The sequence below is a fragment of the Ursus americanus genome, chromosome 25 (genome assembly GCF_024610735.1).
Source record: "Ursus americanus isolate L20-20 chromosome 25, mUrsAme1.1.p, whole genome shotgun sequence".
Lineage (NCBI taxonomy): Eukaryota > Metazoa > Chordata > Mammalia > Carnivora > Ursidae > Ursus > Ursus americanus.
Window position 1 is genome coordinate 38,997,975 of NC_142151.1, and position 144,179 is coordinate 39,142,153.

Genomic DNA, 144,179 nt, shown 5'->3' on the forward strand with positions numbered 1-144,179 from the left:
AAACCAAGGAGACCAGCAGGCATCCCAGGAGCACCTCCCTGTGCTCGTGCCATCTCAGAGGTCCATAAACTTCTCTGGCTTGATTGCTACAAGTGCTAGGGCTCTTTGCAGCAGTCTCCAGGTCTGATTCAGTCTAGAGGGCAGAAGTCCTATGCCGGCTGCCAGATTTCTCCATCCGACCCAGCTCAGACCAAGGTCATGCTCCCATCCTCCAGGCTCAGCTTGCCTGCCAAAGGAGACACTCACCTCCAGAGGGAAGCAGTTGGATTGGTGTGGTGGGGGAGGGACAAGGGACATCAACTTCCAACTAGTCAAATGTTTAGGAGGAGACAAACTGGAGCTGGAGGAGTCAGAAGGATCCTCTAGAAGATGAACATAATCAGCCTTGAAGAATGTGCAACCTGAGGCCAGGAGGAGGGAAGGGGATTCCAGGCCAGTAGGTATCTCCTACTTTAAGACATAAAATCAGGAAGGCCATATGGTAGTTAGCTTGGATGGAGTTTGAGGCTAATATAAAACTGGTTCGTTAAAATTGGATCCTGATCAAGGAAATCTATGAAGGCTGGACTGAGTGTGATCCTGGAGGTGGTAGACAGCAAGATGACCTAGTGAAACAGGGGGAACTTTGTGGTCAGGAAGACCCAGGTATAAATCTCGGTCCTTCATTTGCTGGCTTTGTGAACTTGGGAAAATTGCTTAAATTCTCTGACCCTCATGGAGATAACGACACCTTCTTCCAGAGCTCTTGCTGAGAGATCATGTCTGTAAAAGATGAGAACTGGCATATCATAAAAGCTCTTTCCTCTTCTAGTGATATTGTGGAAGGAAGACACGGTCTCCTGAGACCCCAGAGGAAACAGAAATGTTGCTGGGGGGAAGGAGGTCGAGGAGGTGGCGAGAGGAAATTGGTTTGAAACAGACAAGGCTGGGAAGGTACCAAACTGTACTTGTGTGTTTGTTGGGGCTGTGTTTTGGGACATGAGTTGTTGAAAGAGCTGGTGGGGAAGACAGGTGGATAGAAGAGAAAGAGGAACTAAGAAAGTGAAGTAAGAGGACTTTAAGATTTCCTTTTCATGTGTGACTCCCGGTCAGCCACATAGAAGACAGAGCAAATGACACAGATCAATACATCAAGTATTAAATTGGATGATTTAAATTATGGCAAATCGTAGAAGAAAGCAACTAGCCATCAGAAGAGTTGTAAATAGAGTTTCCCCAAAGCTAATATCTAACTTACAGTTCCCTTTGGGAAGTTCGGAATTATATATTATTTTTTTAGCTTTGTACACAAACACATACATTTTTCTTCCCCTTGAACATGGGGTGGAGAGAGTGATTTAAAATGGTATTTGAGCCATCCTGCCAAAGAAGATTCACGATCACTAATTTTAGGATGCATGTCATGAATCTCTGAGATACTAGAATAAAAACATAATGCCCAAATAAGAGACACTATTTTTTATCAGTTGTTTAAATATTATTCATTTAAAAGGAAGGATTTCAGATCTTAGAAAAATGATCATAAGAACCTCACAAATACTTCTCAGGTTTTTCATGTTTTGAAACACTGAGGAAACCCGTCTGCGGGAAATGTGGCAGATGCATTAAAGAGTATCCTTGTTGAAACAAATTAAAATAAATATATGTGCAAAAGTGTCTAGCACGATGTCCAGCAAACAAGACAAACTCAATTAATGTTAGGGGAATCCAATTAAGTCCTTTAATCCAAACTGAATCCAAAATACTATCAGACAGCCCTTTGCTTTAGAACAAATTTGGGTCCAAAAATGTGGCTGGTTTAAGCCTCGAGGATAACCGTTGCTAATTCAAAGCTCCCAGAGACAGGCTGAGGATTATTTGAAATTCACTCCATTTTTCAATCTTTAATTTAGTGGGTTACAAGGAGAATATTTCTGTTGCACCTTTAAAAAGTCCGTGATTACCTAAAGGCACGGTTGATGGGAAGACTGTGGGGATTAAGACGGTGTTTCTGGTCATAGAAGAGTGCAGCCATCCACAAAAGCGGGGGTTCTACACACTCCTCTCTGAAGTCTTGGCTGGCTAGGAGATGTATTCCCTAGAGATCATTTTGTGTGTGTGTGGACACACTCCCATTACTGAGTTCTCCGTTTTATCCCACGTACTTGCAGACATTTTCTCATTTGATCTTCATAACAACCCCATGAGATAGGGTATTATTATCATCTTCATTTTGTATGTGGGAGAACACAGTCCAGGGGTAAAACCAGTGCTGTGTGGGCAGATCAGAGGAATTTGAAATTAGAGTGACCTCAATTTAAATCTTGGCCCATGACTTTGGCATTTCCTACCCATAATGGGCCTCCATTTGCGAATTCTAGCTTTGGTAGAATAATTCTTAGAAGACTAGAATTAGAAGTTGAGGTTATAATTACCTAGCGAATATTTTTTAATAACTGCTAACAACAAGTTGTGGCTATCAAATGCCCGACATGCAATGTTTGGGAATAACTGGCTGAAATTGTTTTATCCGTCAGGTTGTTTAGCGTTGTGAAGACCCAGTTTGAATTCACTCTGCACCATGGCATCAAGCCAGAACTAAAATTTCAGGTCAATCACCTAATTGATTTGGTGACTTTCTTTGTTTCTTAACGAATCCCCTCCTACCGCCATCCCCCTCCATAATGTAGGTGTTCTGTATTCCACCTGCCTCCACGTGAAGAGATATGAAGGGAAAACTGAATAAACACATACAGTTATATTGTATTTACTGTTTCCAATGCACTGGTTTCCTTCCTGAAGATCCAAGTTCCCATCTGGTAGCATTTCTTAATGCAGGTCTCCTGGCAATGAATTCCCTTAATTTCCATTTATCTGAAAATGTTTTTGTTTCACCTTCATTTTTTAAGTGCTTTGATGGAGAAACAGTTTACCTTCGGTTAAAGGCACACATTTCAATGTTCAGCTTGATAAGTTTTTACGTAGGTGTATACTCATGTGACTACCATTCCAATGAAGATATAAACATTTCTGCCACCCCAAAACTCCCCCCACGCCTCCTTGTCATCAGGTCCCTTCCCGTATCCCCCAGGCTTGGTAATCACTGATCTGTTGTCAGTCCCTAGACTCATATAATATGTACCCTTTGGAGTCTGGCTTTTTTCCCTTGGCACAATGCATTCGAGACTCATCCAAGTCATGGCCTGTATCTGTAGTTCATTTCTTTTCATTGCTGAGTAGTATTCCATTGTATGGATGGACCACAGATTGTTTACGCATTCACCCCTAAGGATACCTGGGTTGTTTTCAGTTTCTGGCGATTTTGGATAGAGCTGCTGTACCACTAGGAAACACGTTTTTGTGCGAATATGATTTTCAATGATCCGAGTTAAATGGAGAGAGGAATGCTGAGTCAGAACGTAAGTGTATGTTTACTCTTAAAAGAAACTGCCGAGCTGTTTTTCAAAGTACAGTACCATTTCATATTTCTACCCAAAGCGTAGGAGTTCTGGTTTCTTTGTGCGTCGTATTACCAGTTTCATTATGTTTTAGCCATTCTCGTTATGGTTTTAATTTGCATTTCCTTCATCACTAACCATACTGAGCATCTCTTCGTGTGATCATTTACGATCCATATATCAAAATCGGTGAAGGGTCTTCAAATCTTTTTTCCATTTTTTTCCTGGGTTGTTTGTTTCCTTATTGCTGAGCTTCCAAAGCTTTTTATGTACTCTAGCTACCAGTCTTTGATTAAATATGTGTTCTGCAAACACTTTCTCTCGGTCTGCAGTTAGTCTATATTTTCTTAGCGATGTCTTTCAAAGAGAAGCTTTCAGTTGTGACAAAGTCTAATTTATCATTGTCTGTTTTATGGTTTATGCTTTTGTGCCATAACTAAGAAATCTCTGACGAACCCAAAGTCACAACGAATTTTTCCTGTTTTATTCTAGAACTTTTACAGTTTTACATTATACATTGAGGTCTATGAGACATTTTGAGTTCCTTTTTTTTTTTTAAAGACTTTATTTATTTATTCGACAGAGATAGAGACAGCCAGCGAGAGAGGGAACACAAGCAGGGGGAGTGGGAGAGGAAGAAGCAGGCTCATAGCGGAGGAGCCCGATGTGGGGCTCGATCCCATAACGCCGGGATCACGCCCTGAGCCAAAGGCAGACGCTTAACTGCTGCCACCCAGGCGCCCCTGAGTTCCTTTTTATATACAGTTCAAGGTACCATCGATGTTCTCTCTCTTTTCCTTTTTTGCACATGAATGTCCAACTGTTCCAACACCATTTTTTCACTTCCTGAGTCCATTGGCTCCATGGATTCTCTGTTCATAGTTTATTTCATCTGAATTATGTCTTTCAAGAGTCTTATTTCCTACTCACTTTGGCTAAGAACTGAGTTTTGAGCTTTAGTAATAAAACATTTGAAGGATTTAGGAAGCAAGAATGAGAGGGAGGGAAGGAAATAAAGAGCAAACCAGACTGTCCATTGAAAATCTTCGGGCTGCCAGCCGCGGCGTGTTTCACTGCGAGAGCACAAACCTTGCGCACGACACAGGCTCAAGGAGAGGTCTGAGCCTGGGGTCCTGCCTGGAGAAGGCGTAATGAGGTGCCTCAAGACCAGGGCCAGTGGACAACGCCCACTGCATAAGGCTCTCCTAGGACAAAGGGTGTCAAGAGAGAAGAGAAGGCTCTGAATGGGGGCTAGAGGCTATGAACGGATCTTTTCAGTTCTACCCAGGTTTGAATCATTGCTTGCAGCGTCAAATACCAAAACCCCCCACACCTGAGTAGGTAATCTCTTGTTCTTGCTAAAACTCAGATTAGTAAATGTGAACCAGGCACACGGATGTCAGTCTGGCAGCCTAGTAAAAACCGTGGGCAGGAAGGTTTCCTCCTCCTCCTGTCCCTCGTCCTCCCTCTAGGAGGAAGGCAACAGAAAGGAACAATTAGTCAACCACAGTAATTATTTGAGCTTCAGCTACCGAAAATCGTGTCATCGGATATGGTGGCTGGCTACAGAAGGCAGAGATGTGGCACATCTGAACTATTATTGAGATTGTCAAGTGATTAGCGGACACCCCGCCATTATTACACTCATCCTTGCAGATGGTGGTCCCTGTCTTCCCTGATGCTTCCTAGTTTTCTTTGCGTTCTAGAAGAGCAGTACATGAGATGACTCTGTCCGGGGCACCGTCTTTCACACTGTTGTTGTCTTAAAGTCACAGAAAGCGCTGGTAGGATGAGATCTTTATACATTTCTAATGCACGGGTCCTGGCCATCAGCATTTTTAATCAGATTGAGTTCACACATGCTGCTGCAATTCGCACATGTGGTACAGCGTCCCCAGCCAATCAGCTGGTCTAGTTGCAAACTTAACTTCAGTTGAACTGATAGCACACCAACCAGTTGAAAATTTAAAAACAGAGAGGTTTAGTGAATATCATGTATATAAGAAACAGAGATGACTGCTAAAGCAATTCAGTAAGTTGCTGAATTTTCTTTTTTTTTTTTTTTTTTTAAGATTTTATTTGTTTGACAGAGAGAGACAGCCAGCGAGAGAGGGAACACAAGCAGGGGGAGTGGGAGAGGAAGAAGCAGGCTCATAGCGGAGGAGCCTGATGTGGGGCTCGATCCCATAACGCCGGGATCACGCCCTGAGCCGAAGGCAGACGCTTAACGGCTGCGCCACCCAGGCGCCCCAAGTTGCTGAATTTTCTATGCTTTCATAAGACTTGACTCCTCTGGTATCCCACTTGGCCATATTCATGCCCACTTCCCCCATGCACCACCAGACCCTTGCAGACTATTTCTAGTTTATCCATAACACATCATGAATACCTCCCAATCATCCTTGCATTTAGAAGAGTGACTGATTCAATATGTGTTCAATAAATATTTGTTGACTTTGGTTAAAAATTGTTTAATTTATTGGGGACATAGAAGGCAGTTTATCTTATCTGCGGGTATCACGGAGCATGAAGCGTTTGGCACTGTTGGTGTCGATGACATAATCAACTGGCTGGAATTCAACCTGATCTCAGCAATGTGGAATGTTAGGCCGCTGAAACCACAAAGAAATCAATAGGAATACAGGCAAACACCCGTGTAAAATGTATTTGTAACTGGGTTTTCATAAGTCTAGGACGGATATCTGGTTAGATAGCTGCTGTTCAAGTGAGAAAGATCTAGCAGTTTGCAATGCCACACACTCCATACAGGTGTGATGTGGCAGTTTGCAATGCCAAGGCAGTTGAAATGACAAGTACCCAAAGCTTGAGGTGAGGTGCAGTTGGGGGAGTAGCAAACTCGTACGCTGCTGGCCAAGCCACAGGCGGGATGACACATGAGTTTCCAGCCCTGCATTCTAAGGGGAGAATTGGCAATTAGAGGCAGGTGGGAAGAGATGAGGGTTAACCCACAGTATACATGGCTGTGAGTCATCTGTGAATCCCTGAGTTCAGGGAGTAAGAGGGGTCCTGCAATTGACAATGTAGCTAGGAAAATGTTTTCTTTCTGGGCTCAGACGGAACTGTCTCTGGGAGCTGATGTTTGCCCTTGGGAGACATGTGGGCATAATCCAGTGGAGCTCTGTTAAGAGCAGGGACTATCGGGGGGTCAAAGAGCAAAGCGCACTGAACATCCTACCTTCTGGTCCATCATCTGCCCGCTGCCTTCTAATTGCAGGCATCAGCCTGGATGTCCTTGTGCGCAGAGGCTGTGGGTCCGCCTGGTGCCTCCGCCTGGGGCCTCAAACTGCCTGTTCCCACCCCAATGCCAGCAGCCTAGACTGGCTCTGCTGGGACTGGCTCCTGACGGCGGGCACCCTGAGAAAACGTGGATGCGGGGACAGGAGCAGCCCTTTCGGGCTTCCTTGGCACACGCTTCTGCTTTGGATCTCCTTGCGTCCTCTCATCTCTTGAGACCCCGCCGTCCCTGGCTCTTGTAGGTGACTCTCCCATAGTAGCGTCCCTCTGCCCTCTTCACCCTCTTGCACTTATTCCTGACTCCCTCTGACTTCTGCTTCCTCTGTGTTCCGGTAGGTTGCTCATCGGCCTCCTGCACCCCCTCGTCAGACCCGCTTGCTCTCAGCTCCTCTTCTTTTCCAGCATTTACTTTTTCAGAGCCTTAACTAATTTGTATGAATGTAACAATTTTATAAGGAGATAGAAGAATAAGTTATAGGGACGCCCATGGGGCTCAGTCAGTTAAGCGTCTGCCTTCAGCTCAGGTCATGATCCCAGGGTCGTGGGATCGAGTCCTGCATCTGGCTCCCTGCTCGGCAGGGAAAATGCTTCTCCCTCTGCCCCTCTCCCCAACTCGTGCTCTCGCTCGCTCTGCATGCTCTCTCTAATAAATAAATAAATCTTAAAAAAAATAATTTATATATACTTTGCACACCTGAGATTAAATCCCCCCCCTTGTAAGTGGCTTCCTGTCCTGCCTGTCTCATAGCATATTGGTTAGGCGCATCGTCTCTGGGGTCAGATGTCTGCAGGTTCAAATCCTGGGCCTGCCACTAACTTGCCATTAACTTGGGCAAGTGACTCGATATTGCTGAGCAGCATTAGTTTCCTCGTCTGTGAAATGGGAATTACAACTCTCTGATGCACGGAGTAAATGAGACACTGTACGTTCCGGCAGCGTATCTGGTACCTAGTAAGCCTAAAAACACGTAGTGTTACTTCTAACCCTTCCAACTATATACATTTTTATACCTTATATATAAAACTAGGTAATTTTATATAACTAGATGCTATAACACTTACAATTATTTAAAAATATCCCTCTAACATCCCTGCTCGAATTTCTCCTATTCTGTATTTTCATGTTTAGTAGAGGATATTGAGTTACAAATTATGGAAAAATTGAATTGCTAGTTGAGTAGAATATTTACAGTTAACGTATGGCACTGGCTTTATCTCAGAAAACTGATCTTAGAGATTTAATTTTCCCTTTTTAAAAAAAATTTTTTTTGACATTACATTATCCTCAAAGCAAAGTGGCCAAGTGGCCATAATAGCTGGGCAACAAAACCAAGTTCAATGTAAAAGTATTTATTCACTCTGGGGCTCTCATATTATTTGAGTTGGTAAATCAATATTAACTTGCACAGTATCCTCATATCCATGAATTAAATTAGTTCGAGACTTTTTTCCAAAGGAGCCAAACCTCATAATTAATTTTATTTGGTCATTGTCCAGAATATTATAATAATTTTTAAATATCAGGTCAGACATTTCTAACGTATAGAAATCCCATTTGGGAATTCGGAAACCTATCTGTTTGCTCCGTTTAATATTGGTGTGTCCAAGCCGATGGTTCTTTAAATAATATTATTGCTCAGTACTTTTTCTTCTTAAAAAGCATCTGGGTTTCAAACTAGCTAAACTCAGGAGACCTTAAGGAACAGAAGTCAAAGCCGTCCGCATTGGGATAGCAAGAAGATACAGTTGATGCTGAGTAGAGAAGAAAATGGAAGAGAGAAGACAAAAAAGAGACCAGCCCTTGGGTGCAGGCTGAGGGGTCCCAGATGGACCATCAGTCATGACCTCAGAGAAACTACCGAGCAGGGGCAAGAGGCTTAGACTGCGTGTTCTTCATGGCTCAGGGGAAGAGGAAAAGGGCTGCTATCAGGTCCAAGACACCCAACAAAACCAAATACTCATCTGGGGGCACGTGAGGAAACTCTGTGTCCCCAAGAAAAATTTCCACAGAAACCCTTTCTATTCAGCAAGTGGATGACTGAGTCCTGGACACTGGTGGTGCCCACCTGAATGAGGCTCTGAAGGAAATTATGTTGTGTGTAGAGCCCAAGGGTGGTAGATTTCGTTCCATCACTGAAGAAACAGGAGGAAAAGATCTCCTTCTCCAGGAGAGCATGTGGCCAACGGACTGCTCATGGGCACACTCGCCCTGTCTCCTCACTGCGTTCCCATCACCCTCACATTGAATTCTACCGAGCACGTGGAACTTCTGCTTGGTGACTGAGTCTGGCTGGAGCCGGGGTGCCAAGGGTAAGGGCACAGATGAGGACTATGGCATCTTTGCCCCAAATGATGCCTTAGCCCAGCCTCGGGGGTGGGGGTGGCAACTGGAAACTTAGGGAATGTTTCCAAAAGAATGTTTGAGACTCTGGCCAAGGTATGAGTGCCAGATCCTGACAGAATTATTTCCATGAGAGAACTGGTAAGATTCTGAGTGAGGGTAAAGGACAGAAGCTGGAGGAATACAAAGGAACCTGTATGTAGTCAGATCTGCTTGAGGACCCACATAAGTCAGTGTAGCAGGCAATTAGAGAAAGGGCCTTTCTCCCCTCCTCTGTGCTAAACCCAACACCACATTCACACCCAGGAATATGGCACCTTTGGCATGAGCACTGACATCCTTCCCTCAGACAGCGGAGGCTGGCAGGGGTAGGTAAGACAAATGGCAGCCAGCAGAAAGACATGGTGGACACCATGTGGTAACTGTCTGACAGACAGGTCTGTAAGCAAATGTGAAGCACCTCTTTGGGGAGGCCCCAGAATAAATAGGAACGAGTGGGTGGGGGAGTGGGGGGAGATACCAAGTTACTATTTGACAAAATGGAGAGGTGCCACAGGAAATCTCATAGGCTGGCGAGGCCAGATAACGCTAGGTTTACAAGTCCGAATATTGGAAAGGCAACAGTCAAATAGCCCACGTAGCTCTTGCCATCACCTCAAAAAATAAAGAGAAGAAAGAAAAATGGAAAAGAGGGAAGGCACCTCAAATCTACCAGGGTCATGAATTTGGTGTAAGATTGAATCTCTTCATGCCGAATGATTTAAAAATGCATTACATTTTTCACAAAATGTTTACAAAAGCATGCAAAGCAATTGCCTATCATTTTTAATTTTGAAAAGTAAAGAAGGATTAATGATACAACTTTGTATCTAGACGACACAAATCACACATGGCAGCACTGCCACAATTTGCTTTACGAAGTGCCCACTTCCTACCGTACAGTCACCACCACAGCTTGGACCCTGACAACTCAGCTCCATCTTCCCCTCTCTGCAGAGGTCTTCTGCACCTTCTGTGCCAATGTTACTTAGTCTCAGTTAAGAGCAAGAAAATTAATATGGAGTGTAAACTGGGTGACCTCTTCTCAAAGATGAAATAAGGGACCGTCAAAGTTCATCAGAACCTCTGGCAATGCTCGCGGAGGGAGAAATTTCCGTAAGGTTTTATTATCAAAGGCAAGGTTTGTACTGATTACAATAATTCATAACCTCAGTGTCAGCACTTTTATTCTTAAACTTAAAGCCTCAGTTAATTGAAATTGGTGGACCATTCTGATGAAAGAATATTTCTGGTTCATCAACTTTTTTTTTTTAAGCCAGTACTTTGTCAGCATCTTTCTAAATACTTTATAAGTCAACTGTTCTGCTTTAAGAAGTCCAGTTCCTTTCCATATAACTGATATTGTGCTGATGATTACAAAGCTTACAATACCTCTGCTCTGTAATTCTGAACTCTCACTTCTCATTTTTCCAGTACCATTCATTCACTCATCAGTCAACTTGACAAATATTTACTGAATGCTTACTATGTGCCAAGTACTCTTCTAGAAGCTAAGAGTATAATGGAGAACGAAACAGACAAAAATCACTTCCATGGAGATTAACTTCTAGTACAATGTTCTATGGATAAGGAATAAGAAGCTGGACTGACATAAGTTATCCTAGGGCATACCCTTGTACTTGATTTCTGATTAATCATGGAAGTCAACTAGCCTGATGTTATATGATGCTTTCTCCTGAAATATAGATTTCTAATCTCTTTAAACATAGTTTCAGGGAGTTGGGTCCTCGCTAGTGAAGGTATTCTCCATTGTATTTCTCTTAATTACGGACAATGAGAGAGGAAAACCTTGTATAGTAGAAAGAACATTGAATCTCTGAATGCTTTTCAATCTAGAACTATTTTTACTCCCTCAGTCTAAGCTATCCCCTCGACCGGAAAAAAAATTTTTTTTTTAAGTAAAACAACTCCATTTTTTTCAGTGCCGAACAGAGGACAGAACATCATTACCAACCATCACAACCCTTCTGCAATCTTAGTCCTGTCAAGGAACATCCTGTAATTTCCCCCCCTTCAAAATCGGAACTGAATCCAAGATCAGTGCAGAACTGGGGGCTAATAATAGTCCACCCCCACTGATAACAGAAAGGCTGAGGTCTTCGCAAACCTTTTCAGAGAACAGTTTGATGTAACTTTAAAGTCACAAATGGTTCTGTGTCTCTAAGCCAACATTTTGCAGAGGGCTGCGCTCAGTTAGAAATCCAAAAACCGAGTAGAGCCAGTGAACCGGAAGCTAGTTGGTAAGAGCAGCTGAAATGGCTGAAAGCTTGGGAGGCGCTGCTGGTGAGGGGACGCTAGAACGGAATATAGTGCTCTGAGTCGGCCAGGTAGCAGAGCGCACCTGGAGGAATTCGAAGGTGCTTGGCAGTGAGGCACTGCAAGCCATAGACCTAAATGCTGAGAGAGCTAAACTTAGAATGGTACTGCGTTGAGTGCTTGACGTGTATTATCTTTTTGAAGCCGTCCAATAACTCAGGAGGCAAGATTATTGCTATTATTCCCATTGCATGCTTGAGGAAAACTGAGCCTTTCCTAACTTGCACAAGGCCACGTGGCTAATAATGGAAGAACTGGGATGTGAACCCAAGCTGTCTCCAGAGCCCCCAGATCTTAATTGCTACATCATACAGCCTTAAGAGCAGAAAGAGTCAGCTGTCCCTAAGATATAAATAAATGAGGACATATAAACAAGAATTCAATACTCATCACCCCAAAGATTGTAAATGGAATAGAATGTCTTATTGAGACGGATGGGGTTCAGGTCTGCCTGAAAGCTAAAAGCTAGATTAAAATGGCTCGGGGTGGGGGGTGGTCTCCTTTTTTCTGATAATGATTGAAAGATGGTTTTTACTCTTATACCATTTGGAAAATACAGGTGACATAAGGAAAATTAACATTTTGATTAAATAATATATCTGATATCCTGGGAATGTTAAATACCCAATTAGAGAGTGAACTTTAGTCAATTAGGGAAAACTGGAGTACCTACAATTTGGGTTCTCTAATATTATAATGTTATAATGTCAGGTAAGTGTTCATGTTTTGGTGATTCTGGCTAAAAAGGTGGGCAGAATGCGTGTAGAAAGTTTCTGAACTACCTCTGCTCTGAGGATGGAATTCCTAAATGTATTTTGCCTTAATGCCTTAGAGAAAAGAACCTCAAAGAAACTGGCATAAATCTTTCAAGAAATCCAAGATGACAATGTTCTTGTGTTTCCTGTGATAAAGTTATATTGTATGTTGGGGACCCACACAATGGAGGCCACTGTAGTGGCCCAGCCCATGTCACAGATCCAAACCTAAGTCAGCCTGCACTTACGGGAAACACCTGTCAAGGGAACTGAACACACACCAATTACAGTCCTCCAATCTAGATCTTGACAGCTTACCTCACCCTAGAAAATAGGACCTGCCAGCTTTCCAGAGAAATCCCCGACCTCCTGGGCACTTGCAAGAGGTAGGTGTGTGCCTGTAAACAACCGAGGGGGAGGGGGTCTGATTTATTATGTGCAGATTCCCGTGACGTAGACACTCCAACCATGTTGGATTGCCAGCTAGCAAGCTGACATCAAGCCACCTCCCAGAAATGTAACCATCTGCTCCCACAAGCCAGGACCAGAGTCTCCAGCACGTCATTGATTCTAGGCCTTCAAGGCAAGTTCAGCCAACGTTCTTCTTGTCATAGACTTTAGGGTTTCACAAGGAAAAATAAAAAATTTTGAAAATTAGAGGAAGAATAACCTAAAATCTCTTCCTCTCCTTCTCCCACTCTCCCTCCTTCCATTCTTTGCCAAGTGCTACAAATAAATGACAATCTGCAATAACCATCATCTCATAAAAGAAAGGACATGACAAAAAGTGAAAGCGGCATAATTTTAGAATAAAGAATAGCCCTTTAAATTTAATGAATCTAGATCTATGAAAATGTTATTACCTTATTTTTCTCATTTTGTTGTTATAAACTAGTGGAATTTTGGTCTATCCATTAGGATGTTTTTGGCTATACATGACAAAACAAACCTGACAGTGGCTCAAATAGCCTGCGTTATTTTCTTACGTATCGAGAGGTCTAATGGTCAGTGGTTGTCAGCAGTGGCTCAGCTGTGGTGTCATGCTCTCAGACACCTCCCCTTACCCCAGCTCTTCTTCCCACCATCTTCTTTTTCTTGTGCTCGTGAACTCGTAGTCATTCGATGGCCTCTGTACTTCCAGGAAGACAAAAGGAAAAGTGCAAAAGCCATGCTGTAGGTTGGATTTTGTCCCTCAGAAAGGGATGATGAAGTCCTAACCCAGGTACCTATAAATGTGACCATATTTGGAAATAGTCTTTGCAAACGTGATTAGCTAAGATGAGGTCAGACTGACTTAGGGTGGGCTCTAATCCAGTAACTGGTATCCTTCTGAGAAGACAAAACAGATACAGAGCATAGATCACCATGAGAAGACACAGAGGAGACACGGAGGGAAGATGGCCACGTGAAGACAGAGGCAGAAATTGGACCGATACAGCTGGCAAGCTGACGAACATCGAGGACTGCTGGCAACCATCAGAGCCAAAGAAGAGGCAAAGGATTCTTCCTTAGAGACTTTGGAGGGAGCAACAGCTTGATGTCAGAGGTATAACCTCCAGAACTGTGAGGGAATAATGCACGCTGTTTTAGGGCCCCCAGTTTGTGATATTTTGTTATGAGAGCCCCAGGAAACTAGCACAGGCCTTTCCATCACAAAGCCTTGTCCTGAGAAGTCTCCAGATTTCCCTTTATAGCCCATTGCTGAGAACTAGGTCAGATACCCAAACTTAGAAGGGTCCATGGCCAAGGGGAGGAGATTTCCATGACCTCTTCTGATTCATCCTTGAGCCTGGTAGGGTCTACTCTCCCTGTGATCAAGGGATCTCTCCCCACCATTGGAACACGTTGGAAGAAGGGGAAATGGCTTTGAGGAGGCAATGGGCAGTGGCTGTCATACATGAAGATGGATTGTTTTGCTTTGTGGGCAACACATTAGAAACGCTGCCCTATCAGACAGTGCTCGAGATTCACCCCAAAACAGATCTTCGTAGTCCCTGAAGCACTCAGAGATTTAGGTGAAGGATCCAGGTAGGTGGTTCCAGTGTAAGAAGATGACGGTATCTGAGAGGTAGCGTTCCCAGGGAGAAACCACGTGATCTCATCTAAAGCCAAGAGAAATTGTGGAAGCAGCCAGTGCCCATTGATAAATGAGTAGATTAAGAAGATGTGGTATGTATGTACAATGGAATATTACTCAGCCATAAAAAGGAATGAAATCTTGTCATTTGCAACAACATGGATGGAGCTAGAGGGTATAATGCTAAGTGAAATAAGTCAGTCAGAGAAAGACAAAAACCACATGATTTCCCTCATATGTGGAATTTAAGAAACAGACGATCATGGCAGCAGGTGGGGGCGGAGGTGGGGAAGAGAGAGATAAACCAAGAAACAGACTCTGAACTATAGACAACAAACTGCTGGTTACCGGTGCGGAGGTGGGTGGGGGGTGGGGGAAATAGGTGATGGGGATTAAGGAGTATACTTGTGATGAGCACTGGGTAATGTATAGAATTGTTGAATCACTATATTGTACACCTGAAACTAATATAACACTGTTAACTCTAATGGAATTAAAATGAAAAACTTAATTTAAAAAAGTTTTACTTAGCTAATAATAGCTAAAGTATCCTTTCAAATTAAGTACCAAGCCTTTGCAAGAATACTTGCTGAAATGGAGGTGGGGGGATATCAAACTATACATTCAGTATGATCCAACATTCCTTAGCTAAAAATACTGGGAAGAAAATAGCAAAACATTAATAATGATTATCCCTAGGTAGTGAGATTTATTTGACCATTATAGTTTTCTCTTTTATTTTTCTGCCTTTTTCAAATTTTCTACAATGAGCATGGACAATAATGACGATATTTAACAGGTATTAGATGAACATGGGCTAAGAACTTTACCTGGATTTTTTTTCATTTAGTTTTCACAGTTCTTTGCAGTAGGCACTATCGTTCTCCCCATTGCACAGATGAGAAGGTTGAGGTATGGAGACATCATCAAAGAAAACAAAAGAGAGTGAGAGAGAAAACCAAGAGAGAGATGGTAATGTAATTTAGAGGAAATGTAGTGTCAGGAAACTGGAAATCACAGGCCAGTGAAATGAGGTGGTGCTGATGAAAACTTCCCACCCTTACTCCAAGGGAATTGTCACCCCAGTTTAACCGTAGGCAGCAACATACAGTAAGACATGCGTTTTTCATCTTCACTCAGTAACAGGCTTAAGCAGTTAAACCCAGCACCAAACAGTAAAGGCATCGCTGTTGTGAAACCTAGTTTTTCCATAGCTAAGACAGAGACTAAACGTGCTCATGAATTTAGCCCCACGGACCAGCGGGGATAGGGGGAGTAGCTGCCCAAGCATCCCATCGGCTAGGCAGCTCCCAGCTCTACGCATTCTGGAATTCCTCTCAAACATTAAATTCGTTGAATGCGTATCTGGGCACTATAGACATTGCCTGGAGGCTGAGCCTTGTAAAGACTGTTAACTTGCACTGGCGTCTTCCTAGGTGCACCAGCCAAGCGCCGATCTGCAGTGTCCTCTACCCGGACCTAGCCTTTATCCCACCTGCTCCAAGTATAGGGTTTTAACTGGCCACGTGATCTGCCTGCCTTTTCCTGTCTACACCAGTTCTTTGACCATGGCTGCCTTATTCCCACGGTGTGCTCTGCCTGGGAGCACCTCTTCCTCCTTGGTGTCCCCTCTGCTTCCCAGACATACATCTGTCCTAGCACCGAGACCTACTGTGACATTTATGACATGTCTGTCTCACCTTACTAAGGACTTTGGAGGCAGGAGCCATGCCTTAGGGATCTTTGTATTCCCAGTATCTAACACAGTTGAGGGGCTATTTTAAATATTGATGAATAAATAATTAAAGGCTAATCCCAAGGGAAGCAGATCTTGTTATACATTCCTCAGCTGGCGCTCACGGGCTTGGCGATGGGCCACACAGAAGCCTGATGGGGACAAGAAAGAATTCAGGAAGGGTGATTGGCCACAGGTCTTCCTGGTCTGTGGAAAAGCGTGAGATACACCGTGAGCCCTAGGGCGAACAACCTTTGAAGTCATCTGATTTATTTCCGCAAAATTCAATGCTTAGGTGTTGTGATCTGTTTCTAATGTGCAAATTCTGCTTTCTTGAGAAATTGAAAGGAACTTGAGCAATTTCTTAGGTAGTTTCCATTCTGGACGACTTCTCAGGGTGAAGGACTTCCTCTTGCCATGTGCACGTGAGCAGGTGGTGGTCAGAACGGAGAGCGGCGGAGCCCTGCGGCTGTGAGCGCTGTGTGGAAAGTCTCATCATCCACGTGGAGACGTGAAACGGGAGCTGGAGCCACGTGGCTCTGTGGCCGTGGCGGGGTGGGCAGGGGACACAAGAGGTCTGGCTGAAAGTGAAGTCCAGAGACTGTTGGAAACATACTCTTTTCACATGTTCTCCCTAAAAACAGACTTGTTGCTGGCAGATGAACTTTTTCCAGCGCGAGTTAGGCAATTGCTGGATTTAGGTGCCAGACTCCTGTTGCTTCTAACTGCGAAATGCCCCCCACATCGCATTTTGCCTTGTTTTCCTTTCTGCCATTTACGAGGTCACTGTGAACTTTCTCTCCGCCTTTCCGCACACCATGAGCATACAGGGGGGTGCCGCCACCTGTCTTGAGACCTCCTGCTGTTCCTCAGGATTCACCTCACTGTGCTTTTTCATTTCTTATGCCTTATATTTCGGTCATGTTTATCTTCTCTGTTTCCTTCCACTTTATTGCTCACATCATTTGTTTCCTATCTGAGTCTGAAAGTGACCTTAAGAAGCCATCCAAGCAGAAGAGAGGCATTGTGTTTTCAGACCTTGAGAGGACCACCACTACTCCATGGGGTGCCTTTTGTGAACTGGAAAAAGGCATTCCTTCTGGGCAGATGCAGCCCCACACCGGGGTACAAGCTTAGCGAACACAGAGCACAGTGATTTCAGGACCAACTCTAGTGTGCACTCTTGTACCATGAACAACCTGCCCAACCGGACCATAGAGTCCTGTTCAGAGAAAAAAAGAGCTCATAAGCTTGCTTAAATAAATAGTTATCGTGACCATTTTTCTCATAATAAAAATATCCTTTTTAAAGTCCATTTATTGGATGAGTGGCCCTGAATGCGTATTTACTTCTTCAATCTTCAATAATTTAAGGACCTCCTTAAATATGAGTCAAGGCTACACAGTGGCTTTCTGCGGCCATAACATCAAATGCAAACTCCAGGGACTTATCTGCTAAGCCGTCTCTTCTCAGTGCTGTAGCGCCATCACATATACTGTCTTCATTTCAGGAACAATTGTTGAGCAGGGATGATGAGCCAGACTTCTAAATCCAACCTTTTGTTTCTCTCCAGCTTGGCATTTTCAGTTCAACTAGCCTTATGACGAAATGGGCATCCTTGAAGTTTCCAAACAGAAAGCTCCTGAGGTGTTTGGCAAGCCCTCAGCCTAACTTTCTGCTGCTCCAGGCCTGGAAGCCACAGAAGAGAGCTCTTGGGTTGGCCCCTCCCCTCCCTCTCCCCCAACCCTCTTCAAGACAATGTGCTCCGAAACCTGCTTGAAATGCACAGACTCGTTCAGTATCATTTGGGGGAATCTCGAGGTATCCACTCCACACAGAAAAAGAACACTAAGACTTTATTCACACAGTATTTTGTTATTTAGAAAATATTTTCCTATGCATTAGTTCATGTAATCTTGAGTTGGAATTATCACCCAAAAAGCAGAAATGCATAAACGCTAGGGAAACGGAATTCTCTTTCATGCTGTCAATCCCCAGCCTGTCCTTTCCTATGGTTCAGGTTGATTAAAAAGGCACAAGTGACAGCCGCACCGCATGTGGCCCCATTTTCTGGGTCTCAGTCTCCAAAATGGGTGCAGATCTCGCCCCAGTTCCATTTGTTCTGACCCACTTCTTCCTGGCCCCAAACTCTGAGCCTGTGGCCTCCACACCTTCACTCTGACTCCCTTTCTTCCTTCCAGCTCCCTGCACGCTAAGGGTGAAATGCTTTCTCTCAACTCCCTGTGTACTAGAAACTTTTAGGTCTATACCAGTTTCCAAGGGAAATGGTCTTGACCTGCAGCCACCTAAATCCTGATTCACACGGAACCTTTATCTTTTTGAAATGACAGTGATATTAACTAATGCTGATTCAACTGTCTGTATGATAGACACGCGCTCTGGGCTTTATGCATTTTCTCCCATTTCACCCTCACAACAGACAGGGAAGGGGGCTACTAAGAGTGTGCCCATTCACAGATGAGGAAGCTGAGGCTGAATTTAAGCCACTTTTATCAAAAGCACCTAGATGGCCTCACAGCCATGTGCTGTTTTCAGACTTGTTTCACCTCTTTATCTTCTGACAGCTTCATGATTTCATATATTCCATTAAATCCATCTTCGGAGACACAATTTTTGCTCAAAATCCCCAGGTTCCTCCCAGATTCCATACCCCAGCATTACCACTCAATAATCTACCAGATCTCAGAGGGTTGCCTGCCCCAGACCCTCAGCTTGAGCTTCCCCCAGACAAACCAGCATTGCTCACAGCCCAAGGCATTCACTTCACTCTCATCCCAGGCAAAGTGGAGGAAGCCACATTTTCATTACAACCCAGAAGAAGAAATACTCACCCCAGGCTGGCAGCTCTCCACACAAGACTTGGAAATATGCATCATCTAGTCTTTGCCCTAAGGCAGAGGTTTTCAGCCCTGGATGCACGTGTTTGAATCACGGGGAGCTCTCATCAAGCTGGACGCCTGGGCTCCCAGCCTCAGGGCAACCGCTGTGGGATTTCTCAGGGTGGGGCCTGGGTGCAGCTGGGTTTCTCCTTTGTTTGTTTTTAGTTCCAGGTGATTCTAATGAGAACCCCTACCTGCCCTTCTCTTTGCCAAGCCATAGTCATTACCATTTTCTACAGCTGACTCAGAACCATCCAGACGCTGCTTAGAGCACCTAGCACTCGCCAAAGAGACGAATGTTCCTTCTCCATACCTCATTAGCTCCTGACCGACAGGGCACCGATTTACTTTGTCTCCTCTGTGTGACCACCTCCAATCTACCCCAGATCACTGCGGAATATCTGTACATTGTTCTAGAACGACTGTTTTCTCATTGCATATGGATTTGCTTTACTTAGACAAACTGGTAGCTGTCTCCAAGATGTAGGCTGTGCTCTCTCATCTTTGCCTGTTTCCATAGTGCTGCAAATAGCTTCTAAACCACCAAGGACAGTAAATGGATGCTGATTATAAGAAAAACTATTCTTGCTTTCATTTCCCTTTGGTATGAAAGGCCATTAAATAGGCTGCAGAGAGCAGGGTGTTTAGAGGCTGAAATAAGAGAAATATGTAGCCTGGAATAAAACCTGAAGATGTCCAGTGAGCAAAAGGCAATCTATAAATACTGCAGATCGATTGCCTATCAAAGTGGGTAATTCTTTTAGCTATGAACTCATTGAAATGTTAAACGTTAACATCAAAACTTCCCTTCGGGACAAGTTGCTGGAGTCCCCACCTTACACCAAAGGCTCCAACACTCTCTTTAGAATCTCCAATAGAAGAATTCGAATTGGAAGAGTCCAGAGCTCTGCGTTCACATTGGAGCATCAAAGTGGCAGCCTGTATCCTAGTCTTGGCTCTGCTACTAACTAGCTGTGACCTTGGTATGACATGGAGGCCATCGGAGCTCACAGACTCCCAGGGTCTCTATAGTCATGTGAATACATTGGTGGAGTATTTGCTGTGTACCACGTCCGGTGCTGAGCATGACTCATGCATTATTTCACTCAGATTGGCACAGGAAGTAAAAAGTGGAGTCAGGTTTTGTATCCAGGCCATAGAATGTCCCTCTTCTGTCCTGGCATCACCATGCACTCAGTTGTCCAAGCCAATCCAGAAAGCCCTGTTAGATCAGCCAAACTAGGAGGCCATTAGATTGAAGTAACTCTCATGCCATGGCAGCCCACGTAAGCAAACCAAAATCTAAGCCCAGATTACAAAAGGCTTAGCCGGATTGGCTAAGGCTAGCCAATCACAAGCGAACGAGGCTTTAAGCTAGAGCCCATCGATGACGTCCTCGCTTTGTGTCCACCTTTTCTCTGTAAGGTCAGTTTCTCTGGGAACTCCTGTTGGTGGGGTTGCCCTAACTGCTTCTGATTTGGCGCGGCCCTCTACAACTGATTTTTGCTCAAATAAATTCTTAAAATTTTGAATACGCCCCAGTTTATCCTTTAACACCAAGGAACCATTCTCTACAATACTTCCCTGGCGGTGATTCTTTTTTTTTTTTCTTTTTCTTTTTCTTTTTTTAAAATATGGAACACTTCACAAATGTGTGTGTCATTCCTATACCCTCCTCCACTCCACGCAACAGCTCGGTTCATCTCTTTGTCCCCACCCCTCGATCTCCTCCATAATTCAGATTACTGCTTTCACGTACCCAAATTCCCATGATAGCTAGAGGAGAAGATCCCGGAACATTGGTCAACCTCCAAAAGGCTAAAATTGTGAATGACTTGTATAAACTACAAGCTTTCTTATCATCCCTTTTAGAGACAAAGACACTTCTGCACACTTAGTCCTGAATCACCTAAATCATGGCTCCCTGGGAAGTTAGCATTGTATTTTGACCCACTGACATTGATTCTGGTCTGAGGACCAACATACTGCTCGAGTCCCATAAATCACATGAGGCAACCAGCTAGTCTCCAAGATTCTAATCTTGTTTGCTGATCGCATTTCACCGGTTTATTTCATTGTCTGCCATTTAGGACCTAATTGTGATAACTGCACTTGTTTTCTTGAGTTGTGGTTGCTTTTAACCCATGTCATTGCTCAGTTTCTCCAGGGCTGGGGCCTTGTGCTGCCCTTGTCCTCACTAACCTGAATTCCCCGTGTCCTGCCTACCTGTCATTGAAGGAATATCAGGTGCTGTGACACTAACGTGCTTCTGCTGTGCTTTGCCACCTGTAGGGGGGACACTTGGTCACGCTGCCTTAAGACCTCCCTGCAGTACTGACTGCTTGCCCTTTGTGGCCAGCATCCTTCATCTGACTTTCTCCTGTGCCCCTGAAACAGACCTGTCTCCGCATTGCCTGCCTCATCTCCGAGGCGGGTCTCCTTATACAAGCATGAGAACAAGTTCAGACCCATAAATGTCCCTTTGATATCGACTTATTGCAAACACAAGAGAAACTTCTTCAGAGCAAAAGGAGTCGGTCATTTTTGGCCGACTGCTCAGACTGTTTCAACAATGAATCTTCTCCGAATATTACGGTCTCCAGCTCTTCTGGGAACCATGGAACAAAGTACTCTAGTTAATATTCTCAGATGACCTGCCAGGAAGGAAGGTCACATTGGTAGGAGTTCCATGTGCTATTTAAAGAACAGACCTTCCTTCAACGGCAGAGCAGCAACGTATGGCCAGCGTTTTAATGAGGCAGGGAAAGGTGCGATGTGGCAGAAGGAGATAGTGAATGAAATTGCTCTCTTCAAAAATAACACGGGCCACTTACTCTGTTTTGTAATTCCATTTAAACTTACTGTTTTCATTTTGAGTACTGTGAATTATTTATTAGCATTGTATATTTAACTTGTTAGATGAAGAAATGTGTTCTTGGATGAGAGAAAAAGAAACCTGCTTGAGTCTTTTGGAATTAGCCTTTAGGAATATTTCTAAAAGTTGGAGCCGTCTCGAGGGAGAAAATGAGGGTCATGAGAAGAGGAAACGATCTCTCTCCATATTCATCATGTTTACATTTCAATTCTGTCTCATAAGTGGTGGCTGTAAGGCTATTCCTTTTCCCTTCACCTGCCCTTCTTCCTCCTCCAATCGTCTGTCTAAATTCATTGAGAGGCAACAAATCCCAAAAAACTACCTGGTGGTAGATCGGGGGGGGGGGGGGCATTATACTCTAGAGGGTGTAGCTCCGGTCAGTCACGTGCTGCAGTGAGGGCAGAAACAAGACTGCTGAGAGCAGCCCGGTGCGGACCAATATCAGACCCGAGGGGAGTCAGCAAGGTCCAAGAAAATCTTACCTGAGTCCATCAGAGTTACCTGTTCCACTTTTTCTACTCTCCACTTCCTCACCTTCCATTTGATTTTTTTGTGTGTAGCTAAATATTTATTTTTCACTTTATTATGCCCATGCAGATAGCATTGATTAGTATTAAATTTTCTTACCATTTGCTTTTTTTCCTGTAGGTTATAATTGCCTTTAAAAAAACTGCTTAATTTCTTTCTCTCCGTAACAATTCTTCCCACATCTTCCAATATTCTATTAGACTATTGGACCAGTTGTCCACAAGTTTCATCAAACTAGGAAATGTGTCAATTCTGATTCCAAATCAATACATTCTTTTAGGGGTACCTGGGTGGCTCAGTCGGTTAATTGTCTAACTCCTGGTTTCAGCTCAGTGTTGTGATCTCAGAGTTGCGAGATCGAGCCTCACAGCAGACTCTGCTTGAGACTCTCTCTCTCTCTCTCTCTCTCTCTGCTCCTCTTGCCACCCCTCCCCCCCCCACCACGGGTACACACTCTCTCTCTCTCAAGTAAATAAATAAATATTTAAAAAATAAAATAAATTCTTTTAAGTTTGTGAGGGCTATGACATATAGTTCTGTTATGAAATTTGAAAATCTTGCCACTTTTGAAATAGAGTATTTATAAGTGTCCTTTTAAAAAAATATGCAAACCATAAAAAATATAGGTAAACCATACCATCTTCAAGTGGGAGCACTTTACTAGGACTCAATAGAGCCCAGGGACTAAGTTTCTGGCATTAGAGTACCTGTCTTCAAATCCTGGCTCTGCCCACCTGAAACAAGATACTCACCTATTGGTGCCTCAGTTTTCTCATCCATAAAATGGAGGTAATAGTACTTACCACAAGGATTGTTTGAAGTTGAACTTAAGTAATACATGTCAATCACTTTATAAAATGCCTGACACATGGTAAATTATCAGCAAATGTGAGGTATTGTTTAGCAGAATGACAAAGGAAGAAATAGTCAAAAAATAAATAAAGACTTTATGTAAAGCTTTGTTTAGCAGAATGACAAAGGAAGAAATAGTCAAAAAATAAATAAAGACTTTATGTAAAGCTTATGTATGAAAAAATACAAACACAAAATTAAACGGAAAATAACAAACTGGGGGGGTGCCTGGGTGGCTCAGTCAGTTGAGCGTCTGCCTTCAGCTCAGGTCATGATCCTAGAGTCCAGGGATCGAGCCCCGTGTCAGGCTCCCTGCTCACCGGGGAGTCTGCTTCTCCCTCTGCCCCTCACCCCGCTCGTGCTCCTCTCTCTCTCTCTCTCTCAAATAAATAAATAAAATCTTAAAAAAAAAAAGAAAATAATAAACTGGGATAAAAACATTTACAGCATGTATGACAGAGCAAAAGGTTAACATTTAATATATCATAAGCCTCAGAAAAAATAGAAAAGTAAGCAAAGTACATGAATTGGTAGTTTACTAAAGGAATAAAACTGGCTATATGGAAACATATCTGCCCTCACTTGTAATAGAAATTACATATTAAAATACAATAATATACCAAAAAATTGAGAGAAGACACAAATTACTAATATCAGAAATGAAGGAAGGGCCATCTCTATGGATCCCATGGATTTTAAAAGAACAATAAAGGAAAATTATGAATATGCCCACGAGTATAATACAATAATTCAGGTGAAATAGACCATTTCTTTGAAAGACACAATCTATGAAAACTCATACTAAGGAGAAATAGACAATCTGAGTAGGCCTGTATCTATTAAAGAAATCAAATCAGTAATTAATTATCTTTCAAAACAGAAAGTACCAGGCCTGGATGGGTTCACTGGTGAATTCTATTGGACATTCAAGGAAGAAATAATATCAGTTCTCTACAACCTCTTGCAGAAATAGAAGCTGAGGAAAAACCTCCTCACTCATTCTTTGAGTTCATCGTTATCCTAATAGCAAAACCAGACAAAAATATTAAAGAAGGGAAAACTACAGACCGATGTCTCTCATAAACATAGATGCAAAATTCCTCAACAGAATATTAGCAAATCAAATTGAACAATATATAAAAAGAATTATACACCATGACAAAATGGGTCTTATTCCAGGTAGGCGAGGCTGGTTCAACGTTTGAAAACCCATTAATGTACTTCATCCCATCAACAGCCAGTAAAAAGAAATCATATAATTATATATTTAATTGTATAAAAACATTTGAAAAAAATCCAACACCAATTCACAATATAAACAAGCAAACAAACAAACAAAAAAACACCTTACCAAAATGAGGAAAAGAGGGAACAGTGAACTTCCTCCACTTGATAAAGTATATATACAGGACATGCAAAAAGCTGCTCGACATCACTCAGCATCAGGGAAACGCAAATCAAAACTACAATGAGACACCACCGCACACTTGTCAGAGTCAAAACGAATCAAAACCACAAGAAACAACAAGTGCTGGCAAGGATGTAGAGAAAAAGGAATCCTCATGCACTGTGGGTGGGAATGCAAACTGGTTCAACCACTCTGGAAAACAGTATGGAGGTTCCTCAAAAAGTTAAAAATAGAATTGTCATATGATCCAGAAATTCCATTACTGGATATTTACCCAAACAATACAAAAGCACTAATTCGGAAAGATACACGCATCCCTCTGTTCATAGCAGCATTACTTACAACAGCCAAATTATGGATGCAGCCCAAGTGTCCATTGATGGATGAATGGGTAAAGAAGATGCGGTAAATTTATATATAACAGAATATTAACCATAAAAAAGAATGAAATCTTGCCATTTCTAACAACATGGATGAATCTAGCAGGTATAACGCTAAGTGAAATAAGTCAGTCAGAGAAAGACAAACACCATGTGATTTCATTTATATGTGGAATTTAAGAAACAAAACAAATGAACAAAGAAAAAAGAGACAAACCAAAAAACAGACTTTTAACTATAAAGGACAAACAGATGGTCACCAGAGGGGAGGTGGGAGGGAGGATGGGGGAAACAGGTGAAAGGGATTAGGAGAACACTGATGGTGATGAGCACTTAGTAATGTATGGAATAGTTGAATCATTATGTTGTACATCTGAAACTGATATAATACTGTATGTTAATTATACTGGAATTAAAGAAAGAAGAAAGAAAGAAAGAAAGAAAGAAAGAAAGAAAGAAAGAAAGAAAGAAAGAAAGAAAGAAAGAAAGAAAGAAAGAAAGAAAGAAAGAAAGAAAGAAAAGACAGAGAAAGGGAGAAAGAAAGAAAGAAAGAAAGAAAGAAAGAAAGAAAGAAAGAAAGAAAGAAGAAAGAAAGAAAGAAAGAAAGAAAGGCCTATCTACAAAATATCTGCACCTAACATCCTACTTAATGGAAACTAGATGCTTTCTCCCTAAGATTAGAAGTAAGGCAAGGATGTCCCCTCTCGCCACTCCTTCTCGATATTGTACTGGAAGTGCTAAGTAACACAGTAAGGTTTTTTATAAAGGAAATAAAAGGTATACAGACTGGGAAGGGAGAAATAAGCTGTCTTGGCTTACAAATAACACGACTCTCTGTGTAGAAAATCCCAAAGAATCAACAACAACAGCAAAAAAATCCTGTGTGATCATAGCAAGCGATGACAGCAAGGTTGCAAGATACAAGTTAATATAATAAAGTAATTGCTTTCCTATATCCAAGCAACGAACAGTTGGAGTTTGAAATTTAAAACACAACACCATTTAGATCAGCACTGAGAAGAAAAGAAAAGTCTAATTATAAATTTAAAAACAGATGTAGAAGACCTATATGATGAAAACTACAAAACTCTGATGAAAGAAATCAAAGACCTAAATAAACAGAGACGTATTCCATGGATAAGAAGACTTAATATTGTCAAGATACCACTTCTTTCCAATTTGATCAGCAGATTCAATTCTACGCTAATAAAAAAAAACAGCAAGTTATTTTTTGACTATAGACAAACTGATTCTAAAGTTTATATGGAGAGGAAAAACACCCAGAATAGCCAACTTAATATTAAAGAAAAGAACAAATTCACAGAACTGACACTATCTGACTTTAAATCTTTCTATAAAGCTGTAGTGATGTGGTATTGGTGAAAAAAAATAGATCGATGGCACAAAATAAAGACCCCAGAAATAGACCCACATAAATATAATCAACTCATCACTGACAGAGGAGCAAAGACAATTCAGCAAAGTAAGGATAGTATATTCAATAAATGTTGCTAGAACAATGGTACATCCACACGCAAAAAAGAAAAAAAGAATTGACACAGAACTCATGCCTTTCACAAAAATTAACTCAAAATGGATCATAGACCTAAATGCAACATACAAAACTATAAAACTCTTAGAAGATAAAATAGGAAAAAATCTAGGCAACCTTGTGTTTGGTAACAAGTTTTTAGATTCAACATCAAAAGCATAATCCATGAAAGAAAAAGTGGTAAGTGGGACTTCATTAAAATTAAAAGCTTCTGCTCTACAGAAGACACTGTTAAGGGAAGGAAAAAACAAGCCACAGACTAGGAGAAAAAATATTTTTTAAAGGTTTGATTGATCGAGTGATTGATTTGAGAAAGCGCGCGCAGGGAGGGGCAGAAGAGGAGGGAGAGGGAGAGGGATAGAGATCTTAAACAGACTTCCTGTTGAGCATGGAGCCCACCCTGGGGCTGGCTCTCATGACCCTAAGATCATGACCTGAGCCTAAACCAATAGTCAGATGCCCCTAGGAGAAAATATTTATAAAACACATAAGTGAGTAAGAACTTATATATGAAATGTACAAAGAACTCTCAAAACTCAATAATAGGAAAACAACCTAATTTTTAAAGTGGAAAAAGATCTGAACCTTACCAAAGAAGATAGAGATGGCAAATCAGCATGGAAAAGATGCTCAACTTCCATGTCATCAGGGAATTGCAAACTAAAACAAAAATGACACATTCACTAGAAGAGCCAAAACCCAACACCATGACGACACTGAGTACTGGTGAGGGTGCGGGGCAACAGGAAGTCTTCAGTGATGGTGGGAATGCAAAACAGTACAGCCCCTTCAGAAGGCAGTTTGGCAGCTAAGATGTCTACCAATCTCTATTCTGTTTTTTTGTTTTTGAACTTTAAATGCATATTGTTAAGTGAAAGAGGGCAGTAAGAAAAGGCTACATACTGCATGATGCCAACTATATGACATTCTGGAAAGGGCAAACTATAGAGACAATAGAAAAATCGGTGGTTGCCAAGGTTTCTGGCGGAGGCAGGACTTGTAGGTGAAGCACGCAGGATTTTTAGGGCAGTAAAACTATTCTGTATGCTACTGTAATGGTGGATATACGATATGCTGATACATGATGATATGTGACACCACGAAACACAGCGGATACAAATACACATTTGTCCAAACCCACAAAATGTGCAACAGAGTGAACCCTAATGTAAACTAAGAACTTTAGTTAAAATGATATATCAGTGTTGGTTCATCAATTTTAACAAACGTACCACACTAATGCAAAATTTAATAGGGGAAACTTTGGGGATCGGAGGGGGGTATGTATGGGAATTTTTATTTTCAACTCAATTTTTCTAAAAACCTAAAACTGCTCTAAAAATAGTCTATTAGTTAATATATATTTTATATATCATTGTATATAATGATATAACATGTTTCACTTATGACAGTTCAAAATTATTTTTATATTTCAATATCCACTATTAGGATGAAATCCACTCTCCACTCAATACATTAAACATTTATACGTATATATTTACATATATAATTTGTGTGTATGTATCTACTTTATTGTTTTAAAGATTTTATTTATTTCGAGAGCGAGAGAGAGAGAGAGAGAGAGAGAGAGCGGGTGTGCGCATGCATGCATGAGTGGGGGGAGGGGCAGAGCGAGAAGGAGAGAGAAACTTAAGCAGACTCTGCACTGAGCATGGAGCCCAACTCCGGGCTTGATAACACCACCCATGAGATCATGACCTGAGACAAAACCAAGAGCAGGATACTTAACCAACTGAGCCACCCAGGCGCTCCTGTGTGTATGTACTTTAAAACCTCTAGTTGCTTCTCAGTGCCCCCTACAAAAACACCCATATTCACTCCTATGCTCTTGGAACCTACTGCAATGCCTAGTCCATAGCAGATACCCAATAAATATTTGCTAACTCAGTGTTCGTTGAATGAGATGTCGAATACTGAATGTAGATGACCAACTATGAATGCACTGAAAGTCATGGTTCTCCATCTTATGTATAAGGTTCTAAGGACAGACATTTCCAAACGCCTTGCTGATATCCGGACACAATGTGCCCATAGCATTCTCCTGCTATGTCAGGCCAATCCCTCTGATCTCAGTTCAGCTTGTTAGAGCAGCTGGGAAAATAATAAGGACAGTTACGCAGATACACAAGATACACAAGATGTGGATTAAAAGCCATAGTTGCTCATTTAAATTCTATTTCCCCAGGTTCTTAAGAACAAAATAGAGAATTGCTGGAAGTTATTTGGAAGGCTTTCTAGAGTTCTCGATAGCATGGTTATGAATGCTGCCCTAACAGTATTATTATTGTTGTGGCTCTTGTTATTCATTAACAAAGAAAACAAGTATTTTTCAGTTTGCCTTTGAGTAAACCTGAGTTTCTATCTGAACACAGGCCAGCGAGCTCCACCCAACTGTGAAGGTATTAAAAGCCATTCGAATCAACTACAGTATCAATATATTGGTGTTACAAATATCCAATTATCTATATTCATCGGAAGCACCACAAGTACAACAAAAACAATACCTAGAAGATGCTTACGAGGGATTCAGGCTTTAAGAACCTGATTTCAGTGAACTGCAAAGACAGATGAGAATTCATGAAAATCTCTGTACTTGACAGAAGGGTTAAAATTTGCCGGCACAGGGACTCCCTGCTCAAGAGCACCATCTCAGCTTCCTTTCTTGGGTTTGTAAGACTCCCAAATTGTGTCCCAATTTGCCTATCAAGAAACGCCTCTCCATGGCAGAAGCACGTGGGTTTCCAGGCTAGGCCAGGCTGGATGTTGCCTAGGAAACCATGACCGGTTTCTGCTACAGCTAAAAGGGAAAATGTCTCTTCCTGAGGCAAGAAAGGCATCAGAAGTCTGTCCCTGGCCCTTCTGTAGTTTCGGCAGTCCTCCCTGCCTCCCTGTTTCTACCCACAGCTCCCATTTGACCCGATTCTGTGTGGTTCCTGATTGCCGGCTGTTCGAGTTGGCCTCCCTCACTCTCTAGACAGAAGTAAAGACCTAATGACTGCACAGTTGTTTGGTCTTACCTACATAGTACTTTTATTTATTTATTTTGACCAATGTTTAAAAATTGGGGTATATCTCATAAAAACCTTTACAGTTTTTCTTTTTGAGAAATTGGAGTATCCGTCAATAACCGAAACCATACTCTCACGGAGCAATCTGCTAGAACAGAATGGCTCATGCCTACTTAAATGAGACGTGTTCTCTAGTTTGCCACAATCCCCACTATTCTCTCTTTTCTCCAACAGTGAGGCTGAGTATTAAAGTTTTCATGTACCACTCTACTTTCACTTTTGTTTTTCTTTACGGTGGCGAGGTCTTTCTCTCTTCCCACGTATTTATAAGAAGTGGCAAAATGAGATATGAGAGGTTTAAGACTTTCTAGAAAAAAATACATTCTTGGAGGAAACAAAGACGATTTCTACAAGTTTAATACGGAAAATGAATGTATATACAAAGAACAGACCTGCCCATTTATTCTCTTCTGTCTCATGTCTAGTAGCTACAGCCATTGGAGTTTGTGACTCCTGCCTAGTTCTCAGACATCTGGGTTTTCTTGGAGTGGGTACTCTGCTCTGGATTTATCCCCAGTCCTAGCTTCCTGCCTCATTTCCTTCCTTCGCCCCTGCCTACAGACCAGGAGAGGGAAATCCTACATCTAATAGCAAAGGTTCTGGCGGCTCTAATTGCTCCTCATTACCTGCAAACAAGCTGATTCCTACTGATGGGCCATAACATTTCCTTCTAATTTAGCAATAAATGCTAGATAGTCTGTGGTTCTTAGTATGGAAGAATCTGGATATCCTAGCTCACTTCGCTCCCTAATCATTTAATTTTCTTTGTAATTGTGGCTGTGTGTAGATTATGCCATAAACATCAACTAACGTAGCCAATAGTTTTTGTTGTTGTTGTTGTTTTGGTTTTGGTTGTTTGCTTATGAAAAAGAAGGAAAGGGAAGGAAGGAGGGAGAAGAAAGGAAAAGAAACACAAACAGCACTCACCAAACTGTAATATCATCGTTAGTTGGCATCGGGCGAGGGGGTAGTTCTCCACTTCCTCTCCCCTTGCTAATTCCTCAGCCTCCTGGAGACGAGGCAGAAGTTCACTTCCGTTTTCTGCACTCTCTCTTTAACCAACTGATCCTTGAAAAAAATCCTAGTTTTTTCAGGACCTCGTATTTTGAAAGGAAAGCGAGGCAAGAGATCTGCATGCAGTCACGTGATGTTCGCAAACAATCAGATAAACCGAAATCTCATTAAGAGAAGGTGTAGACCAAGGTCACCCTGGCCATCTCAGACCACACTGAAAAAGCTTTTCAGGTCCTAGGTGGCCTCCCATGTTCAAAGCATCGAGGGAGTAAAGAAAGGGACCTTAGTCTAAAGGTGATGGACTGAGGGCTAAATGGGTTTAAGTCTTTGTCCCCCAAATGTAAAAGAAATGAATAGGATAGTCCATGTTGGGTTTGAATTAGCATGCTGGATTGCTCGAGATGAGGCAGGAAGCTGGCAGCTGGGCTCCTCTGGTAACACAGAGAAGAGTCAAAACTACATGTAATGAGTCTCTGAGTGCCCTCTAAGAGGAAGCCCCGAGCCACTTCCTAGGGCGGTGTGAGGGCGCCAGGGGACAAGCCCTCCAGCTGGCTGCCGCTGCCACCTCCACCCAGACGCCTGCCAACGGAGTGCTGTTTCTCTCCCCATAGGACAATCATGACCCAGTATGGCAGCAAGTGGCCAGGGGGGTGCTCCCAACTGCCTTTTCCTGCCTAGGTGACAGTGCCGCATGTCCCTGACCTCGCTTCCCTCCTCCTCTGGACCAAGTGATGAAAGGACGGGGCACTAAGGCAGTCACCCTTGCCGAAGCGGTAAGTATGCGTCCCTCATCAGCACGTCCATGATGCAAGGAATTTGCATCAGCCTGGTGAGCCGGGTCCTAGCCCCTGGCCATCAACCTATGTCGCGTATTCTGAAGACATCCACTGAGAACTCACTCAGACAACACATTTTAGCATTTTTTTCCCCTTTGGGACTTTCCCATTTGAAGAAATAATAAGCTCGCTCTCCAGTTTTCTTTAACAAACTAAGCATGTGACAGGCAAGGTCTGATTTTTTCTTTGCCTATTTCCTCTTCTAAAATTTAAGTCTGCGGTTAGGTAAGCTCTGCAAGCCCGTTTCTCCTTCAGACTGCGGGCTAACACCGCTCTCCGAATAATACCCCACGTTTTGTTGTTTTTCCTGAGCCGTATACGCAATCAGAATAAAATTGTACATAAATGAGGTATAAGAAATTGTCCCTGCACCAATGTCAAGGACTTCTGAACGTGCTGTCACCAAACAGACCCCTGACACCAAAGCCGTGACGTGTTAGGTGGTGAACTTGGTGCTGGGCAAAACAGTGCCAGCCTCCGTGCCCCTACAGGTCACCATTAAACAGTCTGCTCACCTTTGCCACAATGTTCTAATTCTCCTGTATGTCACTGTTCCCTGCGTGGCACCCTGTAGTCCTGGAAGCAGCGATGGACCAGGAGGTGTGAAGGGCGGGGGGGGGGGGGGGCAGGGGGGAGTGGGTAGGCTGAGGCAGGCGGGAACTTCTTAGCTAACTAGCCTGGGCCCATACCCTGCAGGGCAGTTTAAAACAACTAACTCTCGGACATGCATGTCTGGAATGTAACGGAGACGCCCAGTAAATGACCGCAGTAATTATTCTTGCTGATTCTGTAAAATGAGTTAATGTAATGACCATTCTGAGCACTCCGCTGATGATGTACTCAGTATGTGTTCCGAATGATAGACTCATTATGTATTTGTGGTTTAGTATCGTGATCTAAAGGAACCCAGATGCCTGTCCATTTGGGATCTTCAGACCTCACTGAGGGAATGCTCAGTGGGTATTTGACTAATACGCCTGATTAAGAAAAGGCAGTAGCCTGAGTGTTTTCAGAAAAATCCTGACATGATTTAGTAGGTTGAATTCCGCCTCTGAAAGGGAAATGAAATGATAAGATACGCATCTTAGAGCACAGACTGCAGGTTAGAGAATGGGGCAGAGGAAGAAAAGAACACACGTGGAAAGATAAATAAGGAGGCCGCAGCAAACTTCAGATTTGAACTACAGGAGCGAAGCGGACTGATCACAGAATGGTCTAGAAAGGAGAATCCACTCTACTCCTGGTGGATGAAGGCAAGGAAGGGAACCCAGATGATCTTACAATTTCTGTCGTGGAGCAATTAGGTAAACACTGACTTCACTTACTGAGAGGAGGAACAAGCTTGGGGAGGAATATAATTAGTTAAGAATTTACTTTAAATTGGATCCTTACATCGTCACAGAGTTTATTCAACCGGGAACAAAGAGACATTTCTTTCTTCTTAGCTATTTTTGTCATGCATTTTAAAACTGCCCCATGATTTAACTAGCATGCATCACCAAGAATAAATGCCTATATGGAAAATAAACAGTCTTTTGTTCTCACAAAAATATATAAGGTGACTGAGTTCACAGTTAAGCAACACCTAGAAATCATGACTAAGAAAATAGAATATTGAGAGGGACTCGAAGATTTATTATAGTCAGGGGTCAGTGAAACTGGTAAACATCAGATTCAGAGAAGTGAGAGTAATTTATAGTTCTCCATATTTTTAAGATTTATTTATTTATTTTAGAGAGAGAGAGAGAGAGAGAGTGCGCGCGCGTGAGTGGTGGGAGGGGAGAGAAGGAGAGGGAGAAGGAAAACCCTTGAGCGGGCTCTGTGCTGAGCTGGAACCTGACATGGGGCTCAATCCCACACCCCTGAGATCATGACCTGAGCCAAAATCAAGAGTTGGATGCTTAACTGACTGAGCCACCCAGGTGCCCCTTTATTCTCCATTTTCATTTGTTTGAATATATTTCAGAGATTCAACAATAAAATATGAAGAAAAAGAATGTCCTAAAGGAGAAAGAGAGGAAGGTTACAAAACATCAGCAGTGGGGCGCCTGGATGGCTCAGTCGTTAAGCGTCTCCCTTCAGCCCAGGACGTGATCCCAGGGTCCTGGGATTGAGCCCCACATCGGGCTCCCTGCTCTGCTGGGAGCCTGCTTCTTCCTCTCCCACTCCCCCTGCTTGTGTTCCCTCTCTCACTGGCTTGTCTCTCTCTGTCAAATAAATAAATGAAATCTTAAAAAAAAAAAAAAGACATCAGCAGTGACATTAGTTTTGTAAATGGTAATTTGAAAAAATATTTAAAAGTCTACTATTTTATTGGTAGACTGGAATAGTGATACACGATTGATAAATAAAACAAATAATGCAATTTGGATCAACCATTGTAATTATAAAGCAAAAACACTCATTTGTAAAGAGTCTGACCACAAGCCACTTTTCCCAGTGCTATTTTCAGTCATTTTCATATTTTTAGTAAAATTTTTATTTTTTAAGAGATTTTATTTATTTACTTGAGAAAGAGAGAGTGAGAGAGAGCGAGTACAGGGAGGGGAGGGAAAAGGAGAAGCAGACTCCCCACTGAACAGGGAACCCAACATGGGGTTCTATCCCAGGACTCTGGGATCGTGACTTGAGCTGAAGGGAGATGCTTAACTGACTGAGCCACCCAGGCACCCCTTTAGTGACATTTTTAAAAACCTTTTCAGTAATAGAAGTGATACCCTCACATAAGGCCATAATTACATTTCCAACAATGAATTATAATCATCAGTTTCTGTGTTTTTTCCTCTCTAAACACAGAGACCATGCCTTGGTCAACCAAGCCCTGTGCCTGGCCCTGGACGCCCTCAGCCAGAGTTAATCCAGTGAAGGAAGAAAGGGAAATTAGCATGCATCAGAAATATTAAGCAGTGTCTACCTTCCTGGGTGAAGAAACCTCATGTTCAGCAATTTAGCAGCTAATATCTCTGAAAATATCGGAACTTTTTCTTTATAAATGCAGTATGACCAAGTTTCAGATAGCTTTGAAAATAAAGAAAATTACTGCATCCACAATTCCACCATGCAAATATAGGAAGGGTTAGTTAGCATTCTGATTCGGGGAAGGATAGTATTAGCACTGTTAGAATTAATTTATAGTGTACTTAAAAGCATGCATTTTTTAAAATACCCCCCCTTTTTTTTTAATTGATGATGTTGTGGATAGCCCCCTCCAATATGACAACTTGAAGGAAAAGGCATTTTAAAGATAACTTTTTAAAATGCAGATCGTGAATGTGAAAGGTGAGGAAAGATTGTTTGCCAGCCTCTCTGACTGGGAGAGAGATGATACTCCCAGCATTTTTCGAGTCTAGGATGGAGTTTCTTTATTTGCATAGTTTATGGTAACATGGATAGAGGAAAGGAAGTGCTGTTGTAACCCATAAATAGCTAAGTCAACTGACCTGTAACATAAAACATCTCAGATAGAGTATTTGAGAGCTTCCGGCCTTGGATTTGACATAGCTATGTTCTTCTATAAATGGTAACGGGGGAACTATAGTGAACTTGGCAATGGAATATTATTCAGCCTTTAAAAAGAAGGCAATCTTGTCACAAACAACTACGTGGACGAACCTCGAGGATATCGTGTTAAGTAAAATTAGCCAGTCACAAAAGACAAATACCGTGTGACCCCACCTGGGTGGGGTGTCGAAAGCAGTCACGGGCATGGGAAGTCCAAGTGGCGGTTGCCAGGGGCTGTAGAGATCAGCAAAGTAGACTCGTGGTTTAATGGACAGAGACTTTCAGGTTTGCAACGTGAAAATGCCCCAGAGATGTGTCGCATAGCGATGTTGTGAATATACTTCACACTACTCAACTGGACACTTACAAATGGTTAAGATGACAATGAAAAAAACAGAGAGAGAAAATTGGAATCAGAAAATCAAGCCAGTGGCTTAGAGTCCTCTAATAAAATTTAGTATTATTTAGAGGTAAGGGACATTGCTAACTCATTCAAGGCCCAATTCTCCTAGGATATTAAATTATTCTTTGTGAAAAAGGTTTATAATCTTTTTTTGCCCTCCACCCCCCTGAAATTTATGAACTGTGGCTCTGGGACTATGAGCCTGAGACTCAGGAGGCCTGGTCCTTTGTCCAAGCTCAGGGCCTAGCCTGGCTGGGATTCGGGCAGTTGCCTGACCTCCCGGAGCCTCAACTTGGCCTAAGGCCCTGTCATCTTCCCCACTTGTGAAGACTGTTCCTACAGGGATAGGGGCACACCAGTCCACAGAGCTGTGCCACCGAATGGGGTACCTGTCAGTGTGCCACATTATATTCAGTGGTAGTCATCGAAAGCCTATTTTTATGATACTGAAGCATGGGTATATGTACACTAATTTCTAGAATAAATTGAGCATTTACTAAGTGCCAACCGCTCTGCTTAGCACTTTGCATATTCAATCTCCCCTGCTGGATTTGGGCCAGAGAAGTTAAGTAACTTTCCCAAAATCACACAGCATGCAGGTTTCAGACTTGAACTCAGCTCTGCTGCCTGCAAAGGCCATGCTCTGAACCTCTAAGTTACAGGGGAGCAGAGCAGAGAACTTGCATAAAACATACAAATTCTAAGAAAGTCTGTAGAAAATTTTAAAAGGTCCTGATAGAATGGGGTCTTCTATAAATTCACCTCTCATTGCATCTCAGTGACACCACCACATGGGCTCTTCTCAACCTTTAACCTCCCAAACTCCAGCCTCGCCCCTCAACAACACAGAGGTGTGCGTGGACTGACTTAGTGCAGAACTTAATTCGGTCACTACATTGAACTCACAACCAGTTTTAATTCAGTCTGAAGATTCTTCGTTTACTATCAGAGAAGACTTAGTGCCTCAAGAGAAACAAATTATTCATACTTGCCTCAAAGTGCTAAATGCAAGTGTTTGAAGAATTATCAAGAATACGCAGACTGTTTCAAGTAACGCAAGTGAAGAAAACACATACTGTTTTATGACTTGCCAAACCTGGTCCTTTTTTAAGGTAGCCACTCATAGAGTTGAACACAGACACACAGCAGTTTGCTGAAATAAGTGTATCCTAAGTACATATTTCGTAGGTTGATTTCTGGCCCGCTTGAAGCACTCAGTTCCAAGAAGATAAGAAAAATAACAGTGTTCCTGGAAATAGAAAATGTGAATTAAGTGATATCAGCTCATATAAAGATCAGCTTAAACTAATCTGTGGCGGAAACTATTAGAAGAGTTGTTAATATTAAAGGAACACCATTTTTATCTCAATACGCATAATATGCTTTAATGTCTAAAATATTTGGCTTTTATGGGTTTGCTTTTAAATAAATCGTAGTTTAAAATACATTATAAATTTGTAATGGCGTATTAACATACATTAATAGACACCAAAAGGCAAAACGTCAATCCTGACTAAATACAATTTTTGCGCACTCTGCTACCTGCATCCCGTGGGGTTAAAACAGACCAGAGAAAACCAAGCATCCTTGCTGAACACTCAGTTCGAACAGGGGCTCCCAGCCTGCAGTGGGCCTCCATGCTGCTCAGTAATTACAGCCCCCTTCATCTCCCAGATGATGATTTCTTCCTTTCTCCTCAATCCTCAAACCTCTATTAGCACCTGCCTCAGGTTCACTCTCAGCTGGTGACCTTGATTTCACTGAGGACACAGCAGTCGAGAACAACTCTGAAAGCTGGTGCCTCCACACCTACCCATATAGCAGCCTCGCGCCCCTGTACCCGGCCTTTTCCCCTGTGTGCTCCTAGCCAAGGCCCAACCCCTCCACTTAGACACTAGATCCCAACGCTTTCACCAGCATTACTCCTGCATCACCTGGTTTTCCCTATTTACTGACTTACTCCTATAAGCATACAAACTTACTATTCTTGTTCCCATTTTAAAAGAAAATAAAATTCTCTTCACCTCTCTTCTCCCTTGTGGAGGAAGAAAATTTTTCCTCCGCCCTTCAAGATTCTTCTAGGTGATGTAAGAATTAAATTAACACGAAACAGATTAACAGGGGGGAAAGAAAATAATTCATATGCACAGAGGTCTCATAGATATGGGACCTAAGAAGTACCGAGGCAGGCAGCTTTTATACTTTCTAGACAAAGGAACGTAGGTTTATGAGGAATTGACAGGACAAAGAAAATGGACATTTGGGACCATCAATTAGCAAGGAATCTAAACAGAATTTGGGCTGAGGTGGTAAATTAGCAAAAGTAACAAGGTTTGTTATTTCAGCCCTGAATTTTCTGTCTCTGATGGTAAGGATGTCTCTCTTCCTCCCAGTGTTGGGAGGGTACCTTTCACATGAGAGATTTATGACCTGCTTTCTAGAGACCTAGGATGGTCAGACTGTTTTTGTTATACTGCCTGTTTCTTAAATAACATTAATTAAAAATAATCATTATGCCATTGTGGCATATTTTGGGGCATCCTGCCCTGGGCTCCCACACTTCCTAGCTGACTTCTCATTCTCTACTTCTCTTTATTTATAGTAAAACTCCTCCAGGGTGGTACTGTCTCTGATTGTCCTCTTAGTCGTTCTTAACCACTCTCAGCAGCCTTTGTCCCTACCACCCAGTCAAGGTCACCAACATCCCGCATAGCCAACCAATGGTCAAATATCTCACTTGACTTATCCACTATCTCTGACACAGACAATGTCTCTTAAGTCCTCCCTCAAAACAGTCTTTCCTCTTGGCTACCAGGATCTCCTACTCTCCCTGTTTTCTTCCTGCCTCAATGACTCTTCCTTCTCAGTCTCCTGTATGAGTTCTTCTCGTAGTATAGGTTTCAATTCTCAAATCTCTTTTCCTCTCTAGCTTCGCCTTCTCCACTGGTGACAGCATCCAAGCCAAACTGATGCCTCCAGGCTGGTCCTCTCCCCCCAACTTCAGCCCCGATATCCAAATCCCCATGCAACATCTCAGTTTAGATGTATACAAGGAATCTCAAATGTAACAAGCCCCAAATCAAACTTTTGACTTCCACCCCTCCCAACTCATTTCTCCTAAATTTTCTCCATCTGAGTAAATAGCAACTTCATCCTTCTTGTTGTTCAGGCCCCAAACCACAGAGCTAAACTTGCCTTCCCTCCTTTTTCTCATACCCCATCTTCTCTCCACAGGCAAAAATAAAATTTTTTTAAAGATTGTATTTATTTTATTTGACAGCCAGCCAGCCAGTGAGAGAGGGAACACAAGCAGGGGGTGGGAGAGGAAGAAGCAGGCTTCCCAGTGGAGCAGGGAGCCCTATGTGGGGCTCAATCCCAGGACTCTGGGATCATGCCCTGAGCCAAAAGCATATGCTTAACGACTGAACCATCCAGGTGCCCCTCGCCACAGGCAAATTTTATCACCTCTACCTTCCAAATGGATCTGGAAGCTGACCACTTCTCATTCCTCAGTGAATGTCACTCTGGTTCAGGCCTCAAACCTTATGTTATTCAATAACCTCTGAAGGAGTCTCCTTACTTCCATCCCTGCTCCACACAGTCTATAGTAACGTCCCGGAACTTTCTGCTCAAACCCCTTGCAATGGCTCCCACAGTAAAAGCCCAACTCCTTTCAAGGGTCCACGACCTACTTCCCTTTCTTCTCTGACTTCATCTCCTGTGTTTGCCTCTCTTGCTCACGCCAAGCTAGTCATACTCACCTCTTGATTGTTCTCTCTGCTTGGAGCTTCCTTCCCCCAGATTTCTATATGGTCTTTCCACCACCTCCCTCTGGGCTTTGCTTAAATGTCATCTTCTCTGGGAGACCTTTTCCAGACCATGATTTGTCCCTTCTACGCTTCTAGGTTCTCAGCTGGGTCTCTGTAACACAAGACAGATTGGCAAGAGAAAAGCATACAAATTAGCCTTCAAGAAGAGGGGCGCTTGCGTGGCTCAGTCAGTTAAGCATCTTGACTCTTGATTTCAGCTTAGGTCATGATCTCAAGGTCATGAGATCAAGCCCCACATCAGTCTCCACACTCCATGGGGAGTTACTTGAGATTCTCTCTCCCTCTCTCCCCTGCACCCCACTTGCTCGCTCTCTTTCTCAAATAAATAAATAAATCTTAAAATGAAAAGAAAAAAATAAATGAAGACACAAAGCAAGGTTAAGCCTGAGTGTTTTTCACTCTGGATTTGATGACGACTGGTCAGAGTGTACCAGCTAAGGGTGATAAAGTGGGGGAGCTTCCCAAAGCCTGTTTGTTTAGATTCCTCTGAGTCCTGGTGTCTTTGGAGATAAGGATGCTACTTTCTTCCAGGTAGGGGGAGGGCACCTCTCACAACAGGGCCTTGTGACCTGCTTCAGGGCAGGCCCCAGAGTCCTTCCAGCACCTGCCGTTTCTCAAGTCCCTTTGGCTTAAAATATTCAGCATGCTGCGGTGCCATATTCTGGGGTAGCGGGTCTCAAACCCTGTCACTACCCCATTTAAAATTCTGATCCACAGCTCCTGCATCCTCCTCACCCAACAATCATGTTCCTCTTCTACCTAACATACTATTCTACTTATTTATGTATGTATTTATTTATTTTTAGTTGTCTGACTCCCTCAACCCCAATGTCAACTCCATGGGGCAAGGCTTTTTTTTTTTTTTTAATGTGTTAATCACCGCTGTATCTCTAGCACCTAGAACGTATCTGCCACAATTATTTATTAAATGAAGGAAAGAACTAGTGGATGGGCCACGGTTAGTGATGTGGACGTATTTTATTATACACTACCATATAACCTGGTGCTCTGGGTCTGTTTTCTCATTTAACCCTTGCATCTACGTAGCGACTGTTATTGTCATTATTTTGCCACAAGGAGTTCAGTGACTACCGACATCATGCAGCCATAAATGACACAATTAGTTACTAAAGCCAAGTCTGTGTGGCCCCAGACCTATTTTATTCACTGCGTCATAGCTCTGGCTTCAATTCACACCATCAATAGACGTACAGTCACCATATCGAGATATGGAGATATATGGATATCAAAGTTTAAGTGGTCCCCAGACAGGGCACAAGGGCCTGAGTCAGTCATAAATGCCACACCATAAGGACTCCTTTTACAGGCTGTCGTGAGTCATGTGTTTTCTGTACCATTTCAAACATCGGAACAGAATATTCGGAACAATCTGAAAGATCCATTTCCCAAAGACCTTCTGCAGGTTAACATCTGATCTAAGTGGCGTTGTATTCTTCTTTCCAGACTTCTGCCTTAAATAAAAAGGGAAGTTGAGTCTTCAAGAAGAAAGGAAGAGAGAACAAAATATTTCAGAGAGATATAGGTTATCTGTATAGAATATTTCTGATAGAATAGACAAGAAGCCCATGACCGCATCACGTCTGGCAGGACAAATGAGGGATTAGGAAACAAGAAAGGGAGAGGGACTTCTCACTCATACCACCTGTACCTTTTGAAGTTCTGTGCCATATGCATTAAGTACCTTCCGCAAATAGGCAAAATAACAACGGCAGTACGCCCTGTCTGGCCTCCCGCCGAGAGGGCAGTGAAGAGGACACATGGCAGTCTTAAGTTTGTCCAGGCCCTGAGCACTCCTTCCAGGTGACAGTCGTTGAAGCTCGCTCCCGGCCTCGGTTCCACCATCTGCAACGGGAAGATCATGATTAGAGCTTGCCTGACTTTGTAAGCAGGGTCTGTTGTGAGACGCTAAGTGTAAAACTTTATACACGCATCAGCGTTCATTATCATTCAGGGCAAGTTTGGTGGATAAGAAAGCAAACCAGCTCACTGAGCTATGGAATAGGTTTCTAGAAATAAGAAAATCGGTAGAAAATCTGCTGTTTGGTCTCAAACAATTTTACTTTAAATTCAAGGAGTATAAGCAAGATGATCACCGGCATCATTCCAGCTCCTCTAGTCTCTGGTCTTGGAATTATGCCAATTTTGGTCATCCTTCCCTAGACCTCACAAGGCCTTTTATCCTCACAATGCACAGACTAGCTGGAACCTGGAGGACTGGAGAGGTTTGAAACTCATTTCTAGAATCAAACAATGGCAATTTTCAGTTCTGTAATACGCTACTCTGAATCTTAAAATGCTAAAGTTATCCACTGGGTTCTGGATGCAGCCTTGCCTTGAAACACGTAACGAGTGAATGAAAAATCATGGGAAAAAATGCCAAATAACTTGATTTATGGCTATCGATAAGAGAATAAAAACAATGTGTCATGGATGGAATTCGTGAGCCACACACTGAGTATTCAGTAAAGTAGCAAAAAATAACATTTCTCAAGAAAAGGCAGCCTGGGTTGCTTCATAGGCCTATGTAACTAAGTAGCACAGTATTAAAAAAACGAACAAAAACTAAGTGCCGAGGGCGTGTATTTCTGGACTGTTCTGGAGCCCATTACTCTTGTTCACGGGTTCTTTTAGACCATTAAATGGGATGGGGAAATGGGAGGTCCTAAAGTGTTTAAAACACCGTAGAGGGTCCACGGTTTGGGGAAGAACTTTCTTAGAGCTTCATTTCCTCCTTTTTCCTTTTTTCTGCTTCTTTTCCTCCTCCTGTTTCATCTTGGTATTTGTAGAGAAGGGGGAAGTCCTGGGGCTGCAAATCATGTCCTTCCAAACCCAAGAAAACAAAGCGCGGTGCTTATCTAACCACCGGAAGGCCCCGCCCCCTGACGCCCCCCAGTTCCCGCGGGGTTCGCGTGGACCAGCAGGGGGGACCAGCAGGTCCTCGTGGGTCTGTGCTCACTGGGGCCTGTAGTCCTCTGCGGCCGTGGACGGGGCTGCTCCTCCACCCGCAGGGCCGTGGGAAGGTCAAGGGAAAGGATCTGAAAGCGCTCGTGTACACTGATGCAGCACAGCATTATTACTGTGAAAAATTAATTAGAAAAGGGAGCAATCTTCTCATCATTTCCTTATTTCTCTTTTCTCACTTCCCCTTTCTCTCCCCTCCCCGCCCGTCTTTCTCTCCTTCCCCACTCTGCTCTCTCGGCGGGGAGCACACACCAGGTAGTAGGAGCCGAGGGTCTGAACTGTTAAAACAGAACGAAGTTTAGGAGCCCCTATAAGCTACACCCAAATTACTGAGAAATGTGAAAAGAAAAGCAGCTCAGCCCCAGATTCCAGGAAAACGCTGCATTTTGGATTTACTTGCCACTTGGTGCTGTCACATGGGTCGAGTCTTCAAGCTTTGGTCATTAAGTCTTCCGCTTCCTAATACAAAGAAGTAAATGCTGACTCGTGTCATTTGCCTCCCGTGCCACCGGAAATGGCATCTTCTCCCCAGCCGCGGGCTCCCGCACCCAGCAGCAGCACCCAGACGTGAACTCATCTGCCCGGCAGCCGGGCCCGGGGCTCGCCAACCCGGCCCTCGGATCGACAGCCGACAAAGGAGTCTGTCGAGGGACGAGACCTAGAGTCACCTGAGAGGTACACTTTTTAATCACCAGTTACCTTAGTGAGTAAGTACTTTCCAGTTTTCCCATTTTATTTTCGGCATTAACTTCACGTTTCTGAGCAGCCGTTCTTAGGATCGTCCTTTCTTGGGCACTTACTGCCCAGCGAGATCACCATCCTAACCCCTTCACCCCACCCCACCCCCCCTTAAGGAACGGGACAACTGTTACTTTGTGATAAGGATTCGTGATTGATAAACTACTCTGTCTGTAAAGACGTACAGCAAAGAGAGACAGACAGTCGTGAACAGGAGAAAGGACGCGAAGCATTTATTGTGTGTGCAATCTTGTATGTTGTGGTTGACCACAGAGGCTTGGCGGCAGTTTTGACTCCCCGCGCTGCTTTTCATAAAATAGATAGATGACCTTGGGCGGATGACTCAGTCTTCCCAACTTAATTTTTCGAATGTGTAAAGTGGAGAAAAAGAGAACACTGATGTCACAGGGCTCTTAAGGGGAACGGATAGGTAGCTAAAACACGTAAGACCCTGGCGAAGTGGCTACTGAATGTTACTGAATAACAGGTGAAATTAGTGTTTCTACGTAATAAATGAAGGCTTTCATTCGACTGGAAAGCTCTCCTGAGGAGTAAAACCCATCCCTCAAACACGCTGAGGTGGTTCTGGTGCAGAATAACAAGAATTAACATTTGGAAAGTTTACAGAGCATGTCATCTGATTTCCACAATTAACCCTAAGGCAGGCAGTGCAGAGCCGTGGACCTGTTTTTGCTGCCGAGGGAGAGGGGAGAAGTGGAGAGCTGCTCTGAACGTTACCAGCAGGAAGAGAAGCTCGTGGGTCCAAACTTCGAGCTGAAGGGAGGAAAACATGACTTGGAAAAACTAGTGTCAGAGAGTTCAGACGTCCCTTTCTCCAGCTCAACTTCTCACCTCTTGGACCTTGCCCCTCTTCCGGTTCCAAGCCGTAGCGTTTGGAACTGGCGAAATCCTCAGTCCTGCTGCCAACACACAGAGCCGTGGGAACACAGGTCTTCCAGATCCTTCTACAACACAATATGGGCAGGGAGAAGGCAGCCAGAGACTAGCTCTTAGAATCCCATCTTTAAATTCAAAACCTTTGTTTCCCATAGAAACGCTATTGCACTCAGCGCTCAGATACTCTGCTGTTAATAATAATAACAGCAATAATAAAAGAACGTCCATTTTAAAAGCTCTTTCGTGCAATCTCCTTGGAGGAGCTTTGGAGGCCATTTGTCCCATTTAAAGGCTGAGGTGAGCATCTCTCACAGAGATGACGTGAGCTCTGGAGGTGGCGAAACCCCAGCCTGCGACTCAGCCTAACGTTCCCATCACCCGTTCAGTTGGCTTTTGTGGCCATTCCTGGAGACAGAATTTTCAGAATCCCACCTGTGCATCAGTCCATCAGTTGAAAGCAACTTAGTCATTATTGGCTCCCCCTCACCCTTCCTTTTCAACCGTGGGAACTTTTTATTCAACGACCACTTAGACTCTGGAGTAGTCAGCCGAAGTCTGAAAAACTCTGAGGCGCACAGAGCGTGAGCGCGGCACTGACTTTTCCACTGACCCATGAGGAGGAATAGTTAACGAGCAGTGATGGAAGCCCAACTAAGTTAACTTCATCCCTGCTCTGTTTCCTCAGGGAAAAAAGCCTTAAACCTGTGTACAAAACATTGCTTTGTTTTTCCACAGAGAATGAAAAGGAAAACGATATGCAAATATTTTTTTCTAGATAAGACTATTTTTTTCCTCTCCATCTCAACTAATATTTATAGCTGGGGTTAAAAGCTCAGGCTCCGGAGCCATATTTCCTCCTAAAGAAACAAAACTATCTTAAGCTGATCTCATCCATCAGAAGATTCATTGGCAATGACAGACCAGTTCTGCCATTTGCTAGCTGGACAGCCTTGGGTGACGTACGTAACCTCTCCAAGCCTCAGTTTCCTCAACCATACAATGGAGAATGTAAGAGTCTCTACCTCAGTAGGCTGTGGGCGGACAGAAGGCCTGGCACATAGTAACTGCTCAGTAAACAGTAACCTTTATGCAGAAGGCACCGGGCTGCGAGGCGTAGAAGGATGGGTGAGACCCACTTCCGCCAGCCAGGACTAGGATAGAAGGGGGTCGAAGGGCACATGTGTGGTTAATCATAGTACAAAATAGAACCAAGTGCTCGATGAGGGCAGCCATCAGAAGCAGCAGACTTCTCTGTCTGGGGAAAAAAGGGGAGACTTTCAGACAGACGTGGTCTGAAACTGGATCTTAAGGCAGAAACAGAATTTCAGGAGAGGAGGGGGTTAGGGAACCCTGATGCTAAGTCCCAGAGCAAACATGAAGAGGGGAGAAAAAGCCCTCTGGGTATCCACGGGCTCCCAAATTCACCCACAGGCCCTGGGGAGCTGCACAGGAGGAAACATCATATCCCAGGTTAAAAACCAAAGTTCCTAAATGCAAAATGCCGGGAGTTATGCTAGCAGATCAAATGAAAGTGAAGACACGAAGGTCAAAACCCCAGATGATCATGTTTTAGGTCAGAAAACACAACATAAAAACCAGACCATTTCAGAAGTCTTTCAGAGTGAAGACGCACTTCCTTAAGAATGAAGAGTAATTTATGGAAAGTAAAAAAGTTCATCATAAAACCTAATAAAACAGAGGTGAAACTGGTCACTGCTCAGCTTCCCAAAATATATTGCAACACCCTCCTCCGCAAAGCATAGCCTCAGGAATTACATCCCATTTTTTAATGCCAAGACACAGCTGAACGGTTCTCCATCCAGGCTAACGCTCAAGGATTTTGAGGTTTTTAGGAATAGTGGAAGCAGCCACAGTCACGAAGCATAAAAATGACTTGATCCAAGCATTTCAGATGCAGAGGTCATTTCCACCTGGTCATCCCCAGCCTGTGTCGCACGCATAAATTATACAGCAGCTCTCAGGGCACGCGCAGCAAGAATGTGCCGCCGTCATTCCCACAGACGCTCCATTCTTACCTTTAGGAAGATTGTCCAAAGGTCACAAGAGAATTATTTTAGGAATTCAGCCACGGTTTGATGGTAGGATAAATGGGCAACTAGAGAATTTGAAAGTGATAAGAGGCCCACACGAACGGTTACTCCTTGCCCCCTCCCCCCTTCCCACCCCCTGGGAACTTTTATTCTACTCACCTGAATACGTCTGGAATTCAGGAGACAAGTTTGGGCTGGCTCCATTTATTGAGCACTTAAAAATGTGGCAGACCTCACGCTAATGCCTTTGTTCAGCTAACCCTCGCTTCTTAAGAAATTCATAGTATTATTCTTGTTTTGTTGATGAGGGTTCTGAAGTGCAAAAATAAAATGTACTTAAACTGCCCCAGGTAGCAAAGGGGCCTCCGCGGTGGAACCGGATATGAACCCAGGGGGCTGCCTCCAGGCCCCCCTCTGAGCCACTGGGCTTGCCACCATTCAGGAGTCATCTGCATACAAATGGTGATTGATAAGGCACCGAATAATTTGTTTCCATCCAAAGTGGGACTTTTTTTGGTGGGGGGAGGGGTGCCCTTACTAATTGCACTGAGAAAACAGGGGGTCAGCCAGAACCCTTTGGGGCAAATTGAGAAGTATGACCACCGTATTGACTGATGCCGTGAGAGTGGATGGGTTTACCCAGGGAAAGAAGGCTGAAGAAAAGAAGAAAGGAGCCGATTAGTGGGTCGTGAGAGAGATCCACAGTTGGGGAATTGCCCGAGAAAGAGAAACTCACAGAGGATCCTGGGGGAGGTGAGCCGGGAGACAAGGGTGTCAGCCTCGGGCAGTTTTCCGAAGGGAGTCACCCGGGGCGCCCCGGCCCTGAGGAGCTGGGAATGCGGCTAGGGTGATAAGGACCACGAGGTGGCCATTGACAGGGGCGGTCGGGAAATCACTGATTTACTGACCACTGTTTCTCCGGTTTGGTGGAGTTGGGAGCCTCATTAAAGTAAAAGGAGGCGTGAGTGGGAGGTGAGGACCCAGCCACAGGCAGTGCAAACAACTCTTTTTGAAAGTGGCCTTGAAGGGGAAGCAAAAGATAGGACTGTCCTGGAGGTGGAGTCAAAGAAGTTTCCTTTCTTTTTTAAAGCAAGAAACTAGAATGTGTTTAGTGCTTAAAGGAAGGAACCAGCCAAAGGAGAGTGAAGAAAAAGTAGAATGAATAATTATCCCCTCTCCAGGGGACATTCTGGAGCCGAGTTCCTGGGGAGGAAGAAGGGCGAACCAGCTGAGCTGAGGAGTCACCTCTACACCTGCGGAGGTACAGCTCTGCCCCTGCGGAGGGAGGAGAAGGGACTGGGCTGGAAGGTTCCATGGAGGGAACGGGAGGGAGGTGCTGTCTGCAGGCTCGGGTTTTCTCTGGAGTCCCCGTGGGGAGGGGTTGCGGAGCCCGAGGTTTGAAGCTGCCTAATGCACGGCAGGCACCGTACTAGGCCCTCGAGAGACACTGACGTGATCTCTTTTCGTCTTCACTGTTGTTCAGTGAGGTAGGTGATCTTACCCCCGTTTGACACCAGAGGAAACTTGGTGGGTCAGCACAGTGAGCAGTCAGCCCAAGAGCACACGGCTGTTTGGGGCCAGAGTCCAGGTCTGACTTCATTGTCTCCCGGAAGGGAAAGCCAGCCCACGGCCTTTCCGTTATCTTGCAGTCTTCGGGGAGTAATAGGTGGGGAGTTAGCGATGTAGTTTTAAATAGTGGTTTGAGACCAGAATGCCGAAGTGAGTCAAAGTCTCTACATGATGGAAATCCTATTTTTGTTCATATGAATTGCTTTGATTTTTTTTTTCTACTTTAGGAGATCCTCTTGTAAAACAAAAGTTGTTGTTGTTGTTGTTTAATGGGTCTGTTTGAATAAAGGCTCCATAGTTTATCTTTAGTTTTTAGAGAATTTACCTGCTATCAGGTATCATGAACCCCCACTTCATTCGTAAAGATGTCACCTGCGTTTCTTTCTAAAGCCCATAGGGACATTTTCTATTAGTCTATTACTATGGGAAAAATATGCTCCTTACGGATTTTTATAAACTTGGTAATTTTCACTCTCCAAGTGTGTGAAATTCTGTGGGTATTTTACTGTGAAAGAATCACAGATTTAAGATGGTGGCCCCGTAGGGAAGGTGATAATACAAATTGATAAGGTCTGCAGGGATTCTGCCTCCACAAGGAAAACTTGTGGTTACGTGGAGCCCACTTTGAAACCCACTAGTTTCAGTTTTCCATTTGTCTCACGTGTGTTTGGGATGTTAGATGTGGGGTGTGAGGACTCGCTGAAGAGCCAAGTTAGAAATATGGCCCATATGGTAGAGTTGGGTGATACAGGGATGGGGTAGAGGAACCCTGACCGTAGTTGGGGACGGGGGGAGGGGTGTGAGTCAGATTTGCAGAGTGACAACTGTCAGAGCCCCAGACACAGGTTTTTTCTAAATTTTTGTTGAATTAATGGCCTGCAGAGCTGAGGCCTCTTTCAGAGGTGAGGTTATTTGGAGTGGGGGGATTAGAATCGGACTTTCTAGTGGTTGATATGTAAGGGGCCGAAAGAGGGTGTCACACCCTACCTTAAAGGACGCGGCGACTCAACCCCAAGAAGTCGAGAGAGACAGCTCTTGATGCAGTCACACGAGGCTTTATTGCGGGACCAGCGCGCTGGGGCTCCTCTCATAACCCACGCAGGGGCAGCGGAGAAGAAGCCCCGAGCTATGAATTGGTTGGGTTTTTATGGGGGTTCGTGGGCGTAACCCTCCGGGGGCAATTTTTCGGGGTGTTTACAGCCTCTGCCCAATTAAGAGTCCGGTTGGCCAGTACAAACTGTCCAATAGGAAATTTAGGTCATGCCACTTGGCGCGAGGAACTATCAGAGAGCTTCAGATGGTACAGGGTGGTGGTCTTTCGGAGGGTCACTCTGGGTGTCATTCCGGGTGGAGGGTAGGATGGCAACATGCTGGGGGGTGATAGCTCTGGGTGGGATACAATTAGGTACCCCTCCACCCAAGGACTCGATTTATCTATTTATCTTTAGCAAGCAGGCGTGCACAGAAGCGAGAAGCTGCGGTTAGCGTTGTTTCCAAGTGGGCCCCTTCCTTAAAGTATTTGGGGCGCCCAAACTTTGCTTAAAGGGGATTTTCAGTTATGTTCCTCTACGTATGTTTTCCAAACTTCAAAATGTCCTTTCAGATAGTTGCAAATAATTTGCATCACTCACCACAGCATCTCACAGTACTTTTACGTGGTTTTTTTTTTTTTTAATTTACTCCACTTTTTAAAATAGTACGCCCGCATTATTTCCCCCTTTTCTGTGTTATATAGAAGATTGTTAACGGACTTGGCCCAGAGCAAAACATGAATCTCTTCAGAATCGGCAAACTTCAGGCCATTCGTTCAGCTTTCCCAAAGAGAAGTTTGCATTGTTTTTCTTCTTTGAAAACTTTATATGACATGCAGTTTAATTTTTGACAAGTTTAAAGCCCCCCTAGAAAACTAAGCAAATGCCAACACATTGAGATGAATTCCTGAAAACTAATTGTATTTGTACCATCTATTCCGTTAAAATGTAAGGGGATCTTGGAAAGTTGAAAACATTGATTTGATTACCAAAAATGCAGTTAGGAGGAAATGAACTATTTATATTCTCAACATAATGTTGCATTAAAATGGTTAGTCTTACGCAAGAAACTATTTTAAACTAGTTACAAGGACTTCCTACAGCTAATCAAAACAACATCCTAATCATTAATGACTACCCCTGATTTAAGACTTCACTGCAGGGTCTCTGGAGCAGCCGACCTATTTCTGTGTCTGTCTTCCTGGAACCGAAGATCAGTAAGAAAAAGAAAAAAAAAATTAACCTAATTTCTACGACACATTGATTAATGAAAAGCAAATGTTACATGTTTGGTTGGTGATAGTTGTACAGCAATAGTCAATGATTTATAAGTCATGGCTTACGAAGCTATTAAAAATTAATTACCCCCAAACGAAGCAATCTAAGCAAAATGCTCGAAAGTCATTTATTCTAGTAGTAGCCATTATTAATGCATATTTCTGTCAGAGCTTTAGTCAAAATCCAAATAGAAAGCATGGAACTAAAAATTATGATTTCAGGAATCATCGTGAAGCTCTTTAAAAAAAAGTGTTAATTTGAGGTTGGAATGACAGATTGCAATTACCACTGGTAAACCTCCTCCCTCCCTCCTGACTCCTCCAGCGGGCTTTGGCGCTTCATTTGCATACATTCTTTGGGGCTGCTGGCACCTTCGTCAGTATTTGCCTCTTGCGTGTCCATTTCCTTGCTGTTGCTCTTGAGAGAAGAGACTGCTTTTAAAATACACATTCCTTCCATCTGGTACCGTATCAGGTTCGCAATGATCTTTACTGAATGAATGAATGAGTCACCCTTATCTATAAAAGAGCTACGAAAACATTTTAATAAGTGAGTAGAGCAAATTTGAAGCCAAGGTGCAAAAGACCAGCAATCTGTTTTCAAATCCCCTTTTTGTTTCTTTCTTTCTTTTTTTTTTTTGGAAATAAAAAGGGCTTTGAAAGTAGAACTTGCCAACCTTTCTTTAGACTTAGCTCTCAATTATTCTTCATTTACCACCACTCCCCCCCAAGAAAGTAACTTTGTTTTTGTTAGGTTTCGTTTTAAGTGCTTGGTATCTTGGTTTAAACGATTTTTTCCCAGGGCGATATAGTCCTGGGGGTGTCTGATTTGTTAATCCTGTCACAGTCCTGGTGCTCTTTATCAAGAATTTCATGAATTTCCTTTCAGTTTAACTTCGAACTGGAGCGTGTTCTTTCCAGTCATTTCCTCCTCCCTTTTCCACAGGCTGATCCGCTGGCCTGTTGCACCGCAGAAGAACAATGAGAAATTCCTAGGGAGACGTTTTTGCCCAGGTTTGACTCTGGAGCAGCACCTGGGTGGGTTGAGTTCACTGGTGGGGATCCAGGGCAGCCAGGACTCCTTAAACAGTGAGAGGCCGCGGAGTCTGCAGAATTATGTGTTGGTTACTCCACAATCCAGGTCGCTTCTTTGTTGCGTGTCTCTAGGTAGAGATCAGGTATGGGATGAAATACGTATACTGTCACTCACAGCACACACACACACACACACCCCGGGTCCCCACCCCCTGAGTACACATAAACCACCTCTCCTGGGGGGGGGGGGGGCAGAGGAAATGGGTGCCTCCCTGCACGTAAAGACACAGCAAAGCTCTCTTCTGTCTTGTCTTCAAGTATCTTCCTGACTGGAGCCGAGCTGTTCGATTCAGACCAGCCTGCAGTAAAGGATGTCTCCCTACACAGACAGACTTTGGCGTCGGTGGTTTTACCTTTTAGTTCCATCACATCAATAGCCCTCCCTATAAAATGGAAATAATAAAGATTATCTGATAAATAGGATTACATCTGTAAAACAGCTGGTGTGCAGTAGCCATTCAACAAACATTAATTTGGCTTTATTCAAAATCTTTCACTTGGATCGTCTCATTCTCCCATCACAGGACCCTGCCAGAAAAAACAGGACAAATACTCTGTAAATCCCCCGCCCCCTTCTACAGATGATTAACCTGGTGTTTTGAAACTTGCTCAGTAATTATAATAACTAAGCTTTATCCATGGTTACTACTTGTCAGGCATTGTTCTAACTGTTTGACATTTAGTCCTCACGTGAAATTGTGAAGTGGGCACTCAAAGTCCCATTTTACAGATGAGGAAAATTAAGGCAGAGAAAGGCTTAAGTAACTGCCTAAGGACAAAGAGCTGGCAAATAGAATAGTTGGGGTTCACACCCCAGTAGTGTTGCTCCGAAGGCAGTGCTTTTGGCCAGTATACCTCAGTGCCTCTGGTTCCCACAGCTTTTGAGTAGTGGATTGGACTCCCACCCGTCAGTCCCAGTATAGAGCACTTCACACCCAGAGGAGGAATGCATTAGGCCCAGGAAACAAAGTACCCTGCTTGGAGAGCCTCGGGGTTAGCAGACCTGCCTGCCCACCCCACGGAGAGAACGCTAATGGAAGGGGATGGTGTTCAGTATCGTAGGGGACGAGGCCCGTGATGGGAGCAGAGTGCTAGCCCAGAGAGAGCATCGGAGCAGCCCCATGAGAACCTGAGAAAGTGTGGGAGGAGGGTTCCCCCTTCACTTTGCACTTTGGAGACTGGGGTCTAGGGCAGGGGAGCACTATCTGTTCACGAAGACCCTGAAAGAATGCAGCACCTGTTTCTGCTCTGTTCGTCGCGCTCTGTGTCATCGTTCCCAGTGACTTTCTGATCTGCTCCTGAAGGGCGTGACCAGGTTTTACTCATTTTTATATCCCCTCTGTGGAGCCCTGAGTAGACACTTAATAAGTTTGAGAAATGATTGCAGACAAAGGAGCATGCCTGAGCCCCAAAGGGATTTGGAGGTTGCCTACGGTTTTATCCTGTTGTACCACAATGAGCTCTATCCTCTTCTTAAGCTTTTTTTCTGATAACAGAAGCGTTTGAATGAAGATTCTTTGGGGGAAAAGAAGCCAATATTTTCAACTGTTCTCTTACGGCAACTCTTACAGACTACCCGTTTTCCTGTTTTTATTTTTGCACTTGTACCCATTTAAAACCACAAATAGTGTAGCTTTTAAAAACTGTAATTTAATAATAGCTCTCCACCCACCCCAAATAAAATGCTTACTGATGCATGGAAGCCTGGGAATATCAAACCACAATGGATTGTATTGGCCTGTGTAAGTGTATGAAGTGGATACCATGTTCCTCCCCGTCTGAGATCTGCTGGTGATACTGAAGTGTGTTTTTACCTTTTATTCATTAATGGATATGGTTGTAAATGTCAGCTTTAAAATAAACTGAAGTTTTGAAGATGAGTTTCACAACTCTTAAGGTTTTATGCAATGCGCTCAGGAGGAAAAACATTTCCTCTACCCTGGTAGGGTCAGTGTCTGGGGCCCTGTGAATGAAAGACAGGTTATAAGGAGAAATAGCACACAATTTTTATTAATATTTATGTACACAGGAGTTCACAGAATAGAAACGCAAAGAAGCAGGTTCAGGGGCTTATATATCATTTTAACAAAGGAAAAAGAGTTGGGTTTCATGGGATGATGAATTGTGGGGAAGACTCGGAAACATATGAGGGAACAAATGGAAAATCGGGGCTATTTTAGTGAAGTCTGCAAACTCATGTTGGTGGCGACAGCTCCCTGTCATCTTCCTTGACTCCTCTCTTCCTGGTGGGGGAAGGAGCACCTGCCTCAAAGGGAAATTTATACACTGCTTTAAGGCAGGTAAGGGAAGTGCCGAGACCTCTTCCTGTGTCTGTCCATTCTTAGTTGCCTTCAGCTCAAAATAATCCTTATGCTAAAATGGCATATTTGGGGATGGCATATTCTGATCTTCTTCCTATGGAAAGCAAAGAATATTACAGCTGTAACGTGTGAATGATTTCCAGTGTTATTGCCCTTTTTTACAAGGCCTGTTGGCAAAAAACAGCTGATTCCTTGTTAAAAGAAATCTGTTTTTATGTTTTCTGACCTGGCACATGTACTTTTCCTCCTTTTTCTTCCTTTTTTTTTGGGGGGGGGGTGGATTTTTTATTTATTTGAAAGAGCACAAGCAGAGGGAGAGGGAGAAGCAGACTCCTCACCAGCAGGGAGCCCAACATGGGGCTTGATCCCAGGACCCCAGGGTCATGACCCAGGTTGAAGGCAGATACTTAATAACCGACTGAGCCACCCAGGCGCCGCATGCTTTTCCTTTCTGTTGTTTATTGCATTTCATTGAATTCCTTTTAAGTTATTAAATGTACAATTATATATAAAGTATATTTACAAAAAAGGAGGTAAGGCAAGTCATCCGTAAACCTGCTTTTCTATTAAAAACTGTTTTTGCGTATTTTCTTTCAGTGTGACCTATTTTCTAAGTTTCAGTGAGTGACACAGGGCACCCATGTGACATGTGACTTTTTCAGCTTACCATATCACAACGTTCTGTGCGTTCTTGCTCGCTCACCATCCTCATTATTAAGCAGCTGCAAAGTTTGCCTCCCCATCCTCCAGTGGTCGGACACTGACTTCCCATCCGCAGTGTCACCTCCAGCCAGGGAAGGAGGGCCTATGGGGTTGGCGGCTTCTGACCTGATGGAACTTGAGCCTCCCAAAAGCCACTGAGCAGGCGTTCACAGGTCAAGGTGAGGCCTGGCCAGGCAGGGCTTACTGCTCGGGCTCCCTTCTTGCTCTCTTCCTGCTCCCAGGCTTAGGGGAGTGGCTTTCCCAGGCCAACCCTCCATGCCCTTGCCCGAGGCTTGCCCACACCGAGGGCCTGCCCGGGGGCATCCCTCCCAGCCACCTCTCCTTCTGTCCTAGCAATCCGAAGACCCGCCGCGTGTAAAGCAACGTCGCGGGCCGCGCCCTGGGCATCATGGTCCACCTGCAGGCCTCGGAAGTGCAGCAACTGCTGCACAACAAGTTCGTGGTCATCCTGGGCGACTCGGTCCAGAGAGCTGTGTACAAGGACCTGGTGCTCCTGCTGCAGAAGGACTGCCTGCTCACCACCAACCAGCTCAAGGCCAAGGGGGAGGAGACCTTCGAGAAGGACGAGCTGGTGGACGGAGGCCAGATGGGCCCCATGCACAACGGCATCCAGTACCGGGAGGTCCGCCAGTTCTGCGACGCCCACCACCTGGTGCGCTTCTACTTCCTCACGCGCGTGTACTCCAGCTACCTGGAGGCCATCCTGCAGGAGCTGCAGTCCGGCGAGCACGGCCTCCCGGACGTGGTCATCATGAACTCCTGCCTCTGGGACCTCTCCAGGTACGGCCCGGACTCCTGGCAGAGCTACCTGAGGAACCTGGGGAGCCTGTTCGGGCGCCTGGGCCAGGTGCTGCCCGAGTCGTGCCTCCTGGTGTGGAACACAGCCATGCCCGTGGGCAAGCGGATCACCGCGGGCTTCCTCCCGCAGGAGCGGCAGCCCGGGGACGACTCCCTGCGGGTCCAGGTCATCGAAGCCAACTTCTACAGCTCCGCCGAGGCCAAGAGACACGGCTTCGACGTGCTGGACTTGCACTTCCACTTCCGCCACGCGGAGCAGCACCTGCAGCGCGACGGCGTGCACTGGAACGAGCGCGCGCACCGCCACCTGTCCCAGCTGCTGCTGGCGCACGTGGCCGACGCCTGGGGCGTGGAGCTGCCGCGGCGCGACCACGTGGGCGCGTGGATCAGGCCCGGCCCAGGACTGGAGAGGTGGCGGCCGGCCGGCAGAGGCCCGCGGGCCTCCCCGCCTCCCCGGTGCAGCCCTCTACTCCCGACTCCCCCGCTGCCCCTGCCGCCACCTCTCCACCTGCCCTTGCCCCCGCATCCTCGTCCCTTTCCTTTTCATCAGGTGATGCCGCGGTGTGTGGTCTGTCCCCAAGATACGTATTATTACTCTGACCAGCCTTTCCAGTCGGATCAATTCTCCAACTATTTCCATTCAGATGTCCCCTCAGCTGCCCAGACGGGATTTGCCTTTGAAGATGACTTTATGAGCGATCCTCAGCCGCCTGTGCCCCCTTTCCCCATACCCTATCTGCAGCGGGCCCCCGTGGTTCACAGGGGTTTCCCCCGGTACGCGCCTCGTGGCCCCTACGGGCCCTGGGGTCGGCGGCCGAGGCCTTCCAGGAGACGGGGCCATTCCCGCCCACAGCCAAGGCCTCAGTAAACCGACGAGGGCCCTTGTCCTCCTCCTATTCATGGGCTGGACAGATCATCTGACTGTCCCGAAACTGACTGACCTTGTTAACTTAAGCCTTTGGTCCGTGCTTGGGCTTCTTTTTGGTCATTGGTGTCACCGATAAGGACAGGGAAGGGCAGGCAGTCTCCTCCATTTTTGTTGGCTGTGGCCTCTTCCTCTATTCTCTGGGGGTGATCAAGCATTATTCCCACCTCCCCACTCCCTCTCCTGTTTGTCTTTTTTTGTAAACAGAAAATAGAAATAAAGAAGTCGTTTCACGATAGTAGTTGTGGGTTTGGGATGTGGCTATATTTAATGGTGCCTCTCCCTTCCATTACGAATTAGCTGCTTAAAAAGCAAGGACGGTGTTTATGGCATCTGTTTTATAAATTACTCAAAATGGAATTTGTCTGAAATCGTTCTGAAAGTCTCCATAAGATGGACCTGATTCCTTACCAATAAACAGAAGAACTTTAACTTTTTGTGATCATATTTTCTAGAGATTCTCAGAGTCATTGAATTTTAAAACTGGGAAAGCTAAATATATAATGTTTCCTAGTTAAGTAAGCCAAGAGAGGTGAGTGACTTGTTATAGGTCACACAAAAATCCCTCTTCCACTAGTCTTTCCTAGTTTATACCGGTTTCTGATTGACATGCATTTTCAAACCATGGAGACTGATACCACAGCAGTGTCACACCAAGAAGGACAGTTTACCAAAACGTGGTCTTTCTATGAAAATGATGGTGAAAACCGCTGTAGCCCCGTAACGCCCAAGGCTCACTGGCTGGATGTGCAATGTGTGTAAAGTAGAGAGGATGGTGTGCTTGTGACTTCGTGATTTCTTTGAATAGTCTTTTGAGTTTGGGACTTGAGAAAATTAGAAAAGAAGAAGTTGCACTCGATCACAATGTCTAACACCATTACAGAATAAAACTACTGGTCGGAAGGAACCACCCAGGGCACAACTCGTGACAGACGGCCATGGCCATCTCTTTGCTGTTTTATGGAAATGTTAACATCCATGGCCATCTCTTTGCTGTTTTATGAAAATGTTAACATCACAAAGACTTAATATGCTACGGCCTTTATCACCCTAGACTCATGAAATGTTAATACTTGTATAAAACAGTCAAAACAGGACATGACTAATATTTTCTGAATGATTGATTATTTCATTGGATTGATTTGACTGGCTCGTAAGTCCTCAATTGGGCCATTCCTGAAGTTGACAGTAAGTGTCAGGAAATGTTAATCTGCAAAAAATGAAATTCATGAAGTCACAAAAAAATTGACAAGATCATCTCTATAGAAGAAATACACAGCAGCTTTTAATCTACTAAAAAACCATAAAATTTGCAAAGAATAAGACCTTCCTCTTACCTCTGTGTCTCAGATCCTAGCACGGTGTATACCACTTAGTACTGAATAAGGTTTCTTGAATGAATCCGTGAGTGAATGACAAGGTGAAGTTCCAGTGTTCCTAAGGACGCTGTGACCCAAGTCTCTGAGCAGTTACTGTACGTGGACGTCGAATCCTTTAGCACATCTGAAGGAACATTGCTGAAACAGCGGATGACAACCATCAAGGACTCAAGAACAGTGGTACCTGCAAGTGAGAATTTGCCAGAATGTCCCAGCAGAGTCAGGAGAGCGAGTACCTGTCCAGCTAATGCCAACGTTCTAATCCCAGGGAGGAGGGGATGCACCAGGCTGTGAGATTCGGTAACATTAGCCCTCGAGATAAACCCGTTGCCTCATTCTGATTTTACATTTCCCAAGCAAGACAATGCAGTGCTTAGGAGTTGATCTGAGTACGTGGACTCTAGTATTTATATTTTCGTGAATAAACCAAGAAATCAGTGGTGTGGTTTGTATCTCTTATGAGTCAGGCTAGTGTTCTGATCACACCAGATGAGGCAAGGAGAGTGAGTTCTTTGAGGTACGGTACCGAGGACCAGATGCTGAATCAAAAAGGAATCTGCTATCTTGTATTATGGATTAAATTGCACCAATTACTTGATGGTCCTGTTTTTCTCAGATGGGGAGCGGTGCAGGTAGACTCAGGGAAAATCTTTTCCTGCCCAGGTGTGTTAATGTCCTAGAGCTGCTGTAATGATTACCACAAACTTGGTGACTTAAAACAACACATATTTTATTCTCTTAGCAGTTCTGGAGCTCAAAAGTCCAAAATCCACTACCCCTGAGCAAAATCTGTACGGGGTCTCTTGCTGTCCTACGTGATCGGGCTTCCGCCTGCCCCCGCAATGTTGTCTTCTGGAACTCTCTTCATTGATCTTCATGCTTTTGGCCACACTGGGCTTCTCTCTGTTCATACACAACCTGCCAAGCTCTTTCATAACTTGGGTCTTTGTGCTTGCTATTCCCTTTGCCTAGAATGTGCCACATCCCCTACGCCCTGTTTCTTGGGCTGTCTAACTCTTCATGCTTCCATCCCCACTTTTCAAGTCCCCTCCTGAAAGGCCTTTGAGGACCATTTCAGCTACAACGACTGTTAGAATCTATCATGGCACTCCTTTCCTCGTATTGCTTACCCCCTCATTCGTGGCTTCAGTAGTTGCTTGCTTCTTAGCCCCTCCCACTTGGAAGTAAGCTCCTAAATCTTATTCACTGTTGAATTCCCGATGTCTCATAGCACAGTGCTTGGCAAGGTAGGTGTCCAAGTATATTTACTTCAGATAAATGTTCAAGAACATAATTCACGTTGTGTACTCACAAAAACATAATTTATATTAAAATTGAGCTGTATTTGATCACTTTGCTTTAGAAAATGTCTCTAGAATTCTCTCAACTTGATCTAAGTCATCCTGGGTGGCTAATATACCCTGAGCCTCTTCACCCCTATGGTATTAGCCTGATAGCACCTTCAGTGCTAATTTCATACATATCCTGGCCTTTATCTTCCAGCCCTGAGCTGCTTTGCCCATTTTTACTCTTGCTACCTTGCTCCTTAAGTCAAGAAACCTAGCAATGCAATCAAGCTCTTGTCTGGTAAAAAGAGCCTAAATTATTCAGCAGTTACAAGAGAAATGATTGCTTTATTGTTAAGACTTAAAATGCAGGGTTCATTTGGCCTCTTCTCCAGCCTCAAAAAATGAGAGCACTCAAAGCTTTTTTCACTTGGCTCTTGTCTTCTGGAAAAAGAAAAGAAAAAAGTAAAATTAATGAATAAATTAACATTATCCAAGCAGCATATGATTCTCACCTTATTCTAGCATAAGGTATACTGTTACGTCGAAGGCCAAAACTTCGAAACTGTGACTATTTTTCCCTCAGCACAAACAAAGCAAGGCCCAGCATTTGAAAATAGATGGAATCTTCTATCCTGCCATAGGATGGGGACCATCCCCCCAACCCACTGGCCAGCTGCAGAGCCCCTATTCTCAGGGCCCCTGCATTGCGTGATGCTTGGACCCAACATTAATGTTATTTCCTCGAGCTGTTCACAGTGGCAGCTCCATCTCTGACGGCTTTCTGTTCATGAATTCTGCACAAGTACTTAGTTTTGAAAACTTGGATCTTTAAGGCTCGGATGGAAAGGATTTGCCATTATTTTAAACAATTGTCTGCTTGTTTTTAAAACTCTAGAAACAATATCTCATTCCTACTACGTCAAAAAAGCCTCTTATCACTGCTTCCTTAATTCATAGTTTTTCACAAGATTTTACCCATTAAACTTTAAAGAAAGATTTCCTAAAACATGTCTCTGAGCCATCATCTGTATATGCGTTCAACAGGCAAGGGTACTTGTAAGGATTTGTTCTGTAATTGCCCCATGTGGAAATTCACAATGACTCTTAATGGATTCGAGGCTCTGAGAAGTTCTGCATGAAATGAACTTGGTTAAACATGTGTAGCCTAGTATTTTCCAGATTTATTGAGCCACAGACCGTTTTCATATGCATTATGTCTTGAAAACATATTTTGGGAAATACCATTCTAGAGAATGCCACATAAAATAGTTGGTGTAAGTGAAAAGAAGGCGTGTTGGTGACATTCTATACATGAAGCTCTTTTTCAGTGGAGGATTATAATCTGTGCCCAAGTATGAACTAATATTCCTTAGGTAAGCCTGTGACAAGTCTGAGATCGGTTAGTTTACCGAAGTAGGATGAAATGGACCAGGCGTGATGGCCCTCTTCTTGCTCTAAGGTGGGAGGCTGGGTGGGGAAAATGGGACTGTGTGGCCAGTCCAGCCTGCAGAGTAAGGTGTGCAGGGGAGGTGACAGTCATTCCACATGGCACCTTCTGTCAGCACCTAACAATGCTCTAAGGAGCAGCCCCCAGATCTCTAAGAAGGGGCCTGTCTTGGAAGAGTGGGAGCACCCACGGAAGCTTCTATGGCAGAGGCAAACAATGGACACCCCCATGAAGAAGAGACACCATCAGGCCTTGTGGTCTGTGACATCGAGTCTGGGCCCCGAGCAAGTGTCCTCCATCATGCTGCAGAGATGCCTCTCAGACCTGGGGGTACCTGGCTTCTTATCTTCACTTCCCACTCCCATGTCTACATCACATGGACTCATTTTTTATACTATATTTCATCTCCGTAATTCCATCACAGTGCCCAATGGATCCTTTTCCTACCAACCACTCCTCCCTAACAGCACCATGCCCTAAGGCAGTGGTTCTCAAACTTTATTTGGAGTCTGTCAGAATATCCTGGAAGGCCTGTGAAAACACTGCGGCTGCCATCTTTCCAACAGAGTTTCTGATTCAGTAGGTCTAGAGTGCGGCCCTGGAATTTGCATTTCTAGTAAGTTCCACACTTGGAAAACCGAAGAAACAAAAATGTAGAAAGAAACATGTAATCCCACTTACGTAGCCATAACCTAAATGTATAACCATTGTCAACATTTTTCCATATATATCCTTGTTCTGAAGTATTTTAAAGGAAGTTGCTTCATAATATTTCATCCCTAAATATTTTGTATGTGGGAAAGAAGGACATATTCCTACATAACCGTAAGTATTACATCTAACAAAACTGACGATAACTTGCTGATATCATGTGATACTGTTTGGACCCCTCCCCCCAAATTCATATGTTAAAACCCCACTGTGATGGTATTAGAGGGTGGGGCATTTGGGAGATAATTAGAATGAGATGAGGTCATGAGGTTGGAGCCCTCACGAATGGGATTAGGGCCCTGAGAAGAGTCACAGAAGAGCTTGCTTCCTCCCTCCTCTCTTGGCCGCGTGAGAATACAATGAAAGGTGGAAAAAGAAGGTTCTCGTCAGAATCCAACTATGCTGGCACCTTGATCTTGAACATCTAGAGAAATTTGTTTCTCAATTTCTAAGTTTCTACCTATAAACTGATAAATTTCCATTGTTCATAAATGTCATTTATTTTATTGTTGTAAGAAATGTCTGTTGTTAATAAGCCACTGGTTTATATACCAAAGTCTATGGTACGTCGTTATACCAGCCCGAACTAAGACAGATACCCATTCCCACAAATGTTTTCTACAGCTGTTCCAATCGGGGTCCACTAAAGAATCACACATTGCAGTGGTTATTACGTCTCTTGAATCTCTTTTAGTCTAGAGGAGAACCCAAACACAGGCTTTTTTTTTTCCATGACATTGACACATTGAAAAGACACGTCCTATAGAATGTTCCACTTTGACTTTGTCTGATTTCTGCACGATGTCATTTAATTTTTACTTTAGCCCCTGTACCTCCTATGAAGTGAATGTTAGCTTCGAAGTTTTGATTAGATGCCATAGTAGAATGAGGGTATATACGTACCTATGTCCGTTGGCAAATGAGAGACTAGTCTTTTATTAGTTGATTGACAAATACATATTTGTTAACTCAAAAAAAAATGTTTATTTTGTATTAGGTAATACATTCAATTTGCATGGTTAGAGACAATATTATTATATAACATTGTTCAAGAAAATTGCTACTTGTGTGGATTAATTTAATGCTTTACTGAGTAATTCCTTAATACCAAATTCTCAAATTTTTCCACTGAAATACCACTAACGATGGAGGAGATTGAACCTTTACTCACAGGAGGTCTGCCTCTGGCAGCTGACCCCCAAATCAAATTTATTTTACACCTCCTATTAAGATATTAACTCAGGGTTGCCTGGGTGGCTCAGTCGGTTAAGCGTCTGACTTCAGCTCAGGTCATGATCTCAGGGTCCTGGGATCGACCCTTGCATCTGGCTCTGCACTTAGGGGAGAGTCTGCTTGTGCCTGTTCCTCTCCCTCTGCTCCTCCCCCTGCTCATATGCGCGCTCTCTCTCTCTCTCAAATAAATAAAATCTTGAAAAAAATATTAACGGAAATTCTGTGCTCAACTCCGTACAGTATCATTATTTGTTTTATGTTTAAAAATAGCAATAATGCCCTTCAAAACATTGAGTAGAATCAGTGCTACAGAAATACAGAAATGGGATTCAGGGTCCTAATCCATAAAACTGGAGGATGAGGACACCTATCTCATAGGATTATTATAGATGTCAACCGAATTAATCTTTATAAAGTCCTTGCGACTGTGATCGGCACATAGATGGCACTATAAAAGTAGTTGTTAAAAAAAATTAAAGCTTTTCCAAGCTCGTCCTATTGTTTTACCTACCACCATACCTCCCAGAGTATTAGTAACCCAGTTTGAGCATGATTTTAATATTTAAGGCCGTAATTATGGTTGGAGCAAACGAAGACGCAGAATGTGATCGTTTAGTTGGGCTACGTTAGAAAAGGAATCAAAGAACGGAGGGAAAAGGACACGAAGCCGCGGCACTGGCAGAGGGTGCTGGTGTCCAGGCAGGTCGGTGGTGTGGTTTTTAGCAAACGTTTCAGAGCAGTGGCCGCAGGCCGTGTGCCAGGTACTGAGGACTATGGGAACAACCAACAGCTGTCAAGATGAAGTGATTGCAGTGTTTCTCGGCCCACTTCCATCAGAATCACCTAAGGTGTTCGTTAAACATAAAGTGTATGTGGCCCCAGCCTGGATATCCACTATCAGAATCCGTGAGCGTACACTCAGGACATCAGGAGTTTTACACAAACACCAATTCCTTATATAACTAGAATGTGTAAGGGATATTGCTCAAGCTTACTGCCCTTTTCTCCTTACAAATATTAGCTTTAAAAAGAATTTTAAAAAGATACTCTGTGCGCTGTATCAGAATAGTCAGAATTGTTGGCTGGAAGAAAATGTAGCAATCATCTAGTCTAGTAATTCCTAACTCGAGTGCCATGTTATAGTGACCTGGGGAGTTAACCAACACAACAATCACCAATAATTACCAGAAATGCTGGGGGCAAGAACCTGGACGTAAGTGTGCTTAAGAGCCCTCTAAATATTTGCAATGTGCAGCCAGGATGAAGAATCAGTAATCTGGTCCAACCTTATCTTGCAGATGTGGACACAGGCCTCCAAAATTAAATGATTTGCCTAATAAGATGGTAGAGCTTTCTTCAAAAGGTGATTGTGTAAGCTAGACTAGGTATGTTCTAGTGCAGTGTCTTTCAAAATAAAGGTAATGACCCATTAGTGAATTGTGAACAGTCTAGTGCATCCTGACCAGAATTTTTAAAAAAATGAAATAGAATAAAAAATATCAGCATACATATCAAGCAACAATGGTATTATTTCATGGCGTGTGTTCAGTGACTAGATGTTACACGTGATTCTCGTTTTGGGTTGTTACCCAAAAAGTTGGAAAGTCCAGTTCCGAGTTTCCTTAAAATTCGAATATCTAAGGACAGAAGTTGACATCTGTGTCCCGGAGGGATACCACCCCGTCCTCTGCCCAGCAAGTAGCCCATGGAGACGGTCTGCATGTCACTGAGGTCAAGAAAACAGGCTTGGGGATGCAAATACCTCCGGGTAAGTTGAGTCTGTGACTCTTATTGGTGATGAAAGCTTGTGCACGAGGTTAAACGTGTCATGGCTCAGCTAGCCAAACTAAAATGGACCCCACCTCGCAGAACTGTTGGCTTTAAACAGCAGTATAAAGCACTGGGCATAGTGTCTGGCATATAGTGAACAGTCAATAAATACAAATAACTAAAAAGGCATCCGTGAGCTCTCATTTCCCGACTCTGAGAAGACATGAACTAAAAATGTACCGTGACGAGGATAGTCTTTGGAAGGAACTGGATTCTTGGGTCTGATGTTTATTTTAAGAAGAACAAAAGTTTAAAAAATAACTAAAGTAGTCACTTCAACAGGCAAAATATTAACAAGAACAATTTTCTGTTTTCACAGAACTGGAAGTTATGGTATCACAAAGATACCTTATCCTAGAGACAAAACTTTCCAGTTCTTTCTTTTAAAGAATGCCTTGTCTTACAGATGTACAAGCCAAGCGTATCATCAGCCCCTTGACGTCATAACTTGTTTAGTTTCATTCTTAGTTTCTTTCTTTCTAAAAAGATACTCTTCAACGTTGGCAGGAAGAAGTGTTTTGAATTCTTTTCTGGTAGCTGGATCCTGCATTAAAGGAAATATCGGGCTCTTGGCCCCAAACCACCCTACAGTTGCTCCTGGAGCTCCCATTCCTCTTTTGCTCAGACCCTTTGCATGCGCACGGACATGTCTCAGGTACAGCTCTCCACGTTTAATATGCATCTCCTCAATCAAGAAATAAACTCCCCTACACTCACCCATGCCTCAACCTCCAATTTGTAAAGAGACAAGAGCTCATCTGGTCCTCAAATATAGACATGCCTGGGCTATTAACATTTGTACGGCGGCTGGTACAAACCCCGAGTGTTCTTTTTCCTCTTCATCCCATGAAGGCATACGAATGTTCTATAATGTCATTTGCATATAAATATATATGTATATATATGCACGTATGTACATTTACACACGTAAAAAGGACTGCAATGATATAAGTTGGTAGGCCATAAATGTAGTGGGCTAGGCGTTGTAGAGGATTTAGAGTTGAGTTAAAACTAGCCCTGTCCTCAAGAAGCTTAAAATCCAGCAGAGAAGACAGGACATGTGCACAAATAACTGGAGTCCGGGGGAAATGCAGTGAGTGCCAGAAGAGACAGCACTGTGGGGGTGCAAGGGAAGAGAAGGGAAGGGAAGAGATCCCATGCGCCCAGCAGGTGGAGGGGCCGATAGCCGAAGAGGCCTCCAGGCAGCATCCTGAAAGAGACAGGAGTCCCCTCTGCCTACGTGAGATGGCTCATGGTCCTAATGAGAGAGACCATAAACAAAAAAGCAGGCAGGAAAGCTTCCCCGCGGAGCCATTGAGGAAGTCACCTTGGTCAGAGCACAGGGCCCGTAAGGGAAATAGAGGTCAAGAGTTTGGGGAAAGAGGTTATGTGGCAGTTTTCTCAGCTGCTGAAACAAATTGCCATGAACTGGTAGGTGAAGATAAGTATATTATCCTACAATTCTGGAGGAAAGAAGTCCAAAATGGGTTGCACTGGGCTCAAATCAAAGTGTCTGCAGGACTGTATTCCTTCCGGAGGCTCTAAAGGACAATCCGGTCTCTTGTCTTTTCCAGTTAAAAGCTGCTCCCATTCCTTGGCTCCTGGCTCCATCCGTCTCCACAGCCAGCGACGGCTGGTTGAGTCTCTCTCCCATCATATCCAATCCCATCACTCTGCCACCGCCTCTCTGCCTCCTGCTTCCACATTTAAGGATCCCATTAAGGCCTACCCGGATAGTCCAGGATTATCTTCCCATCTCAAAATCAGCGATTAGCAACCTTAATTCCCCTTTGCCACGAAACCTAACATATTCCTAGGTTCTGGGAAATAGGACACGGACATCTTCGGGGGGGCCATTATTCTGCCTACCATAAACTGGAACCACAGATTAAAGGGCCCTGAATGTCAGGATTGTCACCCCCATTTCTCATGCTGGGGTAGAAAAAACACAATGTCTGTTTTCAGATGAAAGATGGTTTCTTTAAAGCAAACACTTTCTTGCTTTTAGCTGGAATTACAGCGATTCAGCATAGCAACCCAGGCTGTCTCGGACTGAGTGAATGTTCCAGGTGGCAGTTATAGATGACTTTGATTAATAAAATATGGGGAAGTAAATTAAATATTGATAAATGCAGGTTGATATGTTCAGTTTTTCCTAACACAGGGCCCACAGGGAGAGGAAACCATAAAGGAGGATCTCAGTACTGGAAATATTGGGAACTACTGCCTTAAAAAATACGGCTTCCGATTATTCCAGTTGGCCTACCTGCAGTATGTAACATTCTTTCTCTACTACTGCACATCTCTAGGATTGTAGGATGAGAAGTTTGGAAAAGATTAAAAAAAAAGTAGATTTGGCAAATGCATTTCATCTTCCAACTTGTTTATGGTTTGATCAATAATTCATCCGGTAGCATCTGTCTCTTAAAGACGATCTTGTCTGTTGTCTTTATGGTTGACAAATTAGGATATTAAAAAACAAAATACCTTCTTTTTAAAGCACACAGCACCTCAAATGGAATGCCCCCAATTTATGATGTGTAGATAACAAAAACAAATGATGTAAAGCCATACAACAGGAAGACGGAAGAAATATCTGATAAAGCAGGAAGCCCAAATGAGATAACAGAAAATCCATCTGGGTTTGGACACAGAGCTGTTGAAATGGCCTTTATTTATTTGCTTAGCCAATTTGAAGTTTCTCCCTTTTAATATACCGTTGCAGTTAAAAGGTCCTACTATGAACTACCGGACTGGAAGATTACAGAGCCGGTCACCGCACTGAGCACAGATCCTTTCTATTCCAGCTGTTGGTATAGAATATATTTTTCCTGAATTCCTAGAGCTTGCCTTTTTGATCTGAATAAAGACATGGGGAAAGGCAGCACCAACTAGTTCTGCGGAAAGACGCATCTGGGCGGGGAGAGGGGTGTCAGTTGGGCACACGGACTGTGGCCCGTGGTGCAGTTTTTCAACAAATCACAGTGAACCCTTATCGAGCACTTACTATGTACCGGGCTTGCAGAATTATCGATCCTCATAGCCAGTCTGTGAGCCCTGCACTACTATTCATCTTATTCCTACATTACTAGTAACCTAAAGAAACCAAGGCTTAGAGGTTAATTTGCTTGGCACAGCTAGTGAGTAAGGGGGCAGGGAGTCAATCCCTGGGCTATTTTTTTTTTTAAGCACAAATGTAATCATTTCATTCCCCTGCTTTGTAAACATTATCTCTTTAAAACTCAACAATCCTGTGGTTCTCTACATTGGCTCGGCATTAGAATTCTTTGCAGACCTTTGACAAAATACCATCGCATAGAATCCACTCAGGACCACTTAGAAACAACAGTAACGCGCATGGTGGCAAATATTTATACTGGGCTCACGACGTGCCAAACATTTTCCCGAGGGCTATGAATATTTTCATTTAATCCTCAAAACAACTTCATGATGAAGACATCATTAACTATCCCCAATTTATAAGGGAGGAAGGTGAGGCTCCACAGGATTAACTGCTTAGCTCAAAGTTATGGGACCAAGCTGAGGCTGGGATCCCAGGCAGTCTGGTTTCTGAGTCTGTACTCAGAAAACAAAAATAAAGCAAATTAAGCAACCACAAGGAAAAGCCCTGCTGATAACCTCTGGAGGATGCTAGAGAAACAGCCCACTAGTTGGTTTTGTTTTTTTTTTTAATGGCAAATAAACACATAGAAAAAGGCATTTATTCTCCCTGTATGTGTAGAAACTGTACCTTAGGAAAGCTAGTGACCTCTCTTTTTAGGAGAATTTTGACTAATCAGTGAATAAGTAATAAAATTAGAATATCATCATTTTGCAATCCTCAGCAAAGTAATGAATCTAAGCCATGATCAACTATAATGCCAATTTCTCAAAAAGAGATGGCCAGATTCTTCCGTATGGAAGCACACAGCACCTCTGACGAAGTGTTCTTGCTAGAAAAATCAGGTCTCTCCAAGCTTCTGTAACCAAACGCCATTTTGGAATAAAACAAGAGACCAGAGGAACATGTTACATGGTCTTCTGGGGGCAGGATCAGCAAAATCCAGACCGTGGGGAACTCAACAGACAAAACACTGGATTTTCTTCACACGTAAGTTGGGAGAGAGAAAGAGAAAGAGAGATGGCACCTACGGATTAAAAGAGTCATATAAACTAATTGTAACATACAAATGTATCATGTTTGGGATCCCAGTTTGATCAAATACCTGCAAAAAATAAAATCTGGGGACTTTTGGACATTGACTAGATATTTGATGCTCTTAAAATAATTGTTCATCTCTTTTTAGTGTCAGAATCATATTGTAGTTATGTTTTTAGAAAGGGACCATAGGGGCGCCTGGGTGGCACAGCGGTTAAGCGTCTACCTTCGGCTCAGGGCGTGATCCCGGCGATCTGGGATCGAGCCCCACATCAGGCTCCTCCACTAGGAGCCTGCTTCTTCCTCTCCCACTCCCCCTGCTTGTGTTCCCTCTCTCGCTGGCTGTCTCTATCTCTGTCGAATAAATAAATACAATCTTTAAAAAAAAAAGAAAGGGACCATATATACCATTCATAGACACACGCTGAAATATTTATGGCTATGATGGGAAATATATAGCAATAATTACTATTTAAATAGATATTTAAAGATGTGTATTTAAAACAGAACTGATAGGATGCCTGGCTCTCTCCAGCACTTCTATTAACTTTCTCGATGACTTAATTGAAATCATAATTCTCATCGTCATCATTTTTTAGAATACCCTGTGTGTTTTTTTAAAATTAATGATAGCAACAATAGATTATGTGGGATTAGAGCACAACAGTAAATCCTTCTCTAGAGCCCCCTGACCAAGGGAGTGCTACTCAGAAATAATCGTCAAATTCATACACACTTCTGGAGAGTTGTCCTCACTGCTCAGCCGTTCTTGAATTGACCTTTTATTGGCTTTTCTATTACATTTCCTCAATGGCCATTCTTCTGTCTTCCCTACTTTTTTTTTTTTTTTAAGATTTTATTTATTTATTTGTCAGAGAGAGAGCACAAGCAGGGGGAGTAGCTGGAGACGGAGAAGCAGGCTCTGTGCTGAGCAAGGAGCCCAGTGCGGGACTTGATCCCAGGACCTGGGGATCATGACCCAAGCCAAAGGCAGACACTTAACTGACTGAGGCACGCGGGTGTCCCAGTCTTCCCTACTTTTTACAATCTTTCACATCTCAAGATGCAATTCTTTGCAAAAAGCTCCTTATTTTCTCCTCTGTACCGTTCAGAAATCTCTGTGCTATTTTATGTTTTCACTCCTTTACTCATTCATCCATCATTTAAAAATGTTTAGTGAGCTCTTATTTTGTGTGGAGAATAGGTGTGATGACATAACAGTGGAAAGACAGACAGTCCCTTCCCCGTGGATATGCAGACCATTTGAACATCTCTTGGTACACTTACCATCCTTTCCTCCTCTCTTCCTCTCAAAGACCAATGGCTCCCTCTTCCCCAGGAACTTGGAAAATTTCGTCTAGCCAGGTAGAAAATAAAAACACAAAAACAAAAAACCCCCAGGCTTAAGAGCTGGGCTTAAATCATGATTCTACTACTTCATACTGATACGACTTTGAGCAAAGACCCTCTCTGAGCTTATGTCCTGATCTGAAGAGTAAGAATTAGAACAGCTGAGTCAGAGAGCTGTGGGAAGATGAGGTAAACATGGCGCAAAGCTGAGTAAAACCCATGGCGTGAGGATGAGGTAAATATGGCGGAAAGCTGAGTGAAACCCGTGGCGTGTGGCAGACACTTGCAGACAGCATTGGCGTCATCAACATCACACCATCAATCTTCCCCACCCTTACACAGACCTTGAATTTTCCTTTTTCAGTGACTTTTTCTCCTCTCTCTGCAGAAGGATGTGGCCACACCACACGACGCTCCCCAGATCACGGGGGCCCCAAGGGACATTTCTTTTTTTTTTTTTTTAAGATTTTATTTATTTATTTGACGGAGAGAGAGAGAGACAGCCAGCAAAAGAGGGAGCACAAGCAGGGGGAGTGGGAGAGGATGAAGCAGGCTTCCAGCAGAGGAGCTTGATGTGGGGCTCGATCCCATAACCCCAGGATCACGGCCTGAGCCGAAGGCAGATGCTTAACGACTGAGCCAGGAGCCCCCCCCAAGGGACATTTCTTCCCAGCTCCCAGGTAACCCCCACTTACCTCAGAGAAAAGGCATTGCCTTCCTGAACCATCATCAGAACCACACCTTTTCCCATCTCTGTTTCTCTCATGGATGTGCTTTTCCTCGCCTCTCGTTCAAAGATGAGATACTGACAGCAAGTGTGGACACACAGGACCTCTGGGAAAGAGCCTTTACCTTAGCTGCCCCCAATGTGCTCAGTCGTGCACACGTGACCCTTTTGGCTACAGCGGAAGCAGTGATGAGCACATAAACTATAGGGCCCTTACCTTTCAACTCTTGAGAAAGTTTTTTTTTTTTCAAGATTTATCTATTTGAGAGAGAGAGAGAGAGTGCATGGGTGTGGGGGGAGGGGCAGAGGGAGAGGAAGAGAGAGGATCTCAAGCAGACTCCATGCTGAGCAGGGAGCCCAGCATGGAGTGGGACTCAAGACCCTGAGATCGTGACCTGAGCCGGAATCAAGAGCCCAGCGCTTAACTGACTGAGCCACCCAGGCGCTCCTCAACAAAGTACTTTCAACTGTCCTTTATCTTCCGCTCACACTGCACCAGGAAATTCACAGAACTGCTCTTACTAACCTTACTCAGGGGTGAGAACTTTGAGTCCCCGGTTGGTTAAGCAACTTGCACAACGACAGGCAGGATGGTGGTGGTAGGAAGGGTTGCTCCACTCTTTCTGGAGTCTCCTCCAGAAGACAATTCCCTCTTCTCCAGTCGTATCGCATAACAAGGAGTTTGCTGCCATCGAGAAGAGTCTAAAGGGGAAATGGAGTCAAATAAGAGGACAGAGATTAATGCCGGTGGAAGAAAAATCAGGGTTTGAGAAGCAAAGGGAAAAGGCTAAATCAGCCCTTTTAGCAGCTGCCCCGGGGTTGCCACACCAGGCTGGGCTCTCGTCTCTACCAGAACGTTCTGATTTGTCTGAGATCCTTTAAAGCATCACTCATCAGTTCATCACGGATTGCTCAACTACCGAATGCGCCCTACACTGGCACTGGGCTTCTAGGTACCTAAGGAAGCCAGAGTCCATAGTCCAAACCATTCCCTATTGCTGGAATCTTGTGATGAATGCCAGAAGCTTCCACTAGCCTGCACGGCTCCTGCGTGCAACAGTCACAGATGACCTCAGCCGTCCAGCTGGGGGCCAAGGCCCATACTCCGCGGCGGAGTTCTCACCTGTGTCTCAGTAAAGTTACCTGTCGTCCTGGAATCCTGGCCCCATCGTGGGATTCAAATAAAATTGTGAGGAAATATGCTCTTTTGTAAGGTAATCGTATCTGACCTCACTCCAAGAGCTCAAATGTTCTCCACCACATTCGTGTGAATTGGCCACAGACAATGGAAGGTGGAGACAGCCCAGGCATTCTCTAGAAGGCAGGACTCTTCCACCTTGGGCTCAATTTTTAAAATATACACCGGCACGAGGTCATCGGCTGAGGCTCACATGCTTCTGGAGAAAGTTTAGTACGTAGATGTGGAGCCCTGATTTACATGGGAGCTCAGGAGCCTCCTAAGAAAAAGACTTGAATCATGTATACCCAAGGGGATTAGACACACACACACACACACACACACACACACACACACACACGTGCATGCGTGTGTGTTCAAAGCATGCCAGTGGTTTCAAAGAAGCCAGATTACAAGGAGAATGATGGAGACCACTGAGGAAAAACATTCCATGAGGAAGGACATTCTCTGGCCTTGGGAGCTCAGGGCGCTGGTGATTCTAGGAATCACGGGGAGCCTTATATTTCTTAGAAGTCAGTGTTACTGAAACCCAAGTACAGCAGGACTCTATTTCCAACAGCAAAAACATACGACGGGATTCCAAGCTCAGAGGCAGACATTAATTTGGGTCACATCAACTTGGCATTAGGAACAAGATTCCAGTTCAGTGGCATCACTGTAGCCTATCAGGTGAGAGACGGGGAAATTAGGAAGTCAGCCATAAGCAGGGCTGATGCACGGACACATGTGAGCCCAACTGGAGAGTTCCAGAAACTGCTGAGGAGGGGATACTGCCTAATCAGCTAAACGCAGACGCCCCTGCCTTTGGCCTTTCTCAGCTATTTTAGCAGCCAAAGACAAAACAAAACAAACACACCAAAAAAAACCCATAAATCCAGTTCTCAGAAAAGTTGGTGAATAATATTAAGATTTTGAAGGAGCCTCAATAAATTGCACTCCTCTTCCCTACCTGGGTCTGAACAAGTTGAGGAAATGGGGGTCAACTTTGTTGCTGCTGAAGACCAGTCTGGAAGAGTAGCCTTTAGGTCTGGTGGTCTAGTGGACTGAGATCAGGCAGACTTGCCCACAGGCAGGCATTTGCTGGACCAGGGCAGGCCCGGGCAAGACAGGCAGTACAGAGAGATATTGTACTCTCTTGGAAGGTTCATTCCAAAAAGGAAGAAGCAGAGCTGAACCAAGAGGCCCAGCAATTCTTCCAAAATTATGATCAGATTGCTCATTCCAGTGCCCCAGGGGTGGAAGCAGTAAATGGGTAAAGAGAGACAAGGCCTGTGTTTAGGGAAATTCTCATTAGAGAAACTGGGAGAGGAGAAAGGTACCTCTCTCCTGAATCCATCGGGGGTCTGCCAGGAAAGCAAATCCATGCCAGGGTATTAAATAGAGGGTTATGAAACACAGGGAATTGGTTACAACGATGCTAGAGTTGCTGAAAGAATATTCTGGAGAGAGGAAGCATCCCAAAGACCAATGACTGGGAAGCCACTACCTATCCCTAGGGCTGGAGGGACAAACAAAGAAGCTGATATTACCCGAGCCCAGGAGCTGGGGCCACTTGGGAGACCCTGAGCTTCGTAAGGGGCCTATGTGGGCACGAGCTGGAGCCACACGGGAGTTGTGGCTGCTGCTGGAGAGGCCTCTGGAAGCAGAGGAAAAGGGCAAGAAATACCCTGGCTTCTCCGCGCCTCCCAAATTCCAGTCTCCAGCATTGCCTCTGACGGGCAAACCTCATCTAGAGCTGGTGGTCAAGAGAGCCTGAGAAGCAGAGCTTGTGACAGTCAGAAGGACAGAGCATAGGCAGGGGACGGATCCGAGAGCAAACAGGCATCAGCCAGCACAACCTTTAACAAGGAAGCGTTTTATTAACATTTTTGTCAGTAGATTGAAGAGGAATTCATATAGCTATCATGCAGCAAAACCTTCCCAAATTCTCTTTATTTCTTCAATTTTTCCTCCCTCGGCAACTGCCATGTCTCTGCCCATCTCTCCTCTCCACTGAGCTCTCTCTCTATCCCCCAGGCTGTCCTCTGCTCCCCCATCCCTCTCTCTGAATCCTTTCCACAAGAGCCTTGTCCAAAAGTCACGGGGACTTCAGCTGACCCCCACCTCCCCTTCGCTGTCAAAGATGGCTCTCCTTGGGGCTCTCTCGGTGACCGCTCAGGGCTTCAAGACTGGGTCGAGGGTATCCGTGTGACCAACCTGGGCGTCACTGTGTAGTGAATTACCCAGCTGAGCAGGGAGTATTCACCTGCTTGAAAGAAGGTCAACAGCAGGAGCCTGGCTGCCTCCCTTTCCTCTTTCAATTTAGAGCAATTAGCCACTTAGTTACCCCAGTTAATGCCTAAGTCAAAATGCAGCCCCTGCACCCCGACCCGGCCTACAGGGCTGTTCGCTTTGGGTTTAACAGAACTGAAAGGACCTCTTTCTCTTTCATTGTCTTGGAACCATATAATTTAGATATCTGTGGTTTAGCTCACAGGCTCATATTGGAGGGTGGTAATCACTGCTACTTCAGGGTGGATGAAAAAGATTAGAAGAGTGCCTGGGACAGAACAGGAATTTGCAAACTGTCGATAACACCCTTCTAGATTCTATGATGGCGCTCGCTGGCTAGGGCCGCAGTAACGAGGCACCACATCCTGGGGGCTTAACAACAGACATTTACTTTTTCACAATTCTGGAGGCTGGAAGACTGAGAGCAAGATTTTTTTTTTTTTTTTTTTTTTTTTTTTTTTCTGGCCAGGGTAGTTTCTTCTGGGACACTTGTTGTGTGGATGGCGGTCTCTCTCTGTCTTCACAGGTTCTTCCCTCTGTAAATCTATGTCCCGATGTCCCCTTCTTATGGGGCTCACCCTCCTATCTCCTATGTCCAAATAAGGTCACATTCTGAGGTGTAGGGGTTAAGACTTCAACATACAAATTTTGGGGGAGGGACATAATTCAGCCCATTGCCATGATTTACTCAAAGTCACACCACATCTCATAAAATAGATTATTATTATTATTATTATTTCATTATCTGAGCTCCTGAGGACAACACAGATATTTATATGGTTAACTTTATTGTTGGTAATGGCAGGACCAGGACTAGACTATGGATTTCTGGGCACCCTCACCGGTCCCTGCTGGCTCTGTGAGGCTGTCTTTCCGTCATGCTGGGATCACAGCATAGCTGTTAACTGATCAGGCTGTGTAGATATCCCAGGGGTCTACATCCCAGATCTGGTACCTGTTAGCTACTTGACCTTCTACCTGACCTTCGACCAACTCCTTCACATCTCTTGGTTGAGTTTCAGCGTCAATGTAATGGGATAATAGCAGTCACTTCCCCACTAATTGAGATGAGGAGATATACGTACATCAGTGAGATGATATATGTTCTCAGGGAGGAAAGCTTTCCCTCAACATTCTTCTGTTTAGTCTTTGGGGACCTGTGAATTAAACTAACAAAAGATAGATTAACAAGAGAAAGGGCACACCACTTTTATGACTATTTACATGCATGGGAGTCCACAGAAAGGAGTGAAGTGCAAAGAAGCAGTTAGTCTAGGGCTGACATACCATTTTAACTAAGGAAAGGAGGTTTGGGCTTGAAGCAATAGTAAACCATGGGCAAGTAGCTAGGAGCTGTATAGGGGAACTAATAGAACATGAGGGTTATTTTGGTAAGGTCTGTTTACGCAGACTCATCTCAGTGTCGTCGCTCCGTTTCCAGAGATTAGAGTCATTCCTACCTCCCTGGTCTAGGGGCAGAGAAGGAGAGAAACTTCATAAAGGAAAACTTCTACCCCACTTTTAGACAAGACAAGCTATCGAATCTCAGTAACCCGATGCCAAAGTAGTCCATTTTGGGGTGGCATATTCTGATCCTGGTCGGTGTGAAGTCCTTAGCACTGGGTGTGGTCAGTCCTGGATAATTATCACCCATCATTACAGTCAAAGATGACCCTTCCTTGCAGCACAGCAGGGTGGCTTGGGAAGGGGACTAAGCAGTTTTGTCTCTTCTCCAGTTTTTCTGCCTGGGCTTTCCTATAAACAAGGTTTTCCACATTCAAAACATACCTGATCCGCCCTGAGAGCTCACTCAGGTCTGTCCTCGCCTCTGCACCCCTTTGCCACAGTCCTGGTTCAGGTTCCTATAGCGTGGACTGCCCTCTCTCTAGCTTCCTTCCACCCTTGCAGACGCCAGGAAACATGCAGAATCCTTCATGGGCTCCCCCATGCCCTTAGGCTTCACAGTAAAGTTCAAGTGCAAAGCCCAGCCCCATCTGCTCTGCACATAACTTTTCAGTCTAAATCCCCTTTTCGGTCAGCTCCGCACCAACCCAATGGTTATCATCAACTCAGGGGTGCATTCTCCTGCCTCCGGGCTTTTGAGTGGGGGCTTCATGCAGGACTCTCTCCTTTCCTCAAATGTTGCCTGCTGTCTGTAATATTTCCCAGCTGCCCTGCTGCCAACCCCCTTCCCATTTTGGCTGATTTAGGTGTCCCTCCATGTCCCCTCTGCTCTACAGAGCTGTGATTGCGCATTTTTCTCTTTGTCTCTACCTTTAATTCATAAGATATTTGAAGAAGGGACCACATTTAACTCATTTCAAGAATCCCGGTGCCCAGCACAGGCCCAGCATAATAGAGTGGGCATTCCTTATGTGCTTTTTGAATGTATGATGCCATTTAGTCTGTGGCCCAAAAACCAACAATAATTTAATAGCTTCATCTCTTGTCTAAAGTTCATAGCTTCTGTAAAGAATATGTGAGGTGAATAGGAGGTGACAGGTAGTGATCCTACAAAAATAAATGGGTGAAGGAACGGTTGTAATGTAATGAAACAGGCTTTGTAAGTTTCCTCGAGGAAGATATATGTTAATTTCCCAAATGTATGAGCATCTGTGTATTTTCATGGAGAATATAGCGTCTTTTCTAACACTGAGATGCTTGAAATGGGATTATTTCCCTTCCAAATGAAAACCAATTAAATAAATTATATTTTTTCCCCTCGGTGCTTACAAAGTGTGGGAGTTGTCACCAAACATTACTAAATGTTCTAATTTAGTCATAAATGGGCTGAAAGAATGTAGCATAATTACTAAGTCCAAAGTAAGTTGTTCTAAATATTTTATCTTGTTCAGCATATGCTGTTAAAAAAAAAACGCTCGAACTATAATTGTCAACATTCGATTCACAAAAAGTAAACAACAGCTGAGTATAATGGGATGGTAAAGAATCTCTCCATAATTCCCAACATATGGGAAAGAGTATGTCCATTTTGAAGTGAGAGATGATCACGTTTATCAACTGAGCCATTTTCTGTCTTTAATTTCTTCCTATTGGAAGAACATCCCCAGGAAAACTAGAAGCATTTTCCTAAGTGGACAGGAAGATGTAAAAACAAGCTTGATCTCGGGCAGGAGGAATTTAGACTCGCTGCAGAGATGGGAGGGGGCAAAGCAAAAAACACCTCATGTTTCTGTAAGAGCAGTCATTCTAGAGTTACCAGGCATGAAATGAACAAGCATATGTGGAAAATGTCTGGGTAAATTTCTATTTATCAGTTTCAGTTTCAGTTTCTGTGAACACACTCTGATGGGTGGAGCCCATGATACATCTTGTCATGATCTGGATTCCTTTTAACCTGGACCATGCTTCAGGGGAGGGCTCCTGGGAAGCTGCCTCAAGTATCTTTCTCTTTATCAGATGTTTTGTGCATGTGGATTTCAAGCTCCAAGGAGACATTTAGAAACCATGTATCTTCAGAGGAAAGCACTAGAGGGGCCGGGGGCGGGTACTTCACAGCTGCTCTAGAAGAGAAAGATGGGGTCCGTCTCCAAAGAGCAGGGTTTGCTTCTTGGCTGAGAGAGAAAGGAGCAGAAGCCCAGCTGGAGGACAAAGGGCTTAGTGAAGAAATGCTGAGGAGCAAGACTGTCCCTTTGTTTTTCCCCATGAATCACTTGACAATCTAACTTAAATCCTTTCTGGAATGAGTAGCAGGGTTTGGGAGCAAGTATTGAACGAATAAATTTACAAGTCACTGAACTAATTAGTTATTAATAAGCACGTCTAGGCAGAGAGAAATAAACAAGAGGGCTGGCCCGGTGAGAACACCCTACGGAGGAAATGACATGTTCTCTGTGGTCCAAAGTGGGTAAAATCCAGCAATTTGGAGGCAAAGAACTGCTTTCTGAACTTCAGTTTTCTGGAGATGATAATCAGGAGTATTGTGGATATGCTTTGCCACTCTAAAACCCCGTCAGTCTTACTTATCTCATTCTGCCTGTATCCTTGATGTGCTCTTCTTACAAATGATAGCATTATAATTAATCAGATTAATCTCACTGAGTAAGAATAAAGGCTGCCTTTTCACAGAGCTCTTCGTTGTGCCGGCAGAGTATCCGTCCACACACAGTGATTCTTTCTGTAGAGAGACTCTCTGTTGGACTTCCCGGAGAAGGGAGGTGGGAGCCATAGAGACAGCATAATAAACAGGGGCGCACGCGCGCACGCACACACAGAGCTCAGCTGTTTAAGGCTACTCCTAGGAACATAAAACAGAAAAATTCTAAGAAAACCAAGGGACTTGAGGGAAAAACTCAGGATGACTGGCTTGAAAAATCTGTACAGGTCATTATACAAATTCTTCGTGGGTAAGACAGCATTCCCATTCCTGAGACATAGGAAAGGAAAAATAAGGATTCGGGAAGGAACTTACCCCTAATAATGACAGAAGACCTGTGTATCTGGGGTGTTTGATTTCACTTCTATCAATATCTTTTGAAAGCCAATGCTCAACACTGACCTGGAGGAGTTGAGCAGGTGGCAAGTTTAAGACCCAGCATTGCCTCAGGCAGGAAAGGTCATGGGAAGCATGCCATACCCAAGACAGTATAGGATGGATTGCTGAAGGGAATTCCAGAAAGGGTCTTTTCGCAGAGAAAAGAAAGCACAATGGGAGCTGAAGTAACAGGGAAGAGCCTTACTATGCTAGCTGGTAGACATTCCCCCTCTTCTTATGAGGCACACAGTAATTTCTTAAATATTTGATGATGGTGATGATGATGATGGGAAAAAAAAGTCTTAAAAATAAAATGAAGTGAAGTAGGAGGAAATAGGGTGTCTTAGTGCCCATCCCACATCATTTAATCCTGCGATGTAACTGGATTTCACTGAATGCAGCATTGTAATGACCCTGGATTCATGGTATGGATCCTGAAAGCAGAATCCTAGTCATTCTCTTTTTGGAACAATTTTGGTTATTTGGATTCTTCCCTTTAAGATGTTCTTTTCCATCCATTTCTCTTGTCCGATGGTACTTACCTAACGACTAAGTGTCGAGTTGGGAGATGGTAATTAGATGCCACATCCTATTCTCCTGGTTTAATTTGACCTTTTCTTGATGAGGTGTTTCTCCCCTCGGGTACTGGCATTTGAGGCCACCTAGGCGAGCTATTTCGGGCTGTTCCTTGCAGCAGAACTTCTCATATGAAGGCGTTCAATGTGAAACAGCAGTCCTTTCATTTTTTAAGTTAACATTTCTGCTGATTTACGCAGATCCTGCCCAACTTTTAGACAAAGGCATAGAACGTATGTGTATATTACGTAACAAACGGCAAGCGCTTCCAGAGAAGGTAAGTATAATTTAGGTTCTAGATCCCTCCCTTGTCTAACTTTTCATTACTTCACTGACAATTGTACTGATGTTCTTGCTGATAAGATTTTTGCTCTTTCCTCAAGCTGAGATTTATTCTGACTTGAGATATATATTTTGGAGGAACATTTGTTTGCGGTAGGAAGAGTGAATTATCTCTCAGGTTTTCTCACTGAATTCGTCATTAAAGATTCGTCCTCATTTCATTGTCCTCAGAGAATTGTTGATGCTGTGGTTTGTATTTTTTCAAAGCAGATCTTTAGGTTGGCAGAATAATTACGCTTGCATTTGTCTTTTATGCCTAAAAAATAATTGACCGTGCTTGTGGGATATCCATATTTTACACTGACTAATTTGATTTTTGAGGGTGCTCAGTTTTTTGGCTTATGGGGTTTTTGCTGTTGTTGATGTTGTTGTTGTTTTGCTTTGGTTTTGTTTTGAGAGGAGGTCAGCAAGGCACAGAAAGCCACTTCTCTGAGATTATTAGAATTTAGAGCAGTTTCAGAAAGATCTTTCTAGACCTTTCCAGAAATTACAATCTGGAGGCAAGTAGGAGGAAGAGGTCTAAGCAGGAAAAAGAGGCAGATTACTTTCTGAGGACTATATGTTTGAACACTTCTCGAATTTATGATTTTAGGATAATTTGGTACCAGCATAATCACAATATTACCATGTATTTTTCTACACAGTAATACCCATTTTGGTTCAGCCAGATTTATAGATGTTTGCTGATTCCTGCAGCATCTAGAATCACTCAGACATAAATACTTAATGAGCCCCGTGTAGGAGCAAGGCACTTTGGCTCTATGCAAGGGACACTTTTATATTAAATCTTAGTTGGTCCTAGTTAAGATCTTGTAAAGAGAGTTAGGCACTACCCGTAGGCTGTTTATTACATTGTTCAAATATCCAGCATACAGTCGTGATTCCTAAATGAGTGAACTCAAACTTACTGTGATTCAATCTTTCTGTACAGCAATTTCACCCTTTTCAATGTTGTGGTACCTTCTATTTTGACGGTACCTTTGCACATAAGTGCAGCTCAATAAATATTTCTTTCTTTTTTTTTTTAAAGATTTTATTTATTTATGTGACAGAGAGACAGCCAGCGAGAGAGGGAACACAAGCAGGGGGAGTGGGAGAGGAAGAAGCAGGCTCCTAGCGGAGGAGCCCGATGTGGGACTCGATCCCGGAACGCCGGGATCACGCCCTGAGCCGAAGGCAGACGCTTTAACGACTGCGCTACCCAGGCGCCCCTCAATAAATATTTCTTGATGGCAGACTGACTGGGTGTAGGTATACAAAAGGTGGCATCCCACCTCACCCTCCCCTGGCCCGCATTTGACTGCCCCATCATGGGGCTTCTTACCATTTTCTTCTAATGAACTCTCAGTAGATATCAAAGAAACGGGCCCAAACTCACCCCAAATCCATGGTTATAGCTTTGACCAGATTGACTATTACTCTTTAAGTGCGTAAGCACAAAACAGTTAAACAGTAGAACCCACAGAGACAGGAAGCAGACGATTTCAACCATAGCTGCTGCTACTAAAGGGGGATGGGTGGGTGGGGCTTTACTGTGCAGGATAGGAAGCATCCCGAGAGAAGAAGGAAGGGTATGGACTTGTATCGAGTGCAAACTCTTGTCGAGCACCATGCCAGCGGCTTGCGTGCTTGGGTCTCATAGCTGTCTTGAGCCAATGGCATTTCAAGGTAGAAAGGATGGGTCTCAGAAGTAGTTAAGTAACTTGCCCAAAGTCCCACAACTCACCTTTGGTAGATTCTGGACTGTGGCTCAGACCAGTGTGCTTGGAAGACCAGGCCTTTTCCATTCTGCTCAGCTGTGTCCATCCCACCTCTGTAATGAGGGGACACCTGCGTGGCAAGCTGATCATTTGAGGTGGGCTCTCTCGATTTTAAGAGTAAGACACAGGTCACCAAGGTAATGAAGAATGTGCTGTATGTATTTTTTTGGAAATGAGGGAACAGTGATCTCAGCCACGTGGCCAAGTCCCAGGGAACCCAGGCAAAGCAGAAGAACTGGGTTTCAGGAAGCATAGGAAGAATATCAGAATTAGGCTCAAGAAGAATGGAAGGAGAAAGTTGTGCAGATGCCAAGACCCCTGTGGGAGCTCAGGAGGTGGGGTTGCTGGGTCTTCTTCGAGGCCCCACCATGAACGGGGTTTGCTTCTCTGAGCTTCTGTTTCTCTTTCATTGTCAACTGGTTTCCCCACCTTGTCCCCACCATCCTCTCATACAGTATCTGCAGGCCCATTGCTTCTGTCTCCTCACCACTGCAATGTGCTCATGGCTCCTCCTGCCCCCTTTCTACTTCAAGGCTCTTTCTGCTGCATATTCCGTACAAACGCTCACCGCACACTGCCCCGTCCTCTCCAAGGTTCTCAGTTATAACTCCTGAGAGTTACTAGATGCCTGGAGCCAGTTTCCACCTTGTTTGGAAAGGCTTTTCCTGTCAGAATATCTCCCGGACTGTTACCAGCCTATCGATTTTGACTGCCCCTGCGTTAGGGACCCAGCTGGGTGGAGTGACCCCAGGAGACCTCAGGAGCACCTCGCTCCTTCAGGAGTGCCGGGGGGCTTGTGGGCAGCGTGACTGAAACGTTGGCAGTGACTGACAAGAGTCAAAATTGATCTCCCGTCAGTAGCAGGTCAGCCGTGGGAGGGGGAGATCCTGACCCGCAATGACTCAAGATGGTAGCTGAGCAGGGGGTGGGGGGCCAGAGGCGGCTCTAGGAAGAGACGGAAAGACATCCAGCTGAGAACTGAAAGTTCTTGGGAAATGAGCTGCAGACCAGGAGTCATCAATAAGACATCCACTGGGAACAGCCGGCTTCTCACAAAGGAATCACCAGAGGCCTCCGGGAACACTTCTTTTCTTTCTTCTGCTTGTGAATTTCAGGAAAATGTGTACAATCTCACTGAGAGCAGAGATTTTCTTACTTCCTTGGTATAGAATCTGAGAATATGACATTCATCGCGTAGTTGTCTCTCTCAAACTTATTTTTCGAAATTACTGTTTTTAAAAATAATTGACATCTTGTGTTCCTGTCAGGTATAAACCATGACTTGATATTTATATACATGACAAAATGATCACTACAATAAATCTATTGAAAATCCATCATCATACATAGTTACAATTTTTTTCTCTTGCGCTGTGAGGACATTTAAGATTTGCTCTCTTAGCAACTTTTGAATATGCAATTCAGTATTATTAGCATAGTCACTAAAGTGTACATTATATCCCCGTGACTCACTTATTTTATAACTGGAAGTTTGTGCCTTTTGACCCTCTTAACCCAGTTTGCCCAACCCCCCCCCCTTGCCACTGGCAACCACCAATCTGTTCTCTTTACCTATGAGCTTAGTCTGTTGTTGTTTTCTTGCTGTTGTTAGATTCCACATATAAGTGAGGTCACATGGGATCTGTCTTTTTCTGTCTTACTTATTTCACTTGGCATAATGCCCTCAAGGTCCATCCATGTTGTCACAAATGGCAAAATTTCTTTTTTTTTTATGGCCGAATAGTATTCCGTTGTACGTACATACCGCAACTTGTTTACCCCTTCATCCATCTGTGGACACTTAGGCTATTTCCATATCTTGCCTATGGTAAATGATATTTCAGTGAGCATGGGTATGCCTATATCTTTTCAAGTTAGTGTTTTTGTTTTGCTGGGATAAATACTCCGATGTGGAATAGCTGGATGATATGGTAATTCTATTTTTAATTATTTGAGGAAACTCTATCCTGTTTTCCAGAGTGGCCACACCAGTTTGCATTCCCACCAACAGCGCATGAGGGTCCCCTTTCTCCGCATCCTCGCCAACACTTATTTCTTGTCTTTTTGATACTGGCTATTCCGACAGGTGTGAGGTGAAACCTCATTATGGTTCTGATTTGATTTTCCCTAATGGTAAGTGATGTTGAGCATCTTTTCGTGTGTCTGTTGGCCATCTGTTTGGTCTTCTTTGGAAAAATGTCTGTTCAGATTCTGTGCCTATTTTTAGTTGGATTGTTTTTGGTTTGGTTTTGGTTTTGGTTTCTGCTACTGAGTTGTATGAGTTCTTTATGCATTTGGGATATTAACTATGGATCAGATATGATTTGTTAATTTTTTTCTCCCATTCAGTAGGTTGCCTTTTCATTTCGTGGATTGCTTCCTTTGCTATGCGGAAGCTTTTTAGTTTGATTTTTTCTTTTGTTGCCCTTGCTTTTGGAGTCCGATCTAAAAAATCATCACCAACACTGATGTCAAAGAGCTTTGTTCCTATGTTTTCTTCTAAGAGTTTTATTGTTTCGTGTCTTACATTCAGGTCTTTAATACATTTTGAGCTAATTTTTGTGTATGGTGTAAGAGAGTAATCTAGTTTCGTTCTTTTGCCTGTGGCTGTTCAGTTCTCCTAATACCATTTATCTAATGAAGAGACTGTTCTTTCCCCACTGTATATTCTTGGCTTCTTTGTCATAAATTAATTGACCATATATACATGGGTTTATTTCTGGACTCTGTTCTGTTCATTGATCTATGTGTCTGTTTTAAGTCCAATCCCATACTGTTTTGGTTATTATAGCTTTGTAACATGGTTTGAAATCAGGGAACATGAAACCTCCAGTTTTGTTCTTCTTTCTCAAGATTGCTTCGGCTATTTGGGGTCTTTTGTGGCCCCATTCAAGTTTTAGGATTGTTTGTTCTATTTCTGTGAAAAATGCCATTGGAATTTTGATAGGGATTATACTGAATTTGCAGATGGCTTTGGGTAGTATGGACATTTCACAATGTTAATTCTTCCAGTCCATGAGTGTGGAATATCTTTCCATTTATTTGTATCATCTTCAGTTTCTTTCATTAATGTCTTATGCTTTTCATTATAGGTTTTTTACTTTCTTCATTAAGTTTATTCCTAGGTATTTTATTCCTTTGGTGCATTTGTAAATGGGATTTAAAAAAATTATCTCTCTGCTAGTTATTAGTGTATATAAATACAACAGATTTTTGTATATTGCTTTTATATCCTGCAACCTTAAGTTCCAACAAGTTTCTGGTGGGGTCTTTAGAGAGTCCTGTAGCATCTGCAATAGTGACAGTTTTATCTCTTCCTTTCCAATCTGGATGCTTTTTATTTCTTTTTCTTGCTTAATTTTCTGGGAGAAATTATTTTATTATGACTAACGTACAAAGGTATTCTCACTACGAAAAATTCAACCAGAGAGGCCTGGGTGGCTAAGTCAGTTAAGCATCTGTCTTTGGCTCAGGTCGTGATCTCAGGGTCTGGGATCGAGTCCTACATCGGGCTCCTTGCTCAGCAGGGAGCCAGCTTCTCCCTCTCCCTCTGCTGCTCCCCTTGCTTGTGCTCTCTCTCTGGGTTTCTCTCTCAAATAAATAAATAAAATCTTAAAAAAAAAAAAAGAAAAAATTCAAACAGTACAGATAAAGCCAAAGTCTGCCTTGACTCTGTTTCCCAAATTCTGCTTCTTACCCAGAGGGCATTCTGGGTAGCCTTCCAGATCTGTTTCTATGCATATGAAGAGTTCCATTTGATTGTTTTGTATAAATAAACAGCCCTCGGCAGCACTTTGCGATCTAGAACCACTTAAACCAAAGCAGATAGGTGTGAGACTTCTCACACCTCAGAAATAGCTGCATCCAATTTCCATACACAGATACTGTGTGCCATTAATGTCTAAGTAATTGAGCAGGTGATACAAAGGCCAAAAAAATCATCTGGCTAAAGTATAAAGAGGCACCCGGCTGATGTCGCCCCTTATTCTAGAAGCATTAGACACTATGGCTTGGCTCCTGCCTGGTTTGGTGCTGTGAGCTCTCTACATGTTTGCCTGATATATACTTGTTTGTTTGTTTTTTTATGACTAAATACAAAAGGGCTGTCAATTCCCATATTCTATAGAATTTTTTGGAGAGTGAGAGGGTCAGAGGGTCTGACTTTGAGAAGGTATTTCTCAAAATATAGTGGCTATTGTAGGGGTTCAGAGAAAGCATAGCCAGAGACAGCAGTAGCTTTTGGGGGGTCTGGGTTTGGGATTCTGACCAGCGCTATTCCCAACAGGGCAGAGAAGGAAACCACTTCCCTTTCTTCTACTTGGCGAAATTGTGGGTGTCCAGACTGCTGTCTGCTCCATCTCATAGGACCTTTATTGGACCGGAGAAAATTAGCCCCACTGCCCACTGGGCTCTCTCAGGGGCCCATTTAGGTTGAGACATGAATGATGGAAAAGAACCAGTCGGGCTAAGATCTATATAGTACAATTGGAGAAAATAAGCAGATCCGCAAGAAGCAATTAGCAAGTAATGAAGAGCTCAGTGTGGGGGTGATGACCACGAAGGCATTAGCCGTCAGGGAGGTGAAAGGTATATGTGGGGTAGGGGAGGAAAAACTTGTCCTCAATCCTCTTAGCGTCCCTGGCTGGGTCTGAAAGTTAAACTGACAACGACAAATTAACAGGAGAAATGCACACGAATTTATTCAGTGTAAGCTTTACATGACACGGGAGCCTTTATACGGAAATGAAGACCTGAGGGAGCAATTAGACTGCGGGCTTTTATGCCACGTTTGACGGAGAGCGGACAGTCATGGGGGAACATGACAGGGCAAGGAGTATCCGGTAAGTGGAGCAAACTGGGGGAAACCTAGCGAGTCCTGTTCGTTAGGATTCTTCCTGGCGTCCCTTTGTCATTGGAGATAAGCATGGTCCTTTCCTCCAGGGAGTGGGTGTAGCAAGGGCACGTCTCACGTGAGGACTTTATGACCTGTTTCGGGGAAGAACGCGGAGATGGGGAGGAGGTCAGAGTGACCTTCCTGCTTCTGCCATGTTCTCAAACTCCTTCAGCTTAAAATACCCCATATGCTAAGGTGCTCTATTTTGAGGTATTTGCCTGTATCTGGTCTGGGTAGGATTTAGGGTGAAAGAAGAAGGAGAGGCAGACGACTTCACAGAGAAGGACAGTGGTGAGCCAATGTAGGGGAGGGAGTCATGAAACGTAAGGAACCACTCTCTGTCGGGGTCATGCAAGCACGTGGCCTACTAGTACCTAAGCTTGGGTCCTTCCTTAAATTGTGTGTACTTCTTGCCTCTCCTGCCTCCCCCTCGGCCCAGGGCTATGGATAGGCATGACTTGACCTGGTCAGCAGAGAGCAAGGAGACCTCCTGGCTGAGAAGGAGAACTGCAGGTCTGGTTCCGTCACCTCAGAGATGGTGTTGCTCTGAGTGGGCTTGACACCACCAGCTAAGTCTCAGTGCTCTTCTATTGAAGGAAAACAATTTCAGGGAATCTCAGCATCAGACAAGGCCACTCTGTGATCATGATGGATCGAGATAAAAACAAGACCCTTCCTAATCATGTCTGAACACAGACAAAACTTGAACCTTGTCCAAGTCACGATACCAAACATCTCTCCCAGCTAATATGGCAGACGGCTGCTTCTTTATCAATTACACCTCTAGTCTCCCTCTAGTCTGCCCTCCCCACACCTAACATTTATAAAGATACCAATCAGAGAATGAGCTGACCTCCTGATGGCACCCAATCCAGAGCAGAGCCCTGCTTCCTTGAACACCCCCAAAATCAGCAAGCACAAGCCTACGTCCTGTAGGTCTTTTCTATCACCCCCACACCGAAACACCCACGGGTTGTGCAGGGGTGCTCCTCGTTGTCTTCGCTGGAGGGGACTGACATAGGTGAGAAAATCTCCCACTGGCGTGTTGAGGGGAACAAGGTGAAGTGACGGTAGGACCTGGTCAGTTTATGAGGTTGAGCTTGTAGGAGGGCTCAGCCTGGAAGCTAGAGGCCATTGGGGGGGGAAGCTTGCTGTCAGCCCTTTAGGACGTGAGACTGGTCCAAATGGAAACTGTGGTACTGGAAAGCTGATGTGGGCATGTACACAGGTCATGTGGGTGTGGGGTGGGTGGCCTGGGCTAGGGGCTATTTTTCACAGATGGGAAAACTGAGGTAGCAGCTAAGTGACTTCTCAAAATTTGCATATGGACTAAAAGAGGGCTTCTGAGACTCTTGTTTTTAACATTAGCAGTAGTTCCTCCTGGCCCCATCTCACTTGCAGCTTAACCACACATAATATTACTAAAAAATGAAACTGTTTCTTGGCTTTTTAAAAAGGTCATTTAATATGGAAATGCCTTTGAGAAATTTAATAAATACAACAATTCCCTCTGTACCCGTGAGCTTGATTTTATCATACAGTAAGCCAGCAGAGAAGGGAGCATCTCAGCTAACTGCTCCATGCTTGGTTTTGTTTTCCCAGAAACACAAACTTCTCTGTCTCTTGTGACTCTCCAAGGCTCCCAGCCATGACGCGGCTCCACTGACAAAACTTCAGGGCTTCATTTGAACCCTCGTGTTGCCTTTCTGCCGGTGCCCTCCTCCACAGGCCGTGTTGACACCCTGAGAGGTCTAGAGCAAGGGGAAGGCGAAGACAACCTGACCGCTGGTAGAAATGCATTCCAATGGGGCCCCTGGATGGCTCAGTCATTAAGCATCTGCCTTAGGTTCAGGGCCTGGTCCTGGGGTTCTGGGATCGAGCCCCACATCGGGTTCCTCCACTGGGAGCCTGCTTCTTCCTCTCTCACTCCCCCTGCTTGTGTTCCCTCTCTCGCTGGCTGTCTCTCTCTCTGAAAATAAATAAATAAAATCTTTAAAAAAGATTCTATTCATTCCAATGAATAGAATTGTTCCATATTGGACTTTTCAGCTGGAGTTTCCAAAAAGAGGCCTGATTTCAAAGTAAAACAGATATTCCAGGATTAGGCCACAGAGACAGACTTCTCAGTCTTGGAAAAGACAAGACACGGGCCTATGTCTCAGGCTCTGGGGAAGAAACTTCTCGTTTCCTTTCCCTGTGAGTCTGTGTGGCGCCATTTCTCCCGCCTGCCTTGGGTTATTCGCATGCCCTTCCAGACGGCCGGATCCCAGAGGGCAAGATGCGCCGTGGATACGCCTCTGTATTCTTCACAGCCAGCCGAGTGCCTGTCCCTGAGGAGGTTCTTGGTCATTGACTGACATTGTGTTTGAAATGCTCTGAAGAAAGATTTCAAAAATAGTTGGCTTTCTCTGATGGGAGTTTTGCTAGCTGGGAAGGTGAGGCTGGGTAACTTCTCAGCAGGGTTTGAATTTTGAGTGCTAGGGAAAGAGCAGCCTGATTGGAAGAGGGGCGCATTTCACTAGGATACACTCTGTTGTCTTTGTTTTACATTTAAATGAAACATTGGGGCTACATAAAATTTGGATGACACGTTAAGGGCAATTTCCTCAGCGTGAGTCAAGTTGCTGATTAGAGATCGGAGGCCTCCTAGAGTATGCTGTTTGTGCTGCTGATTGCTTAAGGGCTGTTTCCCAGTGCAGGGTGGGCTCATTCTCCCTTGGAGAACTGAAGAGCAGGCCTTTCAGGCACAGCTGAAGTGAATTTTCTCTTCAAAAAGTGTAGTCCCCTGAGCTGAAGCTCTTGAGCTCTCTTCCTAACTACACAGGAAGCAAAGAAATGTCAGCTGCACTGTGGGGTGAAGAATTAACCACCCCCTGAAGAGGTCTGACCTTTGTTCCTGGCTGCTGGTGGGTAATCGCTGGTGTCATTCTTCTGGGGGCAGCGGAGAGCCTAACAATGTGATTTAGACTGGGGGAGGGGCACCCCAGAAAGACCAACAACATGACTTGGGGCCGAGGCTTTGGGTCTCCCAGTATCAGTGGCCTGGAGACTGAGGTCCACAGTGTGCTATCAGTCAGTCAGTCCATCATGCCTGTGTAATGGAACCCCAAGAAAAATCAAACACTGAGGATGAGGTGAGCTTCCCTGGTTGGCAAGACCCTGGACAAATCATCACACGTTGATGTCATACGACATGTCTCACCTCCCTGGGTGAAAGCTCACAGAAGCTCTGTATTTGGAACCCTCCTGGACTCTGCCCTTTGTGTCTTTTCCTTTGGCTGACCTTTATCTCTATCTTCCCCCTGTAATAAAGCATAACTGTGGCTATACCAACTTTCAGTGAGTCCCGTGAGTCTTTCTAGATAATACCAAGCCAGATGGTGATTTGGGGACCCCTTGAACTTACAGCTGGTGTCAGAAGTGAGGACAGTCTTGGGCACTGTGCCCTCCACCTTTGCAACTGGCCCTAAAACTCTTACATGCACGCTCTCAGTAAAACCAGACCCCAGGCTGAGGGAATAAGGAATTAGTTTGCTCTCAGGGAAGAATCCATACTGAGATTGGGAGTAGACCAGTTTAGAGTGTTGGTGGTGGAGGATAAGGGACAATGTGCTCCATATCCGCCTGCAAACCTGACGAGAATCTATCAACAGTAGGTTTACCGGCTAACTAGAAATATTAAGGAAACACGATTAGATAGATTTTTAAGGCACCTGTGTATGTGGAAAGCACAGGGTAGAAGAAAGAGCAGTGAACTTGAAAACACCAGACCACGTCTCTAGCTCAGGCTCAAACTCTAGAAACCTCTGTTAGTCTGTATAACTCAGTTTCCCAAGCTTTAGTTTTCCCATCAGTAAAGTGGGAATGATGGTCCCTGGCCTGATCACTTCAAAAGGTTATTCAAACGAACAAATAAAATAATGTGTGTTAAAAGTTTAGAAACCTGTGGGGGAGCCTGGGTGGTTCAGTTGGTTAAGCACCTGACTCTTGATTTCGGCTCAGGTCATGATCCCCGGGTTGTGAGATTGAGCCCCACGTAGGGCTCCATGCTCAGTGAGGAGTCTGCTTGAGATTCTCTTTCCCTCTGCCCCTCCCCACCCTCTCGCTCTAAAATAAACAAATACATCTTTTTTAAAAAAGCTTAGAAACCTGTGATGCAATATTTATAGAAATAGACGATATTAATATTGTCCTACTCCCAGCCATTTCATAGATGAGACCAAGAAAGCAAAAGTGACAAATATTGCAAGTCAATAAAACTGGGACTCCATATCTCCTAACTTCCATGCTGGTGATTTTTTAATAAAACTTCTTTGTACAAGAGTATTCCCTTGTCCAGGGAGCAGGCTTTCAGTGACCTCCACTGTTTAGAGTAAGCAGGGAAGTGTCGGAACACCGAACAGCTGTCAGGAACACCACTTTCCAGTGGGAGCCTCCAACCATACAACCTGGAAGGTAACCTAAAAGAAAGCGTACCAATTTAACAGTTTATTATTTATCCTGTTGGAAGCTACAGAATAGACGAGGTAGAGCAGCTAGAGGCTAGTAAGTAGATGTGAGAGAAACACCAGCACTGGCAACAATTTGAAGCAGGGACAAAATAGCCCATGATTTGTTAATATCGCCAGCCTCCATAATGATGTGCCTGAGTCATTAAAAGAGGTATAAATGATGTTCAGCTTGCCCTAAAAGACAGCAAAGAAAGGAAATAAAAAACGTAATTATTGAAAAGACAGAGATGAGGTTATCATTTTGTGTAGATGATGTCACTACATGTAGAGAAAGCTTCAGAGAATCAACTGAAAAACTATTACAGTAATATATTCATCAACCTCAGTTTCCTCAAAGTTATTGTGAAGATTAGCACTTGCACATGGCCTGGAACTTGGGAGGTCCTGGGCAAGTGGCAGAGAATAAATACAAGCCTCATATACAAAGTCTAGAGCTTTCCAGCACACCAGAACTTACTAATTCAAAATTATAATGGGGGAAAAAAAGGATCACATTTGAAATAGCAATAACAAGCCCCAAAGCAAAAATCCCAAGGAAGAAAAAGAAATCTGAGGCCCCCAGATGAGGGAAATTATAAAATTACAGAGAGAGAAAAATGATTTCAATAAATGAAAAGATATGTTAAGATACTGAATGGCAGACAGAATATTGTAGTTTCCATATGAACTTATATACGTAGAATTATTCCAGGCAAAATCTCTAGTTTACAAAATCTCAGAATTTCGTCTGGAGTCACAACAAGCAAGTACACTGAAGAATATTTGTGAAAGGAAATGGAGGGGAGAGATGGTCCTAACACACAGAGTACATTATGTAATGTAGGCGAGGAAAATCTTTCCTCTACCCTCTTAGGTTCTGTGCCTGGGTCTGAGAATTAAATTGCCGTAAGACAGGTGAGCCAGAGAAAAACATGCACATTTTATTTACTATTTTTGTGTTCACATGGGAGTCTCAAGGAAAACGAAGATCCAAAGAAGCATTTAGGACCGAGATCTTACATACTCTTTAAACAAAGAAAACAATACATTTGTGGAGAAGTGACAAGACAGAGAGAGGGTTGGGCAGTTACAATGGGAAAATGACTAGGAAATACACAGAGAAAACGAATGGAAGCTGAGGGTCCCTTTAGAAAGTTTGCTTGTACAGATCCATTTTGAGGATGACTTCTAGTCTTCTGTGCTGAGAATGTTCCTCTCTAATTCAAAGAGATACATGCACCCCTGTGTTTATAGAAGCATTATTTACAATAGCCAAACTATGGAAGCCGCCCAAGTGTCCATCGATAGAAGAATGGATAAGGAAGAGGTGGTGTATATACACAATGGAATATTATTCAGCCACAAAAAAGAATGAAATCTTGCCATTCGCAACAATGTGGATGGAACTAGAGTGTATTATGCTAAGTGAAATCAGTCAGTCAGAGAAAGTCAGTCACTCACATGTGGAATTTAAGAAACAAAATAAAAGAACAAAGGAAAAAAAGAGAGAGAGACAAGCCAAGAAACAGACTCTTGACTATAGAGAACAAACTGTTGGTTGCTTGAGTGGGTGGGGGGATGGGGGAAATAGAGGATGGGGATGAAGGAGGGCACTTGTGATGAGCACTGGGTGATGTATGGAAGGGTTGAATCACTATATCATTCTTCTGGAATTAATAACACTGTGTGTTAACTATACTGGAATTAATTGAATTTAAATATAAATAAATAAATAAATAAATAAATAAATAAATAAATAAGCAAACATCTAATTGGACAAACTGAACTAGTCTTCTGTATCCCTCCTCTAGCCATACTCTTCCTCATGTCAGTGGATAACAACCCACCCTTCCAATGGGAATCCTACCTTCAGCATACATCCAAAGTCTGACTGCTTATTACCCCTTCCACTGTTGCACTGTGGTCCAACCACCATCACATCCCACCAGGATTACCACAACAGCCTCTTAACAGGTCACTCTGCCTCTACCTTTGTGTCCTACAGTTTATTTTCAGTAGAGCAGCCCGAGCGATCCTGTCAAAACCCAAGTAGACCATGAACCTTCGAATGGCTCCTACCTTATTCTTAGTGGATGTCAGAGTCCTTCCAATGCCACACAAGATCCCCCTTCCATCCCTGACCACTGTCTCACTTTGCTCCCTCTCCTCCAGCCATCGTGGACTCCATGCTGTTCCTTCAACACGGCAGCCACCCTCCAGCCTCAGAGCCTCTACACTTGTTGTTTCCTTCACCTGGAATGTTCTTCCCCCAAATATCTACATCGCTTACTCATTCCCTTCTGTTAAGCATCGTCTTCAAATGCCATCTCTTCAGATGAGCTCTACTCTGATCACCTTATCGTTGCCAGAAGTCCCCACTTTCCAGCACCTGTTCTGGCACGACTGACCTTCAGAGCCTGCTCTAGTTTCCCCCACGGCCCTGACTACCTTCTACTCTCTCATACAACATAGTTATTAATTTTGCGTGTTGTCTCCTTCCTCCGTAGATAAGGGCCGGAAATGGCGTCTGCTTTGCTTTCTGATACACACCCAGACCAGTGTTTCACATATTAGATGCTCCATATTTATCAAGAAAATGAATGAGATAAATGGGAACGAGAAATCGATGAGAAACTACTTTCTAGGCATAGAAAAGATGAACAGGAATCATGAAGAAGGGAGACCTACTTTTTTACTACCTACACAAAGCTTATCACACGCAACAAAACTCAAAGATAGGCTATTACACATATACTTTACAAAACCCGCAGGCCTCTCCCGAAGTAAGAATTTTTTAAGTTTTAGAGTAAATGAGTGTTCATAATAAAAATTCAAAATTCAAGTTTTAAGTCACTTTTTCCAATTCTAGAAAAAGAGATTTGAGGTTGTTATATGACTTTTGCTGAAGCCTGCCTACATGGCTTTATGTTTTCTCCACAGCCCTGATGTAGGTGTAGATTTCCTTATGAGACCGTTACTCATTTTTAATTTCTATCCATGCTTGTTTTTCAAAATTCCTATTAGCCCCTTGCTCCAAATTTTTATTTTCAGCACTATCTTAAGCAAGCGAAACCTAAAAAATTAGGAAAGATATTTTGAGCCATCACCGGAACTTAAAATTAGGGTTTTTTTTTAATGCACATGGAATTATCTTAATGATATTAAATGGCTTTGCTATAAATAATCTTCCAAGGATCTTACAGAAAAAGCTTTTAGGTAATTAAGGCCAATTTTTGACATTGTTTTTCAATCAGAAGGGTTTGGATTGAAGCTGGGAACAGTCTAAGGAGACTGCTGGCTAATGTCCCTGTGTTCTGCCCAGTGCCGAGGGGGCGGGGGGCACACCCCAGGAGCTGTCCCAGCCCCCCACCACCACTGTGCAGCTGAGAACACCATAACTAAGTTAAGCAAGTTCCAGGCTGAGTGGTTAAAACCATGATTTTGCTTTGATTGCCGTAAAAGCTCCAGAGGGCAATTCTTTATTTCAACTAGTCATTAACTGTTAGTGTTCATATCAAAAGCACAGGTAATTATGAGAAATAAGGTGCTCAATTCTGCTTTTCTAGAGAAGCTAACATTTAAAATTTCTGAAAACATTCATTTCATCTATACCCTTTTACTGTGAAATATATGCAAATACAGTAAGTCCATAAAACAAATACACAACTTTTTAAACAAATTCTTGTAGTGTAAACACCATGAAACCATCATTAGGTCAAGAAATAGACTGTTGCCAGGACCCAGAAGACCCCCGTGTGTCCCTTCTCAGTTATAATTGCCTCTCTTCTTCCCTTCCCAGTGGTTACCACTAGACTGGCTTGAAGAATAGTTCTTTGCTTTGCTTTAGAGTTTCACCACATGCCTAAGGACACATGCCTAAAAATTACTTTTGTCTTGGGAGTGATCTTAGAAAAACTTTCAGTCCTTCCCCATTCAGTATGATGTTAGCTGTGGGTTTTTACGGACACCCTTTATCAACTTGAAGAAGTTGCCCTCTAGTCCTGCTTTACTAAAAAATATATATTTTTTTATCATGAATAGATGCTGAGGTTTTTCAACTGCTTTCCCTATGTCAATTAACACGACCATGTGTTTTCCACTTGTGTCGTAAGTTATGTCCAAAGTCACGGGGGAGGTGGGGAGCAGAGGAAGAATGAGTTTTTAAAACATTTACACGTTCGAAGTGTTAGCTCTTTGCCACCACAAACTATTCCTCCGCCATCCATCTAAAACTATCACAGAATCAATGAACACAAATTGATTGGTCAACATCGTCAAAGCTGCCTTCTCTTAAGGACCTCAAACAGTTCCGAGTCCAGGAAAGACCGCAGCGTCTGTTCTGTACCGTGTGCAGCCCGCAGCCCGTAAGTGAGACAACATAATTATAGCCTCATTTAGCGATGCTACATCATTCGTTCTGTTTACTTCAATGTGAGGACATGAGCTTATTTAGAATTTTCCATTTGACATGCTCTCCTTTTTGGGTAAAGTTGTTCTAAGAGGTTGTAAATAATGACAAGGCTGAGATTTTTATGTTTAAATTGGGCACAATGATTTCCACCTTATTCCCCAAACTTCCCTTCTTTTCTTCTGTTTGACATACACAGGCTACTTATGCATGTGTCCGGCTGCCATGCAAACCCCTTGGCTCAGGCTTATGAATGGTGTTTGAGTATCTCGTTGTGTGCTGTTTAAAACACAGTGACAGCCTGGGGGAAAAAAATGAATTGTGTTGCTCGATTTTGAATATCGAACCAGCTTTGCATTCCTGAGATAAATCCCAATTGGTGAGGATATGTTATTCTTTTAAAATAATGCTGGATTTAACTTAACATTATTTTGAGGATTTTGTATCTATGTTTATAAGGGATACTGGTCTGTTTTGTTTTGTTGTATTATCCTTATCTGATTTTGGTATCAGTGTGATAAAAAAGCTTCAAAAAATTAATTAAGAAGTGTTTTCTCCTTTTTTACTGGCTAGAAAAGATTATGTGGAATGGTGTTATTTCTTCTTTAAACGTTTGGTAAAATTCTCCAGTGAAAGCATCAAGGCCGGGAGACTTTTTTCCCCAGCGTTTCTTAAACCATAAATTTAATTTCTTTAATAATTGTAAGATAATATATATTTCTTCTTGACTGAGTTTTGGTAGTTTGTATTCTTCGAGGAATTAGTCTATTTTATTTCAACTGTTGAATATTTTTAATAAAGTGCCCCCAGTATTCTCTTATTGACCTTTTTATGCAAAGAAAGATCACCTTCTAACTCAATTCAGCTGAGACACATTGACTATCCGCTATGTTGCTATCATTAAAAGCCACAGGCGCTTTACTCGTGATAGCAGTATTTATGGTCATGGAAATTATACGTGCTGGCCTATGATTATCGGTTCAGACTTCCACGTTGGTGGAATTCTAAGACTTGGAAAGAAAGTCAGAATCCTCCCTCACCCAGCTGCATTCCATGTTAGTGACTCTTAAGCACAGGAAAAGGCCTCTCTAAATAGTTGGGTCAGAGGAAGCTCAGAAATGAGAACTGGGCATGTTCTGGAAGGCACATCGTCATCTCGAATTCCAGATCTGAGAAGCTGGTCTGGAAGTGTGACGACGACCTTGCGGAACACAGAGGGGGCCACTGGGCAGCTCCCTTTTCCCATTTGTCTTTCAAAAGAGCTTATTTTTTTCCTCTTTTGGCCAGAGAAAAAGGATGTTGGCAAGGTTCAGAACATACTCCAAAATGTGGTACGTTGGCATATTGACTATTTTAAGCTGAAGAACAACAGGTACAGGGAGGGCTTCCTGACCCCCCTTCTCCCCTGAAGCAGGCTGGGAGAGGTCCCCTCCCCATACTTGGAGGAAAGGAGGACCTTCATCTCCAAAGCTGGAGGGGAAACGAACAGACTTTGCTAATTTCCACCACTTTGCTGCCCTTACCTAGTGCTACTTTGTCCTATTACATTTTTCCATAACTTTCTCCTTTTCACTAAATCTAGTATAAAAATGTCCAGGCTTAACCTTTTTTGTCGGGTCTTCATTTCCTTATCGCATAAAACTTACATTAAACACATTTGTATGATTTTCTCCTATTTCTCTGTCTTTGTCAGTTTAATTTTCAGGCACAGCCAGGGAACCTAAGAGGGTAAAGGAAAAGTTTTGCCTTCCTGAGAGTATTTAAAAGGAATTTGAATCGTAGTTTTTGAAAAATTCTTCAGTGCAAGGCCATTTGGATTGGTGAGTTTCTATCTTATAAGCTTTAGTAGCTCCTGAGGGCATTTCCTATTTCAACATTGTGCCATAACTGATGTCCAGATCAATGAACCAAAGTCAGTGAGAAAATCCTAAGAAAAAGGAGTATTATCCAAGGGGCCAACTAAACAAAATATTATACATACACCTGTGGCATCATAAATAATAGCTACAATAACATAAAAATGTTTTTAAAGTTTTTATATTTAGGGGCTTGATTTTAATAATTTGGGAATTTTACTTATGTGGTATGTACTCTTCATTTTCTCATGGTTCCATGTAAGTGAGATTTTGTTGTAGTGAGAACAATTATTTCTATTGGTAATATAAGAAGTGCTTGCTTTAAAAATATTAATATTATCATTTAAATTTTATGATGCGTGCTTTTCCTAAACAATAATTCACATTTCTCTGAATCTTAATATATTATGAAATTTAAAACCAAATGTATTCTGAAATGCTCTATATTCAATAAGCTCCTTTTTAAAAAAAAAGTTCACATAGACTAAGCATTATAACAGATACATGTACGTTAGATGAATCCTAGGAAACTAAAAATGATTCTTAAAGTTGACGATTTTCCCTCATTCTTAAATGCTTTTTCCCTCTGATAAACCTTTCTCAGTAAGTTTCTCTCAATTATAATACAAATGGCTAGCATTTATTGAATACCTGCCACGTGCCCGACACCACGCCCTAGCTGACATCCATTTTCTCATTTAATCCTCACCACAGACCTACGGATTGCTCTCTCTTGTTGTCTTTGCCTACTGAGAAAACAGAACTTAGAAATGGTCAGTAGCTTGCCCTGGTGCACAAGGATTCAAACCCAGGTCTGTTGGAAGCCAAGACCCCGAGTATAAGACTGGGAGGCAGAAATAAATAGGAAATGTAAGGGAGATGTCCTTCGAGATCTCCTGGGATAAATTCTTACTCCTACATTTATTCCTTCCGTCCCCACCTTTCCTGCTTGATTTATATAAGGGAGTATTTCTTCAGGCAAAGAACATTTTCTTCTGACCTATGAAAGAGAAAAAGAATGGCAAGACAACTCATGTTTTCCTTCAGGTTAGCAGATATTTTCCAATGACCTTTATCAGTAATTTCCACAAATGATGTCATGGTAGCCTGGTCTGCTATGTGGCAAACACTCCGATACGTCCATCTGATATGACCACTCAGAGAATAATATCTTCCTTTCTACTCTCTGAAGTGATTCCTGTTTTGTGTGGGCGCTGGTGTCACACACACACACACACACACAATAGGTATCTTTGACATTGTCATTTTACAGATATACTGTATTTTCCAGATGCTGATGTTAGATGAGGAAATCATGATCTTAAACTTCATTGCCCCCCCCAGAGCTGAACCCTATAATTTTGCTCGTCAGATTTGCAAATGAAGGTTATCTAATACTGTTTAGCTTGGTTAAAACGTTATCACTGTGGGTGGTTATGTACCTCCTGTCATGCTGATGAGAAGCGTGCTTATCTGATTGCGCTCACCACGTCCTCCAGCTGAAGGGGAGACTGTGGGGGGCGGGGGGGGGGGGGAGGCGCTGGAAAGCAATGGCTGGAGCACGGAGGAAGAGGACCACAGGATCCAGAGCACTCCCCTTAGCCTGTCTCCACTCCCCTGCTTCTTGAGCACTTCGACATCGACAGCAAAAACAAGAGTAGTCTTTATCACAGTGCTTTACAGATTACAAAGCACTTTCACAAATATTATCTTATTTAATTTAATAAGCACAAGGCCCCATGAGACAGGCTTTATTATTTTTAATTTCTCTGCTGGAAAACTGAGTTCTCTTGAGTGGGAACTATTTAATTCAGACAAAGTTTTCCAACAGGAAATCCGGTGTAATTTCACCGGGCCAGAGCTCATGTCAGCCAGTGTGAAGGAATGTGATAGAAACAGGTACTACATGCCTCCAGTGTTCACGGGTCCCTCCCCCACCTCCGGACTTGCTGTTCCTCTCATCTCAGCAGCTCTTGTCTCTCTTTCACTTCTGCTTCAGCCACCTGGTTTCTTGCCATTCCCTGAACACACAGCCACATTCCGGCCTCAGAGCCTTTGTGCTTACTGGGGTCCTCCTCCCTAGAGAGTGGCGTGGCTCATTCTCGTTCTTTCCTCAGGTCTCTGTTCAAATGGTACCTCATCAGAGACATTGTCCCTGGGAGCCCATACATAATGGCGGTCCTCATGGCTCCCTATCTCCTTTACCACAGAGCACTGAGGGTGGGGCGGAGTGTGCCCTGGGCACAAACAGTAAAACTGCCCTGTGCTCACTCTCTCTAATCTCAGCAAAAATTATCCCAGATCCTGTGTGTGGCAAAATACCGGACTATTTGATGTTCTTACCCTTTCCATTACTGCAACGATAGGACCTCTTTTTAGACCTGCAGACTCCATGATCAATGTTCTACTGCTGGTCCCTTCTCTTAAGAAGATGAAAGTGAGCTACCCTAGCAAGACCCTGTGGGGTACTTGGACCTATAGTTCATGTCAAGAAGACTCTGAGAGAGTTTTATGTATTCCTATATTGGAAGACATGTTATCATTGAAGTGCTCTCCTATGGTGGGGTACAGCGATGGAGGGCCTGGCTGAAACCCTACTGCGGGATTCAAATCCCGGTTCTATCACTGACTAGCTGTGTGGTTTGGGGCACAACACCTAACATCTCTCGGTCTGTTTCTTCATCTGTAAAATGAGAAGAGTCAGAGTCCCCATGTCACAGAGGTGTTATGAGGCATAGAAGGTACTGGTATATACTTAGTGCCCAATAAATGGTCAATATTATTTTCACAGTGTACCTTATATTATAATTATTTGACTGGATTTTTTTCTGTAGTTTACAAACTTTTTCAAAGCAAGGCTGTGTCTTACTTATTTCTGTGCCCTTCTTACCCATCAGAGAGTAAAGTGGGTGGCATATAGTAATATACTAAATCTTTAGCATCTGTTTGATGCTGGATTGAATAAACAGCTTTATTTTATTGTCTGTAAATTCTTTCTCTCTCTTTTTTTTTTTTTTTTTTTACTTTTTTTAAAATGTAAGCTCTATGCCCGACACGGGGCTTGAACTCATGACCCTAGATCAAGAGTCACATGCTCTACCAACTGAGCCAGCCAAGCCTGATTGTCTAATAAATTCTTGATTAGGTTAGAAGGATGGCTGTTGGGAAAAAAAATTATTTTTTGAGACTGAAATCATATTTATCCACTGAGCAGAATAACATTTTACAAAAATCTATTATATGTGTATGTTATGTGTTTAACATCAAAATGGCAACAGTAGCAGAATTATCTATTTGCTAGATTTTCTGCACTTGCATGTATAACTTTTTTTTAAAGATTTATTTATTTATTTTTAGAGAGAGAGCGGGGAGAGGGGCAGAGGGAGAGAATCTTCAAGCAGACTCCCTGCTGAGCACAGAGCCGGACTCTGGCCCGACATCACAACCCGTGAGATCAAGATCTGTACCGAAGCCAAGAGTTGGATGCTTAACTAGGCACCCCAACCTGTATAACTTTTATAGTTAGGAAAAGAGTTAATCTTTTTTAAAAAGTCTACTTGGAGAGACAGAAAAGTTTACAGTAGAAAAAAAAAAGAAATGAGATGTATATTAGAAAGTATGGTCTCCCAATAGTTTTGTTGTTTATTATGCCTTCCAAAAAACACAGTGACCTAATAAAACTGAGTTTGAAAGTTCTCAATACATTAATATATTCTGACAAATCTATAAGAAGGAATGGAGACACAATCTTTGATCTAGAAAGTACATATCCAATGATCATCTGAGCAAGAAACACCATCTTTCATTAAGTAAAGAAATGCAGCTGTTTCTATCATGCTGACTATAAGAAGATTATCATACTTAGAATGGAAATTCCAGGAACCTGAATTCTAATTAACATGGAAATGAAATCCACAAAATAAATATGTATTCAAAGTTTATGCAGTCCCAGGATACAATGAAGACAGATGCAGATTGATCTAATCTGGTTGCATTAAGAACATGAGTGTATGTTGGGGAACATCGCGTGGAAAGTTGACATTCAATCCAATTAGGAAGGGCAAAGTAAAAATGATGAAAGCAATTTCCTTTGTCCAATTGAATTAGGCATCCAAATAACAGGCTGCTCTTTGACCTTCCTGGGAAGGGTCAGGATAGCTTCTAATGGTCATTAAATAAATAGCCAGCCTACTCTTGCAGTTGCTTGTAAGTGGGACTTAAGAAAATATTTTTAGACTAAATCTGCAAGAATTTCTCTACTATATTCTTATTGTTTCTGTTTATCAATTTTTAATTTGGGGAAACAGAAGGACTGGTAAGAGCATCAGACCAAACTGAATATGGGGTCTATTAAACAAAATTAAGAGGTCACTTTCTGCTTCTTGCTAATTTGTGTTGCAGCTGCTAAAGAAAGGAGGTTTTTAAGAAATAGCTCATTTGGGTGCTTCTCCAAGGTCCCACTTAAAATAGCTGAAGAACATTGTTGGCATTTGTAAAGATACATGATTTCTTAATTAAACTGGTGGCTTACAAAACTAGCGTTTAAGGACCTTCTTGGTTCTGCCCTAGGTTATAATTCCCAACACTGGTAAATACAGCAATGGACACGCTGCTATTTCATCCAACAGCCCACACTGCAAGTTCGTGGAGGTTAAATCAAACCTTTTTTTTTTTTTTGCCCATTAAATTCCAAGTTTCCATGATAAAGGTAGATTATAAACTCTGAATTAATAGGACAGATCTTAAGGCTATTTTCCCCTGACTCACACATCATTTTTGCTCTCATATGCTCACTCAGATTCAGCAAACATTTGTTAAGCATTTATGTACTGAGCTCCACCTTGAAGATTTCACAGAATCTGCCAGTACTTGGCCTTATAGTTAAAGGAGGTCTGAAGACACACCTTGAATTAGGTGTTTTGACTCAAAATCATGAATCCTTCAAAATATCAGAAAATTATTATCCTGGTGTGTAATTTGAGTAATACATAAAATATTTGGAATCCAATTTTACTATTATTATCATTATTGTTATAAAAGTAATGTGTATACATACAGGATTTTAAAAATTAAAAAAAAAAAACAGAATGGTAAAAATGGGAGCGCCTGGGTGGCTCAGTCATTAAGCATCTGCTTTTGGCTCAGGCCGTGGTCCCAGAGTCCTGGGATTGAGTCCCCCATTGGGCTCCTCCACTGGAAGCCTGCTTCTTCCTCTCCCACTCCCCCTGCTTGTGTTCCCTCTCTCGCTGGCTGTCTCTCGCTCTCTGTCAAATAAATAAATAAAATCTTTAAAAAAAAAAAAAGAATGGTAAAAATGAAAAATAAAATTTGCCCATCCCTCTCCTTTCCTATTTTCCATCCCTCCTCCCCCCACTGAATTATGGTACATTATAAAAATAATCATAATACTGTGTAGTTCTTCCATAAGAGATAACGTCCCCTTAAATCTGGAATGGCCTGTAGACTTCGACTGATGAAAGAAATGTAAGAAGGACAAATAAATGAAAAGGTATCCCATGATCATGGATTGGAAGAATTAGTATTGTTAAAATGTCAGCACTACCAAAAGCTGTCTATAAAGCCAAGGCAGTCCCTATGAAGATTCCAGTGGCATTTATTTTTTTTACAGAAATAGGAAAAATGCTCCTAAAATTTATATGGTATCACAAAAGAACCCAAATAGCTAAAGAAATCCTGACAAAGAAGAACAAAGCAGGAGACATTACACTTCCTGATTTCAAGCTATACTATAAAGCTGCAGTAATTAAAACAGTATGGTACTGGCATAAAAACAAACAGACTGAATGGGACAGAAGTGAGAGATCAGAAATAAACCCCAGCATATACAGTTAACTAATATTTGACAAGAGAGCAAAAAATACCGAAAGTAGAAAAGACAGTCTCTTTAATAAATGGTGTAAGGGAAACTAGATATTCACATGTAACAGAATGAAACCAGACCCCTATCTTACACTGCTCACAAACATTAAGTCAAAATGAATTAAAGACCTTGAAACTCCTAGAAGAAAACAGGAAGAAAACTCCTTGACATAGGTCTTGGTAGTGATTTTGGGGGTTTGACATGAAAAAACCAAAGGCAACAAAATCAAAAATAAACAGTTGAGGCTGCATCAAACTAAAAGAAGCTTCTGCACAGCAGAATAAACCATCAACACAGTGAAAAAATAACCTACAGGATGGGAAAAATATTTGTAAACCGCATATCTGATAAGGGGATGATATCCAAAACACATAAAGAGCTCCTACAACTCAATATCAAAAAATACAAATAACCCAATTGAAAAATGGTCAAAGGACCTGAATAGACATTTTTCCAAAGAAAAAGTACAAAAAACCAACAGGTACCCGAAAAGATGGTCAATATCACTAGTCGTTATGGAAATGCAAATTAAAGTCACTGGGAGGTATCACCTCATGCCTGATAGAATGGCTGTCATCAAAAAGACAAGAGATAGCAAATGTTGGCATGGATGTGGAGAAAAGGGAACCCTTGGGTACTGTGGGGGAGATTGGAAATGGGTGCAACTACTATGAAAAACAGTATGGAAGTTCTTCAAAAAATGAAAAATCGAACTACTGTATGATCCAGCAATTCCTCTTCTGGGAATAGATCCAAAGGAAATGAAAACATTAACTTGAAAAGATACCTGCATCCACACGTTCACAGCAGCATTCTTTAGCATAGCCAGGACATGGAAATTACCTAAGTGTCCATGTTGCATGAATGGATAAAGAAGATGCAGTGTGTGTGTGTGAGTGTGTGCGTATACACAACGGAATATTATTCAGCCCTAAAAAATCAAGGAAATCCTATCATCAGCAACCTCTGGATAGACGTTGAAGAAATTATGCTAAGTGAAATAAGTCAGAGAAAGACAAATACTGTACAATCTCACTTAGAATTAGACCCTAATAAAAAAAAATTTTAAACCAAACTTATAGGAAAAGAAATCTTGAAAAAGACTTGTGCTTAACTGAGGCAGGGGGGAGTTGGTAGTCAAAGGGTACAAACTTCCAGTAAGAAGGTAAATAAGCCCTAGGGACGGGACGTACAACATGATGGCTCTAGGTACACTGCTGTATGAAAATACAGAAAAATTGTTAAGAGAGTAGGTCCTGAGATCTCATCATAGGAATTTTTTTCTTTTATTGTATCTATATGAGAAGATGGATGCTAACTAAACTTATTGTGGTCATCATTTCACGATGTATAGAAATTAAACCATCATGCCACACACCTTAAACTTATACAATGGTGTATGCCAATTATTTCTCAACAAAAGTGGGGAAGAAAACCAGCCCTTGCAACTTTCTATATTTTGTTCTTGGAACAATGCAGTCACCAGGTGACCATGGGTGGGGGGATTGCCTGCTGGAAGATGAGAAGCCATGTCAAGTGGAGATGAGCCATTTCAAATGAGGCCCCCCAACCAGCCAATCCCCAGGCAACCTGACCAATACTACCTAGATGAACCTAGTCCAAACTGCCGAACTGCAGAGTCGTGAGCTAAAAAATGGTTGCTGTTTTAAGCCGCCAAGTGGTAATTTGTTAGGCAGCAAACACAAAATGGTAGAAGTGACCGTTTGAACAGTTTCTGGTGTCTGCAGGCTGGAAGGACATAGGAACACCTAAAAACCCATGGAACAGTGAAATGCTAATGGATAGAAGTAGAAGTGGTTGCCTAAGAGGACTGTGGGGTAGGTAGTACTGTACCATCATCACGAAGGAGATACAAGGGAAATTAGGGAGAGCAGGCTTTGATCTTGTACAAACATATAAATTCAGGTCTGTATCCTTAAGTACTTACTTCTAGGGCACAGTGCCTCCCCACCCACGTGGTGGCTGACAGTGTAAGCAGATTCTTGCTGCTTCACCTTCCCTGCCTGATGGGAATGCTGTGGGGATGGGTCTATGTCTCGGGAATAGGCAGAGAGAATTCTCAGGATGGCAAGACGGTGTTTGTAGATTGACTCCACTCCCAGTAAAAAGAGAGGTGTTGTCAACATCTTGAGGTGACAAGAGCAGCCTGGGGCTAGTCTCTGCAGAAACCCCTGGTGACTGAGGTCAGCTGGCCTGGGCTAAGAAAATCCACACTCACCACTGCCCAGTACAGAGGATGACTGCAGTGATGGCTCTCCCAGCAAGGGGAGGTAGATCCAGTCCTGTCCACATTCAGTCTGTCACAGCGTCATATCTGGAAATGAGCCAAGGAGGGGAGAGGCTGTGCTAAGTATTTGATAGAAACCTGTAGCAATATTTTCAATGGGGGGAGGTGGGGAACGAGAAGGACAGCAAGGGACGTGATGAGACGTTAGGCTTTTAAACTCAGAAGATAGGACCACAATATTAGCTCGAGTGGAAGAAAAACTCTCTGTGAGTAGCGAGATTTATAGGGCTACAAACAGTGCCTCTCTTACAACCGGTGCTGTGTATGTACATTGATTTTCTCTTTCTCTATCTGGAAGTTTTGGAGATCTTCTCTCCATCTCTGGGGTTTTGAAATTTCACAGGGTTGTAGCTTTATGGTGAACGTGTTTTTTAATCATTGAGCTGAACGATCAGTCCTACCTTTCAATCTGCAGACATGTCCTTTATTCTGGGAAATTTTCTTTTGTTTCTTCAATAAGTTTTCCCCATTCTTTTCTCTGTTCTCTCTCTCTCCCTCTGGAATCCTCCTTTCTTCTTCCTCCTGTCTCCACTTTCAATTTCTATCAGCTATATCACCAACTTACAATGTTTTCGATGTTTAGATTAAAACCCATTCTGTTCTTTAAACATACTTTGTCTACAGGTTGACTCTGAAAACAGAATACGACACTCATAATGCATGAATATATGAACATTATTCACCAAAGAGTCAAGGAATATGATTTAATTCATTTTAAAAAGGAAATAAAATTTCTCTGTTAGTACATGTCCGCAGCTTCAAGGAGAATACAAAGGGTCTTCTTTTCTTATGTTCCATGAGCTGCTCAGAATACAACCACATTTCAGTTGGATTCATATTTGAACCAACACTTTCTGAGCTTTATGTTTTTCTTAGAGATTCTACAGAAGTTTATTGGAGGATAGAGGGAGTTTCTATTCTTCTAAGGGAATGTTTGCTAGAAAATGGGAATTAGGCTATTAACGACTTTTTCAAATACTGAGTATTAATAACCTAAAAAATTTTGGAGAATTTGCCCTATTTGCCTGTCATGCTTCTCCTTGCAGTTACATGACTATTTGGGTAGAAATCTGACCTTATAGGGGCGCCTGGGTGGCACAGCGGATAAGCGTCTGCCTTCGGTTCAGGGCGTGATCCCGGCGTTCTGGGATCGAGCCCCACATCAGGCTCCTCCGCTATGAGCCTGCTTCTTCCTCTCCCACTCCCCCTACTTGTGTTCCCTCTCTCGCTGGCTGTCTCTATCTCTGTCAAATAAATAAATAAAATCTTTAAAAAAAAAAAAAAAGAAATCTGACCTTATAATCTCAACCTAATACCCAAATCTGTATGTAACTCTGGGAAATATATACTGTCAAGTTCAGATCTCCTTTAGAGTTCAGGAAAAGTGCTGAGAGGCAGAATGTCTTTCAAAATCAAACTCTTCTTTGATATGAAGCACACGGAGTATTGAAAACATAAAAGGGACAGGGCTGGGACAAGCTACAAGAATTTATTTTTCTGAGAGTATATCTCTTATCCGTATATTGTAGAAATCACCCTAAGACATTGCCATTAGTAACTTCTGATGTCTATTCAATGGGTACTAATCTTTAGAGAAGTCGAACTAGAAGCCTTTAAGGAACACTTCAGCTGTTACTGTGATTAAGGAGGGGGCAGAAACCAGCCTACAAGATAACTTGCACTGTCCTCATGCTTTTACCGGTGAATATTAGTTAATATAACACATATCAGTACATATTATTAGTTATATTATCATATTATATTAAGGTATTATTTTATATTTAATATGTTAATAAATAATATATTCACTTAAGGCCAGGAGAGTTAGTCCTCCTTGCCTGGGGCTCGAGCTTGCCTTCTCCTCTGCTTCCTTCTGTTAGTGATTGTGGCATCCGACCCTCTTCCTGAACCACATTATGTAACCCTATTCGTCATCAGTCACCCCATAGCCTTCCACTGTTACCATACTGATTCTTCCTCCCGTCTTCTCTCTCAGCTCGGATTCTTAGACCCTGAAGTCTTCCTTAATTCATCGCCCTCAAAAACTTCCAGTACTGTTCTCAGATCTGGTAATATTCAATGTCAGCTTTCCTCTTGAATAAATGAATGTTTCCTAAGGAGTCCATATTCTCCTGACTTGAATCCCAGAATATCAGAGCCAGAAGGGACCTCAAAGTTAGCTAAACTAGTGGTTCCAGGCTGTGGCATTTGGACTTCCAGAGACTCTGAAGTTATTATAAGTTTTCGAACCAATATATACTTATAGGGTGTTTTTTTTCCTTTCACTGGGCAACAAAATTGACACCATTATCATGTGGTATCCATAACTTTTTGAAATTAAGAAAAGTTTTCACACTAAAAAAATTTGAGAACCACTGATTAACACCAACCCCCTCATTTTACAAATGAAAAAAAAGATGCCCAGAAAACGATTCGATTTGCCCAAGGTCACAGAGTAAATTAGGATTATTTTGGGAACTCGTCATAATCTTTGGATTCCCAATCATCAGCCCAGTAGTCCAATCCCCCAAATACCATAATACTCTCAATTACATAGCAGGTCTTACAGACTCTATTACAAGAGAGAAGAAAGGGTTCTCTTCTGGCTCAGGCTGAATTGTAAGAAAGCAACTTCTCCCTCCACAGCAAATATTAACATTTATTGAAAAGTATTGCCAAAATATAACAAATAAATTTAACAAATAATATAACAAGTCCTTAGAGAACACTCTAGTATTTTAAAATAATTGCACCATCTTTATTCAGATAATCTAATCTTGTGCAGTACTCCTGCCATGGGTGAAAGAGAAGCCCTAGATCCCAGAGGGTCACTGATTAAATCCCATCTACAGGCTTTCCAGAAGCCTATGGCATGGCTCTAAAAGAGCTTGTTGGGACCCAATTTCTTCCTCAGAGATTTGGAATTAGAACTCTGAGAGACAGAGTTAGCTGGAGGAGGCTGCTGGGCAGGAAGGCAATATTGAAATATTGGGGCTGGTGGCTATTTTGAGCCATAGTGAAAGAGAATGAGAGAGGGAGAGGGAGAGAGATGGAGAGAGAGCAAGAAAGGAGAAATACGCACACTAGGGACCACATGGCTACATAGAGGGAAGGAAGGAGAGAGAAAGATCTGAGAGAGAGCTCTTTCGATTCAACATTTCTAGCTCCCACTTCCTGTCAGAGGATGCCCAACTTCCCTAGGATTCCAGAAGCTGTCTGGAGCTTAAAATAAGTTCTTTATGCTTAGGCTGAGTTGAGTGGAATTTGCTATCTGAATCAGTGGCCAGCTCTGGGACAACAAATTCAGATCTCATGAATAAATACTTCACAGTCTCGAAGCCTCAAATATGGTGGTTACTCAAGACTGCTTTGTGGGTGAGGCTGCCTCATCAGAAAAATGAAGGACGAGAGCACTTAAATTTTAACCAGCACTGCCCCAACACACTTCAGTGCTGATGCTGGGCACTGGTTGGGCAATTGAAATCATCTATTACAAGAGTCTCAGGGCACAGCAGACCTCCATGATATATGACTCCACGGAGACCTCATGTTAATCCCAAATATGTCTGAATTCTGTTCCTGTTCAGAAGGAGCTCCCCCTAAGTACTTGAGAAAAGGAACGAAGGTTCTATATAATCTTTCTGGCATCGTTCATTTCAGTAAAAAAGTTTTTTAAATTGATTTTGAGATTTCTGTTCTATAAGGCACTGGATGTGAAACCTTGGGTCTAAGGTGATTCAGAAAAAGAAAAAGTATACTGTGGTATTGAAATACATTTATCTTTTTTTATTCTCAAGGGCAAGAAAAAGGAATAATAATAGGCTTCCAGTGTGGTGACAAGAAGAGGCTACCAGCAAAATCCCATGATGGAAACAAAGAAGAAAAGGAAGACAAAGCAAGATTCCAGTTTGAGAAAGATGTGGAGAGCAGATACAAAACGGGACTGTTCCTGATAGCCAAGCTTCTTTTTTCTTTTTTTTTTTTTTTTAAGATTTTATTTATTTATTCGACAGAGATAGAGACAGCCAGCAAGGGAGGGAACACAGCAGGGGGAGTGGGAGAGGAAGAAGCAGGCTCATAGCGGAGGAGCCTGATATGGGGCTCGATCCCATAACGCCGGGATCACGCCCTGAGCCGAAGGCAGACACTTAACCGCTGTGCCACCCAGGCGCCCCGATAGCCAAGTTTCTTAATTCATCTAGGTGAGTAGAGGTAACAGCCAAAAAACACAAGGGGTGAACAGCATGACGTCATGACTGGAAATCTCAGGGTACCACGTTGTTAAAGTCTACCTTTGGCTTAAAAAATCAGAAAAAGAAATCTGAGGAAATAAGGAAAGGAAATTGTGTCAAATGAGTTGTTGAAAGGGAAAAAAAAGCAAGTACATGAGAAACACAGAAATATCTTTAAATCAGTGCCTCTGTAACATGCATTCCAAATTGTTAAGAGATTAGTTAATGGATTTGGAGATATCCTGATGGTTACATCCAGGGAACAGTTTGAACGCTGTATTTCAGAAAACTGTCAAAGTACGTGCATTTCTTCAAGATATTTGAGGGGAAACTAAGGAAACATGGGCACATGTGGACCTAATTTTCTTCTTTCCACTCTCCTTTCTAAGAAAGGCCTCCCCAGCGGGCATCATGCTCAGTGAAATAAGCTGCAGAAGCATTTTTATGATGACTGCTTTAAAATTTTTGTCAGATAATCCCAACAGCTCTGTCCTCTTGGTGTTGGTATCGATTGCTTGTCTGTTTTCATTTAGTCCGAGCTCTTCCTTGCCCTTGGTATAACGAGCAATTTCTTTTTCTTGGACGTTTGGAGTATGATGTCATGAAACTGGATCTTATTTCAACCTTCCTGTTGTCTGGCTTCCTCTGACACTGCTTGGGCAGGGGACAACCTCTTTTCCGCCAGCGGAGGGCAGAAGTTCAGGCTTTCCACTGGCCCTTTGTTGATGTTCAAGCTGGGGGCTCCTCTTCACCGCTGGGTGGGGATGGGAGTTTGGCTCCCCACTAGGCCTCCATGGATACCTCCCTTGCTGGGCAGCATCGGGGCACCTCATCACTGCTCCTCACAATGTCTCCACTGACACGTGGTGGGGATGTTAGGGAGCCTCACTACTGCTGGGCAATGGTGAGAGTCCTGATTCTGCCTTAGCCTCTTCTGACACCATCCCAGTGGATGCCAGATGGAGATGGAGATGGAAGTCCAAGGTCCCCAACTGATCTCCATTGACACGGCTACACGGAGGGGGCCTCATTACCCCAGGGGATGAAAGCCCTGGCAGAGAGTTTGGGCTCCTTGTTCAAGCTCATGTGGGGAGAAGTCCAGGCTCCCCACTCAGCCGTACTGGCATGAGTGAGAGTGGGCTCACAGATTTCTCTGCAGTGTCTGGTTGGAGGAGAGCAGTCATTGTCTAAAGACAGTTTCTGTCTTGCTAGGCTGCTCCTTTGGCTCAAAGGAGGAGGCTTCCCATGGGGCTTTGGGGGGGCCACACTCATTGGCCTTTTCAGGCTTCCGAGTTCTTCAGCCCCAGGTCTGGGAGAGATGAGGCAAAACAGAAAACCCAGGGAACTCACACCATATTGCTCCTCAGGTTCCAGGGCCCCTAGATGGTCTGCCTTCTCCTCTCGACCTCTCAGTTTTCCTGTGTTCATTCTATACTGTTTCATACTGGAAAGGGTTTCAGTTGGACTGCCACTTACTGGCTCTGTGACCTTGGGCAGGTTACCACATGCCTCAGAACTTGTGTTTCTTTGTACATGGACACAATGGAGCTCTAGTACTTACTTTATAGGGTGTTTTGAGGAGAAAATGAAATTCTTTAGCTTACGGGAATAATTTTTAATACTTAAATAGAGTTTACTTTGTGAGGGCAATCTTCTAAGTGCTTTAGATATATTAAGTATTTCATTTTCTTTTTAAACATCTATTTATTTATTTTAGAGAGAGAGGGTGAGCACCAGAAGGGGAGGGGCAGACGGAGAGGAAGAGGGAGAGGGAGAATCTCCAGCAGATTCCCCGCTGAGCACGGAGCCCTACGCCAGGCTTAATCCGAAGACCCTGAGATCAGGACCTGAGCCGAAGTCAGGCGCTTAACTGACTGAGCCACCCAGGTGCCCCATATTAAGCATTTTAATTCTCACGATAACATTGCAAAGAAGAAACTACTATGATTACCATTTACACTGGGAAATTTAGGTACAGAGAAATTAAGTACTTTCCCAACGATTACCACATTTATTAAGTGTAAGAGCTGGGATTTAAACCCTGGGTAGTCTGGTTCCAAAACTGATTCCCTTATCAACCACATTGTACCATTTATCTAATAACAATAAGAGGTACCACTTACCATGGTAGGGTTTACCATGTGTCTGATACGGACCAAAGGCCCGATTAACTCATTTAATCCTCACAGTAGCCCTTGGAGGTAATCTCTGAGGCAGGTGCTATTATTAACTGTAGAAAATGATTTGTAAAAACCTTCACATATAGGAAGGGAGAATAGATGGACCTCTCCTTATTCCAGGGACCACCTTTTTCTGCAAAGGTCTAGGAATCATCACGCATGTTCTTTATTTAGAATGTGCTACTCCTGGATACTTTTTATTTTCCACGCTCAAAAAAGGAGAGCAATGCTATTATTACTCACAATGTTATGACTCTTTGGACTCATTTATATTGAAACCATATAGATCTCATCTCTCCATTTATTTAATACCTATTATATCACTTACACATGGCACTGAATCATGCATTGTGTGGTCTGTGTGTACTGGTTTCCAATGATTCTCCCACAATTCATTATTGTGCTTTATTGATAGACCACAGTTGCAAGTCTCATGAAGGGAATGCCCCAAAATGTGAATAGTATTCCATTTTGGGGTCGTATAAAATTCACAGTTTGGAATTTGATAGCTTAAAGACAGAATGAATATCTTCCAACTAACTCTGTCTTCTCTTGAAGTCTAGGCTGAAATCATCATATTCTTAGAAAGTGATTTCTGTCCCTATTGACCACAGCCCTGACTCTCACACATCCCCACCAGCCAGGAGGAAAAGCAAGGGGCCTGTGGGCTAAGTGAGTAAAGCTGTCACAATCTGTAAGAAATGTTTGTCCCTCGCTCCAGGAGAGCATGAGGCCATCATATCCATCGGCGACAAAGTAAGACACTGGTCAGAAGAGCCCATCAGCCTTCTCAATTCTCAAACCCTGGTCTGGAAAGCCTTTAGAGGGGCTAGGCTTGGCCACCTCCAAGTTCAGCCCGACTTGGGGGGCAAGGAACTCAGGGAGAAGTGGGAGGAGTAAGCCCCGGGTGCCAGTAGTGGAGAGTATGCAGGGTGAAGGACCCCAACAGCCTTCCTACTGCCCTTGGATGTTGAGAATCAGAGGAGGGCACAGTCAGGATAGGAACACACAAAAGCTAATCCATTACAGGTCACAGGTCACGATATGTTTACTGCTCATAGCAGCATTTCCTACTATTATTACTAAATTCAATCGGAAAATTACTTGGATTTCAAAATTATTTTTAAATTAACAATGTTATCTCTTCTCTTTACCTACAGTTGAGCTCCAACAGCGAACCTGCTATGACATCATAACGAGATTGAAAACCAAGACTCCAAGGAAATAATAAATTTTTCATATTATCATAGAAGTTCTCCACCAGAAAAATATATAAAATGAGCATCATTTTTTATAAGAAACATAACCCTGAAAAAATCTCTAGGGAAAAGAGTTATAATTGAATTAATTGATTATAGTCACTAAACTTTATCGAATATGTTATTATTGGCTGTCTAAAAGATGATACTTCCACTCAGTTGTTAAACACACATACAAAACCAAAAAACACCTTGAAAAATTCCTTAGCCTTGATTAATACTTTAGGAGAGTTAGCCTATCCTTTAGTCATAGAAGATTCTAGTATCTTATTCAGGTGAAATTAGCCTGCTACTAACCCGCACAGTTCTAGAGTCTCAGAGTTGGCAGAACATATAAGTTGGAAAGATACTCACCATCTCTTCATCCAATACAGATCTGGCACTGCCATCAGTTGTACGATTCCGGGCACCGGGAGGCTCATCCTGGCCTCTTTGCATCACTGGCAACTAGATTCTTTTCTGTGTTTATGCAGAGATCACTAAGAAATACAACAGATAAATTAACATCCCAGATTCCATCCAAATCCTTTAAAATAAGTATGATAACATGCACATTAAAGAAAGGTCATATTCTGTGCTGGCTTTGAATGTCCCAACATTAACAGTGAGATAAAAAATTAATAAATGTCACAAGGCTTCTTTGGTTTGATAGTCTCTTGGGCATATAAGGAGAAGCAGAAGCAGCCTTTATTATCTGGTGTCTTCTAACACAGTAGCTCAAGGGTGGGCAAACTCTAGTTCTTTCCCCAGCCTCCCATTTTGTAAATAAAGGTTCATTGGAACACAGCCACACATTCTTTGCCCTATTGTCTAAGGTGCTTTCCTGCTACAGTGTCAGCATGAACAGCTGCAAGAGACCATGTGACCTGCAAAGCCTAACCTGTTGACTCTCTGGTCCTCTACCAAAGAGCCCACCTCTGCTGCAGTTAGTTGGGATACTTTGGAAATAAATGTAGCAAGAAAAAAATGTAATCTCCTTTCTTAAACTCTCTACCCAAAGAGATCATTTGTCTTCAATAAAATAGTTCCCTAGTATAGTAACAATATATTAGTCTTGCATTTGGTTTCCCAGTAACCGCAGACTGCAAATGTTCACTAGCCCTTCCAAATACTTAGTGTCATTAGTGATATAACCCCAGCCATAGGCAACATTCTACTCTAAGCCAGAAGTCCTCCTCGGTGTTGCATTCTTCTTGCTTAATTTAAGGAATCAGAGCTAATTTTATTCAGGTTAATGAAGTCCCAGAATCTCATCAATGGCTAAAGAACCTCTCTCTGGGAGCCACGTGAGTATTTCAGAAGCAGTAGTTCATGTTAAGCAGCTAGAAGCCTGTTTTATTTTATTAGAACATGGCATTGGCCTGTGTTTATAAATGGATTTCTATTTCTTTACTAGTTGTTCAAGTACTATACTTGAGGTACAATTTCTGACTTTTCCAGGAAAAGAAAATTGACATGTATTTGTTGCGTGAGTGTTGAGTAAACAAGGAGTGTGTATCAGAGCGGGAAGAACACGCCCTTTGGGGTCAAGGGATTGGTTCACCTGTCAGACTTTCCTCCTCCTATGAGCACGCGACAACCCTGCGAATCTGTTTCTTATCCTTAAAGCGGAGGTAATCCCTACATCGTACATACATGGGAGCGTGGTAGGGATTTTACAGAATGCGGGTAGAATGCATAGTCGGAGCCAGGCACATGGCAGGTCTACAAGGGGGAATTTAGTGGGTGATGGTGAAGTGGGTGCTATGTCTGTGTATGTCTGAATGTTTGCATCCCCCCAAATTCCTACGTTGAGATTCTCGTGTCTTCTGTGATGGGGAGGGGGAGGTGGAGCCTTCGGGAGGGGGGATTTCATGTTCTTATGAAACAGACCCCACAGAGGACTGTACCCCCCACCACCATGTGAGGACACAAGACGTCAGCGACCCAGAAGAGGCTCCCTCACTGCACCACGACCACACCGGCACACCCATCTCAGACTGCCAGCTTCCGGAACCCTGAGAAGCGCATTTTTGTTGTTTATAAGCTACCCCGTCAGTGGCATTTTGTTACAACAGCCCAGATGGACAAAGACATGGAGCCTAGCCATTTTTCTTTCAAAGTTCTTTGCGATTTAACTAGGTTTTCCTAGGGGTGCACTAGCTGCTACTTTGAGTAGTGATGCTTAGACTCATTCAGGTAAACCTCAGTAAATTTAGGAAGCGACCCCTTTCCTGTAAACAGTAGCTTCAAAACACAGGTTCCAGCTCAAACTAGGAAGAGGACGCGGAGCCAGGGAAGCCAGCAGGCCCCAGCATGTCCCTGGGGTCCGGGACCCTTCTTAAGCCCATCCCCCCACACCTGCACAACTCCACCGACGCCGGTCATTGGTCACACCGCGGCCGGAGAGCTAGCGTTTGGCCGATTCCCTGCAAATCTTCATCCTGACGGGAAAGACCATAATCGTCCTTACGAAGACGCTGCACGGCTGCACTGTACCCCATCCTTTGTGGGGAGGCATGCGCAGGAGAGCACGGACAGCGACACGAGCGGAGAGGGCTGAGCTGTCCTCCCCGCTCTGCAGCTTGAGCTGTGTGACCTCGGACACGGCGCTCGCGGCCTGAATCCCAGCCGCCTTGCGGTGACAAAGCCGGTCTCTGCGGTCTTGCTGGGTTGAAATAAAGTCTTCTCCGTCTGTGAAGTGTCACACATGCATGTGCTTTGATGGAACAGGTGACTAGATGCTCATCTAAAATGTCTGCTTTCTGATTTGGGACTAGTTTCACGTACACCCGGGGCCGCCCCGTATTTCCTATCTTCTGAATTGCTAAGATTTGGCCCTTGCAGTTATCTGGTTTCCAGAGGCATTGAACACGCTAATTTAGTAGTCCCCAGGTGGTGTCTCCTGACTCTCCTCTCCCTAGGTAAAGACAATCCCTTAGCTATTCTAGAATCTTCCTAGAGGTTGGTGTCATTCCAATTGGTTTACTCTTCACAGGAATCACTTTTATCCCCTCTTGGAACATGAGGACAATAGTCACCAGTCTCTAGGCTTTGGTGTCCTTTGCTCACGTGATCTTAGCTCAGTTGCTGTTCTGTGCACAGTTCTGGATGGTTAGGGGCTAGGATCCTGCCGACTCTGCTTTCCCGGGGGCCCTTGTCCCCCGGCTTCTCATTGCATGCAGCCTCCGAGGGATCCTGGAGGCGAGGAAGAGGGGAGAAGTGACTCTCTTCCCACCTCGGCCGCCAGTTTGGGCTGGGAGAAGCAGCAGCAGCAATCAGGCAGCCTCTAAAGCAGCAGCGAGAGCACGGGGGTGGGGGAGGGGTGGGGGAGGGGTGGGGGTGGGAGGGTGGTCTGGCAGCACCCCACAAGGCCTGCTTGGGAGTGTCCACTCCTGACTCCTGAGTCTCTGCAGCACGGGTTCGGGGTGGAACTGGTTTCCTATGGTTGCTCTTTCGATAAACTGATTTTTTTTTCTCTTGCTTTTCTAGCCTTTCCACCATCCTTATAATGAATTTTTGTATCAAGTTCCCTCTGCTTGAAATATCTAAATGGTTTCTCTTTTTCCAAATGGATCCTAACTAATACTATATATAATTTGTCAGAGCTTGAATCCTTAAACGAATTTAAAAGCTAGAGGATCTTTATTTTGAAACCTGGAGCTTCAAAAGTCTGGATACAACCAGCTGCTCATTTCACAGAATCAAACCAACAGAACGTAAGGGAAAAAAGTGCTGTTGTCAGACTCCAATATACTTCAGAAAAAAGATCCAAATCATTTAACGCACTGACAGGTGTTCGGCGCAGCGCCTCATCATTGGCTGTTTGACGATATGCTGGCTACGGAAATATTTTACTGTGACAACACTCACAATGACGAAATTCATTCTACAAACAACTTTCTTCGGAGCATTTTTTAAAATCTCAGGATGATACAAAACCACCTGATAAAAATAGGCACAATAATTCCTGGGCTTTCAGTTTCAGAGTCTGTTTTCCCATCTGTTAACCAAAGTCTAAGTCTATACAACCAAAGTAAAAGGGAGGATTGTGTAATTATCCTTTGACTCAGAGACAAATAAGAATATCAGAGGAAGGAAGGGACATCTGTGCCCATTTGAGTCAACACCTGTTCAGATATGATTCCTTTGAAACATCTAATAACCATGGGGTGGCTATCTAGGCTCTGTTTGAATATCTTCAATGATGGCGAAGTCAGTACCTTGCCAGACAGCCCATTCATTTGTTAGACAGCTTGAACTTCCAAGAATGTATCCCTTTTATTAAGCTCAAGGATGAGTAGGCATGACTATAGCTTCTACTCATGGGTGCTGGGTATTCCATTTAGGTTTATAAAGAGTAACGAGATTCCCTATTCTCCTAGAAAGCTGTGCGAACCAGTGTAGAGATAGCTAGACGTTCCTTTACGGAAACAATTCCAGCATTCTGGAGGCCAGTCAGCGACATGGGGAAGTTCTCAGTGTTAGGAGGATCTTCTGATTACAAACTGAAGGCTTACCTCTTCCCTGGAAATGATGAAGTTGAAAACATAACAGGTCTTCCTTTCACACTTCTGAACAGGCTCCTTCAGAAGGCATAGCTCTACCCCTTCCACAAAGAGGCAAACTCTCAGGAAGGTCTTAGCTACAAGTGAGATCGTCGTAAGGTACGTGGTCTTTAAGGACCTCCCCTTAATCCAGAAGCATGAGGGTCCTGCCTAACCAAGAAAAACATACTTTTTTGAGAATGCGACCCAGAAATATGTATTGAAAATATTTCTTGCACGTCATTGTGCTAGTGTGAACGGTGGTGGCAGAGCAAAATGGAGATAAAAGGAGAGACGGCAGGAGACATATTCTAGAATTTTGATGGGGACTTAATTTTAAATGGCTTTGCATGCCATACCTAGAAGCTTGGCTATTCACTGGGTGTTATACGCAAACAATGAAGCATGGAACACTACATCAAAAACTAATGATGTACTGAATGGTGACTAACATAACATAATAAAAAATTTAAAAAAAGAAGCTTGGCTATTAACTTATAGTCAAGAGGAGCCACTGAAGAGTGTTAAATTTGATTGCAGTTGTACTATAGAAAGATTTTCCGGGTGGCACGGTAAAGCATGAATTGGTGCGAGACCAGACTGGCGGTAGGTCAAGTAGTCAGAAATGATAAACGAGTGAAGCAGCTGGTGTCAGTGGGCTGTACAGGATGAGGATCAAGCCAAAGGGGGTAGAATCAACAGGATTGAGTGACTGAATGTGGAGGATAAGGGAGAGGAACAAACAGAGCACGATTCTTGCGTTCCTGGCTTGGGCAACCAGGCAGGTGGTGGAGTCATTCACAAAAGAAGGGAGCACAAGAGGAATAGCAAGTTTAGGTTATTGGGGCTGATGAGTTCTGTCTGGGGCATGTTGACGTGAGATCCTGACAACACAGATGTCTCACAGGAAGTTGGGTAAGCGGATCTGGCTCTCAAGAGAGAGGGGGCAGGAAGTGTAGATTTCGGAGTCATCAGCATGTGGGTAGTAGCCGAATCCATGGACAGTATGAATATCATTCCATCATTGATTCATGTACTCATTAATCTATCTGTGAAACGAGTATTTATTGTCTACTTTATACCAGTAACACTGTATAGGTAGCTGAATGTTCATGCAGCAGTGCCATGGACAAAGTTCTGGAGTCATGGAACTTAGAGTCGAGCAGAAAGGAGACCTAGAATAAAAAAGAAAATACCATACAGGGGCGCCTGGGTGGCACAGCGGTTAAGCGTCTGCCTTCGGCTCAGGGCGTGATCCCGGCGTTCTGGGATCGAGCCCCACATCAGGCTCCTCCGCTATGAGCCTGCTTCTTCCTCTCCCACTCCCCCTGCTTGTGTTCCCTCTCTCGCTGGCTGTTTCTCTCTCTGTCGAATAAATAAATAAAATCTTAAAAAAAAAATACCATACAATGCCAGATAATATTAGTACTCTCAAGAAAAACAAAGGAGAGCAAGGAAGCAGAGAGTGTTAAGGAATCAGAGAAGTCCTCTCAGAAGAGGTTACATCTGAGCAGAAACCTAACGGAAGAGAGAATAACCCATGAGAAGACAGGAGGGAGGAAGGTCCTCTGTGGAAGGACAAAGGTGGGCAAAGGCCCTGGGGTAGAAGCCTATCAGACCTGTTGGAGAAACACCAGGGATCTTCCAGGAGAGTGTGCAGCATAAGAACAAACAAGGACCGAGAGCAGGGACAGAACGATGGAGCCCATCAACCTTCAAAAGAGCAAAGAAAGGAGACTAAGGAGGACTGATTACAATGACAGAAGGAAGGGGGTGAATTTTATATTCTGTGGATTGAACACCATAGTTTGAGAGTTCTCTTCTCAAATATCCACCATCCCTATTTATAATGGTGCTTATATGCGTAGCAATAGACTAAGAACTCACCTCTCCCTTTAGCTACAGAGGTCTTCCTTCCATTTGGTGAATGCCTGCCTCCGAGCCTTTGCATGTTTCGTTACCTCTCACCAGAATCTCTGCGGAAGGGCTGGGGTGGGAACTAACTCCTCCTTCAGCTTCAGGATTCCGCGGAATGGTGACTTCCTCAGGGAAGCTTTACCTCAAGCCTGGAGACAAAGCTTGGTTCTCCAATTATTCACTACTAAAGTCATTTGTTCTCCTTTGGGACTAAAGACTTGTTTGTTTAATGTTCATCTCCTCCTGGACAATGAACACGGTGAGAGTGGAAAGCACGTCTGTGCTGTTCAGCCCATATCCCCGCAACCTTTGTCACACTGGATTCAAAGTACTTGCAGGGATCCGTCTACGTGCACTCGCCCTACAGACAGACCGTACCACTTACCACTCTCGCGGCAGGACCTAGGACCCCTTCTCCTACGTCTGCATATGTGGGAAACATTGCTTCAGTCCCACTGATCCTCAGAGCAGAAATTCAAAATAGAAGGACTATGAGTTTAACTTAGATTCAGTCCAGATGGTATTTGAATGTTTCCCTTTGGTCCACTACTTCTTTAGCAAAATAAATAAGTTCCAAACGGTTTATTATTTTTTTAATAAACAAAAAGAAATATTTGTTCTGGCTGCCATTCTGTTAAAAAAAAAAAAGGGAATGTTTAGTTTCGGTCTGCTATCATCAGCCTCTTGTCATTTGCCCTCATTTTTGTACATTGTTTTATTTATTTAAATGCTCAATTTTAAAAAGAAAAAAAGGACCTCAAACTATGGATATAACTGAAGGACTGGATAATATGTCTTCAGTAGCAATCTTTTCCAAGATTAAGAATCCTGGTTTTCATTTAATTGTCTCCTTTCTCTTTTTTTAAGGCTTCTAATAATGGACTTCGAGAGTTTGTTTGGAGGTTCTAGCGGGGAGCCCAGGAGCTCCTCCTATACCCTTGACGAAAGAATGGTCCTCCTCCGTCGGGTAAGTGGTCCTCTTCCACCCAGCACGTTGCCTGGGGAGAAGCATACATGGAGCGGTGGCGGAGGAAGCGGACACCTGTCTCGTCAGCCAGATCAGCCGAATCAACCCTGGCAATCAATGGGGCACGACAGATGTCCCAGCCAGATCACCCTCAAATTGCGCTTAATTCTCTTTGACCTTAAATATCCCAGGATTGGTCCTAAAACCCATTAACTTTATTTGGATTACATAAACGTTATTAACCACAGCCATTCTACCAGCCACATGTGTTTAGGGTTTCGGTCCAGGTCATTACTTTACATAGACTGATGCTACGTGCATCACAGCAGACTGGCACATGCTTTTTCTTTTCTTTTCTCTTTTCTTTCTTTGTATTTATTTATTTTTATTTATTTATTTATTTATTTATTTTTTGGTTGTTTTACAAAGAACGGCTAACATGATATTCAAGTGGTGGAACTTTTATGAATAGCAAGTTTGATATTAATGGCCAAAAATATGCTGATAAAAGGTACCTTATCCTTTTATTGAATCCAAAAGCATTTTTGTTTATACCCACGTATTTTCCAGGGGATCTTCTCGGTGTAAGAATGTGAAGCTCATCTATTTAATAATGTTACGCACACATCAAAATGTATTCTCAGAAGGACCTGGAAGTTATACAAATAAATGTTAATGGTATAGTATTAATTATAGATATTTCAGTTTTCTTCTGTTTAACTGTATTCTTTAAGATTTCTACAATAAAAACGTTGTGTATGTAAGAAAAATAAAATTATATTTGCAAAAGAAATAGAAGTTACCTTTGAAAATGCATTTTGTCCTAGATTTTAGAATGTATCCTGATTGATCCCTGGAACTATATTGTCAACAAAGACCTATATATATTTTTAGCCAAGAAGGTTTCATAATTAAATACACTTCTAGGACCTGTGAGATTTTACCAACTATTAAGACGGTAACAATGGGGTGGAGTTACTTTTCTAGATTGCTGGGCTCTTGTCCTAACTTCACTGAATACTATCTTTGGTTTATTGGAAGGAATGGAGGAGAGGATGTAACAGCAAATTCTGCCCAGTGGAGAGGAAGTAAGCTGACAGTGTCTATAATGCTTAGTCCGAGTGGTACCAGCACAGACAGGAGCGGTACAAGCGATTGGCTAACAAGGTACCAATGACCCATGATGTGAAAGGAATTTCCATGTTACCTCCTAATTCAAACAGGATTACTTTTAAAGAACAAAGAAATGAATTGCTCTGTGTTCTTCTTTTTTTTTTTTTTTAAGATTTTATTTATTTATTCGACAGAGATAGAGACAGCCAGCGAGAGAGGGAACACAAGCAGGGGGAGTGGGAGAGGAAGAAGCAGGCTCATAGCAGAAGAGCCTGATGTGGGGCTCGATCCCATAACGCCGAGATCACGCCCTGAGCCAAAGGCAGACGCTTAACCGCTGTGCCACCCAGGCACCCCTGCTCTGTGTTCTTCTAAGAGGTCAGCATAAGGAGCCAAGGAGATGATGAGTCCGAACTCTACCTCTGGCTACTCAGGAGAGTTTCCTGGCCTATGGAAAATGGACTCAGGCCAGCATTTGAGTGGTTTCTGTGGGTTTGCCTGGACAGAACTCACTTTTCCCACCTGAATGTAAAACTGGCTCAGCTTCAAAATGGCTAAATTCATCAATTCACTCACTCATTCACTTATTTAGACAAATAACTATTGAGCACCAGAGCACCAACTATGTGCCAGAGAATGTTCTAGGTGCTGGGGACACTGAAGTGAAAGAAAAGCCTAAGACCCTACTCTCATGAAGCATGCATTTTAATAGAGAACACAGAGAACAAACCAACAGATATACAACAACATAAGGATGGTATCGTTCAGGATCATAAAAAAATTAATTAAGCAGAACAAAGGGTTAGAGAATGACAGAGGTTCCTCCATCCAATAAGGTGTCTAGGGAGAGTCTTTCTGGGGAGATGACAGTTGAATGACTCGAGGAGAGAGCCTTATGCATCGAGCGTTCTAGGCAGTGGGAACAGCAAGTGGGAAGACCCTGAAATAGAAACACTTTGGAGGGACTGCAAGGGTGTAGTGTGGACCATGTGTGGTGAACAAGGGTGAAACAGGCAGCCTGGAGACAGATCAGGGATGGTCTTGCACACCATGGTAAGAATTTTGGATTTTACAGTGTGATTAAAAGTTGCTGGAGGGTTAAAACACAAAACACGGATCTGACCATAAAAATTGTTGGACTCTGTTGAGAGATAGGGGCAGGAAGTGTTCACGTGTGTGCAGCGAGATAGGGGAGGGGTGTGGGCAGGCTAACACCACACATTTCATAAAGAAATCACAGCAGTGCCCAGACCTTGGAAAACAATTGAGAAGCAGTAAAGAAAATTATTTAGAATTAGAGACACAAATATTTTTGAAAAAGATAAAAGAATTGAATGTGACGGCTTAAAGAGTAGAAAATTGGGAAAGGAATGAAAAAAATAGAAGGCTTTTTGGCTCTCAAAACTATGCACGTGTATAAAGTTGACCTTAAAAACTTTTTTAAAAAATGCAAAACACAGAATGATAATATGAAAAGAAGACGGAAAGTATAGGGAAACACTAACAGCACTTTCTTCAATGGTAGAAATTACATCCAATATGGAAGGTACTTGAAAAGTGACTTGTGTGACTGAGAAATAAATTAAACACTTCATGATGTTCTAACTAACGTACATTTAAGTAGCCACATGTGGCTAGTGGCCGCCATATACAATGGGCTGCTCCTCCCTAGGGTCTACTTTGTTCCTAGAGTTGACTCTGCTTTCTCCTACTTCATCTATTTTTCTGTCTCTACTGGATCATTTCCATCTCCTATGCTAAAATATCATTTATCCAGCTCTTTTAAAAAGTGCAGCTCTGACCCCATCCCTCTGTGACTGTCCACCTCATTTCTTTGTTCCCTGTATCGCAAAACTCAAAAAAGTTCCCTATACCTGTGTTGTCCAACACAGCAGCCACCCACCTGACCCATGTGGCCATTTAAATTTAAATTAATTAAAATTAAATAAAACGTAAAATTCAGTGCCTTAGTTGCACAGCCATGTTTCAAGTGCCCAGAAGCCACGTATGGCGAGCAACTGCTTTATTGAACAGAGACAAAATGGGACACCTCTTATCGTTGGGACGGCTCTCTTGGGCAGTGCTGATAAGCACTGGAGGAAGGGCAGAGAAAACAGGTGCGGTTGCTGGTAGTTTAATAGATTTGGTCTGGAAGGATAAGAAAGTTATCTTCTGGCTGTTTCTTTTTTCTCAGTGGAATAGGAAGTAAAGTCATCAAGTGAGAGTGAGAAAGGAAGTGGGGGGGGTTGCAGGATGGGAAGAAAGAGGATGGTAGGAAATAACCTTTCCAGAGTGCAGGAGAGCAAATGGATAAGGGAAATAAAGAGCAGAGTTTTCTCCAAAGCAAGTTGGAATCATTAGGTTTTATTTTGATATTCTTGCTTTTCTTAATGTTGGTACTAAGAAGCCATCCTTAAAATTGGCCAGTGTAGGTGGGGATGGAAGCATGAGCCAATATTCCAGCTTCCCTCATATTGACTTTGAAATCAGACCAGGGTGAGAAACCTCTTTGCCATGGCTGTGACCACAACCCATGCAGCAGGAAGGAAGGGGAGGTCCCTTCCTGGAAATGTTGTGCAGTGATAAGGTATGGGAACTTCCTCCAGTAAGGTTCTTTTAATTTTAAAAGAGAGAAACCAACTCAATCAAACTTAAACAAGAAAAGGAGATGGACTATAATGATACCGGGTTGTCTCCTGGAACCCACGGGAATGCAGCTCGGGACTTAACCTAGAGGTAGCCAGGAGGAATAGAAAGCTCCCAGAGACCCAGCCAGAATCATATTTCTCTCTCTCTTTCCTTCCTCCCCTTATACATATGGTTTCTTATCTCTGTTTCTGCACAAGAAGCATTTTTTTTTTCCTTTTCTCTAAAGAAAAGATCAGCTTTCTCTACAGAATTCTCAACACGCTTGATGGGTGAGAGATGGCCAACCCCCACAACACCCTTTGTTCTTATTACCTCAGAACAAAAACGCCTCTCATATCAACAGGAACATCTCAGCCCCAGTCTCAAATTTCTGATAGAATCTGATTAGGCAAATGTAAGACAACTGCCCTACTCTGGTCCAAACAACACACCATGGGTACAAACACAACTTCCTGGGTCCATTCCCAGGCCATGCAACAGTTCTCAGCACTTCTTGGCACCACCGTCCGAGAAATCCTTCCCGTTCTGTTACCTTCCTGGGTCATACCGGAAGTGGGCACTCGAGGTGTTGTCCCTCCATAGAGCTACACAGCTTTCAAAGCCCAGTTCCTGCCTGGAATTCAGGTTGGGACCTTGGGCTTTTAAGAACAGCCTTCTGGGGGTGCCTGGGTAGCACAGTCGTTAAGCGTCTGCCTTTGGCTCAGGGCGTGATCCCAGCATTATGGGATCGAGCCCCACATCAGGCTCCTCTGCTGGAAGCCTGCTTCTTCCTTTCCCACTCCCCCTGCTTGTGTTCCCTATCTGGCTGGTTGTCTCTCTGTCAAATAAATAAATAAAATCTTAAAAAAAAAAAAAAAAAGAACAGCCTTCTGGTTTCTTTGGCCCTACTGTATAAGTCTCTCAAAAATACAGTAGGCTCTATCTGCTTCCAGCCATTTCCTTGAGTAAGTAACCACACTCAGTGTTGTCTTTGAGGGACTTCTTTTTTTTTTTTTAAGATTTTATTTATTTGTCAGAGAGAGAGAGAGACAGAGAACACAAGCAGGCGGAGCAGCAGGCAGAGGCAGAAGCAGACTCCCCACTAAGCAAGGAGCCTGATGCAGTACTCGGTCCCAGGACCCTGGGATCATGACCTGAACTGAAGGCAGATGCTTAACCGACTGAGCCACCCAGGTGCCCCTGCGGGACTTCTTATATGAACTTTATTTCTTTGCTTTTAGGCCAACCCTCTTCAACCTACTCGGTTTCTCTGTCTCTCTCTCTCTTTCAATACTTTGCCAAACACAACCAGTAGCAACCACATATAGTCCTAAAGTTCTGTTTCCTGACATCTCCCCACTGAACTATAAGTTTGGGAAATGAATCACCTTTAACAGAATCCCAAGCAAATCCTTTACTAAATGTTTTGCCTTCTTCCCACCTCTGAAATCAGTTTTCTCATTGTTACTACCTGATTGCCAAGCCAATATTTTAAGTTTTTTTTCAGCAGCATTTCACTTTTGGTACTAATTTTTGTATTAGTCAGGATAGGATATATATATATATATATATATATATATATATATATATATATATATATCTCCTGTCTTGTATACACACACACACACACACACAGTATATATACATACATGTAAACAGTATATATACATATATATAGATATATATACAGAGATACACACACGCACGCACACACACTTATGGCAAGAATTTCCGTGGCCTTGACACAATGAATGTTATTTCATATGCACACCAGGGTTTACCGTCCCTCGTTCCTGCCTCTTCAATAAAGTATTTGCACATATGCACACCAGGGTTTGATATGAGCCAAGTAAGTTTCCAGGGCAGCTCCCTTCCATGAAGTGACTCACTTATTGAGGAGGGGGTCTACCTGTCTTTGACCATATCATCTCACCTGAGGGCCTCAGCAACTGGCCAACACGGGAAAAGATCCCAGGAAAAATTCGCATCTGTTTTTCTAAGCTTTGACCCAGAAGTGAGACACATCACTTCTGCTTAAAACCCATTTTCTAGAATTAGTCTTATGGCCCCACCGAACCACTAAGGGGCTAGAAATTTGAGGGAGCATGTGCATAATTGTTGAACAGTAAATGTCTCTTCCACAGTCTGTGGAGGCCTCATGTTGAGAACAAAGCTGAAAGATCAACTTTGCTACAGAAATGGACCCCATCCGGGGAGACCAGCTGAACTGCTTTGGAATTTGTATGCGTGAGAAACAAAATGTTGTTGAATTAATCTACTGAGATTTAAAGATTTAATTATTCTTGCAGCATAGTCCAACCTGTCCTGATTATTCGGGGAACATAAAAGAAGACAGGAGTAAATGAACCAACATAGGTTCCTTTCCCTGAAGCAATTATAATTCCAATCCAAACGGCAGCAGGATTTTTTTGAGAATCTGACAAAATGATAAAAAGCTCACTTGGAATAATAAAGGAATGAAAATAGCCAGTACAACTATAAACAGAATAATGAGGGAAGGAAGAACTAATTTTACTCACCGTTAAGACATTTTATAGGTAGAGAAATTACAGGAAACACAGAAAGACATTGCAGAGAAATTACAGGAAATAACAAAGATGTTAGTGGAGAACAGAGATCCTAGAAATAGACCTAAATACATTTGAGAATTTAGAATATAAATAAAATGATATTTTAAGTCAATGGAAGAATATGAATAATTCAGAAATGTGACAGACAAGCCACTGGGGTAAAATACTGACGTACCTCACTTCTTGGGCTCAAATCATTTCTAACTTAATCAATAACTTAAATGTAGAACACGAAACTATAGCAATATTAGAAAAATCATGGGTAATTCTTTCCCCCAATTTTGAACTGGAGAAGGTCAAGAGACATATAATAGAAGATTGACGAAATTACGTAAAAATTAGCACTTCTGCAAGACAGAGAATACAGAACACAAAGTCAAGAGACAAACCACAAGACAGGAAAAGAAGGTTTGTAATTTATGTAACAGGAAGGAGAGAAATTTCTTTAATACACAAATAGATCTAAAAATCAGCAAGAAAAAAACGAACAATTCAATGAAAAAATAGGCGAATGGTAGACATTTTGCAACGAAAAAAAAGCAAATAGACAATAAACATATGAAAAGATTTTTTTTCAGCTTTTTAAATGATCAAAGAAATGTAGGATAAAACAAGATAGCATTTTTTTTACTTAGTATATTCACAAAAATTAGATTTTTCTCATTCTCAAGGGTATGGGAAACATGAACTCTCACATATTGTTAATGGAATGCAGATTGCTACAACGTCTTTGGAAAGCAATCTGGCAATAACTATTAAAACATTAAAAGCACATTTTCTTTAACTCAGCAATTTCCCTTCTAGGAATTTTTCCCACAGAAACACGTGTACAAATCTATACTGTACAGGGACACCATGGTAATATTATTTGTAAAAGTAAAAAACTAGACAAAATTTAAATGTCTACCAAGAGAGGATTAAATGAGTTATAATAACTTATAAAATAGAACACTACATAGCTGTTCAGAAGAATCAACACGTTTTTTTATATTGAAATGAAAAATATCCAAACTAAATTATTTTAAGTGAAAAAATAAGGCAGAATACAGTAGTGTTATAAATGAAACTCCAAGGATCACATATATTTATACACATACAAATTTCTGGGAAAAAATATAATAGCTATGATTGTGTTCAGCTGCAATTACATTATATGTGAGGGTGTAGATAAAAAGGTCAGCTTTTACATTTTATGTTTTATCCACTGTATCATTAGACTTTTTTTAAAAAAGATTTTACTTATTTTGTTGGGGGGGGCGGAGAGAGAGGGGGAGAGAGAATCTCAAGCAGGCTCCCAGCTGAGCCCGATGTGAAGCTTGATGTCACCACCTTGAGATCATGACCTGAGCTGAAATCAAGAGTCGGATGCTTATGGGGCGCCTGGGTGGCACAGCGGTTGGGCGTCTGCCTTCAGCTCAGGGCGTGATCCCGGCGCTATGGGATCGAGCCCCACATCAGGCTCCTCCGCTATGAGTCTGCTTCTTCCTCTCCCACTCCCCCTGCTTGTGTTCCCTCTCTTGCTGGCTGTCTCTATCTCTGTCAAATAAATAAATAAAATCTTTAAAAAAAAAAAAAGAGTCGGATGCTTAAACCAAATGAGCCACCCAGGCACCCCTATATTGTAAGAATTTTTTAAAACTTGTGCGTACAGTACTTTATGATAAAAAAATTTTAAACCATTAATCCTTCCATGGAAATATCAGTTCTATGTTTTTACCTGTCAATCTGGACCTAAAAAGGTACTAGAAAATAGAAAGGGAAGGAGAAGGAGGAGAAGAAGAGCAAGAAGAGGAAGAGGAAGAAGAAGAAGAAGAGGAATGACCAAAGTTAGACATTCACAATAGGGTATAAATGAGTAAACTGAACTACCAATCACAACGAAAGAGGAGAGCCACACAAACTTTAGGAACTGTCAAGTCCTATTTCCACTGCAAGGGAAAAAAAATCCCCAGGCATAATAGTAGTCTTTCTGTATCAATTTAATAATTGATTTAATAATTTAATAATAATAGTAGTAGCTCATATTTATTGAGCAGAAACTAATTTGGATTCAGTACTAAGCACTTTTAGATGAATTATCTCATTAAATTCTCAGAAATTCCACGTGGTAAGAGCACTGCTATCAGCCCCATTTTATCAACAAGAAAACTAAGCACCAGAGAGAGAAATTAAGGGGGCACCTGAGTGGTTCAGTCAGTTAAGCTCCTGACTTTTTTTTTTTTTTTTTTTAAGGGAGAGAATCTCCAACAGACTGCCTGCTGAGTGAGGAGCCCATCTTGGGGCTCCATGTCACAACCCTGAGATCACGACCCTCGCCAAAAATCAAGAGTCAGACGCTTAGCCAACTGAGCCGTACGGGTGCCCCAAGCGTCAGACTCCTGATTTCGGCTCAGGTCATGATCTCAGGGTTGTACGATCAAGCCCCGTGTGGGGCTCTGAGCTGGGCGTGGATCCTGCTTAAGATTCTCGCTCTCTGCCCCTCCCCTTCTAAAAAGAGAGGAAGAGAGAGAAATTAAGAACTATCACCAGAGACCAGGACTTGTGTTTCAAAGCATTTGCAGCATGCTTCCATGGGCTTCGATGCTGACTCCACACGTACTCCCCGTGCGTCCTCAGGAAAGTCACCTAACATTTCCCACCAGTACGTTGAGGATAGTGACAGAACCTTCCTCACAGTGTTGTCAGGGGGTTAAATGAGAGAACTCAGTGCCTCACACATGGTGAGCTCTCAATAAAAGTGAGCTGCTGTGGCTGTTGTTACAAGGCCTTTAAAGGGTCTCTTCCTACCGGTGCACTCTCACACTTTTCCATGCCCATGCCCTGTCCTCCTCGAACTCAATCCCCAGTCCTCCTAACCTCCTCGCACGTCCCCCATGGCTTCCCAAGGCTTGCGAGCTTCCCTCGCTCCCTCTGCTAGTATTCATGCCCACCTTCCATCCCTTATCCATCTGGCTGACTCTTACTGATCCTTGAGACTCACCTTAGCTGTCACCTCTTCCAGGAAGACGTCTTCGACCTCACCTTCCCACGTTAGGTGCTTCTCCTTGAGTCTTAGTATCACCCCGCGCTTCCCTCCTTCATGCTACTTATCAAACGGCAGTCCTGTAACTTTCTAACTTTCTAACTCGGTCTCCCACCACCCCCTCATGAGCGCGGGAAGTCAAGTTCTAGATTTTCTTCACCTGGGTTCCTCCAAGTCCGAGCGCACGAGCTGGCCATGAATATTTGCCACGTGAGTTAAGTGGTCACTGAAAGAAGAGTGAGCTACTTGTCCTGCAACCTCTGTGGGCCATTCCCAGGAAAGCCAGAGGTAAGTGGGGCGGACAGAGTTTATTCATTCACCAAATGATGACCGTGATTTGCTCCTGCTGTTGTCCTAGGTGCCGAGGCCACAGAGCAAGTAGGACCGAGTGTCCTGTTCCCTGGTGGCTATAGTCTACACGAACGGGAAGGAGATTGAGAACAAAGAAATGAGTGAAAAGATGACTTAAGCAGCAGTACCTTCGAGAACAAAAATAGAACAAGGTTAAGGGTAGAGAGTGATGGAGAGGGAGGGGCTCATTTGGACTTTGTGGCCAGGGAAGGCCTCTGTGGAGGTGACCTTTGAGCTGAGGCCTGAGTGACAGGAAAGACCCATTCAGGCCAGTGAGGGAGCAGAGCAGGCTGAAAGCCCCTGGGTGGGAACGAGTCAGCATTTGCACCGGCCGGAAGAGGCTCCAGGGGCCTAGAGCCCCGCTTCACCAGCAAAGGTCAGAGAGGGGTCATGACTGGATCCAGGAGGGCCTCCTAGGCCATGATAAGGTATCTAGATTCTGTTCTGCCCACAACAGGAAGCCACCGGAGGCTTTGCACTAGGGAGTGAGATGATGTGATCTAGTGTTTTGAGACGGCTCTGGCCCCGTGCAGAGGGCCAGAAGGGGCAGTATGCGGTTAGCACCGGGGTTCGGGGAGCCGGCTGTGGCCTGGAACCGAGGATGGAGAACAGTGGGCAGACTCAGGCTCTTCTTGGTGGGGGGACGACAGGGCTTGCTGACGACGACGTAAGGGGGGTAGCAGGGGACAGATTGTGGGGTCACTCATTGAGGCGGTGAGGACGGGAGGAGAAACAGGTTTGAGGGACACGGGGTGCGGAGGAACCGACAGCTCCTTGTGGGGCATGGCAGGTGGGAGATGCTGTCAGGCGTGGGAGCAAAGAACGCTAGCGGCCGGTGGGCTCCGCAGTCCCGAAGCCTGGTGGGTAGCTTGGAGTGGGACCTCCAAATCTGCCCATCACCTGCCAGTGAATGACCTTTAAACAGGGAAGCAGAGCAGATAAACTGGGGCGAATGAGTGTGGGAGTTCAGAGGGGGACGGAGGGAGGGGAAGGGACAGGAGAGGAGAGGAACGAAGGAGAGAAGAATGTCCCAAGTCAAACTCAGGATGCTCAGAGAGGACAGTGAGAGACGGCAAGTGACTGAGGCAAGAAGCCCACCGAAAAAACCCTCCCAGGAGAGCGCATGCTATAGAATCTGAGAGAAGAGAGAGGTTGAGGAAAGTGCTGAGAGTTGCCTTCGATTAAGGTAGCAAGCGGCTGGCTCTGGCAACATCGTGGTCGCTCCTAACTGTGGCTAGAACCGGGTCAGTGGCGAGGTGGGTGGGGTAGTCGAGAGGGGGAGGACTGAGGAAGGGGAGCCAGTGACTCCACACAGCACTTTAAAGAGGTCATGGTGTGGAGAGGACGGAAAGATGGTCAAGCAAGAGCGGTTTTGCTTTGTTTTCCAGCTGAAAGCCCCCCAGGCTCTGGATGCTGATGGGGGGGGGGCTACTTGCCAGAGCGAGGTCCTGCGGAGGTGAGTTGGGGGTGGAGGTCCAGGAGCAAGTGGAGGGTGAGGGTTGGCCTGAGCGAGGAGCCGGGTCGTGGACCGCACCCACGGGGAGGGCAGCGTCCTCGGCAGAGGCAGGCCACGTGGTAGAGGTGATGACGGAACGATCTGGCAGCTTCCGTTTTCTCAGTGGAGTCTGACAGAAAGGCGTCTACCAGAGTGTGTGAGGAGAGAAGAAAGCAGGTGTCGGAGTTGAAGGGGAGGGAAGCTGTGAGATGCTTCCCTGCGGAGCGGGATGGTGACCAGCCAGGGGATGTGTGCGCGGGTGGCCTGGCGCTGTGGAGAGCACGTCCGTGTTTGTGATCCTGAATTAAAGTGCCACTGGCTCCTGTACTTTCCTGTTGTCACTTGCAGCATGGGAGGACTTTTGACCATGCGTCCAACGGCAGGGAGCTGGCCCATGGCCACTCTGTGAACCAGGGAAAGCTTATTGCAGGAGTCACGCCGTCTTTGCCGGCGTCCTGTCCTGCTTTCCTTTTCCATAACAGAATCTAGTTTTGCTCAAGCGCTCACCCAGCTTATGAGAGTCACAGGAAGAGGACGCTGAGCTCATCTCCAGCTCCAGGGAGGGATGCTGATATTATTCTAAAGCAATCCGGTCACACCATTTCTCCGACGATGGTTACCGAGTACTCCGGGGATGGGCATGGGGCCCAAGCTGGGCCAGTCAGATGGAAGGGAAGGACCTGCTCCCGTGGGTGGGCTCCTCCTGTTTCTCTCTCCCCCTTAACCAGAAAAAGGAAACCGGGTGCTCCAGGATTGGCCACAGTTGCAACATGAAGCTGAGGCTGTGAACAGCCATGTGGGGAGATGGGAATAACCTGGGGCCCCGATGACATTGTTAAATCCCTGAATCAACCAGCCTCGAAGCCCATCTTACTTCTAAACTTCCTGTCATTTGAGATAATAAAGCTCCTTATTCTTTAGAAACCAGCTTACTTGCAGCAAAAGCATCTTCATGGACACAAGTGTTTTTCTCTGTATTTACACTACATGAGAGATCTTCCAGAAGGCGACCCAGGCTTGCCTGGTGCTTACTTGAACAGACTGTCTCGTGGCAGAGCCAATGTGTGTGTCCGGGAAGCGGGATTCGGGGTCACTGGTCACTTCTGCTCCCACCGTGTGGGCTTACCAAGAGATGCAAATGTAGGTCCACAAACCGGTTTAGCCAGTTGCACTTGTTTTTGTTATTATGCAAACCAATGAACTACGAGTGAGGAAAAGAATCATGGTCTCAAAGCCAAACTGTATGCTTTTAATAAACAGTAGAGGGAAAGTGGCTTTCCTGCTGGTGTGGATGAGACAAATGTAAAATAATTGAGAAATTTTGTTTCATCTGGAAGATTCTGAACTCAGATTGTTTCCCTGACTGTCTTTGAGTTGTCTCTCTACTTTAAAAGCTGTTTTTAAAAGTTTTTAAAAGTCTATCTAAAACTTCAATCAGCTGTCGCGTACTTGAAGAAGAGGCTTTGTCACTTCAAAATATTGTTACATGAAGGTGCATTTATATGTTTTACTTCAATAAAATGGTCACCTTTTTTTCCATTTTTACTGTCTCCCTACTTTACCTTCATACCTGCCTTAACAGATTGCTCTCCTAGCTGCCGGTCTGGGGGCTTCCGAGGACAGGTGTCCACGGCTCCCCTCCAACCCCTGTGGGTTTGCCCTCTGCCCTCGCCACCTCATCAGCACCTGTTGTTACAAAGTTAAAATTACAAGACAAGGGCACCTTTCCTTTGGCTAGAAGGTCTGGACAGAGCGATACTAAAGTTCTTATGCATGTGTTTCTTATGCCTGTGAATAACAATGATGTGAACTAGTATCGATTTGATAATAAAAAAATAAAAATAAAAGATCTCCCCCAAGAACAAAGAATGCTTTGTCTTTTTATAAGAATTTACTCTTTATAAAGAACTTTTCGGTCCATCTTCTCAGTGGAACTTCATAACGACTCTATGTAGAAGCCACTTACTCCCACTTAAAGAGGAAAAGAAGATGGGGAGAAGGGAACTGTCCAGCCTCAGATGACAAAGGGAGGAAGACGTAGAGCCAGGTCAGGTGCCGAGGCCCACGATGCCTGCTTCAGATGCTTTCTGCCGCCCTCTACGTTACTAAAGTTTTCGTGAGAATAGACTGATCACGGCTAAATACGCTACCTGTGCCAGGATGGAAAGGTATATTCACATTGCTCCAATATGGCATTATAAATAAAGGTTGTTACAAATGACGTAAGCACAGGTCCCCAGAGGAGGCTGGAGGAGAAGGAAGGCCTGTCCAGGTCCGGTGGCGACTCCATACAAGGTTGGTGTCACAGAGGAGATGGCAGTAACCTTTCTCATCCAACTCCTGCTTCAGAATCCAAGATAGGGGCGCCTGGGTGGCACAGCAGTTAAGCGCCTGCCTTCGGCTCAGGGCATGATCCCGGCATTATGGGATCGAGCCCCACATCAGGCTCCTCCGCTATGAACCTGCTTCTTCCTCTCCCACTCCCCCTGCTTGTGTTCCCTCTCTCCCTGGCTGTCTCTATCTCTGTCGAATAAATAAATAAAATCTTTAAAAAAAAAAAAAAGAATCCAAGATAAACTCCATTGGTCTCTACTGGAAGATTGAGGCCCGTTGTTTAACCTGTTTGGGCTTTGGCATTGCGCTCTGTAAACTGGGAGTGGTAATACTAAATGCCTAAATACCGTCGTGAGGATTCACATGGTAACGTATGTAAAGCCCCTACAACTGGCAGCTGCTGGAGTCTGCCATCCTCCTCTTCCTCCTCCTCCACCTCTTCCTCATCACTAGGACTACTGGCACTAATACTACGGTACTGGTACTACTATTAGAAGTAATCACGGTATGACCATTCTCATACAAACTCAAGGACGTGGCTGGTGCCGCCTGGTTGATGGGCATTAGACCCAGAAATTTATGAACCGGAACAGCACTCTCTCTAAGGATTTGTTGGAGCTGATAGGACTCACCTCTGCTTCTCTTGGATCTCTTCATTCTCCTGCTGAAAATTTGGCCACTCAAAGTGTTTTGGGGCCACCTCTTTATCACCTCCAGGAACCATCACCTCCACTTCGGCCCCCTGAGCCCTTTGAGGATGGGAAACCTAGTTCTTTGTGGGCGAATGACACGTTTGCTCAGGTCTTCTCCATTGTGGCCATTCATTTTGACTTCCCACTGCCTCAGAGGTTCCAGAGGATGTCGCCATGGGTAGACCCACAGAGAAACTGGCAGGGGGGGTTCATTCACGGCTGGCCCGAGCAGCCCTAGCGCGAGCCCTCAGGCTCAACAGCTCCCAGGACCTCAGGTCTGTCCCTCCTGCCCACGATCCTTCCACGCAACGGGCCACACCCACCGCACGATCCGTGATGATGGTTGGCAAGTATTTCCCGTGGTGCGTCACTTGTAGCATAACCTTGTAGGGAGTTATAGCTACTCCATGTTACAGATGAGACAACGGAATAGTCTTTGAAAGCTGACACTGAAGGAAACCTTAGGAGTTCACCCGACCCAAACCCTGCCTTTTTCCGACGAGGATGTGGAGGGCCTGAAAGGTTAAGGGGCTGGTGCAGAAACACAGTGGCAGTGACGACAGCAAGGGTGGCCTGACCAGCGATGGCAGTGAGCCCTTCACATCCAGCATCTCATTTTGTGCTCACAACAATCTCACAAGGGAGGAAACAGAGGGCCAGGAGTCAAATGCTGCTTTTCTGATGCGAGCCCAGTGCTGGCTCCATGCCCCAGCATGGCTACCCAAGGGGGGAGGCCCCTCTACTCCTGATGCCAGGGCCATCCACACAGGGCCCCTGAACCGGGGGTAGGGGGTGGAGGGGAGAGAAACGGACAAAGGCTGCCTCCAGGCAGGAAGGGCACAGGCTGGTGGCACACAGGAAACGGCAGGCTGCTTCACCCCTGCAGAACGTCTGTAACTGTGATCACCCAAGCAGGTCGAAGGTGTGGGCACCATGTTTCGTTCTAGAAGAGAATCAGCACTTTCCCTCTCTGCTTGCCAAGGTAACCCATAATCATCACAGAAACTTAAGAAAATAGACAATAACACAAAGGGAAGAGAAAGAAGTATGTTACAACCCCACCCCTCGGAAAGGAGTTTTGTTCTAGAGGTCTCCAGATACTAAACTCCACTATTTTGAAAGTGAAGAAGAAGAGAGGGTGGGGTCACTGCACTCCCCTTTTGTTGTTTTTTTTCTTTTTCACTTCCCTGTAGTGCAGCGAAGCTTTACAGACTTTGAGTCAGAAGTAGAGTTCAAATAGTTTTAACTCTGGCTATTTGACTTTGCACTAGTGTCCTACTTCTTTTTTTAAAGTGTTATGTTAAATTGCGGTAAAATACAAATAACGTAAAATGTACTCTTTACCATTTTGAAGTGAACAGCTTAGTCCCGTTAAGGATATTCACACTGTTGTACAACCAAACTCCAGCACATTTTCATCTTACAAAATTGAAACTCTATATCCGTTAAGTGACAACTCTCCATTTACCCCTCACCCCTGCCCCCAGCCCCTGGCAACCACCATCCACTTTCTGTTTTATGAATTGGACTATTCTAGACATCTCGTATGCATGGAATCATACGACATTCATCCCTTGGTGATTGGTTTATTTCACTTAGCGTAATGTCTTCCAGGTTCATCCATGCTGTAGAATGTATCGGAATTCCTGCCCTTTTGTACGGCTGAAGAATAGTCTAGCATGTGTATGGACCACATGTTATTTATCCATTCATCCGTTGATGATCAGTTAGGTCACTTCCATCCTTTGGTTATTATGAATCATGCTGCTGTGAACACGTGTAGACCAATCTCTCTTAGAGACCCCGCTTTTCCATGCTTTAACCTCTTGCGTTTCCCTCTCTCGTGCTGTAAAACGGGGCGGAGAGGAACACCTGCCTTGCTCCTCTGCAGGGAGCACGCTAGAGAAGCAGTAAAGGTGGCCCTTTACCGGCCACCAGCAGCCGGACTGGAGACTGGCCCTCCCTGGAACCACCCGGCAGGACGGAGAGGGCCTGGGGGGAGAAGAAAGACAGGCCTGAAGCTGCTCCTGCAGGAGCAGCCATCCTGTCCCCGCCCGGTGAGTCCCCAGCCTGGCCCTCCCAGTGTTGGCGCTTTCCTCTTGTCTTTGGCTGTCGGGTTTCTCCGTGAAGCTCGTTTTCACTTCCTCTGCCTGAAACAAGTCTATCCCTTTCCAGGACCTCCCTAAGCAAGTGTCCCGCCTCCAGAGCACCTCCCTGAGAACTCAGTCACGCTTTGTTTCACACTGAAAAGTAAAGCCATTCCCACCTGAGGAACAAAATTCAGATGATCTCAGGGTCTAACAATTTCCGTACTATAAATTCCAAAGCTTTAGAAAGATCCACTTTCTGAGGACAGGGTTGTAAATTTCTACCTCAGGAGGCTAAATCTGATGCTGGTGGCCCAGAGAGATGTGTCCCTAAGGTGCCCTGTTTCTGTCCAGCACTGACTCCTGGGAGACTTGGGTCTGCCGTCCCCCAGCTCTACACTTTCATAGGCCTGTGACCCACCCACCCCAGCTCACTGGGACATAATCCGACAATAGTATCTTCCGTGTGGAAGCATGCGACTGTGCAGCCCATGTTCCCCCATCCTGCCTTTCTGATTCTCGCAGTCCCACGGGGTGGGCATACAGGGGTCAGTGCATCTATTTCAGATGAAGAAATAGGAGCTCAGAGACACGGCCAGGATGCAGAAGAGCCCAAACTGCATCGTTTTCTGTCCCCTGCTCCTGTGAGCCATACACTCCACCACGTGGAGAAGGGATGGCCAGTGAGCTGGGGGTCACATCGGGGAGCTCCCAAGTCAAAGAGGTCTAGGGGATCAGAATGTCTCCGTCTTTTCAGTTACTCGTGATGAAACATACATAGACACAGAGGAATCGTAGCATTTGCATAGGCGTGCATGGGAAGAGAAAGAAACTGACACTTAAAATGTGAGAAAAAAGATAAACCAGCAATGCCTGATCAATTACAGACCGGTACTGTCAAGAAAATCCTGGAGTTCATTAAATCTGTAGGCATCCCTACCTTAAAGGATTTCTTACAGATTTATAACCTAGACTTTGTCAACACGCTTAAACTCTTAGCAAAAGAGACAGAGTTTTCTGTTTAAAATGAGGCATTGCCCTGTTGGAAAAAATTCGTCACCTGAGTAGAGCTTGGAGCATAGCCATCAAACAGAGAAAAGGATGATTATGGTAGCTCTGAAGATGTGACCTTTTAGAATCCCTCTGGAATTGTGGGATGCAAAAGGATTTAGCCACATCACTAAGGTGCCTGCTGCTGTGTTTTCTGTTCTGTTCCATTCACTACTACTCACCTCTCACATGCAAATAAATAGTAACTTCATCAAAGCCCTTGCGCTAGTTTATTCAAATACTTGCATAGGAACTAGAGGGTAGTATGCTAAGGGAAATAAGCCAGAGAAAGACAATTCTCCTAGGATCTCAACCATATGTAGAATTTAAGAAACAAAACAGAGGAGCGTAGGGGAAAGGAAGGAAAAATAAAATAAAATGATAAGAGAGGGAGGCAAACCATAAGAGACTCTTAACTCTAGGAAACAAACTGAGGGTTTCTGGAAAGGAGGTGGGTGGGTGGGGGATGGGATAACTGGGTGATGGGCATTAAGGAGGGCACTTGAACTAATGAGCCCTGGGTGTTTTATGCAACTGATGAATCACTAAATTCTACCCTTAAACTAATAAAAAAAAATACATAATTCTTCACTATCTCTTTAGATCCCTCTCCCACAGCTTTTATGCTGAAGCTGTGAACTGTCTGTGTTTTCGCAGAGCACAGAAGCCTCATTTTCCTTCTTAACCGCTCCTGTGGAATGACAACACGAAGGCCCTCGCCAAAGGGTAACCTCCCAGGTTCCTGTCTTCAGACAAAGTGCTGTCCAAAGTTAAGGAAGATGAAATCCCTGCAGTTTTCCCTGAGCCAGACTCAGGGTTTGTCCATCTTATCTCAATCTGCAGTTGATTAGAACCTTTTCCCATCATACAGCGTGATTCGTGAGTGGTCCCTGTTCAGACGAAGTCAAACGTTCCAAATTAAGTACCTTGTTCTGCTTGAGAAGTCACTGGGGCCTGCCGGAGGCCGTGGAATTAGCCGTGGATGTGCCTCGGATGTCTGAGAGCAACGTCTGCCTCGAGGCCAGAGAAAGTCTAGACTGGTTGCCCCACGGGGATACTGGCAATGTTGGGAGCCATTCTGGATGGCCGCAGCTGGGCCACACAGGTGCCACTGCATCGAGTGGGTAGAGGCCAGGGATGTCGCTAAACATCCTGCAACGCACGGGACAGCCTCTCACAACAAAAACTCGTCCAACCCACGTGTGTTTGCTGGGGCTGCAGGATCAAGCACCACAGCCGGAGCGCCTTGGACAACGCGGTGCTGTCTCACAGTTCTCACGTCTGGGTCAGCTCCTTCTGAGGGCTGTGAGGGAAGCATCTGTTCCAGGCCTCTCTCCAGGGCTTGCAGGTGTCCGTCTTCCTGCGTCTCTCCACATCGTCTTCCCTGTGTGTATCCGCGTGTTTTAATTTCCCCTTTTTGTAAGTCACCAGTCATACTGGAGTGGTTGGCCCTCATGACCTAATTACAACCTGATTTCCTCTGTCGAGACCCTCTCTCTAAATAAGGTTATCTTCTGAGATACTAAGGGTCAGAACGTCAACATATGAGTTTGGGGAGGGATGCAAGTCAACCCATAACACCACCTAAAGAGTCCATAATGCTGAGTTTGAGACACTCTTGCCTAAATGGTCACTGACCTTCCCTGCCTTCTTTTTGTCTCGTTGTCCTTGCTGGGTTGAATCTTTGGAATAACATTCACCTGGAAAGAAGACGGGGATTCTCACTTATCATCAGGAGATGATCACTAAGCCTTTAGGGATGGATCCTAGAAACGTCATTCTGATTAGGTAAAAATTCCACTTCCGTGCCCCAACTCGCACCAAATGCACCCCTTTATTTTGTGCCTGTTTTCCTTTCTCTCTGGTTTCCTATACGGGTTCTTCCCCTTCGACGGGCTTCCCTTTTGAGACCTCCAGTCGGATACCCGTGGGTTGCAGCCACCGGTGTCCTATACCAGAAGACTAGTAGAGGGAGCCTTCTGAAACCATTTCAAGTCATGGGTAACTCAGACTTCTCAGCAGCACAGAGTAATGTGAGAATATGAGCTTGCGGGGAGTCAGACGGGGGCTCCTATCCCACTCGGTCATTGTTGCTGTGGAAGCCTGGGAACGCTAATCGACCTCTCTAAATCTCCAACCGTGTCCTTCCTGGTAAGCGGGGCGGGAAGAGCTGCTGAGAGAGCTGCAGGAGGAATTAAAGGAAGTAAAGCATAAAGCGAGGTTAGCTTGATGCCGGCACCGAGAGCGTATCTACTACGAACTCGCTGCTGGTATCATTACCTTAACAAGAGATGGAAACGCCTCTGTGAAGTCATGCCTTTGTGCCACGAAGCTGGTGGAGCCCTTTGTTCTGTGCATGAGGCACGGGGCATGCCAATGTGGGTAAAGCCCTGGCAATCTAGCAAAGAAGGGACACGCGCAAGAAGCGCCATCACGGAGCAGTGCATGACCCTTTACAGGAGCGTGAAGAAGGATTTCTGGAAAAGGCCTTTGGGAAAATATGCAGAAAATATTTATAGAAACCCGAAGTCATCATCTCGATTCACCCAAAGGCAACTCGGGATTTACATCAGCAGCTTTTTTAGACCCTATTATGACAAAATCATGCCCCTTTCATCAATACTAGAATTTTAAAATATTAAGTGAAAAATGCAAAAGGGAAGACAGAGTACATTTTTCAAGTTAATAATTTGTTTCTGTGATGAGAGAAATGAGAAAACGTCTCGTTTGATGATGAATAATTTCCAATATTCATGGATGAACGAAGCAATTACAAATTTGTAGTGTGTTCATTTCTGCACTAAATAGGAAAGATCGTCTGGGAGATCCCACTCATGTTACAAAGACAGTAGGAGTGGAAAACAGAGCAACAGCTATTTCCAACAAAGTTGCTTTTAGAAAGAAAATATTTAGAACAAAAGAAATTACTGAATATAATACTTATGAAGCAGAGTGTCTGTTTTATTCACAACTGTCTCCTATTGCAAAGAACTGTGGCACAAAGCAGATTTGGAAGGAGCTGTTGAGTAAATTGGTTGCTTATCAGCCAAATGATAATAACTAGTAAGTTAAAATGAGTGGAAAGAAGTCGCCTTTAAAGAGCTCTACATTAAAAAGGAGTGTGGAATGCCACTTTGGAAACACCACGCCCAGAGAATTTCCTTCTGATCTTTGGAGACTCACTTCAGATCACGAAATAATTAGTTAGACTAACGTGTTGAGGACTCCCTGTGCTGAGTTTAAGGATGTGCACATGATGGCAGTGGACAGGGACACCACGGCTCTATTTGCCACAACAGACAGAAGTACAGGGACGTAGGGGCGCCTGGGTGGCGCAGTCATTAAGCATCTGCCTTCAGCTCAGGGTGTGATCCCGGGGTCCTGGGATCAAGCCCCACATCAGGCTCCTCCGCTGGGAGCCTGCTTCTTCCTCTCCCACTCCCCCTGCTTGTGTTCCCTCTCTCGCTGGCTGTCTCTCTCTCTCTGTCAAAGAAATAAATAAAAAATCTTAAAAAAAAAAAAAAAGTACAGGGACGTAGACTCCAGCTGGAAGGAGTTGGGAATTAACTCCTGGAGAAATAACACATTTATTAAAATAAAAAATCTTTCCCACGTCTATCCATTCATTCAATAATCACTCTGTAAGCACTTAGCGTATGGTGAGCATCAGGCTCAGGGCTGGAGAGGAAAAGCTGGGAAAGGCATTGCCGCTCCCCAAGAGCTTCAAGGTGTGGTTGAAGGACACAAACATGTCAATTACAAAAGCCATCAAGTGTCTGAAATGTGCCAGAAGCATGCTGGTGATGGGCGGGGGATCACAGAGGGGGAGATTTACTGGCAAGAAAGGACCAGACCTCTGCAGTGGGAAAGCCCCCGGCCAAGTCACAGGCACCAACAGCCTGAGCCACAAAGAGAGAAGAGAGAGCTCAGAGCCTTTCTGGCCTCCCTTACTAGTCTCCCGGAGCAGCCTGGTGCCCCCGCTGGAAACCCCACTCACCAAGCAAAGCACGGCAGGGTACTGAAGCTCAAATAACGGAGAGCCCAGACTGCCAAAAAATCATTTGTAAAATCATCAATTCATCAAATTTACCATTTTACAAAAAAAAAAACCAAATACAAAAAACTGGCTTCTCTTCACTATTTATAAACTTTCATAGTAATCTGCCTCCAATGAAACAGTTTTAGTAATTTGGGAGGATTTCTATAGCTTTTATTGACAAGATTTCATTTTTTCTTCAAAAGGGCATTTAAAGAAACTCGAAGTGTTTTTAAACCGTATTAAAAATTCAGAAATCTTTCCATAACCAAAATATCGGTGCTTGCTTCCCACGAGAATTTTTCAGTTTCTACTGATTTCTTTCATGCCATTTTGGTTTCGCCAACATTTTAGCAGATTTGTGATGGTTCTGCCAATTTCTCAAGTGCATTGTCAACCCAACTTTTCTAACAATGTCATCATTCAAATTTACTGTGTGATATGATTGTTCCTGTAGCTTCCAGTTATTTCTCACTTTACCAGTCTTTCTAGCATTTTAGGATTTTTGTATTTTGTACTTACAGTTAGTAAACGCCTCAAAGTTGAGGCGTTGGTCATGGAAATTATTATAATACAATCTTCTGGGCAGCCTCTCTTCCTTTCTGCTGCCTTGCTTTGTTTTATCTCAGTTGGCTCTTGTTAGAAATTTAAAATGCCACCATTTTTTTGTAGGGTGGTTTGAATTACCACTATTTTTTTTCAGGTTCTCTTGGATTTAAATCTTAAATTTAAATTTAATGACAACCATATCTGCTGTTTCTTCCTGAAAATCCCCAGTTAAAACTTCACCCCCTTATCTTAAGCCTTTACAGTTTTAATCTAATTTGACTTAACGTAACATAATTACGTTTTAATTGCTGGAAGTTCAAAATTAAATTCACCTGCTATTTGAGGAATTGGCAAAGAATACTAAGCACTGAAGAATAGAAAAATGACAGTCAAATCATTAAAAGAGACAACTTTTGAATATTAGTAAAATTTAAAAGTTAGATAAATTGGTCATTGGGAAAGTGAAATGTAGTGAATTGGCCTCGAACCAATTTAGTATAAAATGGCTTGGAGACGCCGTTCTGTTCTTAGACTACAGTCAGCTCTTTCTCCCAATCTTCTACTAGGGATTCAAGGGGGGTGGTGGGTACGCAACATAACAGAGCATAATCCCAGATATGTCCACATCCTAATCCCCAGAACCTGTGAATGTTGCCTTATGGGTCAAAGGGATCTTACAGATGTGATTAAATTCAGAACCTTGAGATAAGGAGATTATCTTGGAATCTCCGGATGGGCCTGATGTCGTCATGACAGTTCTTATAAGGGGGAGGCAGGAAGGTCAGGGTCAAAGGAGAAGCCAGTGTAATGAGAGAAGCAGAGATCAGAGCCATGCACTTTGAAGACAGAGGAAGGGGCCACGGCCAAGGAATCCAGGTGGCCACTAGAAACTGGACGAGGCAGGAAAACAGATTCTCCCCTCAGAGCCCACCGAAGGAACGAGTGCTGTTGATGAATTTAGCCCATGAAACCAGCCGAGGACCTCTGACCTCCAGAGCTACAGGAGAATAAACTGATGTTGTTTTAAGTCACTACATTTGTTGTAATTCGTTACAGCAGCGATAGGAAGCTAACACAGGGTGCTGTTGCCCCCCCCCCCCCAAACCCGTTCCTCACCCTGTTCACACACCAGGTCTTACAGCCAGCCGCTTGGCCACCAAGGATCTGTTCATCTGCAGGGAGAAGACCACAAGAGCCCTGCCTGGACCTTTCTGAGATCGTTTTCCCAACCCTTATCCTGGCTTCTGCAGATCTACCTGGAACCAAGGTGCAGAGCCATTTATGTTGTTTTAATGTTGTCCTAGGAAGTCACCAAAACACATTATAAAATTATCTCAATTAACTGCACCCAAAGGACACACTGTACACTAACCTTCCCGTCCTATTTTTTCATCTCCCTCCATGACTCGCTACATCTTCCCATAAATCTTTCCAGCCAGTATGTGGCCCAGATAAAAGTGCTAAATGATTCAGATACAATATGGTCAGCATTACAAAAAAACATCCAATTTGCACACACACCCCTGCAAAACTTAGCTCTATAGATTTCCCCATTTTTCCTGTAATAGCTCGTGCTAGCTTCCCAGCAATCCCGTGAGGCAGGCAGGCATTGTCTAGCCCCAGAAGACCCATGAGGCTAAATGACATCCCCAGGGCCTCACTGAGAGTTAGACACAGACCAGGGGCTCAACCTCAGGTCTCATGACTCGCTCTGGCTTAGCATCTGTGACTTTGGGACTGGGCACCAAGCCACAGGTGGCATAGGTGAAGTCCGCGGCGCTGCTACCAGAAGAAATACAACCCCACCTGCTGGTTCCAGTCTGAAATGCTTTGGTTAGAAGTTGATCCCTTCTCCAAATGCAAATGCCTTGGAGGGAGGCCTTGCGGGGCACCCACACTCACTCGAGTCCCAGCACCCACAGGTTACTTAAGGACTCAGGTGAATTGCTGCACCCGATCTTTCCAGGCTTCTGGGAAATCCAGGATTTGCAGTAATACCAACTCCCCTCTCAGCCACCCTACAGCAGCCTCCTGTTCTGGGAACTAGCCACTGCACAGTGGACATGAGCTGTTTGGGGGTTCCTTAAAGTTTGAGGATGTGAGAGGAAAGACTGTGTCTGAATCCTGCCCAGAAGTACTTCTCCAGAGAGGAGACGCTGGAGAGCAGCAAGACCTGGGTCTCCCAGGCATCTTCAACTTTCAGAGAAGCTGTGATTTGTAAATTGTGAGAACCCTGAGTCCTGTTTTCCCAAAGAGCTAAGAGAGTTCCTGATACTGACTGACGGAGCCTTGTATGTTAGCTTCTTCTGTCCGCTGCGTGGGACAACTCTGAGACCAAGAAGTCGCCGGCTTCAGAATGTGCACAGTGACAGATGTGGAGAGCCGTTTGGAGGATCCCTTGAAGATGGAAGCTGCTTTAAAAGACAGCAGAGAGGAGAGAGGAGGAAAAGCCCCTACTCTTCACTTCCAGCAAAGTGGAGATGGAGCAGGGAAAATCCCACCAGAGAAAGAGTATATATAAGAAATGATATTAAAGAAAAATGCCAACATTTTGAAAGAAGGATTCTGTAAAACTTTTTATGCTGTTTTTTTAACTGTGTAAATATATATAATAAAATTTACCACTTTAATGATTTTTAAGTGTACAGTTCCGTGGCACTGAGTACGTTCACACTGTCGTGCGACCATCACCACCCTCCATCTCTGGAACTTCTTTATCTTCCCATGAAACAGTAACTCCCTATTCCTCCCACCTTCTAGCCCCTGGCAACCACCATCCCACTTTCTGTCTCTATGAATTTGACTATTGTAGGTAGTGGAATCATACAGTATTTGTCCTTTTGTGTCTGGCTTATTTCACTTAATGTAATGTCTTCAAGGTTCAACCGTGTTGTAGCACGCGTCAGAATTTCCTTCCTTTTTAAGGCTGAATAATATTCCATTAGATATACACACCATGTTTTGCTTATCCATTCATCCATCAATGTACATTAGG

At 43.6% G+C, this 144,179-nt stretch overlaps 1 protein-coding gene and 2 long non-coding RNA genes across 12 annotated transcripts; 1 reads left to right on the forward strand and 2 right to left on the reverse strand.

Moving 5' to 3' along the window:
* Positions 1–33,147: 33,147 nt before the first annotated feature.
* Positions 33,148–43,850, reverse strand: LOC123794816 (uncharacterized). 5 transcript variants are annotated; one of them, XR_006780254.2, is made up of 5 exons: positions 43,717–43,850; positions 42,523–42,767; positions 40,814–41,007; positions 39,076–39,235; positions 33,148–36,563 (listed from the first exon to the last, which is right to left on the reverse strand). It is a non-coding gene; the product is annotated as an uncharacterized LOC123794816 (long non-coding RNA). The 5 variants fall into 5 exon arrangements; XR_015721682.1 differs by lacking the exon at positions 43,717–43,850 and adding an exon at positions 42,826–42,935 and having other exon boundaries at positions 42,527–42,585; XR_006780256.2 differs by lacking the exon at positions 43,717–43,850 and adding an exon at positions 42,826–42,935 and having other exon boundaries at positions 42,523–42,585.
* Positions 42,692–114,585, forward strand: PCED1B (PC-esterase domain containing 1B). Of its 5 annotated transcripts, XR_015721680.1 has the most exons (3): positions 47,002–47,073; positions 107,953–108,357; positions 111,728–114,585. XR_015721680.1 is itself a non-coding variant. In XM_045801206.2 (2 exons), exon 2 carries the CDS (start codon positions 54,217–54,219, stop codon positions 55,492–55,494), a length of 1,278 nt encoding a protein of 425 aa, XP_045657162.2. In that variant the 5' UTR covers positions 42,692–42,833; positions 54,162–54,216; the 3' UTR covers positions 55,495–67,697. The 5 variants fall into 5 exon arrangements, 2 of the variants coding, with proteins under 2 accessions (XP_045657162.2, XP_045657161.2); XM_045801206.2 differs by lacking the exons at positions 47,002–47,073; positions 107,953–108,357; positions 111,728–114,585 and adding exons at positions 42,692–42,833; positions 54,162–67,697; XM_045801205.2 differs by lacking the exons at positions 107,953–108,357; positions 111,728–114,585 and adding an exon at positions 54,162–67,697 and having other exon boundaries at positions 46,994–47,073.
* On the reverse strand, positions 58,590–69,909 carry LOC123794817 (uncharacterized). 2 transcript variants are annotated; one of them, XR_006780258.2, is made up of 3 exons: positions 69,645–69,909; positions 68,887–68,956; positions 58,590–58,660 (listed from the first exon to the last, which is right to left on the reverse strand). It is a non-coding gene; the product is annotated as an uncharacterized LOC123794817 (long non-coding RNA). The 2 variants fall into 2 exon arrangements; XR_015721683.1 differs by lacking the exon at positions 58,590–58,660 and having other exon boundaries at positions 68,435–68,956.
* Positions 114,586–144,179: the final 29,594 nt, after the last annotated feature.

Coding starts and splice junctions, on each gene's coding strand:
- PCED1B (XM_045801206.2), top strand. CDS start 54,217: ATGGTCCACCTGCAGGCCTCGGAAGTGCAGCAACTGCTGCACAACAAG.